Source organism: Ranitomeya variabilis, chromosome 4, assembly GCF_051348905.1.
Source record: "Ranitomeya variabilis isolate aRanVar5 chromosome 4, aRanVar5.hap1, whole genome shotgun sequence".
In the NCBI taxonomy this organism is placed as follows: Eukaryota; Metazoa; Chordata; class Amphibia; order Anura; family Dendrobatidae; genus Ranitomeya; species Ranitomeya variabilis.
Genome location: NC_135235.1, coordinates 82,621,194 through 82,765,372, shown reverse-complemented (window position 1 = coordinate 82,765,372; position 144,179 = coordinate 82,621,194). Strand labels below are relative to the sequence as shown.

The following is a 144,179-nucleotide window of genomic DNA, read 5'->3' as shown; positions in this document are numbered from 1 at the left end:
AGAGAAAAGACTGCAGCAAGGCAGACTGGAGGAGAAAAAAAAAAAAAAAATTTCAGCAGACTTCTTATAACTCTCCTTTCTCAACCTGGGTCTTTAACACTTTACTGGCCGGTCAAACTGTCATGATCTCTGCAGGCAGAGATCATAGCAAGCCTATAGAGGGACAAGCTCTCGGAAGATGGAACTATACTGACCATGAACTAAGCCTGCCGCGCAACTAGAAATAGCCAGGTAGCATTTCCTATTTATCGCTAGATGCCCAGCTCTGGCCTAAGACCTAAATAGCTAGCAGAGGGAAATATAAGACCTGGCTCACCTCTAGAGAAATATTCCAAAGAAGACAGTAGCCCCCCACATATAATGACGGTGAGTTCAGATGAAACAACAAACGCAGCAGGAAAATAGTCTTAGCAAATTTGAGGTCCGCTTACTAGATAGCAGAAGACAGATAGTATACTTTCATGGTCAGCAGAAAAACACTAACAAAACACCATCCAGAGATTACCTTAAACTCTGGCATTAACTCATAACGCCAGAGTAGCAATCCCTGATCAACGAGAGCTTCCCAGACACAGTAACAAAACTTCAGCTGTGAACTGGAACAAATAGGCAAAACAAAACATGGACAAAAGTCCAACTTATCTAGTAGTAGTCTAGAAGCAGGAACAAGCACTGAGAGGCATCAGATAACATTGTTGACCGGCAAGAAACCACCAGAGAAATGAGCTTAAATAGCGACACCCACTACTGATGGAATCAGGTGAAACAGGAAAGAGGATGACAGGTCCAATTCCACAAGCGGCCACCGGGGGAGCCCAGAATCCAAATTCACAACAGGCGTCCGTGGTAATAGATGACAAAGAGCAAATCAGGGTCACAGAAAGAATAAATTTAGACGGTAAGGTGCAAATGTAAACAGATTTACCAAGCTTTTTAGTGCGCTTAGAGCATGCTGATATAACATGAGTAGAATCACCACAATAGAAACACAACCCATTTTTCCGTCTAAAATTCTGCCGCTCGCTTCGGGACAGAATTCTATCACACTGCATACTCTCTGGCGACTTCTCAGTGGACACCGCCAGATGGTGCACTGGTTTGCGCTCCCGCAAACGCCTATCGATCTGAATAGCCATTGTCATGGACTCATTCAGACCCGCAGGCACAGGGAACCCCACCATAACATCCTTAATGGCATCAGAGAGACCCTCTCTGAAAGTCGCCGCCAGGGCGCACTCATTCCACTGAGTAAGCACAGACCATTTACGGAATCTTTGGCAGTAAATTTCCGCTTCATCTTGCCCCTGAGATAGGGACATCAAAGTTTTTTCTGCCTGAAGCTCCAAATGAGGTTCGTCATAAAGCAACCCCAAGGCCAGAAAAAACGCATCCACATTGAGCAACGCAGGATTCCCTGGTGTCAATGAAAAAGCCCAGTCTTGAGGGTCGCCCCGGAGCAAGGAAATCACAATCCTGACCTGCTGTGCAGGGTCTCCGGCAGAGCGAGATTTCAGGGACAAAAATAATTTGCAATTATTTCGAAAATTCTGAAACCCGGATCTATTCCCCGAGAAAAATTCCGGCAAAGGAATTCTCGGCTCAGATACAGGTGCATGACAAACAAAATCTTGCAAATTTTGTACCTTCGTGGCGAGATTATTCAAACCTGCAGTTACACTCTGAAGATCCATTACAAACAGGTGGACACAGAGCCATTCAAGGGTTAAGAGGAGGTAAGAAGCAGCTAGACAGCAATTAAGGGCTAGGCAGCAAAACTCTGAGGGGGAAAAAAAAAAAAAAAAAAAAAATTTCCCTTCAACACTTCTTTTTCTCCTGCTTCAGCCCAAACAATTAACACTTTGAAGGCCGGTCAAACTGTCATGATCTCAATGGCAAGAGAACATAGCATAAGCATATATAGGAACTAGCTCTTGGAAGATGGGAACTGAGCTGACCATGAACTAAACCTAACGCACAACTAGCAGTGGCCGGGTAGCATGCCTACGTTGATTCTAGATGCCCAGCACCAGCCGGAGGACTAAATAAAACTAGCAGAGGAAAATATTAGTCCTAGCTCACCTCTAGAGAAATACCCCGAAAGGAGACAGAGGCCCCCCACATGTATTGGCGGTGAGTTGAGATGAAATAACAAACGTAGTATGAAAATAGGTTTAGCAAATTTGAGGTCCACTTACTACATAGCAGAAGACAGAAAGGACACTTTCATGGTCAGCTGAAAAGCCTATCAAAAACACCATCCAGAAATTACTTTAAAACTCTGGCATTAACTCATAACACCAGAGTGGCAATTCCTGTTCACAAGAGCTTTCCAGACACAGTAACGAAACTTCAGCTGTGAACTGGAACAAAAATGCAAAAACAAACATGGACAAGAGTCCAACTTATCTAGTAGTTGTCTAGGAGCAGGAACAAGCACAGAGAGGCTTCTGATAACATTGTTGACCGGCAAGCAACTAACAGAGCAGCAAGGTTATATAGCGACTCCCACATCTTGATGGGAACAGGTGAACAGAGAAGATGAAGACACCAGTTCAATTCCACCAGTAGCCACCGGGGGAGCCCAGAATCCAAATTCACAACATTCCAGCTTAACTGAATAAATCCATACTGACAAGCTGGACAAGAAAAAACATAGAAAGTGCTGAACGATAAAGTCCACAAAATGTGGACTGCAAAGAACAAAGCAAGGACTTAACTTTGCTGAACTGGTCAGAACATCAGGGAAATCCAAGAGAGATGTGAATCCAAGCAGGAACCATTGACAACTGGCACTAGCTGAAGGACAGAGCCAGGATAAATAGCCGAGCCAGAATAGACGATCAGTGGAAGCAGCTGCTGACTGCTAAATCCAAGGAGCAGCAGTTCCACTTAAATCCACCGGAGGGAGCCCAAGAGCAGAACTCACAAAAGTGCCACTTACAACCACCGGAGGGAGCCCAAGAGCGGAATTCACAACAGCTGACGAATGCTCACAGAGCACAGACTACCCCTTTGAATACCTGTGTCGTACATTGGTCATTATTGTTTGGATTTGAATGTTACATTTCAAGCCTGTTTTAACTTAACTAAGAATATCTGCATCTGCAATAGAATATATAAATGCGCTAATTGTAATCACAGCCAAAAGGTGTCTGGATTTGCATTGAACTTTATAGTTAGAATTTCTATATTTTAATTTTTACATGGTGCATCTTTATTTTGCAAGCCTATACGCTGCGTCACACATAGTGTAGGTGTAAGGGTAGGCCAGGGTGGTAGTCGTGGCTGAGGTAAAAGTCTCTTGCACACCCTGACCTCCCCTCACATACACTCCACGACTCCCAGTCAGCATACCTTTTCTTCTGGGGCATCCTGTAATGCACTGCACGTTCTCCTCAGCTGAAGTAGAATAAACAGAGTCACAGTCCCATTGAAAGCTTTAACAATAAACTTTACTAAAGACGGGCACATAACGGTTCTCTTCAGCATTTACAGCAGACTTTACATTAAACAGTTTCCTTACTGTCCCTGTCTCCTCTCTGATCTTGTCAGCATTTATATCTGGCTTCGTTTTACACAGCTTCTCTTTCGCTGCCTTTCCTTCATCTTTACTAAGCTCACTTCCGGAACGGACCGTGCCTATTGGTCCTCGAGCATCCTCTGTGCCTAGGGATTCCTCTAAACCATTTCGCCCTGGTCCCGAGTACATCCATCCACTTAGCATGCCGCCACATTCTGAGTTACCTGTCCGTACTGCTTAGTTCTTTCCTCCCTGTCAGCCACACTCCCACTTATACTGCGCTGTCAGTGACTCTTTCAATGCCCTTCTTCTCTCTCGGCAGGCTTTCCTGGCCCTGATGCTGCCTGACTGGACTTTAGACTTCTGCAGAGCTGACAGCCCTGACAGAGCACTCCCTGCCAACTGATTAAAATTTCCAGATGTTTCCCAGATTAACTGCCGTTAGTTCCTCCCACTTAACTCTTTACAAGCTGAATAACTCTGAACCCACATCTAGTGGCCAGACTAGGGTACTACGCTTTCCCTACAACTATAACAGTAATCATACATAGCATTTTACACAACGGGTACCATAAATATGCACAACATGAATTATTTACAATAGCATAACAAGGAAGGCAAACATTCATATTTACGGACACCTCCTTGTGCCCCTTACACAGGGACTGGGGAATGTAGTATATGACACAAATTCAAAAAACAGTAAGGAGAGAATCCATGTATTTTGCAGCAATTAGAAATGAAATATGGTGCACAATTACGCCTAAACCACAATGAGGAGTAACAGGGGACTGAGATCTCCATTAATGATGAGGGTCTAAATGATAAAACTTTTTTCATCTATCCTGTGAATAACTGATAAATGACTTTTGGGAAATCCTATACTGTACTTTATCTCCTAAAGTGGAATCATGTCATTTTAAAGTGAATCTGTTAGTAGGATCTAGCCTTCTAAGCCATCTACATGGGTATGTAGCACTCATTAAATGTTTCATACTGCTAATGTCCCCTTTAATTTAAAATAACCTCTGGAGGCAAATTCTCAGGGAGATAAGAGTCCAGCCCACAAATCTTAAAAGCTCATTTACTTATTAAGAAAATGTGGATTTCTCTGGAATAAGATATCGGAATGCAGATGTCACTGTATCATTTTGTTCAGCTTCCTATGACCTGCATACCCATATAGACAGCTTACAAAGGCAAATCCTACTGTCAGATTCCCTTTACGCTATGTTATTCATAAAGATGAGAGGATCAGGAAAAATTCGAATTCTCCCTTTTGAGCAAATTTTCACGGGAAATGTACTGTTTCTTTCTGTGGTCTGGGGTCTCTCCAGACCCAAAATTATAATAAATTTAACATGTAATAAAATAAATATTTTACTCAATTCACTGCTCACCTCTTCTGCCCCTCCGCTCCTCACTGTCACCCAACCAGTCCTCATCACATCTGATTCCCATAGTTCATGTTTAAATCCTAACACACTGTGTTAGGGTTGGCAGAACGCACCGAATATATATATGAGACAGTTGGTGCATTTGCAACCTGGGGTCCACCGTGCAGGAGAGAAACCTGCTGCTAGAAATAGGTGGTACTATATGGCGGTATTAGCGAACTCTGTTACTTCACAGATTCGCTAGAATAACAGGATGCTGTGCCCTGTTAACCTCACAGAGGAACACAGCTACCAAACAGAGCAAAACTGTGGTCATGCAGTTAGAATAGCAGACAAATAACTTCTCACCGGAGGTGCCGGTATTCTAGGGGCTTATTTCAGCCAAGGCCCTGAATCCAAACATACAAACTCCTCACCAGAGGTGCCGGTATTCTAGGGTCTTATTTCAGCCAAGCCCTGACCACATACAAGCATGACCACACTGACGCTGAGCTCTTTAACATTGGTTTGATGCTAGCGCATGGCCGTGCGGCCATGCAAACCTTTTATAGTTTTAGCACTCAAGGACCTTCCTAGTGGTCCAACAGGAACCACTTCAGGACCTGCGCATGTGACCCCCGACCTCCAATGGGAGGTCATCCCGTGGTCATGCCAAGTATGGGAAAGCAAGACTTAGTCTCAGAAGGATCTGCTCACTGCTGATCAGCGCTGGCTACAAAGGCAGAGCCTGGAAGAATAGTAGTAACCAGTCGCCCAGTATCAGCCTGAGTCAGATGCTGGGACCGACGTCTCTGCTGAGCAGGATCCACTGCGGCTGGAGAAGAATGGGAGACTGCAGCGGAGATGGTTCGAGATTTCCTCTGTGCAGAGGTAGGAACTCGACACACTGACACAGAATTTCTGGCCCTAATGAGGCTCAGGAGGGTTCTTCGCATAACATCATGCCATCACGATGTGTGCATGCAAGTCCAGCTCAGTGTCCAAGGCCTGGTGATTTCAGTTTGAGCGGCGGGAATCAGAAGATGTGACAAGGATCAGATAGGTGTTGGTATGGTGCAGAGCGTTTGATGAGGTGGGCAGTCAGAAGAGTGGTGAGATGAGTATATGGATTTTTTTAATATTTGAGGACCTTTTAAGGTTCAGATAAATTGCAGCCAGCGTCCGCCATTTGGCTGAATCTACTTAGAATTGAATTACAAAAAAACTGCCTTTTGGTAGTTTTGTAATATTCTAGTGGAATTCAATTCCACTAAAATGAATGTATTCACACATCTCTAGTAGTGATGAGCGAGTGTAGTCGTTGCTCGGGTTTTCCCGAGCACGCTCGGGTGGTCTCTGAGTATTTGTAACTGCTCATAGATTTAGTTTTTGTTGATGCACCTGCATGATTTATGGCTGGTAGCCAGGCTGAGTACATGTGGGGGTTGCCTGGTTGCTAGGGAATCCCCACATGTATTCAAGCTGTCTATCAGATGTAAATCATGCAGCTGAGGCCACAAAAACTAAATCTCCGAGCAGTTACAAATACTCGGAGACCACCCGAGCGTGCTCGGGAAAACCCAAGCAACGAGTACACTCGCTCATCATTAATCTCTAGTTATTCATAATATTTGTACATTCTTCAAAAACGGGACCTAAATACTCTATAAATGGCTTCACTAAAAAATTTGTAACATATGACAAAGGAAAGCAGTAATTATTCATCTAAAATGCTGTCATGTGACTTTTTATTAGCGAAATATGCTGCATATTACTGCTACACTAACTAAGCACATTATTACTTCAGAGTCTTTTTTTATATAGTGAAATACTGGACACAAAGCCTTTTTCCTTTTGCAAACTTCTCAAAGCACTCACACATAACTAGATTTTCCAAAATCATTTAAACAATACAATTGCAGGTCTCTATCCAAAATGTCTGTGTTAAGTATTAGTTACAGTAATAATAATAATCTTTATTTTTATATCGAGCTAACATATTCCGCAGCGCTTTACAGTTTGCACACATTATCATCACTGTCCCCGATAGGGCTCACAATCTAAATTCCATATCAGTATGTCTTTGGAAAGTGGGAGGAAACCGGAGTACTCGGAGGAAACCCACGCAAACATGGGGAGAGCATACAAACTCCTTGCAGATGTTGTCCTTGGTGGGATTTGAACCCAGGACTCTAGCGCTGCAGTGTTATCCACTGAGCCACCGTGCTGCCCTACAGTAGGGCTCATTGCAGTGATGCAGTACAAGATATACTGGAATAGTTGACAAATTCATTCTACAGCTCTCTAAAACTTATAGCTATTGGGCATGAAAAATAGAAAATGTGAAAATCTTTTAAAGTTTTATTTAATTCGGTATCAGTTATGTGGGTCTAGGCATCTTGCATGAAAGTAGAAGAATATATATCAGAATGGGTTGCAAACTGCCTGGTTCTATGGAATTTTAAGTACATTTGTTTTTAATATGTTACTGTTCAAACTAACATGTTTTATACAGATCCAGTGCATATTTGCTTCCTGTTATATGTAGCTCGTTAGTCAGCTTTGCTGCATAGATTGGGACACAGTGAGCAGAGCCATCTCATCATTAAAGGGCAAGCAAGTTAAAGACCGCTCATTTTTACTGTTGTTATAAAGCACACTATACAAATACAGAAGAAAGAATACAATCCAAATATGGCGGCCCCATGGAAAGTTTTCAAAAATAAATATCTTAAAGTTATTAGAAAAATACACCTCATTTAACTTCTACAGACTTACATCTAACAAAAAAATAAAATTAGCTAGATAGGACATCCCCTTTAGAAGAGGCACTTTTTTTCCAACTTGTCAAGAAGATTTGCATACCATCAACCCTGCTACAAAGATTGAGAGAAATCAGGAGTTTGCTGTATCATGGTAAGTTTATCTTGCGAAGTATGACAAGGAATAATCGTCTATTAAATAAGTAATACAGTGCACTAGAAATGAGTAAAAAAGATTAGCAACAGACAGTTAAGACCTCTGGTCCAGTTGTCACTTCACTTTTTTATCTTCCTCAGCCTGAGATTTTGTGGGCTTCTCTGTCGCTGGAACCAGAAAAATATGTCATGAAAGAGTCTCAAAGAAGACACCGGAAACTGAATTGAAGTCTGGTTGCAACGTAAGACTGGAAGAGAGGTTTGAACTGAGTACTACTAACCTTTCCATTCATTTTAACAAGGCACAAATAATCTAATTTCACATAAATATAATGATTATTTTTACAACTGCACTTATTTACAATGTTCAACTGAGAGATCTATGCTATAACAATTCTGCATTCTTCAGAGTTTTATTTTACAATGCAGGACAGGCAAAGACTAAGGACAAACTTAAACAAAGATTAGAGAGTCAATCAACCATTAGACATATGCGTAAGATGGACATAGTCATTAGTTCTGGAGTCTGTCATTTGGAATATATCACCCTAAGAGCACTAGAACAGCGTGTTTATGCACGGACATCTTTTTTCATGGCAGGTACTCTTCCATTATTAATTACACAGCAACAGGGATTTTGTTGAGGTCCATTAGGGATCATATATCCTTGTCAATTTGTATAGGTGATTCCCTACGGTCTGCAGCATCTGTTGCTATTTTGAAAGGATATTTAGGTGATTTAGACAAGATGCAAGAGCTATGTAGATGAGAATTACATGCTAAGGGCCAAATTGAGAACTATAAATCAGAAAATTCCTTACTAGACATCATGCCTTAGTCTCAATTATTAAGGTTCTTCACAAATAGTTAGAGCATGGAAGCAGGAACATCATTTTCCCTCTACATAGATAGTATTTTTCAAGAACTGCTCATATTTCATCTGTGTTTTAAGGCTGATTGGGAATATCGACATGGTACTGCCATGCCAGGACCTTCTACTTTAGAGACTTCCAATGAATCAAACAAATACTTGGACTCATCATTGTTGAGTATTGTCAGTGTGATGTTAAAATCCATTTACATTGAAAGAAAATAGTGCAAGAACATTCTTAAGTTTAAGCAATCTGCTGATTATCCGATAAATGAGCAAAACGCTTACTCATCAGTGAAACGATACAAAACAATTATCGTTCTCAGCCGTGCATTGTCCTGTGTGAACAGCACTCGCACTGGCGAGAACCATCCTGTCTAAGGGTACTGTCACACTCTGCAACTTTCCAACCATCACGACCAGCGATACGACCTGGCCGTGATCGTTGGAAAGTCGTTGTGTGGTCGCTGGAGAGCTGTCACATAGACCGCTCTCCAGCGACCAACGATGCCGAAGGCCCCGGGTAACCAGGGTAAACATCGGGTTACTAAGCGCAGGGCCGCGCTTAGTAACCCAATGTTTACCCTGGTTACCATCGTAAAAGTAAAAAAAAAAAAACAGTACATACTCACATTCCGGTGTCCGTCAGGTCCCTTGCAGTCTGCTTCCCGCTCTGACTGACTCCCGGCCATAAAGTGAAAGCAGATCACAGCGGTGACGTCACCGCTGTGCTCTGCTCTTACTTTCCGGCCGGCAGTCAGTCAGTGCGGGAAGCAGACTTCAAGGGACCTGACGGACACCGGAATGTGAGTATGTACTGTTTGTTTTTTTTTACTTTTATGATGGTAACCAGGGTAAACATCGGGTTACTAAGCGTGGCCCTGCGCTTAGTAACCCGATGTTTACCCTGGTTAAAAGCGAACGCATCGCTGGATCGGTGTCACACACACCGATCCAACGATGACAGCGGGAGATCCAGCAATGAAAGAAAGTTCCAAACGATCTGCTACGACGTACGATTCTCAGCAGGGTCCCTGATCGCTGCTGCATGTCAGACACAGCGATATCGTATGGATATCGCTGGAACGTCACGGATCGTACCGTCGTAGCGACCAAAGTGCCACTGTGAGACAGTACCCTTAGGAGCAGATCTCTCAGTGTGCATGGTTTAAATCGGTATGCTTGTGTAACCAGGTTGTTAAACGATCGGTAAAGGTTTAGGGCTATTAAGGGTCCTTTAGTGCCACCAGAAAGTCCGTGTACAAGGACCCTTAGGAAAAAAGTAAGGATATCCAACCATTTTTTGGATATAAATTTAACATTTATAGAATTGAATAATGAGTGAAGATTGATATTCAGTTCAAAATATTTAGGGAAAGCTCTTACTATTATATTTTTTTCTATAGTAATGGGATTGTTCTGTTTTATTCAATTCTACAAATAGAGTTTTTTTGCAAATTTGTCATCCAAAAAATGACTGGTTATCCTTACCTTTTTTTTATTGCTATCACTGAGCAGGAGTGGTTTTTCATCAGAGCCGAGGACTCGCTGGCTACTTCAATGTTTGGGAGAGGTGGATCTCACTTTCTTATATGCATGATTCCTAACTCTTTTTACTGCACCAAGTATGAAGCACAACAGTTCTGGCAGTGAGTTACACATGATGGCTGACACAACATCAACACAGGAAAGGAAGGATGACATAAGAGGTCACAAAATTGAATTTGATTTTAATGTGTTTAGGTTCTTTTAATTTAATTATTAAAATGTGCTGAAGTGAAAATCATATGGAATGTATTTTAACTGGTATCCATATGGATAATTTCTTGGTCAAAGAAAATCACCTTTATAAAATCCCCAAAAAGGGGCAGTAGTGTTCCCATCATTCAATGTACCTTGAAAATAAAGAGTTACAACTTCAAAAACTTGTTGAAAAGTATTGTTGTCTTTAGCATTATGGCTTGACTTTCACCTTTTTAGTATTCACATCATAAAGGGAGCACCGGGATAGCCAGCTATGCACAGTATTTAGTGCATATCTGGATTGACTGGACCATTTTAAGCAGTCGTTACTAAAGCTAATTAAAGAGAACCTGTCGGCATGATTTTGTAATGTTAAGTAAAGGCCTGGCTCTAATGGCGTTGTAATACTGATTACATTGATACCTTTAGTAAATAAATACACATTGTTGTTCTTTTTTAATCACCAGTTGAAATTTTCTACTAATTAGATTTCGGTGCACAGGGGCCGGACTGTGCACTGGGTCTTCTCCGCCCTGTCTGTCATTCCTCAGCCCCTTCCTGCCTCTAGCTTGTGATTGACAGGTCACTGCTGAGATTTCAATCGGAGGGAGCAGGTAAATCATAGACCGAAGGCAGACAGAGGGGCCGAGGAAGCACAGTCATGGAGGAGAGGACCCATTGTATAGTCCAGTCCTTAGGCACTAAAATTTAATTAGCAGAAAACTACAAATTACGATTAAAGAAGAACCACACAGTGGATTTCTTCACCAAATGTATTAATTTAATCAGTATTGCAGCATCATTAAAAGTATGTCTTTACTCTACATTACAAAATCTTGCAGATAGTTTCTCTTTAATTATTGTCTTTTTCATACTTGTGCTGTAACAACACTGTATTAAATATCTATTTCCCATGACATCAATCTACCCCCCAATACCATGACATTGCCAAGTGCAGTTTCCTAATATAATGCAATTGCAGGGGATATTATCCATTTTTTAATTCCTGATCTCTGTTTTATGGCATAATGTGCATATATTTAATACGATACAATTAGTGGGTGTAATAAGCATATCCTATGGCTTCACAATGTTTCTTATCTATATAATGTGAATACATTGTTCCAAAACTTTGGAATAATTTGCAAATTTTGACATTACTGTGAGCAGGAATCCTTGGATTTGACCTTACAGGTTTTATTTCTCATTTGCTGTGATATTATAAAATTTTAGTGATTTGTGGGTCACAAACTAGCCGGCATAGTGAGAAAAAATGTTAGCTGCTCCCTCTTGAGAGCCACATATACTCTATGAACTGGCTTTGACTGAGGGTAAACTTATGTAGTCTGGATTTTTCGATATGTTGTACCCCTGTACTGTGAATACCCTTTAAACCCTATACAGAGATTTCATAGTTTATTATCTATGTATTATGACCTCACTGTATTAATTATCCATGCCCTGTGACTTTTGAGTATTTATTATGCTAGTGGTGAGATACAGTTTGCATTACCCATCATTTCTGTGCAATGGAATCACAGTGCATTTCGAGAGGGTTATTGACAAGGCGCAAAGGTTGTAGTTGCCTTTCGGCCATTATAGGATGCAAGTACTTGAAATTGAATGAAATAACTTAGGGGCTCTGTTATAGATTCTGCCTCCGATCTAAGAACTTCAAGTTATGTCTCTTAGCCCAGCTACAATATATTTTAGTAATCTGACCTCATAACTAGACATTTGTTGACCAAAGCTCACCTGCTGTGATCATATTATAGAAAAACTGCAATGGAGAACTATCAGGATTGTGACGGGAATGTATAATATAGAATAAAAAGCATGAAGCAAAATAATAGATTTTGACTGTCTTCCTAAATCGTAAGGACAAATTTCCTAATTAAAGAATATTCAATCTATCTGTGCTGCCAAGCTGCACCGGAGACCTTGTTTAATTTATCTGTGCTGCCAAGCTTCTCATCCTGAGACTAGGTTTCTGCTTTTCGCATAAATTTCTGTAGCACGTGTATGTTCCACAATTCCTTTGACACACTGCGTGCTCAGCTTGTGTATGACTTTTTTTCTGCAGTACACTTCAAGTTAATACAATTGTGTCTTGTCTTTCTTTTCTTTCTAAATATGTTTGATGATGTTAGCATTCATAGCTTTGAGTCAAGGAGTCCAACGCCATTACAAAGCAATTGATCTACACAGGAATAGCAACAATGAGCTAGACCTTCAAAATAATAAAATATGCTGCTACTAGGAATGGTCAAGCATCATCTTATGTCCATGTTTTGCTTTAAAGGGAACCTATCAATGCTATTAACATGTAGATATAGGATTTATCTGAAGGTTAATAACAATTGAAAGATGCCTGGCTACAGTCACTGCAGCTGTAAGTATGCCCCAGCACTTGCACTGACAGCCGGCCTGCAAAGATGCATTGCAGTCAGTACTAGAGCTGGAGCATGCATACAGCTGCCAGTCTCAGTACTGTAAGGTGTGACTGCAACCGTGTTGGCACACTTCTATGAACTAAAGCCAGAGGCTCCAAGGAGAAATAAAGCACATATTTTTTCAGGGAGTTGCGCTTTCAGTACAGCATTTAGGCACCTTTCTAACACTATTAACCTGCGTATTATTCATATATCAGCAGGATAATTGCATAATTTGAAGTGACAGGTTCCCTTTAACCCCTTTACCCCCAAGGGTGGTTTGCACGTTAATGACCGGGCCAATTTTTACAATTCTGACCACTGTCCCTTTATGAGGTTATCACTCTGGAACGCTTCAATGGATCCCGGTGATTCTGACACTGTTTTCTCGTGACATATTGTACTTCATGATAGTGGTAACATTTCTTTGATATTACCTGCGTTTATTTGTGAAAAAAATGGAAATTTGGCGAAAATGTTGAAAAGTTTGCTATTTTCCAAATTTGAATTTTTATCCAATTAAATCACAGAGATATGTCACATAAAATACTTAATAAGTAACATTTCCCACATGTCTACTTTACATCAGCACAATTTTGGAACCAACATTTTTTTTTGTTAGGGAGTTATAAGGGTTAAAAGTTGACCAGCAATTTCTCATTTTTACAACACCATTTTTTTTTAGGGACCACATCTCATTTGAAGTCATTTTGAGGGGTCTATATGATAGAAAATACCCAAGTGTGACACCATTCTAAAAACTGCACGCCTCAAGGTGCTCAAAACCACATTCAAGAAGTTTATTAACCCTTCAGGTGTTTAACAGGAATTTTTGAAATGTTTAAATAAAAATGAACATTTAACTTTTTTCACAAAAAATTTATTCAGCTCCAATTTGTTTTATTTTACCAAGGATAACATGAGAAAATGGACCCCAAAAGTTGTTGTACAATTTGTCCTGAGTATGCCGATACCCCATATGTGGGGGTAAACCACTGTTTGGGCGCATGACAGAGCTCGGAAGCGAAGGAGCGCCATTTGACATTTCAATGCAAAATTGACTGGAATTGAGATGGGATGCCATGTTGCGTTTGGAGAGCCCCTGATGTGCCTAAACATTGAAAACCCCCACAAGTGACACCATTTTCAAAAGTAGACCCCCTAAGTAACTTATCTAGATGTGTGGTGAGCACTTTGACCCATTAGGTATTCACAGAAGTTTATAATGCAGAGCAGTAAAAATAAAAAATCATATTTTTTCACAAAAATGATCTTTTCGCCCCCAATTTTTTATTTTCCCAAGGGTAAGAGGAGAAATTGGACCCCAAAAGTTGTTGTCCAATTTGTCCTGACTATGCTGATACCACTGTTTGGGCGCATGGGAGAGCTAGAAAGGGAAGGAGCGCCGTTTGACTTTTCAATGCCAAATTGACAGGAATTGAGATGGGACGCCATGTTGCGTTTGGAGAGCCACTGATGTGCCTAAACATTGAAACCCCCCACAAGTGACACCATTTTGGAAAGTAGACCACCTAAGGAACTCATATAGATGTGTTGTGAGAGCTTTGAACCCCCAAGTGTTTCATTACAGTTTATAACGCAGAGCTGTGAAAATAAAAATTCTTTTTTTTTCCACAAAAATAATTTTTTAGCCCCAGTTTTGTATTTTTCCAAGGGTAACAGTTGAAATTGGACCCCAAAAGTTGTTGTACAATTTGTCCTGAGTACGCTGATACCCCATATGTGGGGGGAAACCACTGATTGAGCGCATGGCAGAGCTCGGAAGGGAAGGAGCGTCATTTGGAATGCACACTTAGATGGATTGGTGTTATGATCCTAATGGCTGAGGATCACAAAACGGACTAGCTAAGTTTATGACATAAACACGAGCTCTAGGGAGGTGGTAACTGGACTGACCGCAAACCTGATGCTAACCAACACACTAAAGGTAGCCGGTGAACGTGCCTAAAATCCTGGACGTCTCGACGCAGCCTGAGAAACTATCTACTCCTGGAGGGAAAGAAAGACCTCACTTGCCTCAAGAGAAATCACCCCAAAGATATAGGAAGCCCCCAACAAATAATAACGGTGAGGTAAGGGGAAAACACAAACGTAGAAATGAAAACAGATTCAGCAAATGAGGCCCGCTAATACTAGATAGCAGAAGACAGACAGGGAACTGTGCGGTCAGTAAAAAACCCTATACAAAATATCCACGCTGAGAATACAAGAACCCCCACACCAACTAACGGTGTGAGGGGAGAAACTCAGCCCCCTAGAGCTACCAGCAAGCAAGGAAATCACATATTAGCAAGCTGGACAAGAAAACAAAAATAAACCAAGAAACATATGACCACTGATGGTCAAAAAATGAACCAAGCAAAACTTAGCTACTCTTGAAGCGACTGATAACGAAGGACTGCAGGAGAGCTCCAAAATAGCACTGAAGACATTGACAGCAGGCAACAACTGAGAGTCCAGGTGAACTAAATAGGAAACAGCTAACAGATAACGAGACAGCTGATCCAGCCTAGACCTGCAGACTGACACAAAGAACCACCAGAGGGAGCCCAAAGACAGCACTCACACAGTACCAGTTGTGACCACAAGAGGGAGCCCAAAAACAGAGTTCACAACAGTACCCCCCCCTTGAGGAGGGGTCACCGAACACTCATCAAAACCCCCAGGGCGATCAGGATGGGCCACATGGAAGGCACGAACCAAATCAGCCGCATGAACATCAGAGGCGACAACCCAGGAATTATCCTCCTGGCCATAGCCCTTCCACTTAACCAAATACTGAAGCCTCCATCTAGAAATACGAGAATCCAAGATCTTCTCCACCACGTACTCCAATTCGCCCTCAACCAGCACCGGAGCAGGGGGTTCAACAGAAGGAACCACAGGCACCACATACCTCCGCAACAAAGACCTATGGAACACGTTATGAATGGCAAACGACGCTGGGAGGTCCAAACGAAATGACACCGGGTTAAGGATTTCCAAAATCTTATAAGGACCGATGAAGCGAGGCTTGAATTTAGGAGAGGAAACATTCATAGGAACATACCGAGAAGACAGCCATACCAAATCCCCAACAAGAAGTCGGGGACCCACACCGCGACGGCGGTTGGCAAAGCGCTGAGCCTTCTCCTGTGACAACTTAAAATTGTCCACCACATGGTTCCAAATCAGTTGCAACCTATCCACCACAGAATCCACCCCAGGACAGTCAGAAGGCTCAACCTGACCCGAGGAAAAACGAGGATGAAAACCAGAATTGCAGAAAAAAGGCAAAACCAAAGTAGCAGAACTAGCCCGATTATTAAGGGCAAACTCGGCCAATGGCAAAAAAGTCACCCAATCATCCTGATCAGCAGAAACAAAACATCTTAAATAAGTTTCCAAGGTCTGATTAGTTCGCTCGGTTTGGCCATTCGTCTGAGGATGGAAGGCCGACGAAAAAGACAAATCAATGCCCATCTTAGCACAAAAGATCCGCCAAAATCTGGACACAAACTGGGATCCTCTGTCAGACACAATATTTTCAGGGATGCCGTGCAAGCGAACCACATTCTGAAAAAATAGAGGAACCAAATCGGAGGAGGAAGGCAACTTAGGCAAGGGCACCAAATGGACCATTTTGGAAAAACGATCACACACCACCCAGATGACAGACATTCTCTGAGAGACTGGAAGATCCGAAATAAAATCCATGGAAATGTGCGTCCAAGGCCTCTTCGGGACAGGCAAAGGCAAAAGCAAACCGCTGGCACGAGAACAGCAAGGCTTAGCCCGAGCACAAATCCCACAGGACTGCACAAAGGTACGCACATCCCGCGACAAGGAAGGCCACCAGAAGGACCTAGCCACCAAATCTCTGGTACCAAAAATCCCAGGATGGCCTGCCAACACCGAAGAATGAACCTCGGAAATAACTCTGCTGGTCCATCTATCTGGGACAAACAGTCTCTCTGGTGGGCAACGGTCAGGTCTATCCGCCTGAAATTTCTGCAGCACTCGTCGCAAATCTGGGGAAATGGCAGACAAAATCACTCCCTCTCTGAGGATACCAGCCGGCTCTGAAACTCCCGGAGAGTCAGGCACAAAACTCCTAGAAAGAGCATCAGCCTTCACGTTCTTCGAACCAGGCAGGTACGAGACCACGAAATCGAAACGGGAGAAAAACAACGACCAACGAGCCTGTCTAGGATTCAGCCGCTTAGCAGACTCGAGATAAATCAGATTTTTGTGATCAGTTAAGACCACTACACGATGCTTAGATCCCTCGAGCCAATGTTGCCACTCCTCAAATGCCCACTTCATAGCCAACAACTCCCGATTACCAACATCATAATTCCGCTCGGCAGGCGAAAACTTTCTTGAAAAGAAAGCACAAGGCTTCACCACAGAGCAATCAGAGCTTCTCTGCGACAAAACAGCCCCTGCTCCAATCTCAGAAGCATCAACCTCGACCTGAAAAGGAAGAGAGACATCAGGCTGACACAAAACTGGAGCCGAAGAAAACCGGCGCTTCAGCTCCCGAAAGGCTTCCACGACCGCAGGAGACCAATTAGTCACATCAGAACCCTTCTTGGTCAAATCCGTCAAGGGTTTAACCACGCCAGAAAAATTAGCAATGAAGCAACGGTAAAAATTAGCAAAACCCAAGAACTTCTGAAGACTCTTAACAGAAGTAGGCTGAGTCCAGTCATGAATAGCCTGGACCTTGACTGGGTCCATCTCAATAGTAGAAGGAGAAAAAATAAAACCCAAAAAGGAAACCTTCTGTCGTCCGAAGAGACATTTTGAGCCCTTCACAAATAAGGCATTAGCACGCAGGACCTGAAATACCATCCTGACCTGCTTCACATGGGACTCCCAGTCCTCAGAAAAGACCAAAATGTCATCCAGATACACAATCATAAATTTATCCAGATATTCTCGGAAGATGTCATGCATGAAGGACTGGAACACAGAAGGAGCATTAGAGAGTCCAAAAGGCATCACCAAGTACTCAAAATGGCCTTCGGGCATATTAAATGCTGTTTTCCATTCATCCCCCTTCTTAATGCGTACAAGGTTATACGCACCACGAAGATCTATCTTAGTGAACCAACTGGACCCCTTAATCCGAGCAAACAGATCAGACAACAATGGCAAAGGATACTGAAATTTGACCGTGATTTTATTTAGAAGACGATAATCTATACAAGGTCTCAGAGAACCATCCTTCTTGGCCACAAAAAAGAATCCTGCACCAAGAGGGGAGGAGGACGGGCGAATATGTCCCTTCTCTAAAAACTCCTTTATATAGCTCCGCATTGTGGCATGTTCTGGTACAGACAAATTAAAAAGTCGTCCCTTAGGGAACTTACTACCAGGAATCAAATTTATAGCACAATCACAATCCCTTTGAGGAGGCAGGGCACCGGATCTGGGCTCATCAAATACATCCTGGTAGTCTGACAAAAACTCAGGGACCTCAGAAGGAGTGGAAGAAGCAATTGATACCAAAGGAGCATCGCCATGAATTCCCTGGCAACCCCAACTTGACACAGACATAGCTTTCCAATCCAGAACTGGATTATGGGCCTGCAGCCATGGCAGACCCAACACGACAACATCATGCAAATTATGCAGCACAAGAAAGCGAATCACCTCCTGATGCACAGGAGTCATGCACATGGTCACTTGAGTCCAATATTGAGGCCAATGGTGTAGCATCAATTCCCCTCAGTGGAATAGGGAATTCCAAAGGCTCCAGGACAAAACCACAGCGCCTGGCAAAGGACAAATCCATCAGATTCAGGGCAGCACCTGAATCCACAAAAGCCATAACCGAGTAGGATGACAAAGAACAAATTAAAGTAACAGACAAAATGAATTAAGGCTGTATAGTACCAATGGTGACAGGTTTAGCGATTTTTTTAACGCGCTTAGAGCATGCTGAGATAACATGAGTTGAATCACCACAGTAAAAGCACAACCCATTTTGACGTCTATTATTTTGTCGCTCAATTATGGTCAGAAGTCGGTCACATTGCATAGACTCAGGTCTCTGTTCAGAAAACACCGCCAGATGGTGCGCAGATTTGCGCTCCCGCAAACGCCGATCAATCTGAATGGCCAAAGCCATTGAGTCATTCAGACTTGCAGGCGTGGGAAACCCCACCATAACATTCTTAATGGCTTCAGAAAGACCTTCTCTGAAATTTGCAGCCAGGGCACACTCATTCCATTGAGTAAGCACCGACCATTTCCGAAATTTTTGACAATACACCTCAGCTTCATCCTGGCCCTGAGAAAGAGCCAGCAAAGCCTTTTCTGCCTGGTTCTCAAGATTAGGTTCCTCATAAAGCAGTCCAAGCGCCAGAATAAACGCATCCACATTCAGCAATGCAGGATCTCCTGGCACCAGAGAGAAGGCCCAATCTTGATGGTCGCCACGTAACAAGGAAATAACAATTTTAACTTGCTGAGCGGAATCACCAGAGGAACGAGGTCTCAAAGATAGAAATAATTTACAATTATTCTTAAAATTCAGAAATCTAGATCTATCTCCAGAAAACAACTCAGGAATAGGTATTTTTGGCTCTGACATAGGGCTATGAACAACAAAATCCTGAATGCTTTGCACCCTTGCAGCAAGATGATCCACACTAGAAGTCAGACTCTAAATATCCATGTCTGCAGCTGAACACAAAACCACCCAGAGATTAAGGGGATGAGAGAAGCTGGACAGACTGCAGCAAAGATAGAGAGGAAAAAAAAAATTGTACTCAGGGCTTCTCTTATCCCACTTCTGCGATGCATTAAACACTTTTAGGCCTGCTGTACTGTTATGATCCTAATGGCTGAGGATCACAAAACAGACTAGCTAAGTTTATGACATAAACACGAGCTCTAGGGAGGTGGTAACTGGACTGACCGCAAACCTGATGCTAACCAACACACTAAAGGTAGCCGGTGAACGTGCATAAAATCCTGGACGTCTCAACGCAGCCTGAGAAACTATCTACTCCTGGAGGGAAAGAAAGACCTCACTTGCCTCAAGAGAAATCACCCCAAAGATATAGGAAGCCCCCAACAAATAATAACGGTGAGGTAAGGGGAAAACACAAACGTAGAAATGAAAACAGATTCAGCAAATGAGGCCCGCTAATACTAGATAGCAGAAGACAGACAGGGAACTGTGCGGTCAGTAAAAAACCCTATACAAAATATCCACGCTGAGAATACAAGAACCCCCACACCAACTAACGGTGTGAGGGGAGAAACTCAGCCCCCTAGAGCTACCAGCAAGCAAGGAAATCACATATTAGCAAGCTGGACAAGAAAACAAAAATAAACCAAGAAACATATGACCACTGATGGTCAAAAAATGAACCAAGCAAAACTTAGCTACTCTTGAAGCGACTGATAACGAAGGACTGCAGGAGAGCTCCAAAATAGCACTGAAGACATTGACAGCAGGCAACAACTGAGAGTCCAGGTGAACTAAATAGGAAACAGCTAACAGATAACGAGACAGCTGATCCAGCCTAGACCTGCAGACTGACACAAAGAACCACCAGAGGGAGCCCAAAGACAGCACTCACACAGTACCAGTTGTGACCACAAGAGGGAACCCAAAAACAGAGTTCACAACAGATTGGTCTGCAGGCGTCACATTGCGTTTGCAGAGCCCCTAATGTACCTAAACCGTAGAAACCCCTCACAAGTGACCCCATATTGGAAACTAGACTCCCAAGGAACTTATCTAGATGTGTTGTGGGAACTTTGAACCCCCAAGTGTTTCACTACAGTTTATAACGAAAAACCGTGAAAATAAAAAATCCTTTTTTTTTCCACAAAAATTATGTTTTAGCCCCCAGTTTTGTATTTTTTCAAGGGTAACAGTTAAAATTAGACCCCAAAAGTTGTTGTCCAATTTGTCCTGAGTATGCTGATACCCCATATGTGGGGGGAACCACCGTTTGAGTGCATGGCAGAGCTCGGAAGGGAAGGAGCGTCATTTGGAATGCAAACTTAGATGGATTGGTCTGCAGGCGTCACATTGCGATGCAGAGCCCCTAATGTACCTAAACAGTAGAAACCCCCCACAAGTGACCCCATATTGGAAACTAGACCCCCAAAGGAACTTATCTAGATGTGTTGTGAGAACTTTGAACCCCCAAGTGTTTCACTACAGTTTATAACGCAAAGTGATGAAAATAAAAAATCTTTTTTTCCACAAAAATTATTTTTTAGCCCCCAGTTTTGCATTTTTTCAAGGGTAACAGCTGAAATTAGACCCCAAAAGTTGTTGTGCAATTTGTCCTGAGTACGCTGATACCTCATATGTGGGGGGAACCACCGTTCGAGCGCATGGCAGAGCTCGGAAGGGAAGGAGCGTCATTTGGAATGCAGACTTAGATGGATTGGTCTGCAGGCGTCACATTGCGTTTGCAGAGCCCCTAATGTACGTAAACAGTAGAAACCCCCAACAAGTGACCCCATATTGGAAACTAGACCCCCAAAGGAACTTATCTAGATGTGTTGTGAGAACTTTGAACTCCCAAGTGTTTCACTACAGTTTATAACGCAGGGCCGTGAAAATACTTTTTTTTTTTCCACAAAAATTATTTTTTAGCCCCCAGTTTTGTATTTTCCCAAGGGTAATAGGAGAAATTGGACCCCAAAAGTTGTTGTCCAATGTGTCCTGAGTACACTGATACCCCATATGTTGGGGTAAACCCCTGTTTGGGTGCACGGGAGAGCTCGGAAGGGAAGGAGCACTGTTTTACTTTTTCAACGCAGAATTGGCTGGAATTGAGATCGGAAGCCATGTCGTGTTTAGAGAGCCCCTGATGTGCCTGAACAGTGGAAACCCCCAATTATAACTGAAACCCTAATCCAAACACATCCCTAACCCTAATCCCAACGGTAACCCTAACCACACCCCTAACCCTGACACACCCCTAACCCTAATCCCAACCCTATTCCCAACCGTAAATGTAATCCAAACCCTAACCCTAAATTTAGCCCCAACCCTAACCCTAACTTTAGCCCCAACCCTAACTGTAGCCTTAACCCTAGCCCCAACCCTAACCCTAACCCTAGCCCTAACCCTTGCCCTAACCCTAGCCCTAACCCTTGCCCTAACCCTAGCCCTAACCCGAGCCCTAACCCTAACCCTAGCCCTAGCCCTAACCCTAACCCTAACCCTAGCCCTAACCCTAACCCTAACCCTAGCCCTAACCCTAGCCCTAATTCTAGCCCTAACCCTAACCCTAGCCCTAACCCTAACCCTAATGGGAAAATAGAAATAAATACATTTTTTTAATTTTTTTATTTTTTGATAACTAAGGGGGTGATGAAGGGGGGTTTGATTTACTTTTATAGCAGGTTTTTTAGCGGATTTTTATGATTGGCAGCCGTCACACACTGAAAGACGCTTTTTATTGCAAAAAATATTTTTTGCGTTACCACATTTTGAGAGCTATAATTTTTCCATATTTTGGTCCACAGAGTCATGTGAGGTCTTGTTTTTTGCAGGACGAGTTGACGTTTTTATTGGTAACATTTTCGGGCATGTGACATTTTTGATCGCTTTTTATTCCGATTTTTGTGAGGCAGAATGACCAAGAACCAGCTATTCATGAATTTCTTTTAGGGGAGGCGTTTATACCGTTCCACGTTTAGTAAAATGGATAAAGCAGTTTTATTCTTCGGGTCAGTACGATTACAGCGATACCTCATTTATATCATTTTTTAATGTTTTGGCGCTTTTATATGATAAAAACTATTTTATGGAAAAAATAATTATTTTTGCATCGCTGTATTCTGAGGACTATAACTTTTTTATTTTTTCTTTGATGATGCTGTATGGTGGCTCGTTTTTTTGCGGGACAAGATGACGTTTTCAGCGGTACCATGTTTACTTATATCCGTCTTTTTGTCGCGTGTTATTCCACTTTTTGTTTGGCGGTATGATAATAAAGCGTTTTTGCCTCGTTTTTTTTTTGCGGTGTTCACTGAAGGGGTTAACTAGTGGGACAGTTTTATAGGTCGGGTCGTTACAGACGCGGCAATACTAAATTTGTGTACTTTTATTGTTTTTTTTAATTAGATAAAGAAATGTATTTATAGGAACAATATTTATTTATTTATTTTTATTTTTTTGGATTTTTTTTAAATTTTTTTTCACATGTGAATATTTTTTTTTGCACTATAACATTGCCCCAGGGGGGCATCATGTTATAGTGTAAGATCACTGATCTGACACTTTCCTGTGCACTGTGTCAGATCAGCGATCTGACGTGCACAGATCCAGGCTTCCCGGCGCCTGCTTTGAGCAGGCGCTGTGAAGCCACCCCGCTGCAGGACCCGGATGCCGTGGCCATTTTGGATCCGGGCCTGCTGCAGGGAGGAGGAGGTAAGAGACCCTCGGAGCAACGCGATCACATCACGTTGCTCCGGGGGTCTCAGGGAAGCGCGCAGGGAGCCCCCTCCCTGCGCGATGCTTCCCTATACCGCCGGAACACTGCGATCATGTTTGATCACAGTGTGCTGGGGGTTAATGTGCTGGGGGCTGTCTGTGACCGCTCCTGGCACATAGTGCCGGATGTCAGCTGCGATAGTCAGCTGACACCCGGCCGCGATTGGCCACGCTCCTCCCGTGAGAGTGGCCGATCGCATATGATGTACTATCCCGTCGGTGGTCATACGGGCCCACCCCACCTCGACGGGATAGTACGTCTAATGTCAGAAATGGGTTAAAGGGGATCTGACAGTAAGATCAACTCATGCCCAAAAATTACATGCACATCTTTCCAATAAACTTTATACCAGGCTATTTGCGCTCCGGTGGGTGTAGGATCCAAGGCTTCTTATTATCCAAAAGAAAATTATCTCAAGAAAAAGGACATACGGTGCCTTTTGATGGTATAAATGTCATCCTCAGGTATATTGGGACAATGTAGAAAATGGTCAAAGGAGTGCAAAGAACACAAGGACAAGGTAGTAATTTCTTAAGCCCACAACGTGTTTCGACGTTAAATCGTCTTCATCAGGAGGCAATTTTCTACATTGTCCCAGATACGATCTTCCATTGGAGGGTCACGGCTGGAGCTGCATTGGACCGCCTATTAAAGAGAACCTGTCACCCCCCAGACGTTTTTAACTAAAAAGCCACCTTGTGCAACACTAATGCTGCATTCTGTCAAGGTGGCTCTTTTAGTTCTGGTCTCTTCCAACGCTGCAATAATTGCTTTTATAATGTGCCCCTCATACCTCAAATTAGACCTGGGGGCAGGTCTTTCCCCCCTAACACAGACGCACCACAGCCGTCACTCAGGGCCTCTGCACGCCGGGCGCCGCCTCCTCTTCCTTCATTAGTGTCCCCGGCTCCTGCGCTGTAAGTTTTTTTTCGGGCATGCGCAGTTGAGCTTCCTTTTGAACTGACAGCGCAGGCGCCGGGGAGGCTAATGAAGGAAGAGGAGGCGGCGCCTGGCGAGCAGAGGCCCTGAGTGATGGCTGTGGTGCATTTGTGTTAGGGGGGAAAGACCTGCCCCCAGGTCTAATTTGAGGTATGAGGGGCACATTATAAAAGCGATTATTGCAGCATTGGCAGGGACCAGAACTAAAAGAGCCACCTTGACAGAATGCAGCATTAGTGCTGCACAAGTTGGCTCTTTTAGTTAAAAACGCCTGGGGGGGGTGACAGGTTCCCTTTAATTTAATTTACCTCATTCCCACTTTCCTGGCACTCCCCAGTGACCGATACTTTCACTGATTTTTCCTCAGGTATATTGTCATAAGTGTTCCAAAATAGTGGATAGCTTTATAGGAAGTAGTATTATGCTAAATAGGGTGTGGACCACTAAAATTAGTTCCTGACACACCCACCATATAGCTGCTGCACAAGTTAAATGTCTACAACGTGACATAATGAGAGTAAAAGAATTACATAAATATATAAAAAAAGTTTTAAAAAAACCTTCAAAAAATATGTGCAGAAATATAGAAATATAATAAAATTAGATTATAACAGATTTCAATATCCTAAAATTACATTATAACTATATAGCAAATTTAAATGGTTATATGTGACATAAAATACATTTAAAACACATAGATTATAAAAAACACTGCCAATTATAATTATGGAAAACACTTTTTTGCATTTTATATTCCCTCAATAACTTAATTTAATCCATCCGGATGTAAAGTTCCCATTTTAAAAATTCAATAGGATTCTTTGCGATTCAATTTATCAGTGCGGCTAAAGCAGTTCTCCGGAATTTGCTCAACTGGTGTAACTTTTATGTTAAATTGTTTGTTGTGCTTCAAACATAAATGTTGAGACAAACTATGTTTCATGAAGCCATTTTTTGCATTGTGTCTGTGGCCATTCATATATGTTCTCAGGGACTGTGTAGCACGTCCCACATATTGAACGCCACAGGCACATGTGATGCCATACACCACAAATTGGCTGTCGCAGGATAATTTCTGTGTAATTGGGAAAAATTCTCCCGTCCTGTTACAGTGAATCCCAGTCACATTGTGGTCTATAATTTTGCAGCAACAGCACTTTTTTTTAACTACATCGCAAAACACCAGTTTTTTTGTTGTTATTTTCATTCATTTTATCCATTTTTTTGGTAGATTAATTTTCTGTCCTCCCTGTGGTAATTGTTTTAAGTGGCTGGGGGCAATAATACCTCTTATAGTTTGTGCCCTACGGAAAGTGATATTAGGTTTTTCTGGTAGAATTTTTTTCAGATATACATCTTTTTTCAATAGATACCAATATTTATTGAGCATACTCCTAATATCATTATTATTCCGATTGTATGCCATTATGAAATTGTATTGCCATCTGATATTTTTCTTAATCCTATTATTATTTTGAAATATTTCATCCTTTCATTTAAATAGACATTCATCCTGTGTTTTTTTTTTCAAATTTGTTCCACTAATTTTTGTGGATATTTTTTATCTTAAAATATTTTGGTTAAAATTTTGGACTGTTCAATGTATTTGTATTATTTTTTCTAATTCTATGAAATTGACTGAAGGGAATACTTGTTTTCCACTTTTTATAATGTGCACTGTTGTAATGTAAGAAGCCATTACAGTCAGTTTTTTTTTAAGTTTTACTAACAATTTCCTTATTATTATGAGACAATTCCAAATCTAGGAAGTCTATTTTTTCATTACTTATCGTATCGGTGAATGTTATTCCCCACTGATTCACATTCATCTCACTAATGAACTGCTGTGCTTTTTCCTGACTTCCCCTCCAAATAATGATCAGATCATCTATAAAGCGACGATATAGAATTATATGGTTAACATAATTACATTGGGTAATAGGCGATGAGGACTCAAATAGCCCCATAAATAAATTAGTAAAATTGGGGCTACTCTTGTCCCCATCGCGGTGCCGAGCTGCTGTATGTGTAGCTGTTCCTGGAATTTAAAGATGTTATGTTAGAATGAATTTTAAACCTTTCAATAGGAATTCTCTTTGGGAGTCCGGCATTTCCTTAATACCTTTTAGGTAATGCTCCACTGCTTTTATTCCCAGGTCATGCTGAATATTGGAATACAAAGCATTGACATCCATGGTAATAAAAAGAAAATCTTCCTCCCATGCAATATTTCTATTTTCATATAGAAGCTGATTAGAGTCCATAAGAAATGAGGGCAAGGTTTTTACTAATTCTTGTAAAAACATTTAGATCGGTGCGCTGTTTTCCTTTCCTCCCCTATTACCATGCACATCTTTGAAAGCTAAATCCATCAATACTTTTTATCTTCTTTCTATTGCTGCATTCCTGAGCAGTTATTTAGGATCTCACAATCTTGTGATAGAAGATCACAGCGCATAGCTCATTAGTATAGATATGAATAGAAAGATGCAAGTCATAGGAAGGCGCAGGACCTGCAGAGTCAATGTGACTTTGAGTTGATTGATCTCTGATATGCTGGAGTACAGCAAATTAACAAAAAAAATTTATTCTTCATGGACTGCAAACAAGGAGGGCTGTTTAATACTTCTATGTCCAGAGTCATATTTGGCATCTATGCTTCCCTAGGCACTTTAAGTGGTCATGTAACTTACTGGTATGTGTCAGTCTAAAAGTGTCCATACCCTTTAGATAGTAGCTAAAGCTTTCATACACATTGGGTTCCGCCAAGCGTCTAATTTGTATTGCGGCCTCTGATAGATGATTGTCAAGAGAGAGAAGGATTTGGAATGTCCAATTTGGAACTGCTGATCCTCTTGCTCTCTTATTCTGGGAACAGCTCTCTCATATAGAGCGCAGTAGCACTCGGCAGCAAGAGTTCCTGTGTATAGTTGATTTGTGCAAGATATATGTTGACCTAATGATGGTTTGTCCCATCAGTCAGCCAACAGCTATTTATAGTGCATGGGGGCTTTAGTCAAACACATGTTCAGCTAACCTATATGGCCTCATTCAGTTGGCTATATTTTTACTCTCTGTGTTGTCCTAGTGCACACACACTGATCTTATAATATATAATGCTCTATTGTCAAGTTTAATCAATTAAGCATTATTACATATACATTAATACAAGATAATATTCACCATCAGTACATGAATAAAGCACGAGAACCACCATCAGTACATGAGTACAGCACATGAACCACCATCAATGCATTAATACAACATCAGAAACCACCATCAGAAATCACAATACATCACCAGAACCATTATCAGTACATAAAGACAGCAACATAACTATTAACAGCACTTGAATGCAGAAAAATAACCATCATCAGAACATAAACTATGCAATAAAATTGATGCATTATTAAACTGTCTTGCATAAGTTTTGGCACTATTTGTATATTCCTTGCCACTTTTTAACTGTGTCCTTCATCCTTCTCTGGCAAGGTGCAGACCATGTTTGAAACACATAATAAATGTAGTGCAAGGCATGTAAAACAGTTATCTAGGGTTAATAAAAAATATACTTGGATCTCTCCATAACTGTTCTGTCACTGTCTGGTCCTTTGATCGGCTCCTCTTCAGACCTCCTTCTGGCCACCTCTGAGTCTGGATCATCAATGACGTATGTCATGCCCCACATGACTGGGTCCTAGTCAGCGGTGACCCCCACTAGGAGAACAAGAATGAGAAAAAGAAAAAAGAGCAGTGATTGGAGCAACAGGCATCAGTAGGAAAATTATAAGGCCATGTTCACACAGTGCGTTTTTTACCGCGGAACCGCGGCGGTTTTGCCGCTGCGGTTCCGCAGCTGTTTTCCATGCAGGGTACAGTACACTGTACCCTATGGAAAACAGGACACACTGTGCACATGGTCCGGAAATTTAAAAAAAAAGCCGCGCTGAATAGCTCCCGGAAAAAAGAAGGAGCATGTCAATTCTTCTTCCTGAACCGCAGCGGTTCTGCACCCATAGACCTCCATTGTGAGGTCAAAATCGCAGTAAAACACGCAGATCAAAAATATATCTGCGGGTTTTACTGCGGTTTGATGTGCAGAACCGCAGCTGCAGGAAGTGCGGGGAAGCCGGCGGAAGTGCGGGGCCGGAAGTGCGTGGGCGGAGTGTCGTTCCTGAAGACTGTCATCATGGAGGCATACCGTCGCATGGGGATCGATGTCGGGCGTCTGATTGATCTGGTATGTCTGTGTGTCCCCATGCGACGATAGTGCCTCCATTGTGCCAAGTCGCCGTATGGGACTACTACTCCCATCCGGTATTAGGATGGGAGAGTTGTCCCTGTGTCCAGCGACTTAGCACAATGGTAAAGTTACACAAAACACACACAATACACATACATGACACACAGTACATACAACACATAACACAGAGTATATACTCACCAACAGCACACTTGTAGGCGAAGCCCTCGATCCTCCAGGAAAAAATCACAAAATAAAAAATCAAATCCATACTCCCTGTCCGCAGAATCCATAAAACGAGTGTCCCACGCCGATCGGCGAGAGTGCCGGGGTCAATGACCGCCGGTTAACTCGCTCGCGCATGCGCAGTGACACACCGACAGGAACTATGGCTCCTGTCAGTGTGTTGCTGCAGCCGTGGAGAGCAGACATATCTCTGGATGTGTCTGTTCTCCATGGAAAATCTTCGTGGGATACGTGGCACTTAAATACGTGACACGTGTCACTTATACGTGATACGTGTCACTTAAATACGTGACACGTGTCACTTATACGTGATACGTGTCACTTAAATACGTGATACGTGTCACTTGGCACGTGTCACTTATACGTGATACGTGGCACTGAAATACGTGGCACGTGGCACTGAAATACGTGGCACTGAAATACGTGGCACGTGGCACTTAAATTGTGGCACGTGGCACTGAAATACGTGGCACGTGGCACTGAAATACGTGGCACTGAAATACGTGGCACTGAAATACGTGGCACTGAAATACGTGGCACTTAAATACGTGGCACGTGGCACTTAAATACGTGGCACGTGGCACTTAAATACGTGGCACGTGGCACTGAAATACGTGGCACGTGGCACTGAAATACGTGGCACGTGGCACTTAGGCTATGTTCACATTTGCGTTGTGCGCCGCAGCGTCGGCGCCGCAACACACAACGCAAAGTAAAACGCAGCAAAACGCATGCACAACGCTGCGTTTTGCACCGCATGCGTCCTTTTTTTGATTGATTTTGGACGCAGCAAAAATGCAACTTGCTGCGTCCTCTGCGCCCGGATGCGTGCGCTGCAGTGACGCATGCGGCGCAAAACGCGGAGCGCTGTCATTCAAAACACGTCCACTCATTTTGGTGTTTAGTCCCAAAATGGAGGATGGAAGAAGAAAAGGGTTGGACAAGGAAATGACATCATTTCTTTTTTTTTTTTTCCCCCCCCCACTGCAGTAAACTTTATTTCTGTCAAACACAGACAATCTGCAGACAAAACTGCATCAAAAAACGCACTAAAAAACGCACTAAAAAACGCACCAAAAAACGCACCAAAAACGCACCAAAAAACGCACCTGCGTTTTCTGCAGAGACCTGCAGTTTCAGTCAGGAAAAAAAAAGGATGGAAATCCTGAACGTGTGAACATAGCCTAAGGAGAACCAAGGACAAGTGCATATACAGTTTAATAAAGTTTAGCCCATTCTTGACCCTAAGAATCCAGCAAAATTATGGTTTTCTGACTGCCATTTTGCTGGATTTGCGCAAATAAAATCTTCAAAACTTTGGTTCCCTGGATCAATATGTTTTGTGTCATTTGTAGTAAAATTGATTTGCTCATTTCGATTTGCTATGGTTGCAACTTTCTATCTCCAGTAAAATATTATGCAAACCTCATAAGAATGTGTCGAATTTATGATCATAGTTGACTTGCATATTAAGGAGGCAAGAGTAGTAAGAATTAAAGGAAAAGGTAAGTTAAACATGCCCAAAAAAAGCAACTAATTAAAACACAGTGATTTTTACAAATTAATATTTAATTCCTTCCTGACATAGCCAATTTCCATTTTTAAGTTTTTGTTTTTCACTTCCCTTCTTCCAAAAGCCCTAACGTTTATATTTCTGTCCACACAGATGTATGAGGGCTTGTTTTTTGGGACAAGTTGTACTTTTGAATAACAACATTCATTTTACAACATAGTATACTGGGAAATGGGGAAAAATTTCCAAGAGTAAAATTGTGAGATAACAAAAGCAAAATGTTGATATTGTTTTTTAGGAATTGTTTTTACGCCATACATTGATTCAAACTTTAAATCAAACAGGTAAAACAGATGATTCAAACTTTTGTGTCTTTTATATTTTTTCAAAACAGTTTTTTTTTTACTTTTTATTGCATTTATTAGTCTGCTTATGGGATTTAACCCTGCGATCATCTGATCATTTGTGATAGTCACAGCAATAGCACAGTATTTCTGCATATAATAGAAATCATCGCCCCTGGTCTCTTTTGAAGCCTGGCCACAGGCTGGGTTACAAATAATCTCCCTGATAACAGGCATACAGATCCTTTTTGGTTATTTAGACATCCTGCTGTGATAGCAACCCATTAGTGCCCCACGATCGGGTCACGTGAATGCGGATGGACACATAGAATTATATGCTCTCATACCGGCGTACTGTTAAAGCCGCAGTCACAGTTTGACAGCAGCATTTAACAAGTTAACAGCTGCATCTGATAGAAGCAAGTCCTGATTGCGTGTCCCAGCCATTATTTGCTGGGTATGGGTCAGGCTCACCTCGTGAGCCTACTTCATACACCCTCTACCAATTTGCGCCGTACATCTACAGCTGATGTCGCTAAGTGGCTAATGGATTATCAAAATACAAAAAATTAAGTACTCATAAAATTGAATACAAAAGCCATGCAATACAAAATTCAATACAGTACAATATAGTGCAATACAAAATAATGATAGAACTAAATGATAGAACTGCGAAGGTCAAAGCGTTCTGCAAAAAAAACTTCTGTATCACCTAGAGTAATATTGGCACTAATTAGATATTTCATAATGCTGTAATTACTTTTTTCTTTCAGTTGTCCCATTACCTACGTTGCTCAAGTTCATTTAAACAGATTTATGGGGAAAAAAATCCTTCAAGGCATCTGGATCTATGTTTTAATTAGATTTTATCTCATTGAGTGTTTTAATATATTTTTTGTATAGAATATTATGAATTTTGAAATTAGCTGCTGATGAACTATCAAATGTGCATGGCCAATACAAGTCCTGCTGGCAACTAAAATTGAAATTAATTCATATATGCTACTCTCAATCTTCTCATCATGGTAATTATCTATCATAGGTCATCTCTTCCATGCACACCAGTTTAATTATTTACTTGGCTCACAGAGCAGCTACACTTTGAATTTAAATGGTCATTTAGCCCTGCAGTACTACCGGGAGCATTGCAATTTTGAAATATGCTAATTACGTTCATGCAATAATAACGGAAACTTTAAAATCTGATTTGATAACGTTGATTTTTTAATATTTTTAATTGTGTAGCTAAAATACACAATATTTAAAGGAGTATTTCAGGTTGTCCCTTGAGCAGATCAGAGCCATGTAGTCACCTTAAACTCTACTTACTTCCTGGTTTTCTGTCAGGGCAGGTATTCTTCCTTGAAGCACAATTGTTGACAGTAGCAGAGCAATAGGTTTAGGAGAACTGTAAAGCTCAGCACATGTGCTGCAACACATTCAGCTATCAGTGATATGTTCTGAGTCTACACTGCCATCACTATATGTACACCCAGAGATAAGAGGGCCTTTTCAGAAGGGCACAGCTCAGTAGAATGAAAGCCATAATTAGGAGAACTGCTCTGGGAGCAGCCAATGCTGCAGGATGCTGATTTTACAAGATTTATAACAGCAACTCATCAGAAGCTGAGACAGAAGGGGAGGGAGGTGAGCAGCCAACTGCTGTATAGAAATCAATGGGCTAGAAATAGGTGGCTGAGATATTAGGAATTAACCTTTCTCCAGGAATATAAATACTTTACACTCTTGGCCAGGGTGGGGGCAGACACTAGTGGCTCAGTTCCATGGAAACCAGCAAAAGCAAACCAGGAGTTTTGTACGACAAAGAACTGGAATACTCTGCCATTGCCAAGTCAATCACCAGATCTCAACCCCATCGAGCACGCATTTTACATACTTAGGGCAGAGACAGACTGCTGTATTTCTCATGCGAGAATCACATCGCATTGCACGGACTGGCCCGGCACGTCTTCTGACCTGAGCAAGACAGTATGATGTATTTCTATGCAGCTGTCAAGCTCAGGTCAGGAGAGCCGACAGCCAGTACGAGGTTTACAATGCGTTTCTCGCACGAGAAATACGGCAGTCTGTCTCTGCCATTAAGACAAAACTTAAGGCACAAAAGTCCTTCTGCCATAGGTTAAATAGATGCCATGAGAGACAAACTTGGCAAGCCACAATATTTAGGTAAGTCCTACTGTCAAAACATCAATCAACAGATATCAGAGTACCCAGTCTGTTACAAGAAAACATTCCCAACAGCATTACTTTACCTGCAGTAGCCATAATAGCTGACATCTAACAGGAAGGGTTTATTGATTCATGCTGCTTTCAGAATATTGTGATCAGAATGGGACAACAGGAATCTGGATTTATCTGACCAGAGAGTTTTTTCCATTGCTTTGTGATACAATTTCTACAGTTTTTGCCCACTGGATTCTTGTCATCTGTTCTCCTTATAAATTAATGCACTCAAACTAGTGATCTGCTGTTATAGCTTATTAGGCATTTGGATTTGTAAATTTGAATGCCAGTTTTGTGATCAGTTGCAGTTTGCTTGACTTTCACCAGATAAATTGTTCATCAGAACAGTTCTTGACAGGCTCTTCAGACCAATTTCATCAGAAGTTGCTTACATCCAAAAAATAGATATTTTTACTCAATATAACCATTCTCGGTTTAATAGATAGATAGATAGACAGATAGACAAACAGACAGATAGATCGATAGCTAGATCGATAGCTATATTGTCATGCACAGTGTAGGACAGACTAAGTGCAACACAAAGGGATAAGGGGAAGGGGGGACCAACACTAGAGAAGCAGGGAGTAGAGACCCCTAGGCAGATCTAATATCACCCTGTCTGCCGTAAGAGACCCTAATTAGGTTCCGCACCTATCGCTGAGCAGGATATCTAGTCCCTGCCAGACCCTAGTGGTAAGCCCTGCATAGGAAAGGATTGGGTGATCTACAAAAGGGGGATCTACAAAATATACTATATATTAAAATTATAATTTCAATTAAATTGCTTTTAATGAAGGTCCCAAAGATTGCAGCCAAACAAATTGAACTAGTTTCTAATGACATCTGTTGACACTACCATTGTGGCTTGGTTCTTAAAAAAGATTGGCCATCATAGCAACTTATTACCTATCCAATGGACAGGTGATAAATCACTGGGGATTTTCCTGCTGGGATACCCACTGTTTTTGAGAACAGGGCTTGTGGCGCCTTGTTTGATTGAATAGTGTATGGGACTGGGAGATAATGGAGAATGCTATATTCAAAAATGGAATTCATGAGTCCAAATTTTGGCAATGGTGGGGACTTTATCAGATGCGCCCCTCATCAATCATACACTTATCACCTACCCTGTGAAAAGATGAAAAGGTAGGCACTACTTCTTTGAAGGAGCCTTGTCTTTTATGATCGATCTGTTTTCAAGCAGTTCTAAACAAACTGTGATGGATCCTATTGATTTATAATAGTAAGGTTATTGAGATATTGATCAGCATTTGGGGGTTTTTGAGCCACAATGATGTCATGATCAAAGTCAATTATTTCTGGACAGAAGAAAGTGCTTGTTCAGTTCATTCTCATCAATGAATATAATTTAAGAAGTGATAAATTATTGTTTTATGCTTTTCTTCAATATAAGGAGCCTAACACTGCCTGCTAGGTGGAGTCCGATGATGTTTTATTTGTTGTTGAATTTCAACTGTGGAATCCCTGTCAAAGTTGGTCAACAAAATAAAGACCAATTTAGTTCTATTTATAGTGTAAAAACACACCATGTGGCTGATATTCAATTCAATATATGATGCAATGTGTAAAGCTGGCCTAAATGTTTTCCAGTTAGACACAGCATCATTGTCGATTTCAATTTACTGTTATTTATTCAGTCCTGGAGAACTAAAATAAATAGGAAATAGCAAATCTAATGACTGTAAAGTGAAGGAGCCAATGTTCAGAAGAGCATAGTACTTAGGTTAAGTGTTATAAAGTGTTACAAAGTGAATTATTATATTAGACTAAGTATTATACAATACTTACATATTACACAGACCTGCTGGGAATAGTACTTCACAGAACGCAGATGGTATGTCAAAGCTGAATGACAGAGACCCTGTCTAATCAATAGATAAAACATTTAACCATACACCAAGGATTTTTTTTTATAATTAATTAATTAGAATATCTCAATGACTGCAAGAAGGAAAATGTTCAGGTTTCAGATGCATAAACTCCGAATGAAATTTGTAGTCTAAATATGGAACAGTACAACAACCCAGAATACTTATTATCCAGAAATACTATACAGTCATATGAAAAACAACTCAAAACAGCAAATATCCAGTATATCAAAGCAATCACTGGCCTCCTTTAATGTCAGTAATGTCTTCATTACTAAAATGTAGAAGTAAATTTACACAGTGTATGGAGCATGTCGACTTTGGGAGTGCTTGTAAAATGCTATGGGGTGCGTTAGAAGACCTATTGGTTTAATTAACTTGATGAATACACACTTTGCAACGCAATATCAGGCATAATAATTTAGATAACAATAATGGATAATCATTGCCTGTTGTAAACAATGCAGCAACTACTTATACCCAACATCTAGATTTTATACTTCAAAAGCATTTCTAAGAATGGTGAATATAACATGGCTGTAGAGTAGATCATAATTACAAGGAGTATTTTTACAGGTATGGTGTAGATTTATGATGTACAACACTTTATTCCCCTTTGCTCCGTAAAATCCACACCACTGGGATTAATCTAAAGATTTGAATTAATAAATGTGCAAAAACATATTACTCAAGAAACTGTCTATCTGGTACCAAAATACATGTTAACATCAAAATGATGCATTGTTTTCAATATTGATTAGTACATATAAAATTAAAAACTATTGAAGAAATTATACATGTTTAAAAATTGCAGCCCTAGGCAAATTCAAACAATTTTCTGTTGATTTGTGTTAATCGACCCGAAAATTGCCAAAGGAGGCTGAAATAACTGGGTGGGTTTCATCATAATGCTTTGTAGCTACCGCGTCACTTGGTATAGTCAATCAGGAGGGACTTTCATAACTTGTATAAAAGCAGAGGTAAGGTGATTAAGGATAGTGAGAAGATGTGCAAGCTCACAGTTTAGGAATGGAGATAAGAAGAGAAAGTCATAAAGCATTGATCAAATACTCCAGACAGAAGGCTGTTGTTTAACTGCATCAATGAAGAAGATGTAGGATGAGCATAGCAGTATGATAATAATGCAGAGATTAAATGGATAGTGGGGAGGTGCCAGCAGCAGTGCTGACTTAATGTGATTCATTGATATGTTGTACCTAGCATTTATCCTGCTGCATTTTGCATTGCAAGAAAAAACTTGCCCACCATCATTTCCGACACTGCTGAAGAATAACATCATTTTTGTTGGCATTTCGTAACATTTCCTGTGTATATCTGCACATTTGTTTCTACTTTCGCTATTGCTTCCTCTACTGCTTGTCTGTCTTTCATGCTGCATACCCTGATGTCCTGTTGCTCGCTGATCCATGTGCCATAGATCAAGACCTACCCCACTGTACCATAATCTCCAGTCTGTGCTGCCCACCCTGACCTAGGACTTAATTAAATGGACCCGTTTCAAAATTTGTTTTAAGCTATGTAAGATGGATGCTGGACAGGTCCCTGAGGATGGTAGCTTCGGTGAACTAAGCCACATGAAAACATGCTTCAGCACATATAGTGCTGAGAGAGATAATAGGCATGGCAGGGCTGAGTTTTATGAGCAGTCAAAGAGATGGGTGGGAGTGGCTGTTCACATATCCACTCCAGGGGTGTTGTTTGGCAGATAAAATGGTGACCAGGTATCTCATTCAGTGTCTGGGACTGGTGGTGTGGAGACCTCCAGTGTGTTTGTTATGGACACTTACCTGAGAGGGCGGACCCAAAATACTATATATGGATTGTTTATTTTCTGGGGGGTTTTCACTGTGTGCCAGAAAAGTCTGCCATGTTTTGTTTGCTTAAATTGGCAAACTATGGCAATTGTAGGGGTTTCACTCACTGAGGTGCGGTTGAGGTAGGCACCGGAAGCGGTTTCCGTAAATACATCCAGGCCGGTTTATTAAACTTCATAAACTAAGTTTAATAAACCTGCCTGGATGTTTTTATGGAAGCCTCTTCCGGTGTCTACCTCAACCGCAGCTAAGTGAGTGAAACCCCTACAATCACCATAGTAGTAGAGAGCATAAGTATACAGTTTTAGGGATTTATGCACAAATCGGGACGTAACTATTGTGGTCGCAATGGGTGCTAGCACATATTTTTCCTGGATGTGCGTTCTAGGATGCTCATACAGCTTAAATATATTACGGTGCAGGGACCTACCTCCCTGCATCACAACAGATGCTGCTGGCCAATTAGAGGCCATCAGCTGACATTGGTGTTCCAGTCACAAGCCGCACATATCACTGACATCATACAATGTACTTAGCAGGCAGATAGAAGTCAGCTGCCAGCCTCTGTGCCAGCTATAGAAAAGAATGTCACTCGGTGTTGCAGTGGAGGAAGTTGAGAAGAATTTTTTTATTTTTGTTTTGTTTTTTTAAACCACTTAGTGATCAAGTCAAATGTGACATTAACGACCAAGCCAAATTTTACAATTCTGACCAGTATCACTTTATGGAGTTATAACTCTAGATCACTTCAACGTATCCCACTGATTCTAAGATTGTTTTTATCATGACATATTGTAATTCATGATGGTGGTAACATTTCTTTGATATGACTCGCATTTATTTATGAAAAAATGGAAATTTGGCAAAAATTTTGAGTAATTTAGCAATTTTCAAGCTTTTAATTTTTATGCCCTTAAATCAGAGTTATGTCACACAAAATAGTTCATAAACAACGTTTTCCATATGCCTACATTACATCAGCATAATTTTGGAAGCATAATTTTTTTTAGTTAGAATGTTATAAGGATTAAAATTTGAACAGCAATTTCTCATTGTTCCAACAAAATTTACAAAACCATTTTTTTAGGGACCACTTTACATTTGAAGTGACTTTGAGGGGCCTATATGACAGAAAATCCTCAAAACTGACACCATTCTTAAAACTGCACCCCTCAAGGTGCTCAATACCCACTCAAGAAGTTTATTAACCCTTCAGTTGCTTCACAGGAATTAAAGAAATGTAAAAGGAAAAAATGAACATTTAACTTTTTTCACAAAAAAAATATTTTAGACCCAAACTTTTTTATATTCACAAGTGTAACAAGAGAAAATGGACACAATTTGTTGAGCAATTTTCTCCTGAGTATGTCAATACTCCATGTGTGGAGGAAATCCACAATTTGGGTGCATGACAGGGCTCACAATGGAAGGAGCACCATTTGACCCATGTTGCGGTTGGAGAGCCCCTGAGGTGCCTAAACAGAGTAAACCCCCAACAACTGACACCATTTTGGAAACCACACCCCTCAAGGCTTTTATCCATGGGTATAGTAAGCATTTTGAACCCACAGACGCGACACAGAATTTGATAACATTAGGTCGTCATATTGAATACATCATCATTAGAGTTGAGCGCAAGTGCTCACTCCTCCAGTTTGCATCGTTGTGCTCAGGTATACCAGGTGGTCGAGTGACATGCTTGAGTCCCTGCCCCACATTTTTCGGTTGTTAGACACCCAAAAAAGATATGCGGGGATCCGCGTTACTCCATGCATACCCACATTATTTTCTGGTTAGCCAATAAAGGTATCACTCCTAGAATACTTTTGTCATCATTGGGCAGAAAAGTATTCACATTGATTTTTCTGGCTAACACGGTACCACAATACAATTTGTTATTGTACATCAAGCACCCGTTGCAAACCCAAGTAGTCGTCATGTCGTCATCTTTTTTTTTTACTTTTGAAAAAAAAAAAATCTAACTCCAACCCTAACACAACCCTAACCCCAACACAACCATAACCACAACCCTAACACAAGCCTAACCCCAACCGTAACACCAAAGCTAACTGCAAAGAATGGAAAAAAATTTAAAAATTGTATTTTATAATTCAAAAAGTTTACAAAGGTGGATTTGATTTACAATTTTTTTCTTTTGATCACCATGATAGGGTCTATCACTCTGATCAAAAGGAGCCAATAGGAAAAATTCCCTATTGTTGCTGGGTACCGGCTAGCAGATATCAGCGGGCAGAGGTACTGGGTGGGTTCAGGGGACCCCATTTCTCTCTTCTCTGATATGCTAGATCATATCAGAAGAAAGAGAAATTAATTGTAAATCAGGAAAAAAATTTTGTGATCGCTGTTATTCAGTAAATAACAGCTATCACATGACAGGGGACCGTAAAAACCAGCCCTGATCAAAAATCAGCACGTCATGTTCTCCAGGTAGCCCAGAACTCGTAGATTTTCTGACACTGGGTGGCGCTATACCCTTATTTCTCATCGCCGTTAAAAAGCAGTGCTGAGCAATAACTACCTTTAACTGCTGCTGTAAAAAGTATATCGCCGGTTAATGTGTTAAAGAACAGCCGCAGAAGAGGGAGTATTGTTATAGGATGGGGAACATTATTACTGGTAGAGGCCCAAGATGGGGAACACTATTTCAAGCAATCCAAGGGCAATCCAAAGGATAGCAGGAGATACAGTAAAAGAAAACTTATTTGAATCACTAAAACATGTCCGACATGGCAAGATCAGAGACCGAGGAAAAACCTCCACAAAAATAACCTCCAAGGTTATGAGTGAGAAGTATCACCTCGAAACATGTAAACCATAGCAGCCAAGGCTATGAATAAGAAGTATCATTTCAAAACGTGTCAACCATCACAACCTTTTGTGGGGCAATTTTCCTCTGTCTCTGATCTTGCCATGTCTGGCATGTTTTAGTGATTCAATTACGTTTCTTTTTACCGACGTGCCGGATCATATGCTATCTTTTGGATTGCTTTTGGATTTTCTGCTATAGTGTCACCGATCCCAGTCCACTTACAGCACTAATGCTCCCCATCCTGAAGTAATGTCCCCATTCTGGCCCCTTCCAGTTATATATGTCCCCAATCCAGGGCCCCTTCTACTAATAATGTCCCCCATCCTAGTTTAATGTCACCATCTTGGTCCCTCTCAGTAAGATATATCCCCCATGTAGCCCATCCAGGGCCCCTTCCAGTAATAATGTCTCCCATCCTGGTGTAATGTCCTGATTCTGGATCCTTCCAGTAATATATGTCCCGCATCCTGGGCCCCTTCTTGGTATAATGTTCCAGCTTCTGTTCCCATCCTGTAATAATGCTCACTGTTCTGCTGCTGTTCCCTAACACATTTAACAAAAATAAAAAAAACAAATGTTCTCACCTTCCTCCAGTGCAACGCCAAGGGATGCCCTCTTCTTTAGCTGGCACAAAAGCTGGCAACTAACTTCGGTGTGCCTGATATGGACATTACATGACGTCAGTGCTATGCGCAGCCTGTGACTGGCACACCAATGTCACCTACCAGTCTCCAATTGGTCGGCAGCGTGTATTGTGATGCAGGGACATGGAAGTTCACTGTGCCATAATACATTTCAGCTGAATTGGCGTCCCCAAACAGACATCCATGATGACTTCAGCTGGCCCGGTCATTCAATGGAAGCTATATTCTTATGACCACAGTGACTAGATGAACCACCCACTCCAAAAAATGACTTAATTCCTGAAAAGCTAATTTTACAGCGGGAAACTCACGATTCCCAACATCCTAATTTCTTTCAGCAGATGAACATTTTCTAGAAAAAATGCATATGGCCGCAAGCTGCTCAGAGTTTTGGAACCCTGAGATAACATGGCTCCTACCTTGACCTCCAAAGTATTCACTTCTACAATTAATGGCTCTGGGAAGGAAGCATTATTTCAATTTGTTAAATGTCCTAATAGCATCGGGTGAGTAAATCCTGAGATCCACCTCCTTATGTGTGAGGTTAGTAAAAGTTTTTGCAATTTGAGAAAAACCCTAATGAATTTTCTATAATAATTGACTAATCCAAGAAAACGTTTCAACGCTTTAAGGTCGTTAGATTGTACTCTATCAAGTTAAGGCCTCCACCTTCCCAGGATCCATCTTAACTCCCTCAGTCGATAAAATAAACCCCAGGAATGAAATCTCCTGAACAGAAAAAAATACATTTCTCTAATTTAGCAAACAAAGAATTATCCTTCAATTTTTGTAATACCATACTTACATGTTCCTGGTGAGAATCCAAATCTGGAGAAAAAAGTTAAATATCATCAAGATGACATCACAATAAATCTTCCAATGCAATCAGAAAAAAATATAATTCGTAAAGTTTTTAAATACTGCTGGCACATTGGTTAACCCAAATGGTATGAAAATATTTTGAAATAGACCTTTGTACCATAAAAATTCCGGTTTTCACTCATGATTCCTCCGGATGGGTATTAAATTGTAAGCCCCTCTAAGATCACGCTTAGAAAATCACTTAGCCCCCATAAGCTGATTATATAGGTTGCGGAAGAGTGGAAGTATGTATTCTTAACCGTGATTTTATTCAGTTCTTGAATTTTGAGACAAAGACTGAGGCCATCATTTTTCTTTTTCAGAAAGAAAAATCCAGCAGCTATAGGGGAGGTGGAAGTACAGATATGACCCTCTCATAAACTTTCATTCACATAATTTTTCATGGTGGTATGCTCAGGCCCAGACAAATTGTAAAGGCAAGCTCTAGGTAATTTAGGATTAGGCGCAAAATTAAGAGCACAATCATAGGAACAAAAGGGAGGCAGTAATTCCGCCTCTTTTTCAAAAACACATCTCCATAGTCTTGCAGGTACCCCAGCAGACCCCCCAGACTAGCAGAGCATACAGTCATGGCCAAAAGTGTTGGCACCCTTGAAATTGTTCTAAAAAATGAAGTATGTTTTATTATACACATGTTTTATTATACACATGCTCATTTTCTTTGTGTGTATTGGAACAACACAAAAAAACAGAGGAAATAAAAGGCAAATTTGGACTTAATTTCACACAAAATCTCAAAAATGTACAGGACAAAATTGTTCATACCTTTCCAAAATTGTGGGTAAACAACTTTTTTTTCAAGCATGTGATGCTCATTCAAACTCACCTGCGGCAAGGAACAGGTGGTGTGGGCAATATGAAAATTACACCTGAAACAAGATAAAAAGGGGAGAAGTAGACTCAATCTTTGCATTGGGTGTCTGTGTGTGCCACACTAAGCATGGAGAACAGAAAGAGAAGATAATTATCTGAGGACTTTAGAACCATAATTATTGAATAATATCAACAATCTCAAGCTTACAAGTCCATCTCCAGATATCTTGATGTGCTTTTGTCCACAGTGCACAACATAATCAAGAAGTTTACAACTCATGGCACTGTAACTAATAGCCCTGCACATGGACGGCTGAGAAAAACTTATGAAAGTTTGCAATGCAGGATAGTCTGTATAGTGGTTAAGCAGCCTCAATCAAGTTCCAAAGAATTTGAAGCTGTACTGCAGGCTCAGGGTGTATAATTGTCAGTGCGAACTATCCATTGACATATGAATGAAATTAAATGCTATAGCAGGAGACCCAGGAGGACCCTACTGATGATACAGAGACTTACAAAAGCTACAATGCAGTTTGCCAAAATGTACGTGAGTAAGTAAAAACCCTTCTGGAAAAGCATCTTGTGGACAGATGAGACTTAGATAGAGCTTTTTGGTAGTTACAGTGCCATGAGTTGTAAACTTCTTGATTATGTTGTGCACTGTGGACAAAAGATCTCTGGAGATGGACTTGTAAGCTTGAAAGAATGAGGCCTACAAAGAAAACTACACAGTACCCAGAGACAATTATTATTATTATTATTATTATTTATTGTAATAGCGCCATTTATTCCATGGAGCTTTACATGTGAGGAGGGGTATACATAATAAAAACAAGTACAATAATCTTAAACAATACAAGTCATAACTGGTACAGGAGGAGTGAGGACCCTGCCCGCGAAGGTTCACAATCTACAAGGGATGGGTGAGAATACAGTAGGTGAGGATGGAGCTGGTCATGCAGCGGTTTGGTTGATCGGTGGTTACTGCAGGTTGTAGGCTTGTCGGAAGAGGTGTGTCTTCAGGTTCTTTTTGAAGATTTCGATGGTAGGCTAGAGTCTGATGTGTTGTGGTAGAGGGTTCCAGAGTAGGGGTGATATGCGAGAGAAATCTTGTATGCGATTGTGGGAAGAGGAGATAAGAGGGGAGTAGAGAAGGAGATCTTGTGAGGATCGGAGGTTGCGTGTAGGTAAGTACGGGGAGACGAGGTCACAGATGTATGGAGGAGACAGGTTGTGGATGGCTTTGTATGTCATGGTTAGGGTTTTGTACTGGAGTCTCTGGGCAATGGGGAGCCAGTGGAGGGATTGACAGAGGGGAGAGGCCGGGGAATAGCGGGGGGACAGGTGGATTAGTCGGGCAGCAGAGTTTAGAATAGATTGGAGGGGTGCGAGAGTGTTCGAGGGGAGGCCACAGAGCAGGAGGTTGCAGTAGTCAAGGCGAGAGATGATGAGGGCATGGACTAGGGTTTTTGCAGATTCTTGGTTGAGGAATGTACGGATTCGTGAAATATTTTTGAGTTGAAGTCGGCAGGAAGTGGAGAGGGCTTGGATATGTGGTTTGAAGGAGAGATCAGCGTCAAGGATTACCCCGAGGCAGCGAGCTTGTGGGACTGGGGAGAGTGGGCAGCCATTTACTGTAATGGTTAGGTTCGTTGGGGGGGTCGCATGAGATGGGGGAAAGATGATGAATTCTGTTTTGTCCATGTTAAGTTTCAGAAATCTAGCGGAGAAGGATGAAATAGTGGACAGACATTGAGGGATTCTGGTTAGTAGGGAGGTGATATCTGGTCCAGAGATGTAGATCTGTGTGTCATCAGCATAGAGGTGATACTGAAAGCCATGAGATTCTATGAGCTGTCCCAGGCCAAAGGTGTAAATGGAGAGGAGCAGGGGCCCAAGGACTGAACCTTGCGGGACTCCGACAGATAGGGGGCGAGGTGAGGAGGTGGTGTGTGAGTGGGAGACACTGAATGTCCGGTCTGTTAGGTATCATGAGATCCAGGATAGGGCCAAGTCTGTGATGCCAAGGGATGAGAGAGTCTGTAATAATAGGGAATGGTCCACTGTGTCAAAGGCAGCCGACAGGTCGAGGAGGAGGAGGACAGAGTAGTGTCGCTTGCGCTTGGCGGTTAAAAGGTCGTCGATGACCTTAGTTAGGGCAGTTTCAGTGGAATGGTGTGACAGGAAGCCAGATTGTAAGCGGTCAAAGAGGGAGCAAGAAGAGAGATGGAAGGACAGTTCAAGGTAGACGTGTTGTTCCAGTAGTTTGGAGGCATAAGGGAGAAGTGATATAGGGCGATAGCTAGATATAGAGGATGGGTCAAGAGAGGGCTTTTTGAGGATAGGTGTGATTGAGGCATGTTTAAAGCTTAAGGTAGATATCTACAGATTTTGGGGGTTCTTTTCCTGCCTCTTGCACTGAATGCCTTGACTGTATGCTAGGCATCAGGAAATTGGAGATTGCCAGGATTTTGGATCACAATGTAGCTCCCAGTGTCAGAAAGCTGGGTTTGCATTGCAGGCCATGGGTCTTCTTCCAGGACAATGACCCCAAACAAACTTCATTATGCACACAGAAATGGATGGAAACAAAGAGAGCTCTTAAAATTGCTGTTAGGAAAAGGCACCCTTCAAATATGAGGGACCTGGAGCAGTTTGCAAAAAAAGTGTTACAAAGAGTGTGCAACCAAATGTTAAGTTGAGGGTGCCAACAATTTTTTACTGCCCATTTTGGGGGCTCTGTGTGAAATAATGTCCAATTTGCCTCTTTTTTTGCTGATTTTGTGTTGTTCCAATACACACACAAAAGAAATATGCATGTGTATTACAAAACATGTGTAATTGGAATAATTTTCTGGGAGAAATACTTAATTTTCTGGAACAATTTCAAGGGCGCCAACACTTTTGACCACTATTATATAATCTCCACTTAACAATTTCTTTCTGACACCAGTCAATAACAAACTGGTAAATAAGCAGTCATGGAAGCCCCAGTTCCAACCCACCAGCTAAATCAACCAAAACAAAACAGGAGATGATTCAGAGTCAAGTGCTCCCATTTGGATGGCTAATTAAACTGTGTATGCTTAAATTCTGAAGTAATTTAAGCAGTTTCTTAAAAAAAAATTGAATGGATCTTTCCAAACTAACTGTCCCTAATCCTAATTTCAGAACCAGTCCCAAATCAATAACGTTAGCTGTTATGACCCCAATGGCAGAGGGTCTCAGGAATAATTGCTAAGTCTGCAAACACAGAAAACCAGCTCATAGGGCAGTGGTAACTGGGCTGACCATATGTCTAATCCTAGCACCACAAATACCAGCAGCCGGGGAACGTGCCTACGTTGATTCTAGACGTCTCGCGCCAGCCGGAGAACTAACTAACCCTAGAAGGGAAAAGAAAGACCTTTCTTGCCTCCAGAGAATAGACCCCAAAAGTTGGATACAAGCCCCCAACAAATAATAACGGTGAGGTAAGAGGAAAAGACAAACATAAGAATGAGCTAGGTATTTAGCAAAGAGAGGCCCACTAGCTAATAGCAGAATATAGAAAGATAACTTATATGGTCAGCAAAAACCCTATCAAAAATATCCACACTGGAAATTCAAGAACCCCAGAACCGTCTAACGGCCCGGGGGGAGAACACCAGCCCCCTAGAGCTTCCAGCAAGGTCAGGAATCACATTTAGTACAAGCTGGACAAAAATGAGAGCAAGCAAATAACCCAAAAAACAAAGAAGCAGGACTTAGCTTAATTTTGCACGAACCAGGACCAGCAGATAGGAGCAAACAGAATGTGTCTGATTACAACGATGCCAGGCACTGGACTGAGGATCCAGGAGGTTTATATAGCAACACCCCTGAACTAACGACCCAGCTGGGTGCAAACTGAGGGAAGAAAATCCCAGAGTCATATCACTAGTAACCACAAGAGGGAGCCAAAAAGTCTAATTCACAACAGTACCCCCCCTTAAGGAGGGGTCACCGAACCCTCACCAAGACCACCAGGGCGATCAGGATGAGCAGCGTGAAAGGCACGAACTAAATCGGCCGCATGCACATCAGAGGCAACCACCCAGGAATTATCCTCCTGACCATAGCCCTTCCACTTGACCAAATACTGAAGCCTCCGTCTGGAGAGACGAGAATCCAAGATCTTCTCAACCACGTACTCCAACTCGCCCTCAACCAACACCGGAGCAGGAGGCTCAGCAGAAGGAACCACAGGCACAACGTAGCGTCGCAATAAAGACCTATGGAACACGTTGTGAATGGCAAACGAAACCGGAAGATCCAAGCGAAAGGACACTGGATTAAGGATTTCCAATATCTTGTAAGGACCGATGAAGCGAGGCTTAAATTTAGGAGAGGAGACCTTCATAGGAACAAATCGAGAAGACAGCCACATCAAATCCCCAACACGAAGTCGGGGACCCACACCGCGGCGGCGGTTGGCAAAACGTTGAGCCTTCTCCTGCGACAATTTTAAGTTGTCCACCACATGATTCCAGATCCGCTGCAACCTATCCACCACAGAATCTACCCCAGGGCAGTCAGAAGGCTCCACATGTCCCGAGGAAAAACGAGGATGGAAACCAGAGTTGCAGAAAAATGGCGAAACCAAAGTAGCGGAACTAGCCCGATTATTAAGGGCAAACTCAGCCAACGGCAAGAAGGTCACCCAATCATCCTGATCTGCCGAAACAAAACACCTCAAATAAGCCTCCAGAGTCTGATTAGTTCGCTCCGTTTGTCCATTAGTCTGAGGATGAAAGGCAGACAAGAACGACAAATCAATGCCCATCCTAGCACAAAAGGATCGCCAGAACCTGGAAACAAACTGGGATCCTCTGTCAGACACAATATTCTCAGGAATGCCGTGTAAACGAACCACATTCTGAAGGAACACAGGAACCAGATCGGAAGAGGAAGGCAGCTTAGGCAAAGGCACCAAATGGACCATTTTCGAGAAGCGATCACATACCACCCAGATGACAGACATACCCTGAGACACCGGGAGATCAGAAATGAAATCCATGGAAATGTGTGTCCAAGGCCTCTTCGGGACAGGCAAGGGCAAGAGCAACCCGCTGGCACGAGAACAGCAAGGCTTAGCTCGAGCACAAGTCCCACAGGACTGCACAAATGACTGCACATCCCGTGACAAGGAAGGCCACCAAAAGGACCTAGCCACCAGATCTCTGGTGCCAAAAATTCCCGGATGACCTGCCAACACCGAGGAATGAACCTCGGAAATGACTCTGCTGGTCCACTTATCAGGAACAAACAGTCTGTCAGGTGGACAAGAGTCAGGTCTACCAGCCTGAAATCTCTGCAACACGCGTCGCAAATCAGGAGAAATGGCTGACAAAATAACTCCCTCTTTAAGAATACCAACAGGTTCCGCGACTCCAGGAGAGTCAGGCACAAAGCTCCTTGAAAGAGCATCAGCCTTCAGATTCTTTGAACCTGGTAAATACGAGACCACAAAGTCAAAACGGGAGAAAAACAATGACCAGCGGGCCTGTCTAGGATTCAGGCGTTTAGCAGACTCGAGATACATCAAATTTTTGTGATCAGTCAAGACCACCACACGATGCTTAGCACCCTCGAGCCAATGACGCCACTCCTCAAATGCCCACTTCATGGCCAGTAACTCCCGATTGCCAACATCATAATTCCGCTCAGCAGGCGAAAACTTCCTAGAGAAGAAAGCACATGGTCTCATTACCGAGCAACCAGGGCCTCTCTGTGACAAAACAGCCCCTGCCCCAATCTCAGAAGCATCCACTTCGACCTGAAAGGGAAGTGAGACATCAGGCTGGCACAAAACAGGCGCCGAAGTAAACCGGCGCTTCAACTCTTGGAACGCCTCCACGGCTGCAGGAGCCCAGTTAGCAACATCAGAACCTTTCTTGGTCATATCCGTCAAAGGTTTAACAACGCTAGAAAAATTAGCGATAAAACGACGGTAGAAGTTAGCAAAACCCAAGAACTTCTGAAGACTCTTAACTGACGTGGGTTGAGTCCACTCATGAATAGCTTGGACCTTGACTGGGTCCATCTCCACAGCAGAAGGGGAAAAAATAAACCCCAAAAAGGGAACGTTCTGTACTCCAAAGAGACACTTTGAGCCTTTAACAAACAAAGCATTCTCACGCAAAACCTGAAACACCATCCTGACCTGCTCCACATGTGAGTCCCAATCTTCAGAGAAAACCAGAATATCATCCAGATAAACAATCATAAATTTATCCAGATACTTCCGGAAAATATCATGCATAAAGGACTGAAACACTGAGGGAGCATTAGAGAGCCCAAAAGGCATCACCAAGTACTCAAAATGACCTTCGGGCATATTAAATGCAGTCTTCCATTCATCTCCTTGCTTAATGCGCACAAGGTTGTACGCACCACGAAAATCTATCTTGGTGAACCACTTGGCACCTTTAATCCGGGCAAACAAGTCCGACAACAGAGGCAAAGGATACTGAAATTTAACAGTGATTTTATTCAGAAGCCGATAGTCAATACAAGGTCTCAAAGATCCGTCCTTCTTGGCCACAAAAAAGAATCCCGCACCAAGAGGGGAAGAGGATGGACGGATATGCCCCTTCTCCAGAGACTCCTTGATATACGAACGCATTGCGGCATGCTCAGGTACAGACAGATTAAATAATCTTCCCTTGGGAAATTTACTACCTGGAATCAAATCTATGGCGCAGTCACAGTCCCTATGAGGAGGCAGAGCACTGGATCTGGACTCGCTGAATACATCCTGATAATCAGACAAATACTCAGGAACTTCCGAAGGAGTAGAGGAAGCAATAGACACCGGCGGGGAATCAGCATGAATTCCCTGACAGCCCCAACTTGACACAGACATTGCCTTCCAATCCAAGACTGGATTGTGGGTCTGTAACCATGGCAGACCCAAAACGACCAAATCATGCATTTTATGCAGAACAAGAAAACGAATCACCTCCCGATGTTCAGGAGTCATGCACATGGTCACCTGCGTCCAAAACTGCGGTTTATTTTCCGCCAATGGCGTAGCATCAATACCTCTAAGAGGAATAGGATTTACCAACGGTTCAAGAACAAAACCACAGCGCTTGGCAAATGACAGATCCATAAGACTCAGGGCAGCACCTGAATCCACAAACGCCATAACAGGGTAAGAAGACAAAGAGCAAATCAAAGTCACAGACAAAATAAATTTAGGTTGCAAATTACCAATGGCGACAGGACTAACAACCCTTGTTAGGCGTTTAGAGCATGCTGATATAACATGTGTAGAATCACCACAGTAAAAACACAACCCATTCTGACGTCTATGATTTTTCCGCTCATTTCTAGTCTGAATTCTATCACATTGCATTAAATCAGGTGTTTGTTCAGACAACACCTCCAGAGGATTAGCGGTTTTGCGCTCCCGCAAACGCCGGTCAATTTGAATAGCCAGCGCCATAGAATCATTCAGATTTGTAGGAATGGGGAAACCCACCATCACATTCTTAATGGCCTCAGAAGGGCCATTTCTGAAATTTGCGGCCAGAGCACACTCATTCCACTGAGTAAGCACGGACCATTTCCGAAATTTTTGGCAATACACTTCAGCTTCATCCTGGCCCTGAGAAATAGCCAGCAAGGCTTTTTCTGCCTGAATTTCAAGATTGGGTTCCTCGTAAAGCAATCCGAGCGCCAGAAAAAAATGCATCAATATTTGCCAATGCCGGATCTCCTGGCGCTAGGGAGAAAGCCCAATCCTGAGGGTCGTCCCGTAAAAAAGAAATAACAATTTTAACTTGCTGAGCTGAATCTCCAGATGAACGGGGTCTCAGAGAAAGAAACAATTTACAATTATTCATGAAATTCCTAAACCTAAATCGGTCTCCAGAAAATAATTCCGGAATAGGTATTTTAGGTTCAGACATAGGACTACTGGTAACAAAATCTTGTATGCCCTGCACACGAGCTGCCAGCTGGTTTACACTTGTAATCAAGGTCTGGACATTCATGTCTGCAGCAAGCACAAGCCACTCAAAGGTAAAGTGGAGGAAGAGAGGGGGAAAAAAAAAAAAAAAACTCAGAATTTCCTTTCTTATTATCCCACTTCTGCAATGCATTAAACATTCAATGTTGGCCTGGCATACTGTTATGACCCCAATGGCAGAGGGTCTCAGGAATAATTGCTAAGTCTGCAAACACAGAAAACCAGCTCATAGGGCAGTGGTAACTGGGCTGACCATATGTCTAATCCTAGCACCACAAATACCAGCAGCCGGGGAACGTGCCTACGTTGATTCTAGACATCTCGCGCCAGCTGGAGAACTAACTAACCCTAGAAGGGAAAAGAAAGACCTTTCTTGCCTCCAGAGAATAGACCCCAAAAGTTGGATACAAGCCCCCAACAAATAATAACGGTGAGGTAAGAGGAAAAGACAAACATAAGAATGAGCTAGGTATTTAGCAAAGAGAGGCCCACTAGCTAATAGCAGAATATAGAAAGATAACTTATATGGTCAGCAAAAACCCTATAAAAAATATCCACACTGGAAATTCAAGAACCCATGAACCGTCTAACGGCCCGGGGGGAGAACACCAGCCCCCTAGAGCTTCCAGCAAGGTCAGGAATCACATTTAGTACAAGCTGGACAAAAATGAGAGCAAGCAAATAACCCAAAAAACAAAGAAGCAGGACTTAGCTTAATTTTGCACGAACCAGGACCAGCAGATAGGAGCAAACAGAATGTGTCTGATTACAACGATGCCAGGCACTGGACTAAGGATCCAGGAGGTTTATATAGCAACACCCCTGAACTAACGACCCAGCTGGGTGCAAACTGAGGGAAGAAAATCCCAGAGTCATATCACTAGTAACCACAAGAGGGAGCCAAAAAGTCTAATTCACAACAGTTAGCGACAGACCCGCAGTCAATGAAAGCCAATTCTGATAATGCCCGGTTCTTGAAAGATAGAACTGCATTAAGCAGTGCTGTATTAGATGAGAAAAAAGATACCTGGAAGTCTGGGTGTCCCCTTAGACAATATCCTAGACTAAAATTTCCCTTTGGCTTGCTTGCTTGAGGGCGATTTGGACAGTCCTTAAAAAGTGCCCAATGAGACCACAGTAAAGACAGAGTCCAAGATTGTGCCAATATTTCCACTCCATGGCTCATGCATTGGCAGCTCCAACCTCCATGGGTCCACCTGAGGTAAACTGACATGCTCAGGGAGAGAGTAAAAGGAACCCTGCTGCTCATTACATCTAACACAAATTTTGCATTCCATCTGTATCGATTGGGTAATAGCCTCTGCCAAAGAAAAAGTAGAAGCATAAAGAGCCAGAGCATCCTTAATACCATTGGAAAGGCCCATATGAAATCAATACCTGAGCACAGTATCGTCCACTGAACTTCAGTGGACCATTGCCAGAATTCGATGCTATACTGTAGTCCTTATCGGTGCGCTCCCTCTGTGTCAGGTTTATGATCTTTGCCTCAGAAACCTTGATTTTGCCAGGTTCATCATAGACTAACCCTAAGGTGTTAAAGAAAGAATCAAAAAGGATTCAGATATGGGGCTTGTGACGGTGAAGAAAACATCCAGATCGGAGGGATTTCTCATGGAAGGGACATCATTTTTCCTACCCACTGAGGCTCATCCCCTGAAAATCGAGGTCACAGGGTAAAAAATAACTTACAGCTCTCCCTGAACACCCTAAACTGTCTTTTTCTCTGATTAACTTTTATCAGGAAGGGTCACTACAGTTTTGGGAGAAACCAACTGGTCTTCTGAGGGCACAGCCTGTGTAGCAGCCGTAAATCATTCAGCTGAGATGACGAAAACTAAATCTCCGAACACTAACAAATACTCGGAGACCACCCGAGCGTCTCGAGAAAACCCGAGCAACAAGTATACTCGCTCATCAGTAATGGAAAGTAATGTAGTGAGTTGTAGATCTGGGTCAAAACTTTAGTAAAATAAAATTGAAATGTTAGGAGTGAAAGATAATATTTTCTATTTTCATTCACATCTTCAATGTTCTTGTTCTCATTAATGATGACCTCCGTATAACTATGCATAACATGTTTAGATAAAGTATTACATTTTAAAGGATTTTCACATTCATATTGTCTACATGTTTGCAGAAATATTAAGAAGAAATCACCTTTGTCACATTTAATGCCACCAAAGGTCGAAAGCATATTAAATTTAAATTCTCCAACATAAATTAGTTATGATAGCATTTTTTGCTAAATGAGGACACCTGACTCTATTAATAAAGTAGATGGATAGGGGAATTAACTTGAATATAATATATTCCAATCCATTTTGCATTAGTCTGCAACATATTAGGATGTCAGTGATTTCCAATAAACCACAATGGTTCTTACCGAGCTCATCATCAATAGTACACCTGTAAAACTGTGATAAAGTAAATATGAAATTCTGCTGGTAAGACCTTATTGACAATATATATTTATATTATTATACATTATCAACCATTAAAAATATACAAGGTTAATAGAAAATCAGCATTCGTAATTAACATAAAGAGCAGGAGTCTAGTAACTGTACCAATTTATGTTGAATTTCATGTATCATCATTATAATAGCTCCTATATGAGCAGTCACCAAATGTAACCTCTGACGCAGTGATGCTACAACTAAAGGGAATCTGTCACCAGATTTTCCCAATATAAAGTAAAAATACCACCTTTAACTGGTCTATTTTGCAGGACTCCATCAACCTTTACACAGTGTGTGAAAAAGTATTTGCCACCTTCCTGATTTGCCATTCTTTTGCATGTTTGTCACGCTTAAATGTTTCAGTTCAGCAAACAAATTTAAATATTAGACAACACACAAGTAAACACAAAATGCAGTTTTTAAATGAAGGTCTTTATTATTAAAGAAAAAAGAGATCCAAACCTACAAGGCCAAGTGTGAAACAGTGATTGCCCCCTAAACCTAATAACTGGTTGGGCCACCCTTAGAAGCAACGACTGCAATCAAGCGTTTGCAGTAACTGGCATTGAGTCTCTTAAAACGCTCTGGAGGAATTTTGGCCCTCTCATATTTGCAAAATTGTTGTAATTCAACCACATTGGAGGGTTTCCGAGCATGAACTGCTTTTTTAAGGTCATGCCACAGCATCACCATCACTTTTAGGCCAATCCAAAGTCTTAATTTTGTTTTTCTTAAGCCATTCAGAGGTGGACTTTCCGGTGTGCTTTGAATCATTGTCCTGCTTCATAAACCAAGTGCGCTTCAGTTTGAGCTCAGGAACAGATGGGCTGACATTTTCATTCAGGATTTTTTGATGGACAGCAGAATTCATGGTTCCATTTACCACAGCAAGTCTTCCAGATCCTGAAGCAGCAAAACAGCCCCAGACAATCACACTATCACCACCATATTTTACTGTTAGTATGGTGTTCTTTTTCTGAAATGCTGTGTTACTTCCACACCAGATGTAATGGGACATACACCTTCCAAAAGTTTAACTTTTGTCTCGTCAATTCACAGAGTATTCTCCCAAAAGTCTTAGAGATCATCAAGATGTTTTTTGGCAAAATTAGGATGAGCCTTTATGTTCTTATTGCTCAGTAGTGGTTTTTGTCTTGGAACTCTGCCATGCAGGTCATTTTTGCCCAGTCTCTTTCTTATGGTGAAGTTATGAATACTGACCTTAACTGAGGCAAGTGACCCCTGCAGCTCTTTGGATGTTGTTGTGGGGTCTCTCGTGACCTCTTGGTTGAGTCACGCTGCGCTCTTTGGGTAACTTTGGTCTACGGTCACTCCTGGGAAGATTCACCGCTATTCCATGTTTTTGACATTTGTGGATAATGGCTCTCATTGTGGTTCACTGGATTCCCAAAGCTTTAGAAATGGCTTTATAACCTTTTCCAAACTGATAAATCTCAATTACTTTGCTTCTCATTTGTTCCAGAATTTCATTGGATCGCAACATAATGTTTAGCTTTTAAGTATATTTTGGTCTACTTCACTTTGTCAGGCAGGTCCTATTTAAGTGATTTCTCGATTGAGAACAGGGGTGACAGTAATCAGGACTCAGTGTGGCTAGGGAACTTGAACTCAGCTTCCCACCGATGTGATAAACCACAGTTCATTTATGTTTTAAGGGGGGGGGCAATAATTTTTCCACTTAGGGCCCTGTAGGTTTGGATTTCTTATTCCCTTAACAATAAAGACCTTCATTTAAAAACTGCATTTTGTGTTTACTTGTGTTATCTTTGTCTAATATTTAAATTTGGTGATCTGCAACACTTAAGTGTCACAAACATGCAAAAGGAGCAACACGTTTTCACACAACTGAATAGGCTCCAAATTTCCCCTGCATATTGGAAGAAATACCTGCAGCATACAGTACAGACCAAAAGTTTGGACACACCTTTTCATTTAAAGATTTTTCTGTATTTTCATGACTATGAAAATTGTACATTCACATTGAAGGCATCAAAACTAGAGTGAAGGCAAAAGGGCCAACAAGTGCTAAACATCTCTGGGAACTCCTTCAAGATTGTTGGAAGACCATTACCGGTGACTACCTCTTGAAGCTCATCAAGAGAATGCAAAGAGTGTGCAAAGCAGTCATCAAAGCAAAATGTGGCTACTTTGAAGAACCTAGAATATAAGACATATTTTCAGTTGTTTCACACTTTTTTGTTAAGTATATAATTCCACATGTGTTAATTCATAGTTTTGATGCCTTCAGTGTGAATGTACAATTTTCATAGTCATGAAAATACAGAAAAATCTTTAAATGAGAAGGTGTGTCCAAACTTTTGGTCTGTACTGTATGTCTGGTTCAAATGGTGTCTGTGCCTCCTATATTGGCAGAATTGCTATCTTCCTACTTTTGTGGATGTGGATGGTCCATCCTGCATCCTCCACAAATGCCCTAAAGGGCTGTGGGGCGAGGTGGGGACAGTCCTCTGACACATAATGGGTAAGCATATCCTTAAATTTATACTTGGTCTGAACTGGCTTGTGACTTATTAAGGTATTAGGAGCTTGTGTGATTGCTATAAGCCAGTGGACCGGCTTTATATTATATTTTATTAATCTGCTTCCTTGGGATGTATTGTATTATACTGTTCTCCCTAAGCCCTGCATATCTGTGGTTCTCCTCCGTTTAAAATCTCCTTTTTTTGTATTTAACACTTATATTTGAAATATATTTTTTTATGTAATTTCTCTAATAAATGAATGTTTTATATAAATCTATGATGTTCTGGACATTTCTGCTCTATTTTCTTTTATTGGTATCTGGTTGGAGCGGTCCATCGTAATGTATCTTTTTTAGTCATTTTGGGAGAACTGGTAGAATTTCCTCTCGGCCTCAATGTATGGTGGTGCTTTATGATTATATTAATGAGTATCATCCACAGATCTCTGCAAATATTAAACCTGTGCTATTGATGCATAGGGCTTCACATGCATACTTGCTCTGCCCTAGGGCAGAGAAAAGTTCTGCAATGATCATGTGCAAGCTCCAACTTTGCATCCGGTTATTAGGCCCTGGCCCATTGCAGAAATTTGCTCTGCCCTTGGAGGATAGAGCAAAGTTTGCATGCAGAGGTCTGCACGTCGACTGAGCAGGTGCAATGTTAGCAGAGATCTTTTGATGACGTAGGACGTTCATGCACATCAATAAAGGCAGGAGAACATGGATTCTGCCTATAGAGGAGGTGCAGACCAATGACACTCATCGGACCAGATCATGCTAATAAACATATAGAGTGGGAGACTTATGAAAGATATTCTTTGTGCTATGCATATAGATTTGGGACATTATATTCAAGTTGATGGACTGCGGTAATAAACCAGTTAAAGGGGATGGTTTTATTTTATATTGGGTTAACTTGGTGGTAGGTTCACTTTAAATTAACGGAAAAAAATTGTACTTTATACTAATTTACTAGAGATTATACTCATGAATAGATAAATATGAAGTCATTTTTCATAAGCCCATTAGGACTGGAACTGTTTTATCTAGTGACACTCCTACCTGGCTCATTATATAGTGTCGTTTTTGAGTTTAGCATGGACAGCTTATAGCAAGGGAACTGTATATATCGAAATTGAGTTCAACTAATGCTTTCCACATTAAAAACACAACAAAAACATCAAAACTGATTTTCTCCTAGCTGTACTAACAAACTTGTCACAACCCCCCGGCTACAACAGAAACACTGATTTTCAGAGGACAAGCAAGCTACCAATATGTTAATCCTTATTTAACAGCTTACCGATTTCCTACTGTACATCAAAGGAGCATGGAAGAAACTCAAACGCAAATATTAGGATTGCAATTAAAGTTAATGTTCCTAAATTAGTACATTTAAAAAGATTAAACTCAGCAAAGGCAGAATTGGTTTTCATATTAAAATAATAGGACATTTTCTAAACCTAATATAAATAAAGATTATTTTAGGCTACGTCAAATACAAATTGCATCCCTTGCATTGGGTGCCTTCAATGCTTATTGCCAATTCCTTTCACCTTAGAATTCTAAATCTGCATGATCAGATCTCTAGTGCTACTTACATGACTAGTAAGCATGACAGTAATGCTTCAAAACTATTCATTGGAAATCTCTTATTCATTTTATAGCCTAGCAGTTATTCAATTCTGAATGTTGTGGCATTAATATAAACACATGGAGCACCATTTCTGCTTATAAAGTATAATGTTGTTCATAGCAGCAAGAGAGACTCCCATTCATCTGTGTCTTGGAAAAATAACATGGGAATGTTTTGTAAGGAGATGGACATATTGCCCACGTTTTGCTTTGAAGAACAAGTGTATAATTATGTTGTGCAATGGGAATTGTGACTTGCGTTTATAATGTTTATGCTGTGTGCTGAGCGACAGTGGGGAAAACTAGAGTCAATGGTTAGGACTAGCCCAGAATGGGAGGTGCTAAGATGAAGGGATAGAGACAGTTTCCTGTCAGAACATCAGAAAGGGCCCAGTGTGCGTAGAAAGCAGACCTAAGGTCTAATGTGAGCAGTGCCGCATGGCATAGGTGTCGCTAAGGTGAGAGGAGACTGAGACAGAGGATAGCAAGATCCTAGAAGAAAGTAGGAGAGAAGTGATCGAAAGAACAGAGTGATTGATAGGAGACAGGTCCATGGTCAGGACACCTAGCAGTACAGCCCAGAGTTTATAACTCACAGAGGTAATTGGACTAGATGGAACAGAGTACGTGGGATGAAGAGAGTTCCCCAGGTGAGAGTTCCAGAGCATCAGGTACAGAGAACATAAGTACCGGCCATAGTGACAATATAGTTCAATAGAGGGGAAAGAAGAGGTGGAACCACTGGTTGGGAATAGGACTCTTGCTAACTGGACTGTAGTTCTGAGCTTGGCTGTGGTAAAGTAGAGAGGAACGGTAAAGTTAGAGAAAAAGAGAGAAAAGAGTAAGGAATTGAAACTGTGCGTGGGAAATTCTACATATTGTGAAGGAAATGTTCATCAAGTTGCTTACCTGCTATGTATTCTATATAATCTTCATCAAGTTATCATTTAGAAAAAAGTTTATTTTTGAATGATAGTCTCCCTCACTGAACTGTCCAGCATCTGATCCTGGACAACCAAAGCCATCGGTTACATGTAGCCTGCAAGGGCGTAGAGACCCCACATCACAAGTCCACTCCACAGAGCAAGCCAAGACCCCACCTTCATGCAATGTGCCAGGGCATAAGAAATGGGTACCTTACTCGTGGCTACCACCTCACTCCACATTACATATTCCTTAATTTTAGTATTCTTATCATACTACTATCCAAAATGCTTCTCTAACAGAGGCCGCCATAGTACTAGCCTCCAAATTTTTAGGGGCACATAAAAAATGAAAATAACAACCTGATTAGTTGTTAAATAAAATATTATAGCTCACATCCCGAGTAATTTTGCCAGCCATAATCAACGATAATCAATTTCAATGGCAATTAGCATCCTAAAATATTGCAACCCAAAGTCATTAATCACATAACCTTGCAAATCGCTATCAGTATCCCGAGAATAGTTTCATACGTAGTCAGTTCTTCTACAGCACTACCAACTAAAGCCAGTGTCCCATAACATTGACAGCCATATGATGTTATACATTTACCTACACCTCTGTCCATGTTTCCTATGTATTCCTTTATAAAAGCCCCCCAGGCTGACAGAAGGAGACTCATAGGCCAGGCGATGTTCCTTGGGTAAAAGGCGTGAAAGTTAACTCTTTTCCAAGATGGAGAAAGCTGGATTTCTAGGGCCAATTATTATAAGTAGCAAGCCCTGTAAGTCAATGTCTGACTCTCTACAATGCCTTCCTAGATGACTTTTGCAAGAAAACACTGGAAAACAATAGTGCAATTTAGGATCTTATCTGGAATGTAATAGGAGAAATAGAAGTGCAGGCATGTGCTCACCAGTTGTGGCTGTGTTAGCCACAACACTTTATGAGTTTAGAAAAAACGGCTACTGCAGATTCAAGGAGGCAAATCCAGTGGAGAAAAAAAGAGAGATGGATCTTTGCTGCGCTGCTGAGGACACCATCGGTATTACCGGTGTATAGGAAGAAGTATCCAGGAAGCAACATGGATGAATGGCGGCTTTTACTGTCAACTCATTCAAAGTTCACAGACTTCTTTTTCAGGACCAACCACATTTCCAAAAACAGGAGATACAGGCTTAAATTGATGATGCACTCAAATAAAGGTACCAATCCGTCACAAAAGGTGTCAGATGACCTAACCGATGTCAGTTTGAATTAGGATTATCGACAAGAAGTAGAATATCTCATAATGCGATACACAATATATGTTTAAATACTAAACGTAAAAAAGAGATCATTCTTTCATTTACTGATATAACAAAAAATAAAGGTTAAAATTAAAAATGTGTCTATATGTAAAAATGTGCGTATGTGGTGACAGGTGGAGAAGAATTGATGAACGCAATGCTATAGGAAAAAAACCAGACTGTTAAACTTATATGTGAGAGAAGTGACCCTCGAGCAGAGGTAATGTAGGATTCAAAGATAGAGTATTGTTGGTGAAAAGTGAAAAGGATAAATACGTGAGAGGAAACTTACTTATATGTGTATAATTAATCAATGTAAATGAAAAAAAAAATAGTCTCCCCTTTTCTGGTCTTCCCACTGGACCAAAAATCACAGAAAGAGCAGAGCATTAAATGGGTAAAACTCAATTTATACTGAATCTTTTGTCATAAAACTAAGCTCAGCTCCCTGTAACATGGTGCCTGCAGACTGAACTACATTTTCATATTGACAGGTACTTTAACTAATGTATTTTTTGGACTATAAGACGCACTTTTTTCCTTCCAAAATGTGGAGGAAAATGGGGGGTGCGTCTCATAGTCTGGATGTATTGGCTCTGGCTGTGGTGGGGAGGTAGGGGAGCGGTATCAAAAGAGCAGCGGGTCACAGAAGCAGGAGCCGGCGGCTCTGGCTAACTCCTGTGCCCTCTGCTAAAGAGAAATGAATATGCACTGCATTCCACGATCATGGGTGTGGAGGGCAATGAATATTAATTTCTTCCTGACATCCTGGTATGATTGGTTGGCCCCATCCAGTTCCAGGTATACATGGCCCCATCGGAAAAGATAAAAAAAAACAAAACATTACACTTACCTTCCTCCGCTCCCTCTCAGTCACAGTGTCCTGCTCTGGTGCCAGCAGCTGATTAATGCTTGTAAGCAGCACATGGCAGGGACATCATGCGCTGCTCACAAGTAGAGCACAGCTGCCGGAATACTCACCGGGACTGTTAATCGAAGATCGCGGTGAGTATTCATTCCTCTTCAGTAGCACGTACTTTCAGCCGCCTGCTTCCTGCTGCTGCCGGCGATCACATGTGCTGATACTTAAGATAAATGAATATTCAGAATATTCATTTCTCTTAAGCATCAGCACACATGACCACTGGCAGCAGCAGGAAGCAGGTAGCTGACAGTGCGCACTACTAAAGAGGAATGAATACTCACCGCGATCTTCGATTAACAGTCCCGGTGAGTATTCTGGCAGCTGTGCTCTACTTGTGAGCAGCGCATGATGTCCCTGCCATGTGCTGCTTACAAGCATTAATCAGCTGCTGGCACCGGAGCAGAACACTGTGACTACGAGGGAGCTGAGGAAGGTAAGTGCAATGGGGTTTCTTTATCTTTTCTGATGGGGCTATGTATACCAGGCATGAGATGGGGCCAATCAATCATACCAGGAACTGGATAGGGCCAATCAATCATGCCAGGAACTGGATGGGGCCAATCAATCATACAGGAACTGGATAGGGCCAATTAATCATACCGAGAACTGGATGGGGCCAATCAATCATATCAGGAATGGGATGGAGCCAATCAATCATACCAGGAATGGGATGGGGCCAATCAATCATATCAGGAACGGGATGGGGCCAATCAATCATATCAGAATAAGAATGGGGCCAATCATACCAGAATAAGGATGGGGCCATGCATACCAGAATAAGGATGGGGCCATGCATACCAGAATAAGGATGGGGCCACGCACACCAGAATAAGGATGGGGCCATGCATACCAGAATAAGGATAGGGCCACGCATACCAGAATAAGGGTGGGGCCATGCATACCAGGATAGGGAAGAGGGGACTATATTTACCAGGATAGGTGATCTTAAGTACAGAATTGACCCCCTTTTTTTGCTTCAGTTTTTGTTTTCCTAATATCCACCTCTAAGACCTAGGTGCAGCCTATGGTCTGGTGCATCTTATAGTCCGAAAAATACAGTAACAACCACTATAGGTGTTATCTGAGTAAAGCACTAAATACAATAGGTCTGATTCAACAAATCTTTCACTCCACAATTTTGGTAAAAAAAAGCTTTGAAAAGTAGCAAAATTTAGGTGCAACTCAGAGTTGAGGCAAAATTTTGCAACTTTTGGTGCTTTCACAGCAGTTTTTCCAAGCTCTAACAAAATGGTTGGAGCTGGAGCTGAATGACCACTGCTCATCAAATTTATGACGAGTCTTGCCATTTGCTACATCACAAATCTTACTCCAGTAAGGGCTGGAAGGTTATACAAAGTTGTACATCACTCTTCCGCCTGTCTTGATTTATCAAACCCATTGTTTTTAATGCGCATCATTTTTATTCAAATTCCAACTAAAACAATTCTATAGCCACAGTTCTCATAGCTCTCATTTCATTGTTATTCCCAGTATTTGAGGACATTACTTTATGTTGCAGCATCTAAAAATCTCTCATACAGTGGTATATTCAAAATTAATGCATTTTCAACTTAATCATAAAAGCCTTTCGACATCAAATTCTGCTGCTGTGATATTAATAGTAAACTCAGCAGTTTAGTCTCTAGATTTATTGCTTTAAAACAGATGTCAGGTGCAAAAAAAACCCTTATTATTCATATAAAACTGGTGGCACACAGGAAGGAACGTCCATTAGTGTAGATAGATAATACGCCCTTTACGACACTGCAGGAAGTCAAACACAAAAAATAGACATGAGCGTAACTGACATTTAGGATTCCCTTGCTAGCTATGTGATCAGTCAACCTTAGAACCACTGGCTTTTGGAACACTGAAGTGCATGCCCCACATACTAATTATGAACTTGACGCCCCGGCTGATGTACTGAGTATTGATTGCTTAGCTCTGATGATGGAAATGGACAGCCAAATCCCAGCTTACAACTTGCAGAAGTTAAATTGTAATCATTTTGCCTATCTTCACATGCAATCCACGGCATGCCAAAATAAACATTTCATTTTTCATTGTCAGGCATACATAAAATGAACATAAATTCTCTTAGAAAAATATGTTGACATTATAAGGAAAGAGTCTGATTATTTCTCAGTGGAAAAATGGTCATAAATATTCCATTTATAGCTGGTTATTTGGTGAATTATTTATAGCGCTGCACTTTAAGTCTGCAACAGGATGTATTTGAAAATGTAATAGACTTGACATTTCTCGCTGAATAATTTCTTTCTTACAATCCTGTTCATAAGCCTTAAAACAGTTGTTAAGTTTTGTTCTGGAAAAAAAAAGACATTACTTTGAGATATCGTACTATGCAGAGTGCTTCAGGCAGTTAAAATACACTTTATAACCAGAAGGGAAAAAAATATTTTATGCAAAACATGCATATCCCTTAGCACGTTACACCAAGGCTGCTTCTGAAACAACTCTGTTATATATTGTGACGTGATCTGCCTCCATGCCGGCCGACATGCCACAACTCTGTTTAAGAGACAGGTATATAAGTGTAATGATGTTGGTTAAGTTGTGAAACAATTAATTTTTACATGGTTGCTGAGAAGTAGAGACAAGCTGTTTTTAAGAGAGGAAATAGAAAGGAGCTTAAGGCACATCCATACGAATAAGAGCAATTTTCTTTATTTAGATTTTCATAAATTAGGTGGACCTAAACAATAGACCTAAAAATTGATGCTTTCTGGCATGATAAGCCTCCCTAATGAAGTTCTTAGGGTAGTTAGGGTGTTTGTAGCACCAGAAACGCATCAACCATCTGATCAATTTTAGTGGTGAAAGAAGCAGATTTCTCTGATAAAATATATTACAAAGTTGCCTATTTTTGTTGGCAGATATGCAACAGATACAGACTTGTGTGCAGGGGGAGTTTACACTTTTCTGACAGTAGATGGCGATGTTGTTACTGTTATATGCTTAGCTGAATGTAACGCATATACTTGTTGTACTTTGGTTTCACTTTCTCTTTGGTAAAAGGTCTTTCAGACTTCCTGTTATGCTGTATTAAGAATAAATTTAATACACCGCACACTCTAGGGGTATAATCTGTGACAAACTCAGAATTTATTGAAGTGCTATAAGTTTATTATTCAACAATGCAGAAGGCGACCAGAAGTCAAACTGACAACGTTTCGACTCTTCCCGAGTCTTTATCAAAAGGTCGCCGAAAAGAACAAAACATATATGAGCAACTGTACAGAAAATATATACAATAAACGTTACATTCCATAGTGTAGCACACAAAGCCCGGAGTGGGGAAAATAAATACATATACATACATATATACAAAACATATAACCAAAAAATTACCGCACACTCTGACTCGATATGATGCAAAAAAGTGTCCAACAAGTTTATTACAAAAAAAGAAAAGTTGCCATGGAATAAGCAGTAGTACAATGAATTCAGATTAGACCAAACCCAACGTTTCGACCCACAAGGGTCTTATTCATGGGGATACTGGGGAGATAAAGAAACAGTATAAGTAACTGGTCATAGTATGGCAAAATATCAATAAAGACAATTATGTGATAAAAAAACGGAAAGAAATATATACAGTCACCAAAATCTATATATTTTATACAGATAAAATAGTCACACTAACAAAACACTTAAATATGTACAGAGAATAATCACCAAGGTTACTAGGGAGAGTGTCACTAGAAAAAGTGGAAAGGGTATGTCCCCCACTACTGTGCGCTGCGCCACCATGGCTTTCTCCCTTCCACTCATTATTTTTGCACTCTCCTTGCAGCACACCAGGAGCCAGGATATTCATTATCCCCCGTTCCCCTAGTGCATCATACCTACTTGGACATAGATTTACTCTGGCCTATGGACAATACAGGTACTCTTTATCGCTGGGACCACACACAGCATTCAAGCCACCTACTCTGACCTCCCTCCTTCCCTTTATCATTACTTCCAGGTTTCTTTTACAACAGAGTATTTTTTGACCTCACTGTGCTCTTTTGTGTCTTCAAGTTTTCTGGTGGTGTGAATAGGTTCCTACAGACTTGTTCAATGTGCAAGTGGCCCATGTGTTTTTGGTTCTATATATACAAAACATAGCATATAACAGGTATTGTATCCTGTCCCGGATGAAAGAAAGATTATTCCTCAGTGGGTAGGACCATGGTTCTGTGTATGCCGAAGATGGACTCATGCAGTTTAGAGGGCGGGGGACCCAAGAAAGTACCAAACCAAAGATTACCTTAGCAAGGTGAATAAAGGAATAGCATGAATGGTATCCTTATGGCTCATAGAGTATCTATAAAGGATAGAAAGTGTTAGTAGGACCATATATAAGAAACAGCTACAGTCTTGATAATAGAAAGGGTTTACCTCATAGAGTATATTAATAATATGTAGGTGGTCTTTCCTTGTTGTATCGCAAATGCAATCTGTTTAGGATACACATGGCAAGGATATAAGTAATGTAGGGATTAATAATATGATAGGACACACAAAACAAGGGGCGCTTTTAGGTGATGGTATATGAAATTACCTGGCAATGCTGGTGGGCAAGAAAATGATCTATTCTTATACAGCGTGCTAGTGGCGCAGAACTAAATTTATCTTGTTGAACCGTAAGTGGAACCACTACCTCCAGGTAAATGCCCTGTTCCACCACTGCAGATGCAGCCACTTGGCCTGCATCATTTACACCCCTGGCTGAGATAGCCAGATGACAAAGTGGATAACACTCTATATCCTCTTGCAGAGATCTCCCACATACGGCCTGGTTACAGCAAATGCTAGCTGCACACCAGCACTGCCAGGTAATAGTCTGTACTGCCATCCCCCTTTACTACCCCTATACATTTTAATCATATATCTCTATACCAGACTTTACCTGCGACACAACAGGATCGTGTTACCCACATGCTAACAGCATACCTTACAAGGCTAACGCCACCAGTGCTTACAAACATTGCCAGGTAACGTTACATGGTACTGCCTGATATATCTTTCTACTTGCGTCCTTCCCTGTACACACTCTAACCCTATGCACTGTAATTAGGTTCCACTTACGGTGGAACAGCTGACTGTAGCTGTTTCTTATATATGGTCCTACTAACACTTTCTATCCTTTATAGATACTCTATGAGCCATAAGGATACCATTCATGCTATTCTTTTATTCACCTTGCTAAGGTAATCTTTGGTTTGGTACTTTCTTGGGTCCCCCGCCCTCTAAACTGCATGAGTCCATCTTCGGCATACACAGAACCATGGTCCTACCCACTGAGGAATAATCTTTCTTTCATCCGGGACAGGATACAATACCTGTTATATGCTATGTTTTGTATATATGTATGTATATGTATTTATTTTCCCCACTCCGGGCTTTGTGTGCTACACTATGGAATGTAACGTTTATTGTATATATTTTCTGTACAGTTGCTCATATATGTTTTGTTCTTTTCAGCGACCTTTTGATAAAGACTCGGGAAGAGTCGAAACGTTGTCAGTTTGACTTCTGGTCGCCTTCTGCATTGTTGAATAATAAACTTATAGCACTTCAATAAATTCTGAGTTTGTCACAGATTATACCCCTAGAGTGTGCGGTGTATTAAATTTATCCTTAGTGTATCAGGACGATTTAGTCCTCTACACCTGCACCTCGCCCTATCTCTATCCCTAGTGCACACCATTTCCTTTCCATTTACTAGTTATCTTGGTTGTTGCACAGGGTTCCCAAATGTCAACCGACACTTTTGCCTATGACATAGCTACCATAGCTACTAGTTCAAATATATTATCTCAAGTCACGAGTTCTGCTGAGTTCCTTAAGATACTAGCAACCGATTTGAGGACTAGGGACTACGAGAAAACCAAACGCAAACTGGTCTCATAGACCTACATTGTACCACCCTAGCGGAATATCACCGCCAAAGCAAAATCCCTAGGGGATTGAGGAGTCATTTACGACCCACTCTTTTTGCAGATAATCAGGAGTATTGTGACAAGTATCAAAAAATACTTAACAAGTGCTCATTAGACATTATTATTCTTACTGTGGAGTACCTCCAGAAAGAAATATCTGACCTTAGAAAAAATATCCAGGCCATCGAAAGCCAACTAGCGGCTACTCTCTCTACCCCCGAGTGGACCACCTTGAAGGAGAAAACAGACAAAATCATCACTGAACACCAGAAGAACCTCCAGGACCGCAAGAGGCAGAAGTTTCAAAGAGACAACGACGACTATCTGACCAACCGTGTCTACAGATGGAGCGATTCCACCACGTATACGCCTTGGCGACGACGCCCTATGCAAAGAAGATTCGACTCACACAGCTCTGGCAGCGACTCATCTGTAGGCTCAACCAGACCGTCTTTTTTAGCGAAAGGATGCAGGGGAGGGTACCAGCACGGAGACCAACCCGACGGGCGCGGAGAAAGAATGGCAACACGCAGCCAGGTAAGCCATCGAACCTGGTGATGAACATTTCAAGCTACAACCTGTCCCCTGCGGAACTATCAGTGCTACAAAAAGGACTATCCTTTTGCCCCACCCCACATTGGGACTCGTTCCAATTGGAAAAGGACCTAAATAGGTTCTATAGATCCATTAGACTCAGAACTCACTTTGGCACTGGGGCCGCTGCGAGTTCAGGTACCTCAGCCTCTGCTGAGAATGTCACGGATCTATCCATCGGTTCTCTGGGTCTACGGAATGCTAGCACCTTTTCACCCCCTCACTCCTATCACGCAGCTGAAACTGTAATTTCACTTATTGATCGTGATATTAAATCGCTCACTCACCAACAAAAACTTGGGTTCTTTCCCACCCACACAAACCTTTCTCTTGATGAGAAGCATGCACTTACAGCATTACGATCAAATAAGAGTATAATCATTAAGCCGGCGGATAAGGGGGGTGCTACTGTTGTTATGGACCGCTTCCAATACCATGCGGAAGTACTCCGACAACTATCAGATACTGAGACCTATAAGGTTATCCCTAGGGACCCCACCCCTAGGATTACTAAACTGGTACAGGATCTCCTTACTTCCTGCCTGGATAGCAAAACAATCTAAGACAGCGACCTATCTCAAAAACCCTCACCCAATAATTCCCGTTTTCTACGTTCTACCAAAAATCCATAAATCCCTCAGCAATCCTCCGGGGAGGCCCATCGTGGCCTCCACCGACTCTATTTTCTCACCTCTTTCAATTTTCTTAGAAAAAATCTTGACACCCCTAGTCAAGGGGACAAGATCTTTTCTCCTAGACACAAGCCAATTCTTGGGTATAATCAAGAATATTCAACAAGTACCCGAGTCCAGTATACTGGTCACTTTAGATGTACAGAGCCTATATACCTCCATTTCACACGATAGGGGCATTCTAGCAACAAGAAGTCTACTCGATAAGTCGGACATGTCTCGTAATTCCATTAATTTCTGCCTTGACCTACTAAAGGTAGTACTGTATGAAAATTACTTCCTCTATGAGGATACTTACTACGTCCAGGCACGCGGGACCGCCATGGGCTCAAACATAGCCCCGGCATACGCTAATGCCTATATGCACTTTTTTGAGGAACATTTTGTCTATAATAATGAATCTTTTCTACAGTATGCGATTGAATACCACCGCTATATAGACGATATTTTCATGATCTGGACAGGTACCCCAGACACACTCGATAACTTCCACAGATACCTGAATTCCATCTTTCAAGAACTACAGTTCACGATGAACTTCAGTACCACACAGATCGCCTTTCTCGACACTCTGGTCCTAAAGGATCATCGGGGGGTTCTGAGCACGGATCTTCACACTAAACCCACAGACTGTAACAGCCTACTACTATATTCAAGCTGTCACCCCAGGTCCACCAAGGACAGCCTCCCCCGTTCCCAATTTAAAAGAGTGTCCAGAATAGTATCCGACCCGGAAACACGTCATACCAGACTTGACCTAATGTCACAGAAGTTCAAGGATAGGGAATACCCATCCGCACTTCTAGAACAGGAATTGGTACTCTCCTCTACTTCTGACGAAGACAAACTACCTAGACTACAACAGGAACGCATGCCATTTGTACATACTCACCATCCTTTCATGCCAAAAGTCCACTCAGCAATCAGAAAGCATTGGCCTCTGTTGGGTAAGGCTTATCCCAACATCCCTTCATTCCAGACACCGGTACTGATGAGCACGAGACGGCCCCCAAACATAAAAGACCAGATTGTGAGGGCTGATGTGGGCAGTGCACGCAGGGAACTTACTCAACAACTCCTCAGCACACGCCGTCATGGCACGTTCCCATGTCTGAATTGCGCTGCCTGCTCCAACGTTATCAGATCAGATAATATCACACACCCAAGGACTGGTAAATCCTTTCCCATACGAGGCGTCTTTACCTGCGAATCTAATTTCGTAGTGTATTTAATCAAGTGCCCATGTGGCCTTCTGTACGTTGGTGAGACGGTACAGCATGTGAGAGACCGGGTGGCCAGCCATAAATCCACGATAAGGTGTGGTAAAACATGGCTCCCCCTACCTGCCCATTTTGCTGCAGCTAGACATACAATAGCGCAACTCAAATTTCAAGTGATAGAGCAGGTTCCTAGGCCTAGACGGGGGGGTGACCACATCAAACTGCTCAGGTCTAGAGAGACATATTGGATTTATACGCTCGATACACTAGCACCAAAGGGCCTGAACAGGGAGATTGACTGGTTGCCATGATCATGATACTGACATGTCTTTTTTCTCTCCCTCTCCATAGACCCGCTGACCATGGTGGTGAGTCTATCCATAACTCGGTATGACTAACTCCTCCTCCCCTAGGTTGGCTTTATGTTACTTTTCATTTTTTATTTTTAATTTTTATTTTTTATTTTTCATTTTTATTTTCCATTTTTATCTTTATTATTATTTTTTTCATGGCTTGATTCTATTTCCCCCTTATTTTTGATTATTTCTAATTTCCCCCCCCCCATCTTTTTTTGTTCCTTTGGGGCCTTAAAACATTTTTTGTTATTCCCAATAATAAATTTCTTTCCCTCTTTTCATTTTCATTTTAAAGTTTATTTCTTACTTTTTATTTTGTATTATTTATTTTTTATTTTTCCTTTGGTCATGACTTAATAGAACGTATAATCTTTAAGGTTTACTAGTAGGTTCCCCCCTTTATAGCCATGTTCCAGAGTTAATGGCTCCAATGTTGTCGTATCATCTGTCAAGGATACCAATAGGACACACATATCTCACAGTGTAAACCATAAGTTCACCTAGTAGCGCAGACACTATCCTCGCTGTAATACACAGCGTCCCCTCTCTGACAGCGCCCATGCATGCGCACTAGACCACTCACACTAAGCAGTGGGCTCCTCGGCTACCGTACAACGCAGGCACCACTATCGCTGTGAATTCACAGCGTCCCATCTCCCTGACGACGCCCGCGCATGCGCACTATATCTAACACACTAGCGGCGGGACTTCCGGTACCGGATGACGCACTTCCGGTACCGCGGGTCCCTCCGTGTTCAAATATCAGGGCCGGGACGCCATACACACCATGTGCCAGGAAGCAGGGTGCAGGAGCGCCGCTCATACCCCACTACCACCAGGTAAATGCCCTGTTCCACCACTGCAGATGCAGCCACTTGGCCTGCATCATTTACACCCCTGGCTGAGATAGCCAGATGACAAAGTGGATAACACTCTATATCCTCTTGCAGAGATCTCCCACATACGGCCAGGTTACAGCAAATGCTAGCTGCACACCAGCACTGCCAGGTAATAGTCTGTACTGCCATCCCCCTTTACTACCCCTATACATTTTAATCATATATCTCTATACCAGACTTTACCTGCGACACAACAGGATCGTGTTACCCACATGCTAACAGCATACCTTACAAGGCTAACGCCACCAGTGCTTACAAACATTGCCAGGTAACGTTACATGGTACTGCCTGATATATCTTTCTACTTGCGTCCTTCCCTGTACACACTCTAACCCTATGCACTGTAATTAGGTTCCACTTACGGTTCAACAAGATAAATTTAGTTCTGCGCCACTAGCACGCTGTATAAGAATAGATCATTTTCTTGCCCACCAGCATTGCCAGGTAATTTCATATACCATCACCTAAAAGCGCCCCTTGTTTTGTGTGTCCTATCATATTATTGATCCCTACATTACTTATATCCTTGCCATGTGTATCCTAAACAGATTGCATTTGCGATACAACAAGGAAAGACCACCTACATATTATTAATATACTCTATGAGGTAAACCCTTTCTATTATCAAGACTGTAGCTGTTTCTTATATATGGTCCTACTAACACTTTCTATCCTTTATAGATACTCTATGAGCCATAAGGATACCATTCATGCTAGTTGAATTACCCCATATAATCTACTCTCACAAGTTTCTTCTGCGACCAAACTATGCAACAATTTGCACATGTACTATTGATTTATGAAATAAATATTAAAACAATGTTTTTTCTTTAAGTATGTTGTGTGGATTTACTTATTTTATGAGAACCTAAATAAAGAAAATTGCTTTTATTCAGATGGATGTGAAGTAACCTTCAACATGTTGACATGATCTGTCACCCGGATTAGGAACCCACAGATGGTGAGCTTCATACATTTTTCTCCTTTCTCAAGCTGTATTTTTACTTTCAGCAAATCCTTATGCTCTCAATAATTAATTAAGATTCAATTCTTTAGATCTGTACATTTTGCAGTTCTTATGTTATTCCTACCAAGAATTAATTAAAAAAATTGACAATTGAGTGTTGGCAGTAATGGAGGTATCCCTACTGTTATGGTCTGGTGATTTAGGAGCGACATGCGACGAGCTCTGAGCAGGTGGGAACTATACTGACCGCAGTTCCTGATCTTAACACAACACTAGAAGTAGCCGTGGGATGTTCCTGTCACTCCCTAGACACCTCGTCACAGCATGAGAGCTAACTACCCCTAAAGGTAGAAACAGGAAAGCTATCTTGCCTCAGAGAAATTCCCCAAAGGATAGACAGCCCCCCACAAATAATGACTGTGAGTGGAGAAGGAAATGACATACGTAGAATGAAACAAGATGTAGCAAAGGAGGCCACTTCTAGCTAGATAGATAATACAGGAAAGAACACTGTGCGGTCAGTAATAAAAACTAGAAAAAGTCCACCACAGAGAATGCAAAAATCTCCACACCTGACTAAAGGTGTGGAGGGCAAAATCTGCCGCCCAGAGCATCCAGCTTAGCTGAATAGATCCATACTGATAAGCTGGACTAAAGAGAAAAACATAGAATGTGCTGAACAATAAGTCCACAACCAGTGGACTGCAAAAGGACAAGCAAGGACTTATCTTTGCTGAACTGGTCAGAGTGTCAGGGAAATCCAAAAGAGCTGTGACTCCAAGCAGGAACAATTGACAACTGGCATTGACTGAGGGATAAGGCCAGACTAAAATAGCCGAGCCAGAAAGACGATCAGTGGAAGCAGCTGCTGATGCTAAATCCAAGAAGCAGCCATTCCACTCAAAACCACCGGAGGGAGCCCAAGAGCAGAACTCACAAAAGTGCCACTTACAACCACCGGAGGGAGCCCAAGAGCGGAATTCACAACAGTACCCCCCCTTGAGGAGGGGTCACCGAACCCTCACCAGAGCCCCCAGGCCGATCAGGACGAGCCAAGTGAAAAGCATGAACCAAATCGGCGGCATGGACATCGGAGGCAACAACCCAAGAACTGTCCTCCTGGCCATAACCCTTCCACTTGACAAGATACTGAAGCCTCCGCCTCGAAAAACGAAAATCCAAAATTTTCTCAACCACATATTCCAACTCCCCCTCAACCAACACCGGGGCAGGAGGATCAACAGAGGGAACAACGGGTACCACATATCTCCGCAACAAAGATCTATGGAAAACATTGTGGATGGCAAAAGAGGCTGGAAGGGCCAAACGAAAAGACACTGGATTGATAATCTCAGAAATCTTATAAGGACCAATAAACCGAGGCTTGAACTTAGGGGAGGAAACCTTCATAGGAACATGACGAGAAGCTAACCAGACTAAATCCCCCACCCGAAGCCGAGGACCAACACTGTTGGGAATTCCATTCTCGAACTCCCTCCTGTGGTCATGAATGGTACTTCGGTAAGTTCTGTCTGTGAACTCCCTCTGGTGGCTGTGTGTGGAGCTACTAGCCATTGAGGTTCGTTCCTCACCTGGTCTCGTTTGCTGCTACTGGCTTCTCTATTTAACTCCACTCAGATCGTTAGTGCATGCCAGCTGTCGATGTCTTTGCACTAGTTCAGATCTCTCTTGGACCTTTCTGAGGACCTGTCTACTCCAGCAGAAGCTAAGTTCCTGCTTGTTCATTTGTTGCATATTGTTTTTCTTGTTAAGTTCTATTCCAGCTTGCTATCATGAAATTACCTGGCTAGCTGGAAGCTCTGGGGGTACAGAGTGGCACCACCGCACCGTGAGTCGGTGCGGGGGTCTTTTTGCACACTCTGCATGGTTTTTGTAGTTTTTTGTGTTGACCGCAAATATACCTTTTCTATCCTCAATCTGTTTAGTTAGACTGGCCTCCCTTGCTAAAACCTATTTCATTCCTGTGTTTGTGATTTCCTCTTACTCACAGTCAATACTTGTGGGGGGCTGCTTTTACCTTTGGGGAATTTCTCTGAGGCAAGTGAGGCTTTGTTTCCTTTCTTTAGGGGTAGTTAGCTCTTAGGCTGTGAAGAGGCATCTAGGCAGAGTCAGGCACGCTCCACGGCTATTTCTAGTGTGTGTTGATAGGAGTAGGGTTTGCGGTCAGCAGAGTTCCCATTTCCCCAGAGCTCGTCCCGATTCCGTGGTTAACTATCAGGTTATTCCGGGTGCACCTAACCACCAGGTCCATAACACAACACACCGACGGCAGTTAGCAAAACGTTGAGCCTTTTCCTGAGACAACGTCAAATTGTCTACCACATGAGTCCAAATCTGCTGTAACCTGTCCATCACAGAATCCACACCAGGACAATCAGAAGGCTCAACCTGCCCTGAAGAAAAACGAGGATGGAAACCAAAATTACAAAAGAAAGGCGAAACCAAGGTAGCCGAACTGGCCCGATTATTAAGGGCAAACTTGGCCAACGGCAAGAAAGCCACCCAATCATCCTGATCAGCAGACACAAAGCATCTCAAATAGGTTTCCAAAGTTTGATTAGTTCGCTCAGTTTGGCCATTTGTCTGAGGATGGAACGCCGAAGAAAAAGACAAATTAATGCCCATCCTAGCACAAAAGGCCCGCCAAAACCTAGAAACAAACTGGGAACCTCTGTCAGACACAATATTCTCCGGAATGCCATGCAAACGAACCACATGCTGAAAAAACAATGGAACCAAATCAGAGGAGGAAGGCAATTTAGGCAAAGGTACCAAATGGACCATTTTAGAGAACCGGTCACAAACCACCCAGATAACAGACATCTTCTGGGAAACGGGAAGATCCGAAATAAAATCCATGGAAATATGCGTCTAGGGCCTCTCAGGGATGGGCAAAGGCAAAAGCAACCCACTAGCGCGGGAACAGCAAGGCTTAGCCCGGGCACAAGTCCCACAGGACTGCACAAACGAACGCACATCCCGCGACAAGGAAGGCCACCAAAAGGACCTAGCAACCAAATCTCTGGTACCAAAAATCCCAGGATGACCGGCCAACACCGAACAATGGACCTCAGAAATTACCTTACTTGTCCATCTATCAGGAACAAACAGCTTCCCCATAGGACAGCGGTCAGGTTTATCAGCCTGAAATTCCTGAAGCACCCGCCGTAAATCAGGGGAGATGGCAGAAAGAATCACCCGTTCCCTAAGAATGCCAACCGGTTCAAGGACTCCAGGAGAATCAGGCAAAAAACTCCTAGCGAGGGCATCCGCTTTAACATTCTTAGATCCCGGAAGATATGAGACCACAAAATCGAAACGGGAGAAAAACAGGGACCATGGAGCCTGTCTAGGGTTCAGCCGCTTGGCCGACTTGAGGTAAATCAGATTCTTATGATCGGTCAAGACCACAACGCGGTGCTTGGCTCCCTCAAGCCAATGTCGCCACTCCTCAAATGCCCACTTCATAGCCAACAATTCCCGATTGCCGACATCATAATTGCGTTCCGCAGGCGAAAACTTTCGGGAAAAGAAGGCACACGGTTTCATCAAGGAACCATCAGAATTCCTCTGTGACAAAACGGCCCCTGCCCCAATCTCAGAAGCATCAACCTCAACCTGAAAAGGAAGAGAAACATCCGGCTGACGCAACACAGGGGCAGAAGTAAATCGGCGTTTAAGCTCCTGAAAGGCCTCAACAGCCGCAGAGGACCAATTCGTCACATCAGCGCCTTTCTTCGTCAAATCGGTCAGGGGCTTAACCACACTGGAAAAGTTGGCAATGAAATGGCGATAAAAATTAGCAAAGCCCAAAAATTTCTGAATGCTCTTCACAGATGTGGGTTGAATCCATGAGTCATGAATGGCTTGGACCTTAACAGGATCCATTTCTATAGACGAAGGAGAAAAAATAAACCCCAAAAAAGAGACCTTCTGAACTCCAAATAGGCACTTAGACCCCTTCACAAATAAGGCATTATCACGAAGGATCTGGAATACCATCCTGACCTGCTTCACATGAGACTCCCAATCATCGGAAAAAATCAAAATATCATCCAAATACACAATCAAGAATTTATCAAGATAATTGCGGAAAATATCATGCATGAAGGACTGAAATACAGAAGGAGCATTAGAAAGCCCGAAAGGCATCACAAGGTATTCAAAATGGCCTTTGGGCGTATTAAATGCAGTTTTCCATTCGTCACCCTGTTTAATACGAACAAGATTATATGCCCCTCGAAGGTCAATCTTGGTAAACCAACTAGCCCCTTTAATCCTAGCAAATAAATAAGAAAGCAAAGGTAAGGGGTATTGGAATTTGACCATGATCTTATTAAGAAGGCGATAATCAATACAGGGTCTCAAGGAGCCATCCTTCTTGGCAACAAAAAAGAATCCTGCCCCCAATGGTGATGAAGACTGCCGAATATGCCCCTTCTCCAAAGACTCCTTGACATAACTCCGCATGGCGGCATGCTCTGGCACAGACAGATTGAAAAGTCGGCCCTTAGGGAACTTACAGCCAGGAATCAAGTCAATAGCACAATCACAGTCCCTATGTGGAGGAAGGGAACTGGACTTGGGCTCATCAAATACATCCTGGAAATCTGACAAAAATTCAGGAACATCAGAAGAGGGGGAAGAGGAAATTGACATCAAAGGAACGTCACTATGTACCCCTTGACAACCCCAACTAGTCACAGACATAGATTTCCAATCCAGCACTGGATTGTGTACTTGTAACCATGGAAAACCCAGTACAACAACATCATGCAAATTACGCAACACCAGAAAACGGCAATCTTCCTGATGTGCTGGAGCCATGCACATAGTCAGCTGAGTCCAATACTGAGGTTTATTCTTGGCCAACGGTGTAGCATCAATACCCCTCAAAGGAATAGGGCTCTGCAAAGGCTGCAAAGAAAAACCACAGCGCCTGGCGAATTCTAAGTCCATTAAGTTCAGGGCAGCACCTGAATCCACAAATGCCATGACAGAAAAGGATGACAATGAGCAAATCAGGGTCACAGACAGGAGAAACTTAGGCTGTACAGTACTAATGGTAACAGATCTAGCGACCCTCTTAATACGCTTAGGGCAATCAGAAATAGCATGAGCAGAATCACCACAGTAAAAACACAGCCCATTCTGACGTCTGTATCCCCGCTGTTCTGCTCTAGTCAAAATCCTATCACATTGCATAGGCTCAGGACTCTGTTCAGAGGACACTGCCATATGGTGCACCACTTTGCGCTCGCGCAGGCGCCGATCAATCTGAATGGCTAGAGACATAGATTCGCTCAAACCAACAGGCATGGGGAACCCCACCATAACATCTTTAAGGGCTTCAGAAAGATCCTTTCTGAAAATTGCTGCCAGAGCATCCTCATTCCATTTAGTGAGCACAGACCATTTTCTAAATTTCTGGCAGTATAATTCTGCCGCTTCCTGACCCTGACACAGGGCCAACAAGGTTTTTTCTGCATGATCCACAGAGTTAGGTTCGTCATACAATAATCCGAGTGATTGAAAAAATGCATCTACATTAAGCAATGCTGGATCCCCTGACTCAAGGGAGAATGCCCAGTCCTGAGGGTCACCATGCAGCAGAGAAATAACTATTTTAACTTGCTGAATGGGATCACCAGAGGAACGGGGTTTCAGAGCAAAAAACAATTTGCAGTTATTTTTAAAGTTCAAAAACTTGGATCTATCCCCATAAAACAAATCTGGAGTAGGAATTCTAGGCTCTAAAGCCGGAGTCTGAACAACATAATCCTGGATACTCTGTACTCTTGCAGCAAGCTGATCCACACGAGAAAACAAACCCTGAACATCCATGCCCGCGCCAAAATCCTGAACCACACAAAGATTAAGAGGAAGAAAAAAGACAAAACAGACTAAAGAAAAAAAAATGGCTCAGAACTCTTTTTTTTTTCCTTCTTTTGAGATGCATTTAACTCATCTTTGGCCAGTTGTACTATTATGGTCTGGTGATTTAGGAGCGACATGCGACGAGCTCTGAGCAGGTGGGAACTATACTGACCGCAGTTTCTGATCTTAACACAACACTAGAAGTAGCCGTGGGATGTTCCTGTCACTCCCTAGCACCTCGTCACAGCCTGAGAGCTAACTACCCCTAAAGGTAGAAACAGGAAAGCTATCTTGCCTCAGAGAAATTCCCCAAAGGATAGACAGCCCCCCACAAATAATGACTGTGAGTGGAGAAGGAAATGACATACGTAGAATGAAACAAGATGTAGCAAAGGAGGCCACTTCTAGCTAGATAGATAGTACAGGAAAGAACACTGTGCGGTCAGTAATAAAAACTAGAAAAAGTCCACCGCAGAGAATGCAAAAATCTCCACACCTGACTAAAGGTGTGGAGGGCAAAATCTGCTGCCCAGAGCTTCCAGCTTAGCTCAATAGATCCATACTGATAAGCTGGACTAAAGAGAAAAACATAGAATGTGCTGAACAATAAGTCCACAACCAGTGGACTGCAAAAGGACAAGCAAGGACTTATCTTTGCTGAACTGGTCAGAGTGTCAGGGAAATCCAAAAGAGCTGTGACTCCAAGCAGGAACAATTGGCAACTGGCATTGACTGAGGGATAAGGCCAGACTAAAATAGCCGAGCCAGAAAGACGATCAGTGGAATCAGCTGCTGATGCTAAATCCAAGAAGCAGCCATTCCACTCAAAACCACCGGAGGGAGCCCAAGAGCAGAACACACAAAAGTGCCACTTACAACCACCGGAGGGAGCCCAAGAGCGGAATTCACAACACCCTATACAGTCTGAGTAACCCAACACTGTCCAACCAGTGGTGCCACTATCACATTGTATGTGGTCTCCCAGTGTCTAAGTAGCACTTAGCACACAGGAATTACACATTGCGGAGTTATAAGAAATGATGTTAAATAAGGACAGCAAGTAGGTCTCCTCTACGGGTAGGTGCAATCATCAACTTGGCGCTCTACTTTTTAACAATCTTAGTTATGTTTAATGGCTATGTGCATTTTAGAACCGATTTTCTTTTAATTGCTTAAATCATAAAAGTGAATTTAAGCAATTTTCTAAACAATCTTCATTGAAAAGTTTCAACCATTTAACTACTGCAGTGTGTCTGTAATTTATTTGCAAATCTAAACCAAACAAATGAACCGGAACACATGTTGGTATAAGTACAATGTGTAGGTGTACATTCACACTGTGGCCAACTTAACAGACAAAACCTAACATAAAAGCAAAATGAGCAAATACGCAAATGCCCCGTAACAAGTAGATAACTAAAGAAATGGTAATAGTACATGTAAATGTCATAGGGTACTTGGTTAACACTATTTTGATTAAAAAAAAGCCACAAGGCATACCCAATCGAGACACTCTCAGACTCTTGTAGTTCAACTCACTGTGTCAGCTGACCTCGAAATAGATGGGGGAAGATCAGGCCCCAGGCCCAACTGGACATCTCTCCTTGGAAAGCTATATATAATGAATCAGACAACGAAAGAAAAAACTAAGCGCACAATCAGCACCGCCCACCTGTGCTCCCACCTCCACCTTACGGCTGATGTCTTATTACCACAACCATATGGGGTGCTCGTGAAAAAAGAACAGTCTTTATAAAATGAGAAAAATAGGAGAAAACGAGCACTCACCATTGGTATAAACAATGTCCTTCTTTATTGTGGCTTCATGTGTAAAAACAGCAAGGCAGTGCAGGGAGAACCTTCGGTTCCTGGCAGACGACGATCGTTTCGCTCCTCTGAGCTTCAACGGGTCTACATATAATGAATGCCCAGCCCAAAAAGGGGATTAGGTACTGGGTAAGCCTTGGCGCAGTGGGATGGCTATTACACTTTTCTTTATCAAAATAGTGTGATCTAAGTACCCTATGCTATTTGCATGCACTATTACTATTTATTTACTACAGGGTGTTTGCTCATAATGTTTTTATTTTATTTTTTCATTGCAAATGTGTCAAAACTTCTGGTTCTGATGGGCTCCTTTTCAGTGTTAGAGACAGAAAGAGGGTGGAGGAGGTTGCTGTAAACAACTCCACAATGCGGAGAGGGGAGAAAGTATCTCAAAGCAGATAAAACAGGACATAGACGAGATATGGAGAGAAAAGTACAGTTTTAAATCTGCACAGCTCTGTTCCTAGATAATAGCGTACATACAGCCGAGATGTAATTCTAGCTCTGATATGTATACATTCCCTTTTGTGCTCTTCTGTCAGGGTGAGCGCTAGCTGGTTCAAGTCTCTGATCACTAACAAAGTAATAAGCATGGAAGGCTCACTGTAAGTCTTCATGCAAGGCTCGCTGTCCTGATGCAGCCCATCCAGATACAAGTTTAGGATAGATTTTGTGTTTTCTAATGAGCTAGGCACCAAATTAATTAACTTAATGCTTGACCTACACAAGATGATAAATGCTAACTAATCTAAGTTCTTTATTAAATTATTTATATAATATATATTTTTTATATTAATAGGAGATAATAAAATAAAACATTCTATCAGACTGCATGTGCTTATAAATAAATTCTAGACCATTTGATATTAAAATTGCTTTTTTTTTGCTTTTGTTCACAGAGACTGGCTAATTTTTGTATAGATGCATTTCACATAAAAGTGCTGTATTTAGCAGATAATAGTATTTTCCAAAATTTCCATTTCAGAATTACTCAAAATTATGCATGCTCTACTTGCTTTTAAATATAAAGCATGTGTTTTCAGAGAGTGAGATGAACTACATATGATCTTCTGGAAGAAAACCTTCTTGAGGCCATGTGCACACGTTCAGGATTTTTCGCGTTTTTTTCGCGTTTTTTCGCTATAAAAACGTGATAAAAACGTGAAAAAAACGCTAACATATGCCTCCTATTATTTACAGGGTATTCCGCATTTTTTGTGCAAATGTTGCATATTTTTCCGCGAAAAAATCGCATCGCGAAAAAAAAAGCAACATGTTCATTAAAAATGCGGAATTGCGGGGATTCCGCACACCTAGGAGCCCATTGATCTGCTTACTTCCCGCTGTGCACACCATGCGGGAAGTAAGCAGATTATGTGCGGTTGGTACCCAAGGTGGAGGAGAGGAGACTCTCCTCCACGGACTGGGCACCATATAATTGGTCAAAAAAAAGAATTAAAATAAAAAATAGTGATATACTCACCTTCGATGGCCCCCGGAGTCTTCCCGCCTCTCCGGTGCATGCTGCCGCTTCGGTTCCTATAGCTGGTGTGCGGTGAAGGACCTACGATGACGTCGCTGTCTTGTGATTGGTCGCGAGACCGGTCATGTGACCGCTCACGTGACCGCTCACAAGCCGCGACGTCATCGAAGGCCCTTCACACACAAACCATCTATAGGAACGGACGTCGCCGAGGAGATCGGCTGTCTGCAGGTGAGTATAACCTTTTTTTTTTTTTTTTTTATTTTTAAACATTCTATCTTTTACTATTGATGCTGCATAGGCAGCATCTATAGTAAAAAGTTGGTCACACTTGTCAAACACTATGTTTGACAAGTGTGACCAACCTGTCAGTCAGTTTTCCAAGCGATGCTACAGATCACTTGGAAAACTTTAGCATTCTGCAAGCTAATTACGCTTGCAGAATGCTAAAAAAAACCGCGAAAAAAACGGAAAAAAAAACGCAAAAAAAAAATGCGGATTTCTTGCAGAAAATTTCCGGTTTTCTTCAGGAAATTTCTGCAAGAAATCCGGACGTGTGCACATACCCTAAATGTTATCTGTCACCGGGGTTTTGCCACCTAATCTGAGAGCAGCATAATGTAGAGACAGAGACCCTCATTCCAGCGTTGTATCACTTATTGGGCTGCTTTCATCAGATTTCATAAAATCACTGTTTTATAAGAAGGATATTATCACTAGAGGACTACTAAACCTGCTGCCATAAAGTCTTCCATATTCATGAGCTCTGTATAACCCAACCCCGACCACTGATTGGCAGTTTTCTGCTTATACAAAGAGTAGACAGAAAGCTGCCAATCAGTGGTGTGGGCAGAGTTATATAGAGCTGAGCCTTCAAAGAACGGGTAGATCTGCATCTGATAAAACAGGATTTTAATCAAAACTGCAGCAAGAAGTCTAACAAATTACACATCACAGGAATCAGGATCTCTGCCCATACACCATGCTGCTTTCAGATGAAGTGGCAAAAACCTGCTGACAGATTCTCTTTAAAGTGGTTTTCTGGATTTAACTTTTTGGACTCCATGTGCTTCTGCTGAGTTTAAATAATAAAAACAAGTGTTACTCACCCTCCCTAGGTCCAGGGCTGCGACTCCAGTGCTGCAACAGTCTTTGTTTAATGACTTCACTGGTGATGCCAGAAAAACAAGTGATCATTGCAGCTGCAGCCAATCACTGAGGATAGCAGCTGTGCTGATATTTACAGTACAAGCACAGAAAGTGCTAAATGGAAGATACAAGCAAAAAATGAGCACTTATCATTAAAACAGCAAGAAAGCAGCCCACTTGGCAAAAGGAAATGAAAAGATTTAGAACAATCTTGACAAAGCTGTACGAAGCAGAACAGCTCAATATATTGTTTTCCTCTTGGATAAACTTCATTTTCAAGAACTGAATCTCCTTCCCCTCTTGGAAACAATTTATCACATCCTGCTAAATTTTACAGCATATGATCAGATTCTCCAGAGATCCTCAACAACAAACTAATCCCCAAAGGTCCAATTTAAAAAATAATTGCATTTTCAAAATGGCAGTCAACCATATTCAGCTCGCCAAACCCCTACAGACATTCAGCTGACTAGCACCGCACGATGTAGTTGTGGGACTTCGTGGGAGAATTTGCTATTTCTGCTCAGGTATATTTGCCCATGTACACATATATACATAGATACATCCATATACTATGCACACACATGGTCAGAATTCTTCGTACCCTTCTGATAAAGTGAGAAAAACCCACAATAAAGTTAAATTTACTCAATGTCAACTAATGAAAATCAGACAATGGTTTTAAACACTTTCCGACCTTAGACATAGCCATACATCCCTGTGACCGGGCACTTACCGTCATGGGACGTATGGATATGCACACAGATTCTGTGAAAGCGCGATCGCTGCTGGTTGTCAGCTTTTTCTGACAGCTGACATCCAGCACTCAGTGTCAGGAGAAGTCCCACACCGCTACCGGCACTTTAACCCCCTAAATGCTGCAATCGAACTCGATTGCAGCATTTCAGGAGCAGGCAGAGGGAAGAAAGCCCTTCTGCTCTTGGATTGGAGACCCCATGGCTTCATCGCGGGGTCCTGATCTTTGCCATAGTGACCTGATGTTGTCATGATGACATCTGGGTAACCAGAGCTAGCAAAGTTGCTTGATCATGCTCAGAGCATGATTAAGCATGTTTGACTGTCAGTTCAGCGCTGACAGCTTGCAAAGCATAGGGATGCCGCAATACCAAATATCTGTACTTTTTTTATTTTATTTTTTCAGAAAAATATTTATTTATGGGTGCAATATATTTTTATTTTTTTCTAGAATTTTTAGATTTTTTAAATATATCTTTTCATTTTTTTCTCACTGTTTTATACTTTGTTTTACTTTGTCCCACTATGGGACTTTTTTTGCTGGCTGATCACTTGTATAGCATGAGAATGCAGCATGCACATGATAAAGTGCTTGAAGTGCAAAAAAAGAGAAAATAACATGTGAAAAAAGGAGGGACACTTGCCCAAAGGTTAGTGCAACATTGTAGTGCAATAATAAGAACACCTAAATAAGCTTGTAAAAAAAGGGGATGTATACCTTTAAGTGCCGCTGGTCCTAATGTAGCGCATACCCCACATTAGGACCAGCAGCATTTAAAGGCATGCATGATGTGATCCATATTTGCATGATTTTTGACTATGATTATATACATTCACTGTGATTTTTTTTTTTTAGCTTTTCCCGGTTATAACATATAATGATATTAGCAGGGCTGGACTGGGACTAAAATTCAGCCCTGGCATTTGAAGTTACACAGGCCCACTTGTCACAAGGTGACTGTATAATATCTTTGTACACTTGTAGGCAGGACCGGTTTTAGGCAAAGTGGGGCCCTAGGCAAAGTTTAAAATGGGGCCCCAAATGCTAACATATTGCTTATCACACAAAAGCATTTCGGTTGTATTTACAAGCGCTGAGTTCAGGCCGCTAAATGAGTTTAATCAACAATACTGAAGTTGTTCAATGCTTGTTTCCCTACCTCTTTCCACTGTCTGAGGAATAATGATGGGACAGAACGATCACTAATAGATCGCTAACAGATTACTATACAGTATCATGTTATCAGCAGCACATCTACAGTTTACATCGGCGATGTGCTGCTGAGAACAATGATTTTTGTTCCAGCAAAAACAATCTGAATATGCAGCATTTTACTTGTTTAGTAAAATATACCCCATAGTCCTCCATATATTATAATGTGCACCACAGTCCTCCATATAGTATAATACACTCCCTATAGTCCTCCATATATTAAAATGCACTGCTCAGTCCTCCATATAGCATAATATACTCCTCATAGTCCTCCATATAGCATAATACACTCCTCATAGTGCTCCATATAGTATAATGTACTGCCATAGTCATCCATGTAGTACAATTCACTTCCCATAGTATAGTGCACCCCATAGTTCTTCATATAGTATAACGTATTCCCCATAATCCTCGATACAGTATAATGCAGCCCACATATAGTATAATGCAGCCACCACTCTACAGAATATAATGCAGCCACCCCAGAGTATAATGCAGCCACCCCAGAGTATAATGCAGCCATCCCACAGAATATAATATAGCCCACCTCCCCATAATATATAATGTAGCCCCCATAGAGCATAATGCAGCCCCATAGTATAACACAGCCTCCCCCATAGAATAGAATATACCCCCACAATAGTATATAACAGCCACATAGTATATAACACGGCCTCCCCATAGAATATAATATACCCCCCATAGTATATAGCACAACCCACATAGCAGATAACACAGCCCATGTAGCAGAATACAGCACAGACCATGTAGCAGTATACAACACAGCCCACATAGTAGTATACAGCACTGCCCATATAGTAGTATACAGCACTGCCCACATAGTAGTATACAGCAGAGCCCACATAGTAGTGTATAGCACAGCCCAAATAGTAGTATACAGCAGAGCCCACACAGTAGTATATAGCACAGCCCAAGTAGTAGTATACAGCACAGCCCATGTAGTAGTATACAACAGAGCCCACACAGTAGTATATAGCACTGCCCACAAAGTAGTATACAGCAGAGCCCACATAGAAGTGTATAGCACAGGCCACATAGTAGTATACAGCAGAGCTGCCCACATAGTAGTGTATAGCACTGCCCACATAGTAGTATATAGCACAGCCCACATAGTAGAATACAGCACTGCCCACATAGTAGTATACAGCACTGCCCACACAGTAGTATACAGCAGAGCCCACACAGTAGTATACAGCACAGCCCACACAGTAGTATACAGTACTTCCCACATAGTAGTATACAGCACTGCCCACATAGTAGTATACAGCAGAGACCACATAGTAGTGTATAGCACAGCCCACATAGTAGTATACAGCAGAGCCCACATAGTAGTGTATAGCACAGCCCACATAGTAGTATACAGCACAGCCCACACAGTATAGCACAGCCCACATAGTAGTATACAGCACAGCCCACATAGTAGTGTACAGCACAGCCCACACAGTAGTATATAGCACAGCCCACATAGTAGTATACAGCAGAGCCCACATAGTAGTGTATAGTACAGCCCACTTAGCAGTATACAGCAGAGCCCACATAGTAGTATACAGCACTGCCCACATAGTAGTATACAGCACTGCCCACATAGTAGTATACAGCAGAGCCCACATCTCTCCTCCCCCCGAGAATGGCCCCACAGTCCAGTAAAAAAAAACACTCCTCACCTCCCCTCGTGCCCGTGGTGCTCCCTGCTCCTGTCTCGGCAGCTGCCGCTGCACTGCCTGGGACACAGTGAGTGCGCCCGTCATAGATGCTGGTATAGTTGAATGCGGCAGCGGCGGCGCTGGGGGGGAAGGGTGAGTCGGCGCGCAGCGGCCCACTACTGGCACCGGCCCTTCTGGCATTTGCCAGAACGGCCTGATGGCCAGTCCGGCCCTGGATATTAGTATAGGTATACCCTATAGCCTTAGGATATCGCTGATAGAATATTTTTTCTCATAATTTTTTATTATTTTCTTCTTTTTTCTTGTGTTCTAATAGGGGGCTTCTTCTATATAGCCATCTTGTTTATATAAAAAATATCTTCTGGTGTATTGCTTTATATTACTTTGTCTATGTCCGCTATCTTTTACGATACATGTTATGATGGATTTATGTGTATCCTAAATGTAGGCATTTTTTATATGGTATTTTAAATGACTATTTGAGTGCTGCCGTTTGTATCGTCTGGCTATTGGGGTACCTTGGTTCTTCTAGTGTCTGAGTGGTTTCACTCTTTCTCTACTAAACACTTGTGGTCTTTACTGTAGGACTATATCTGATTTTTGTACATTATTTTCCGGTGCTTGGTATATCGGATATCTCTCCAGAGTCTAGAGCTCAATAAATGTAAGATGTGGAAATAAAAAAAAAATGTATACTAACGTCACAACCCATCTCTCCTCCTGCCCCCTGGACCACTGGTTTTAGGTGGTAATGGTCATGTTCTTACAGCAGGGCTATCCCTATACAAGCCAGTGGTGGTATTTTTGTACCCACCACATGGGATGCACCATGTGTCAAGCCTAATATAGATTTGTGATCTTCATTTGTTACATGTGCGCACCTTTATGCTTCAGGATATTTAGTGGGCTGGGCCCATATGCTGGTGTTTTTCACTGCATCTTATGTCATTTACTGTATATCGGACTGCTGTAACTGTCCAACCAGCCCACAGTGCGCATGTGCATATTTATACATGTCAGCACTTATTTATTACTATCTTGTACTTATTCACCACATGGGAGGTATTACTATGTGCATAGCTTGACATCTATATGTGATTTTTGATCTATTACATGTACGCATTTCTATGCTATAAGATATTTAGAGGGCTGGGTCTATATATTGGAGAAATCCTCACTGCAGTTTATGTCATCTATTTGTATATATTTATCTATTTTTGATTGTGGCAATCGCCTGACCAGCCTACATTGTGCACAGGCACATCTATACATGTCTGCATCTATGTATTGTTACTCTCATCATATTTACATTTTGTCTGCAAGCGAGCTGTGCCATGTTTCCATAGTGCTATAAGACTCTTTCCATAGGGCAAACACATTTGTGTATTAGCTGTATCCATTACCACATAAGCTACATATTTGTATTTTGCACAGTGTGCTTATTATCTGCATAACTTGCTTACCCTATTAACCATGTCCAGGGGTGGCGGTTCCCTTTTTGGAACCCATGACTCATTTAAGTTGAGGTTTTAAATGTTTTTAATTGTGTGGTGTTTGTGTTTTTTGGTTGACAAATAAAATTACATTTGTACTTTACTAGCCGTGGTCCCTGTTACATAGATTGATGCTGTTTCTTCTTTTTTCGTTTTGTTATACTTGTTCAGTCAAGCTTGGGTTGACCCCCTATCTTTTAGTGCGTTATTTTGCAGGGATGGTGCCCTCCACCCTATGTGTGTACAACCCATCTCTCCGGTCGCTTTTGCATTCTGCCTTCTGTTTGGTTCTTCGAGTCTTCATCGGGTTTCATCTCTAGCATGCTGTCCACTCTAGACCAGGACTTCTGGATGTGAGTAGATCCGAGAACTCCACGGCCTGCTTACAGCCAGAAGCCCTAAAGTCTACATCATGCCAGAGATCAGGTGCCAGGAAAGCTCAGGAGACTGGACATCAGGCAGGGAGCAGCAGGGGTGACTGGAGAGTTAAGCAGCCAGCAAAAGGTTGTTAGGAAAAAACATACATACTTCACGACTCACCTCTTCAGTCTTACCCCCTGGCAAGTCAGACTAAGTGTATGCACACCCGACATTGTGAAGGCAATTCTGCTCTATAACTCACTTGAAAAATAATGCTAAATAAGCAATAATAATAAAACACACTGGCACTACAACTGTGATTACCCATGTTCTGCTGGTATTTCAGACAGACGCTGTGCCTCTTCTGCCAATAAATTAAATCCAAGTTGGATAAATAATAAGAAATACCGCGCTACAAGTGTCTGAAAAAATGACTGCCACCCTAATACACTATAGCCATAAATAGCCACAAAACACTGTTTTGTGCACACTAACAGTGTGTGTGCCGTACAGTTTGCCCTATGGGTAGTGTAATAACCAATCACTCCTTGAACTACGTCTAGATGTGCTCTGGTTTAGATCTACAGATATAATTATTGCACATTCCCAAGCTTACATACCTTATAAATTCCAAGGTGTGTTTCTCTATGTCGAGGGATTAGCAGGCAGGTTCCCCCTTATGGGAAGTAGAGATTAGCAGAGGGCACTTTCTTAGATTTCTGCAGAGCTGTTCCCATTCTGGGTGACTAAGGTAGTGAACCTGCACTCACCAGTGCTCGCTAGAGGCAGGAGGATGTTATTGTTTCTTTGTCAATGTAGTCTGGGGAGTGAGCGCGCACCTTTCGGTGCTCGTTGCTGCAGGCAGAGAGGTGCCGCTACTCCGTGCAGAGCCAGAGACGTCCTGGCCGGTGGAGTCCCTGGTTACATGGAAAGAAAAATGTCTGACACTTACAAGCAGCATGTGACGTCACTGGCCTACGGAGCCCCACTGAGGCAAAAAACTAACCAACGCGTTTCAAAGTGTAACGCACTCCTTCATCAGGGTATATTGACAAAGAAACAATAACATCCTCCTGCCTCTAGCGAGCACCGGTGAGTACAGGTTCCTACCTTAAGGAGATGAAGGAGTGATTGGTTATTACACTACTGATAGGGCAAACTGTACGGCACACACACTCTTAGTGTGCACAAAACAGTGTTTTGTGGCTATTTATGGCTATAGTGTATTAGGGTAGCAGTCATTTTTTCAGACACTTGTAGCGCGGTATTTCTTATCATTAATGCTAAATAAGCACTAAAAGGAATGAACATATGCCCTGCAATGTAAAAACAACTGGTTTAACAGATTTTGAGCTCCTTTTCTCTTTAAGTTTCCAGAGATGACAAACTGTTAAAAGAAGTGAATGGTCTATACTTCAGTTTATTGAACACAAGTTAACCCCTTAATGACTGTCAATAACTGACCTGAGATATAAGAGAATAGCCTCCCCATACAGGTGACAATCCAGCGGCTGTCAGCTGTACACTATAGCTGACAACTTGCTGCATCAGCCACAATCAGTGTTGTCACCGTCCATATCTGTTTAACCCCTTAGATGCTTCTGTCAATAGTGACTACATCATATAAATGGTTAACAGTGTGGGGGCTTCCTCTTTATCCCAATTGGTTCCCTCACATCATGATTGTGTGGTCCTGATGTTTGTCATGGCAGTTCACGACCAAATAGCGGCCTGAGGGTGCACATGTTGCGGAATCTTGTGCGGATTTTTCTGCACTGATTTTGGTAATTCCGCATGAAAGCCGCACTGCGGATTTACTGCGGAATTACCGTGGATTTATCGCGGTTTTTGTGCGGATTCCACCTGCGGTTTTACACCTGTGGATTCCTATTATGGAGGAGGTGTAAACTGCAGCGGAATCCGCACAAAGAATTGACATGCTGAGGAATAAACAACGCAGCGTTTCTGCTCGTGTTTTCCGCAGCATGTGCACTGCGGATTTTGTTTTTCTTAGGTTTACATGGTACTGTAAACTCATGGAAAACTGCTGCGAATCCGCAGTCGCCAATCCGCAGCATGTGCACATACCCTCAGAGTCTGACGGCTGTAGTAACCTGTTCAGAAGTTAGAAACATTTAGGTGGTAAAAATATTCATTTTCATGTCTGTCATGCCACTTTGCATTGATGCCTGAAAGTCACCCGAATGGTTAATAAACTACCTGACTGCATTTTTTAATATGTCAGGAGGTGCTGTTATTAAAATAGTATAACTTTGGGGATTTCACAATATGTGGGACCCCTAAAGGCACTTCAAATCTGAATAGATCCTTCAAAAAAATACATGTTATAAATTTCCTTGAAAAAGTGAAAAATTACTGCTACCTTTTCAAATCTCCTAAAATGTTAACAAAATAAAATAACATTTTACAAATGGTGCTGATGTAAAGCAGACATGAGAGAAATGTTATTTATTAATGTTTTGCTGTGGAATGACTATCTGGATTAAAGGGATACTCATTCAAAGTTTGAAAATTACTAATTTTTTAACATTTTTCTCAAATTTCTGATATTTTTTATAAATAAACACAAAACAAATTGACCTAAATTTACCATTATCATCAAGTATAATGTGTCACGAAAAAAACAGTCTCAAAATCACTGGAATTTGTCACCTGGGTATCCTAAACTGTCTTCTGCCTGAATAACTTGTTGATTTCGCAGACATCTAAAAACATTATGTGCACATACCCTGTAGCCTTAACTTAAGGCCCCGTCTCACATAGCGAGATCGCTAGCGAGATCGCTGCTGAGTCACAAGTTTTGTGACGCAACAGCGACCTCCATAGCGATCTCGCTATGTGTGACACGTACCAGCGATCAGGCCCCTGCTGCGAGATCGCTGGTCGTGTCGGAATGGCCTGGACCTTTTTTTGGTCGTTGAGGCCCCGCTGACATCGCTGAATCGGTGTGTGTGACACCGATCCAGCGATGTCTTCACTGGTAACCAGGGTAAACATCGGGTTACTAAGCGCAGGGCCGCGCTTAGTAACCCGATGTTTACCCTGGTTACCAAAAAAAACAAACAGTACATACTCGCCTTTCGGTGTCCAGGTCCCTTGCCGTCTGCTTCCTGCTCTCACTGACTCCCGGCCGTACAGTGAGAAGTGAGAGCACAGCAGTGACGTCACCGCTGCGCTCTGCTCTCAGTGTACGGCGAGACTCAGTCAGAGCAGGAAGCAGACGGCAAGGGACCTGGACACCGAAAGGCGAGTATGTACTGTTTGTTTTTTTTTGGTAACCAGGGTAAACATCGGGTTACTAAGCGCGGCCCTGCGCTTAGTAACCCGATGTTTACCCTGGTTACCCGGGTGCTGCAGGGGGACTTCGGCATCGTTGAAGACAGTTTCAACGATGCCAAAGTCGTTCCCCTGATCGTTGGTCGCTGGAGAGAGCTGTCTGTGTGACAGCTCCCCAGCGACCACACAGCGACTTACCAACGATCACGGCCAGGTCGTATCGCTGGTCGTGATCGTTGGTAAATCGCTTAGTGAGACGGGGCCTTTAGTAGTTAAGGCACCAATATACATTATATTATTGTTAAATTTTAATCTTAAATGCTTATCTATTTAATACAATAATCTAATCTATTTTCTAATATACTAGCTAAATGTTTTACTTTTTTTCCTACTTTCTTTTTGACGATGTTTAATTTGAGAATCCCAAGCACATGCTGGAATACTCAAACAAAGCGTCATCAGGGAACAGAAGCTACTGTCACTGTCGCAGCCTCTGCCCCCTCTCTAAAACAAAGCGCCATCAGTGACTTTTGTTTCAAGGGCTAGGTTAGTCCCTGCTCTGCGACATTTACTTCTGATCTGAGTAGGTTAGAGAGAGCACTGTTATTGTGCATATCATGCACGGACTAGCCCAGCCTTTGGAACTGATGCCACTTCGTTTCAGGGATGGGGCATAGGCTGCAACAGTGAACGCAGCCTCTGGAACCCGATGATGCTCCTTTTGAGTATCCCAGCACGCACTGTGATTCTCAAACAAAGTGTAATAAAAAATGAAGTAGGAAAACAAAAGTAAAGCAGTTAGATGTGGTTACAGAAGGATTAATTAATTAAAGTAGATTACAAAATACTGTAGACTAGATTATGGAATTAAACAGATAGGCATTTAGGATGAAAATGAATTTTTGCTTTGGACTAAAATTTAAATTTGGCCAAGCCAGCCAAAATAGATGGGTTTGATTGACAGTCTAATGTGTATGAATACCTTTCACTGATGGTTGTCAGGGGAAAAAAAGTACTTCACATGTCCAATTTTGGACTGTTCATCTTTTTTTCTCTAAAAGATAAACCGCCATCAGAGATGTCTAACAAAAGCTCTCTCATAGAGAACATAGAAATTCTGAGTTCCTGTATATGGGAGAGTAAGATAAGATTGGACGGCTGTCTAAAATGTATGAGGTTTAGTCAAACACTTGATCAGCTGATACATATGGCTTCATTTAGAAAAGTGTATTTTCGATCTATCACTACATAACCAGAACCACTATCAGCAAAGGAACACAGCACCAGAACCACCATCAGTACAGGAATACAGCACAAGAACCACTATCACTTCATGAATACCTCACCAGAACCACAATCAGTACATGAATTCAGCACCAGAACTATCATCAATTCGCAAATACAGTACAAAGCTTAGCATAGCAATCAACTGCAATGTCAGATCTGTTAGGGATGGCAGATTGTGCTAAATAAAATAAATAATAAAGCGCAATCGCAACCCAGGGTCCACCATGCAGAGATGGAAAACTGCTGCTAGTAAACAATTACGGAACACATGGCGAGATATTGCCTGTACACACTGGGTTAATGCCACTCAGTGTGAACAGGATGCTGAGTTCCAAACTCTGTTACTCCACAGAGAGGAACAGTACAGAAATTAAAGAGAAGCTCTGCTACTGAGCTGTGTCACTCGCACACGGAAATGAAAGAGCTGCTCTGCAACTGAGCTGTGTCACTCGCACACAGAAATGGAACATATGCTCTGAGCATAATACCCTGACTAAGTTGTGCTTGCTCTGGAACTCTGCTGTGCTAACCGCACACATGTAGAAACCAGATGCTGAGCCAATGGCTAATTGCGCCCACTGACGCTAGCTGCCTGCCTACGTGTACAGTCCCAAGCTAGACAGACACACTACACTTGCAGAAGGAGTGGTAGAGACTCACTCACATAGCCGTACATAAAATGATACTAGCGCACCCTCGGGCGCCAATGGAAGTCTTTTATACAAAAGGCTCCACCTCCAACACTCACGTCCAGTCAGCTGAGACATTGTCCGTGGGCCAATCTGGAGCCCCCACATCACCAGAGCTTGAGAAGTACAACCACTAATAGGAAGATGCCGCATCACAGACATGTTCAGTAAGGTGATTTCTGGACTTAGCATCCAGAGTGTCAGGATTCAGCTGCCTATCACTGATTGCCTTAGACTTGGCTGGAGAGCCTGCAGTAACCATCAAACACTGTGAGCCTGAACAAGACGCTGGAACCGACGTCTATGCTGAGCAGCACCCACAGTAACCGAGTCCTAATGGGAGACTGCAGAGGCAGCTAAGGCTTGGGATCTATCCCGTGCAGCAGGAGAATCCCAACACCTAACAGTATCAGTCCCCATTATATACAATTACATCGCATGAACCTGCAAATCCTATTATCTCCTTAACAGTGGTAAGGAGATACTGGGAGTTGTTGTTACCAGCCATCATCAGACTGCAGAACACACAGTACTAATTAAATGCAGGCAGCAGCGCTATTCAACAATTAAAGTGAAACTTAACTTTAACTTTTGTCTGTGTCCCCCATGGATTGCTTAACAGACCTTTTAGAAGTGCACAGGTCAAGAGACAGGGCTATGATTTTCTACTGCATTCGGTCTGGGCTTTGTATGCTCTTCTGTCTCCTTTGATGCTCATTTCAAATCTGTCTTTGGAGTATTTGGTGGGGGATTCAGGCCTGCACCCCCACCGATCTGCTCAAGATTAATGGGCCTAAAGGTACCTTCACACGAAGCGACGCTGCAGCGATAGCGACAACGATGCCGATCGCTGCAGCGTCGCTGTTTGGTCGCTGGAGAGCTGTCACACAGACCGCTCTCCAGCGACCAACGATGCCGAGGTCCCCGGGTAACCAGGGTAAACATCGGGTTGCTAAGCGCAGGGCCGCGCTTAGTAACCCGATGTTTACCCTGGTTACCAGCGTAAAAGTAAAAATAACAAACAGTACATGCTCACCTGCGTGTCCCCCGGCGTCCGCTTCCTGTACTGTGTGAGCGCCGGCCCTAACAGCAGAGCGGTGACGTCACCGCTGTGCTTTTACTTTCACTTTAGGGCCGGCGCTCAGTCAGAGCAGGAAGCGGACAGCAGGGGACGCGCAGGTGAGTATGTACTGTTTGTTTTTTTTACTTTTACGCTGGTAACCAGGGTAAACATCGGGTTACTAAGCGCGGCCCTGCGCTTAGTAACCCGATATTTACCCTGGTTACCAGCGTAAAACATCGCTTTTGGTGTCAAACCAGACGATACACGCCGGTCTGACGACCAAATAAAGTTCTGAACTTTATTCAACGACCAGCGATATCACAGCAGGATCCAGATCGCTGCTACGTGTCAAACACAACGATATCGCTATCCAGGACGCTGCAACGTCACGGATTGTTGTCGTTCTCGTTGTAAAGTCGTTTCGTGTGAAGGTACCTTAAAGCTTTAAAAGTTTAGTTACTCTTTATGGTGCATTTACACTGCGTCCAATCGGAAACTGAATATAGGACTCTGTAAACAGGCTGTCAAGCGCTTGATGTATGAGCAAAACGTTTATTTGTAGGGTGAAATATCATCCTCCTCTGCAGCACATCATCCTATATAAACATGTGCTGCTGAGAACAATGCTAATCTTCTAATGCACAGAGGACGATCATGTTACCAATCATTCTGAGTACATGAAAGTGTGGTCACAGTCTGTCTAAACAGGCTAGTTAAACAACTGCTGGTAGGCTTCATATAGCATATTAACGTTTAAAGGCAGAAATGCACCCTTACATCAGGTACCTTATAGGTGACATCTTGTCTGATTGGAGCTCTTATCATTCTTCTTCCTCTCCACCCACCCAGCGAAGACACGGATCTGGCAAGAGAGGGGAAATTTTATTTTATTTTTTACTTATGGCAGGTCAGTGTTGCCCTCTTCAGCATCACAATGCCCTAAGTTGCCAACACCAGACCTCTAGTGCGAAGTGGAAAATATGGCCCTACACACGAGCACACATACAAACATCTATATATAGGGGTTGGACAAAATAATGGAAACACCTAACATTTTGGCATCATAATCTTCGAACATGTGATAATCATGCAAACCGTGACATATGGTAATGTTTTGTAGTTGATTATTTGTGTTATGTGATACGTGTATGTAAATTAACTGTTTGTTTTGCATAACTGTAAGAACATTGATGAGAACCTGATACCAAAGGCAGACCAGTCGGATTTTCAAAGAGGCCAAATTGTTGGTGCTCGTATGGCAGGCGCTAGTGTAACAGAAAGTGCCCAAATGCTTAGCGTGTCAAGAGGTACTGTCTCCAAAGTAATGACTGCATTTGAAAGGGAAGGAAAAACGTCCGCAGCAAAGCACAGGTCCAGCCGAAAGTCAAAGTTGACTGAGAGAGACTGTCGGACTCTAAAGCGAATTGTGAGAGAGAATAGCAAGACAACGGCTCTGAAAATCACTGCTGAGCTCAATGAACACCTGCAGAACCCAGTTTCCATGAAAACTGTTCGTCGGGAGCTGCACAAATCTGGATTCCATGGAAGAGCTGCAATTAGAAAATCACTGCTCTCAATGACAAATTTTTCCAAGCGTTTAGAGTGGTGTAGAAACCTCCAGAATGTGGAAACATGCGATATTCTCAGACGAATCATCCTTTACCCTATTTCCGACCTCCGGCTGAGTGTACGTTTGGAGACAGCCGAAAGAAACATTCCATCCAGACTGCCTTCTCCCAACCGTAAAACATGGCGGAGGTTCTGTGATGATCTGGGGTGCTATTTCGTGGAGATCTGCCGGGCCAATGATATCCCTTCATGGAAGAATTATCAGCCGAGATTATTTAGGCATTTTGGGCGACCAAGTGCATCCAATGGTTCAAGCACTGTTGCTGGAGGGGAACGCCATCTTTCAGGATGATACTGCACAAATTCATACAGCTAGAATCATTAAAGCATGGCACGGCAACATTCTAATGAAGTTTAGCATCTCATCTGGCCCCCACAATCCCCAGACCTCAACATTATTGAGCATTTATGGTCGATTTTAGAGATTCAAGTTAGACGTCGATTTCAGCCGCCATCGTCGCTCAAAGAACTGGAGGATGCTTTAACTGCAGAATGAGCCAAAATTCCTTTGGAAACAGTTCACACCTTGTATGAATCCATACCTCGGAGAATTGAGGCTGTAATCGCCGCAAGAAATGGACCTACACCACATTAAACTAACTTTTGTTGATGTTTCCAGGTGTTTCCATTATTTTGTCCAACCCCTGTATCTACAGTCTGTACACACACATATATTTATATATACAGTATATATATATTTATATATATGCATATGAGTATATCAATATATACGTTATGTGTATATAGATAGATAGATAGATATTAGATAGAGTTGTGTTGGTTGTGGAATCTCAAATTCTAAACATTTTATTCTCTTTACATTGCAAGCTTTTCTAATGCTACGACAGCATTCAATACTAATGGGAAAAAGAAAGCATCCTTGGCTTGTAACAGGTCAGCTTTTTCATGAGTGTTATCGACTGCTAGTGAAGTTGAAGTTTCAGTAGGTAATTTGTTGCAAGGAAAGGGCAGACACAAAGGTCATTATTACAATCACATAGCCTGTGAAGCTTAAAACAAAAATAATTGCTTGTCTTACTTTAGTGTGTCCTAAGAGGTCATCAACGGAGTGTTACCTAAGGTGTCCTGTATCATCTGTTTTGATACTGTGCCTACATTGTGCAACACATTTACCAGGCAGATAAAATACCGTACACATTTGTCCTCAGGTTTTGCTAATGTAGTTTTTACTCCTGGGCATGGTTTTACTTTTTTTATTGTGTGGAAATCAATTCAAAGAACTGCTTTTTGATTTATATCTGGGTTACTAAAGGAAACACATAGTCATACTCAACGAAACCTGTAGGTAGGACATAAACAAAGGTTTCTTTTATTCAAAGTGTTTTGTGTTTTTGTTTTGTTTTGTTTTTTCAATTTGAAGAAAACAAGGCCAAATCAAACTTAAAATCTGCAAGCAAGATTAGTACTCTCTAAACATTTCTTTAAGGAGCAAAGATGAAATCCTTTCCTAATCCCATTAGAAGACCATTTAATATATCAAAGCGATATCAAACACTTATTCCAAAGTAAAGGGAAAACTAGGAATTATTGTAAAAATATCACAATTTTGTCATTTACAACCGCCAGTGCCCTCGTTGCATATTTTACAATAAGTAAAGTTGTTTTGCCCTCTCAGTAAGTGATGGCATGTCATTAGTTTTTGTGGGTCAAATCTCTGTTAACTTGCCAATCCTGAGAACGTGTGGGCCCCAGCAATGCTTTAATATTACATTTTCTTTGTATGTTTTCCTATGCAGTGGGGAAAATAAGTATTTGATACACTGCTGATTTCGCTAGTTTTCCCACCTACAAAGAATGGAGAGGTCTTTATTTTTATTGTAGGAACTCTTCAACTATGAAAGACGGAATCTTAAAAAAATAACAGAAAATCCCATTTTATGATTTTTACATAATTAATTAGCATTTTATTGCCTGAAATAAGTATTTGATATGTTAGAAAAACATCTTAATATTTGTAACAGAAATTTTTGCTTGGAATTACAGAGGTCAGATGTTTCCTGTAGTTCTTGACCAAGTTTGCACACATTGCAGCAAAGATTTTGGCCCACTCCTCCATACAGATCTTCTCCTGATCTTTCAAGTTTTGGGGCTGTCTCTAGGGCAATATTGAGTTTCAACTCCCTCCAAAAATTTTCTATTTGGTTAAGGTCTGAACACTGGCTAGGCCACTCCAGGACTTTGAAATGCTTCCTATATAGCCACTCCTTCATTGCCCTGGTTGTGTGTTTTGGATCATTGTCATGCTGGAAGAACAAGCCATGACCCATCTTCAATGCTCTGAGGTAAGGAGGTTGTTAGCAAAAATTTTGCTGTACATGAACCAATCCATCCCCCTTTCAATATGGTGCAGTAATCCTGTCCCCTTTGCAGAAAAGCACCCAAAAAGTATGATCTTTCCAAACATGCTTGATGATTGGGATGGTGTTTTGGGATGTCTTCATCCTTCTTCCACCAAACATGAATGGTAGAGTTGACACCTAAAAGTTCTATTTTGGTTCATCTCACCTCATGACCTTCTCCCATGCCTCCTCTGGATCATCCAGATGGTCATTGGCAAACTTCAAATGGGCCTGGACTTGTGCTGGCATGAGCATGGGAACCTTACATGTCCTGCGAGATTTTAATCCAAGACAGCGTAGTGTGTTACTAACGGTAATGTTTGAAACTGTGGGTTAAGCTCTCTTTAGGTTATTGACCAGGTCATCCAAAGTAGGCCTAAGCTAATTTCTGACAGAATCATCTTTACCCCACGAGGCGAGATCTTGCATGGAGCCCCAGACCTAGGAAGACTGACAGTCATCTTGTGTTTCTTCCATTTTTTAATAAATGTGCCAACATTTGTTGCCTTCTCACCAAGCTGCTTGCTTATTGTTCTTGTTAACAAAAATGCCAGATTCATTATGGTGACTGATGTCAGTCACCCCACAATAGCATATACTTCCATACACATGCAATGCTAGTCAGGAGAAATACAGGAAGCTTGTTTAAAAGGTTCAAATACAAACTTTATTGGAAAAATCACACTTAAAAACCAAGCACTCATCACAATAGTGATAGTGCAATACAAAAATAGACAAATGACAAAAAGACACCAGTCACGTGAAGGGTTTACCGCACAATAAGTAGTAAATACTGACAATGACAAGTAAATTTAAGGATCTCACAAGAAAAAGGACTAAAATCTGGTGGAATCGTGCATTCCTTGATAAATATTTGCAGACAGGATTAATCCCAAGGGGATTAAGAGTCCAGGTTTTCCCCTCATTCCCTGTTGAAAATTTACAAATACGGGAGAAATGGGAAAACCATGCTAATGTATGTTCATTTGGCTTCATGGAGACATTGAAACAGATGAACACTGAATCTCTCCAAACTATTGAAAAAGAAATGGAAGAATTACAAATTAATATTAAAAAAGAGATGCCAGCTGAATCATTAAAAAAAATTCAATAATGAAATACAGGATGAGACACAAAAACTGGCTGATGAAATACAGCAAATGAAGTCAAAAAAATTCCAAAGGGATATCAATGACAAACAACAGAATCGGATGTACAAATGGAGAAATCCAGGTGAAAGATCACGCCCGTTTTACAGGAATGAGTCCCATTCACGGTCTCGATCAGCATCAGCAAAATCGGGACGGGGAGAAACACAGCAGCAAACTATGAGTAAAAATCGGTCTGATATGGACAATGAAGGCCCCTCGATAAGTGGGAGTTATAATAATAATAAAAAAATGAATACCAGACAAAATGCTAAAAAAGGATCAGATGGGAAACAGTCGGAGATTAAGTCTCAGGGAGGGTTGCAGGTAATTAATTTATCTAATCACGTGCTAACTGACATTCAATTAGAAGTGCTGAGTAAGGGTCTTTCTTTTTCTCCTACTAACGGTTTCAATTATTTCACAGCGCTGAAAGACCTTCACCTTTTTTCACGCAAGTTGATTTTAAAGAAACTGCATTGCAAGGGTACCAATGACTTGGAAGGTTGGAGTGCAACAGAGAAAGACACCATCCGTATATTGGAGGAACTTCTTGATGAGCAAACAGTTAATGATGAAGGTGGGTTCCCCAAGTCCATCCTTCCCAGATCCACGAGGTTCCCTCCCTTGTCACTGTGTCCTGCAATTGAGGTATTTACCAAATTGGTGTCTAATGAATTCAAAATGTTATCCTCACATCGCCGCTTTGACAACTTGACTGGGAGTCAAAGAACAGCTATACGACAGTTACAAACATTGGATGATGTGGTATTCAAGGCAGCTGACAAGGGGGGGAACATCGTGGTCTGGCCTACAACCAAATATGAACGTGAAGCGTTCCGACAATTGCGAGATAGTCAAGTATACACAAAATTGGGGTACAATCCGGTGGTGACTTTCTCTGTGCAACTCCAAAAAATCCTAATGAAAGTGTTTGACTTGGGGACCATTAGTAAAAAGGTTCTTGATGGGTTGACAGTGCAGTTCCCGAAGACACCGACTTTCTACTTGCTTCCTAAAATACACAAGGATGCCGTCAACCCTCCCGGACGCCCGATCGTGTCAGGGATAGATGGTTTGTGTGATCCCATCTGCAGATTCATTGATTATTATCTGAAACCCATTGTAGAAACATTACCTTCGTATGTAAGGGACATGACGGACGTCCTGGCAAGGGTTGACGGCCTCCTTGTTGATGAACAGACCATCCTCGTGACCGCTGACGTGGAAACGTTATATACATGTATCGATCACGACGATGGGATCCGAGCGGTCCGCTTCTTCTTGGAGACCTCCAACCTGGGCGGCCCACTGTGTGAGCTCATTTTAGAGCTGCTGCACTTCGTCCTCACCCATAATTTTTTTACTTTTAAAAACCAATTTTATCATCAGAAGCGCGGCGCAGCCATGGGTGCGGCCTGTGCCCCCGCGTACGCCAACCTCTTCCTGGGTTTCTGGGAGAGGTTGGTGTTTGGTGTTTCGGGGGCAGGGGCCGCTGACCATGTGCTGTGCTGGCTACGTTATATTGATGATGTTTTATTTTTTTGGCAGGGGACGGTGCGGCAGCTCGATGAGTTCATGGCTATGTTAAATAACAACAATTACAACATTAAACTTACATATCGGTATCATACAACTAAAATTGATTTTTTGGACATCAGTTTAGAGGTTGACCCCTCTTCTGCTGTCCAGACCGATGTCTTCCGAAAGGAGACATCGGTTAATTCATTAATACATGCTACTACTGCACATAGCCATTCCACAGTTAGGGCCGTCCCGGTTGGACAGTTTCTAAGGATGAGGCGGATCCGCTCTACGGATCAAAAATTTGAAGCCCAAGCCACAGACTTGAGAAAAAGGTTTGAACAACGTGGTTATAGTAAAAGATGTATTAAAAATGGGTATAACCGAGCCAAGTCGGTGTCTCGGGACTCGCTGTTATACAACAAGAAAACTCGGGAGAAAAATGATGAGAAGATACGCTTTATTTCAGTGTTCAACCATGAGTGGGACACTATGCGTAATGTTATGACAAAATACTGGCCCGTTCTGAGTGCAGAGCCCTCCCTGAGACCTTTTTTGACTGATAGACCACTGATGACTCCTCGTCGATCCAAAAATTTGAACGATTTACTTATTAAAAGTCATTATGTAGCTCCTAGCCCTAACTTTTTTGGTACCACACAACCCAGAAAGGGTTTTTTTAAATGTGGCCACTGTTTGGCATGCGCCAATGCCTCTCAAACATCCACATTCAGCTCAGTAGATCGAAAAACATTTGACATCAGAGAATATATCTCTTGTAGCACGAAAAACGTGATCTACTACGCTACATGTAGTTGTCCCCTCATATATGTGGGACTCACATCGCGAGAGCTGAGGATTCGTGTTAGAGAACACGTTAGAGATATTGGTGCAGCCAAAACAGTGGAGGATATATCAACCCTTAAGACAATTCCACGTCATTTTCGATTAGTACACAACAGTGACCCCAGAGGGTTTAAAGTTAGAGGCATTGACGTGGTACATGTGGGTATTAGGGGTGGCAACGTAAAAAAACTATTAGCACAACGTGAATTAAAATGGATTGTCACACTTGGGACCATGAAACCTGCTGGATTAAACGAATCGCTTAATTTTGGTCCATATTTATAAAAGTTATGCTGATTTGTTGTTTGTTCTGTTATTTCTCTCCCTTTTTCCCTTATATTTTTCCTGACCCTGGTTTTTAATTGTATATAAGTCTGTTTTTTAACTTGTCTTCACATTGTATTTAGATGTCATTGTTCTGACCTGGATCCGATGAGTTTTCCCCCTGTTTCAAGAAATGAGATTTCTCCCCAAATAAAGAACTGAGAACCACTTACAATTGGAGCAGATTATGCGTTTTGAAGACATATGGGATGTAATACCAGTGTTGCTAAATGACATTTGGGAGAGTTTTCCTTTCTTTTTTGTTCCTTTCTTCATTTTGTATATTTTATATATTATATGCAAGCATATTATTGTAATACTATTAATCACGATGTCATGGATGTGCTCCTCCCCCCCTTCTCTTCCAGATATATATTTCTCCTATTGGTTGTAGCGGCCCAAGGGGTGGATACGATACCTGCTCTGGATGGCGCTGTGGTGCGCGTGCGCGCGTCTCCGTCTTGGCTCCGCCTCCTCACTTCCGGCAACATCCTGCGGCGGGTGCAGGCGAGAACAGCACTGTTCTCGCCGGTCCCGTGGTGGGATACGTCCGGGCGGGGGTGGGCGGATCCGGATGGCGTCGCGCGCATGCGCAAAACGCACACAGCGCCACCATGTGATCGGTCAGGCTTTTTGTCACTATTTAAGGTCCTGTAGGCAGTTAGTAACACACTTCCCCTTGAAGAAGCAAGGCCATAATGGCGGCGAAACGCGCGTCGGGGTGCATACAGAGGTCTACCTGCACTTAGGTGAGGCATTCATTGTTACTTTCGTCCTTGTTTATTCCCATGCATTGGATAAAGGGTGCCCAATATGGATCTGGGCCCTGTAGCAACCTATAGATGGGATTTATGGTGTATCCCTGAGAACTATTATGCATGGGTCTTTTTAAGGTCTTAATTGGAAATATTTATGCCTCTTCTTCTAATACGGGATATTTCCCTAGTATTTACTACTTATTGTGCGGTAAACCCTTCACGTGACTGGTGTCTTTTTGTCATTTGTCTATTTTTGTATTGCACTATCACTATTGTGATGAGTGCTTGGTTTTTAAGTGTGATTTTTCCAATAAAGTTTGTATTTGAACCTTTTAAACAAGCTTCCTGTGTTTCTCCTGACTAGCATTGCTTATTGTTCTATAGCTCCTCCAAACCTTGGTTCGCAATTTTTGTTAATACAAGTATTGAGAGCAGAGTAGGACAGCTTCTTAAAAAAAATTAACAGGTCTGTGAGAGCCAGAATTCTTGCTGGTTGGTAAGGGATCAAATTCTTATATCATGCAATAAAATCCAATTTAATTGCCTAAAAATAATACAATATGATTTTCTGTTTTTTATTTTTTAGATTCTGTCTCTCACAGTTGAAGTATACCTACGATAAAAATTACAAACCTCTACATTCTTTGTAGGTGAGAAAGCTTGCAAAATCGACAGTGTATCAAATACTTATTTTCCCCACTGTATATAAATGCATAACCAGCTACCAGCTGCAGGGCTCCTCTAATTAAAGTGCACGGGGCTTGCTGTAGTTCCCTGCACATTCAGAAAGGAGACACAATGTTGAAGCAGCACAGTGACACCTACATTTTAGGCTATCATTTAATTATAGCTAGTGATGGGCGAATGCAATCAGTAAAGTTCAGGTCTGTACCGAACACCTAGTGTATGTGCACAGACTTCTCCAGGAAGTCCAAGGTTTTGTCCTGAGGAAGAGGTCCTGCATGAACTCGAAATGCGTTGACTATTAGTCTGCTTGAAATAAAGCTTTGAAGAATTTCGTCCACCATCCATCTTTATTAACAGCGCAGATGTGGACACATACATGTTGTGATTTTGCTTTTTGCTCCCTCTAGTGGTCATTAGTGATTTGACTCTGGAGCGTCTGTCTTTTCCTATATCCTCACCTGGGCCGTTAGTTCAGGGGCGTTGCTATATAAGCTCCCTGGACCTTCAGTTCAATGCCTGGCATCGTTGAAATCAGAGCTAATCTGTTGTGCTCTTGTCCTCTGATCCTGGTTCCTGTTTTTCAAGCTAAGTCTGCTTCTTTGCTTTTTGCTTTTGTTTTGTTTGGTATTTTTGTCCAGCTTGTTCCTATCTGTATCCTGACCTTTGCTGGAAGCTCTAGGGGGCTGGTGTTCTCCCCCCGGACCGTTAGACGGTTCGGGGGTTCTTGAATCTCCAGCGTGGATTTTTATAGGGTTTTTGTTGACCAGATAAGTTATCTTGCTATATTCTGCTATTAGTAAGCTGGCCTCTCTTTGCTGAACCTGGTTCATTTCTGTGTTTGTCATTTCCTCTTACCTCACCGTTATTATTTGTGGGGGGCTTGTATCTTGCTTTGGGGTCCCTTTCTCTGGAGGCAAGAGAGGTCTTTGTTTTCTTCTCCTAGGGGTAGTTAGATTCTCTGGCTGGCGCGAGTCATCTAGCGATCACCGTAGGCATGATCCCCGGCTACTTCTAGTGTTGGCGTTAGGAGTAGCTATTTGGTCAACCCAGTTACCACAGCCCTATGAGCTGGATTTTTGTATCTTGCAGACTTACACGTTCCTCTGAGACCCTGTCCACTGGGGTCATAACAGTATGCCAGGCCAGTATTAAATGTTTAATGCATTGCAGAAGTGGGATTATAAGAAAGAAAATTTTGAGTTTTTTTTTTCCCTCTCTCATTTTTTTTTTTCCTTTTCCCCTTTACCTCAGAGTGGCTTAAGCTTGCTGCAGACATGAATGTCCAGACCTTGATTACAAGTGTGGACCAGCTTGCCGCTCGTGTGCAGGGTATACAAGACTATGTTACCAGAAATCCTAGGTCTGAACCCAAGATTCCGATTCCTGAACTGTTTTCAGGAGACCGATTTAAGTTTAGGAATTTCAGGAATAATTGTAAATTATTTTTGTCCCTGAAACCTTGTTCGTCTGGAGACTCTGCTCAACAAGTAAAAATTGTTATTTCATTCTTACGGGGTGACCCTCAGGATTGGGCTTTTTCGTTGGCGCCAGGAGATCCGGCATTGGCTGATATTGATGCGTTTTTTCTGGCGCTCGGTTTACTTTATGAGGAACCCAATCTTGAGATTCAGGCAGAGAAAGCCTTGCTGGCTATGTCTCAGGGCCAGGACGAGGCTGAGGTGTATTGCCAAAAATTTCGGAAATGGTCCGTGCTGACACATTGGAACGAGTGTGCACTGGCCGCTAATTTTAGAAATGGCCTTTCTGAGGCCATTAAGAATGTTATGGTGGGTTTTCCCATTCCCACAGGTCTGAATGATACCATGTCCCTGGCTATTCAAATTGACCGGCGGTTGCGGGAGCGCAAAACCGCAAATTCCCTCATGTTGTTGTCTGAACAGACACCTGATGTGATGCAATGTGATAGAAAAACCGCAAATTCCCTCATGGTGTTGTCTGAACGGACACCTGATTTGATGCAATGTGATAGAATCCTGACTAGAAATGAGAGGAAAATTCATAGACGCCGGAATGGCTTGTGCTACTACTGTGGTGATTCTACACATGTTTTCTCAGCATGCTCTAAACGTATATCTAAGGTTGTTAGTCCTGTCACCGTTGGTAATTTGCATCCTAAGTTTATTCTGTCTGTAACTTTGATTTGCTCACTGTCATCTTATCCTGTCATGGCGTTTGTAGATTCAGGTGCTGCCCTGAGTCTTATGGATCTCTCATTTGCTAAGCACTGTGGTTTTATTCTTGAACCATTAGAAAATCCTATCCCTCTTAGGGGTATTGATGCTACGCCATTGGCAGAAAATAAGCCGCAGTATTGGACACAGGTTACCATGTGCATGACTCCTGAACACCGCGAGGTGATACGTTTTCTCGTTCTACATAAAATGCATGATTTGGTTGTTTTGGGGCTGCCATGGTTACAGACCCATAATCCAGTCCTTGACTGGAAGGCTATGTCAGTGTCTAGTTGGGGCTGCCGTGGTATTCATGAGGATTCCCTGCCTGTGTCTATTGCTTCTTCTACGCCTTCGGAAGTTCCGGAGTACTTGTCTGATTATCAGGATGTCTTTAGCGAGTCCAGGTCCAGTGCATTGCCTCCTCATAGGGAATGTGACTGTGCAATAGATTTGATTCCAGGCAGTAAATTTCCTAAGGGAAGACTGTTTAATCTATCGATACCTGAACATACCGCTATGCGTTCATATATCAAGGAGTCTCTGGAGAAGGGACACATCCGTCCGTCTTCTTCCCCTCTTGGTGCGGGATTCTTTTTTGTGGCTAAGAAGGACGGATCTTTGAGGCCTTGTATTGACTATCGGCTGTTAAATAAGATCACTGTCAAATTTCAGTATCCTTTGCCGCTGTTGTCTGACTTGTTTGCCCGGATTAAAGGTGCCAAGTGGTTTACCAAGATAGACCTTCGTGGTGCGTACAACCTTGTGCGCATTAAGCAAGGGGATGAATGGAAAACCGCATTCAATACGCCCGAAGGTCATTTTGAGTACTTGGTGATGCCTTTTGGGCTGTCTAATGCCCCTTCAGTTTTTCAGTCCTTTATGCATGACATTTTCCGGAACTATCTGGATAAATTTCTGATCGTTTATCTGGATGATATTCTGTTTTTTTCTGATAATTGGGACTCGCATGTGGAGCAGGTCAGGATGGTCTTTAAAATTTTGCGTGAAAATTCTTTGTTTGTCAAGGGCTCAAAGTGTCTTTTTGGTGTACAGAAGGTTCCCTTTTTGGGGTTCATTTTTTCCCCTTCTGCTGTGGAGATGGACCCAGTCAAGGTCCGAGCTATTCTTGATTGGACTCAGCCCTCGTCAGTTAAGAGTCTTCAGAAGTTCTTGGGTTTCGCTAACTTCTACCGTCGTTTTATCGCTAACTTTTCTAGCATTGTGAAACCTTTGACGGATATGACCAAGAAGGGCTCCGATGTGGTTAATTGGGCTCCTGCTGCCGTGGAGGCTTTCCAGGAGTTGAAACGTCGGTTTACTTCGGCGCCTGTTTTGTGCCAGCCTGATGTCTCGCTTCCCTTTCAAGTTGAGGTGGATGCTTCAGAGATTGGAGCAGGGGCCGTTTTGTCGCAGAGAGGCCCTGGTTGCTCTGTTATGAGACCTTGCGCCTTTTTCTCTAGGAAGTTTTCGCCTGCGGAGCGAAATTATGATGTGGGCAATCAGGAGTTGTTGGCCATGAAATGGGCATTTGAGGAGTGGCGTCATTGGCTCGAGGGTGCTAAGCATCGTGTGGTGGTCTTGACTGATCACAAAAATCTGATGTATCTCGAGTCTGCTAAACGCCTGAATCCTAGACAGGCCCGCTGGTCATTGTTTTTCTCCCGTTTTGACTTTGTTGTCTTGTATTTACCAGGTTCAAAGAATGTGAAGGCCGATGCTCTTTCCAGGAGCTTTGTGCCTGATGCTCCTGGAGTCGCTGAACCTGTTGGTATTCTTAAGGATGGTATTATCTTGTCAGCTATTTCTCCTGATCTGCGACGTGTGTTGCAGAGATTTCAGGCTGATAGGCCTGATTCTTGTCCACCTGACAGACTGTTTGTGCCTGATAAGTGGACCAGCAGAGTCATTTCCGAGGTTCATTCCTCGGTGTTGGCAGGTCACCCAGGAATTTTTGGCACCAGAGATCTGGTGGCCAGATCCTTTTGGTGGCCTTCCTTGTCTAGGGATGTGCGGTCATTTGTACAGTCCTGTGGGACTTGTGCTCGAGCTAAGCCTTGCTGTTCTCGTGCCAGCGGGTTGCTCTTGCCCTTGCCTGTCCCTAAGAGACCTTGGACACATATCTCCATTGATTTCATTTCTGATCTTCCGGTGTCTCAGGGCATGTCTGTTATCTGGGTGATATGTGATCGCTTCTCCAAGATGGTCCATTTGGTTCCTTTGCCTAAACTGCCTTCCTCTTCCGATCTGGTTCCTGTATTTTTCCAGAACGTGGTTCGTTTGCACGGCATCCCTGAGAATATTGTGTCAGACAGAGGATCCCAGTTCGTTTCCAGATTCTGGCGATCCTTTTGTAGTAGGATGGGCATTGACTTGTCGTTTTCGTCTGCTTTCCATCCTCAGACTAATGGACAGACGGAGCGAACTAATCAGACTTTGGAGGCTTATTTGAGGTGTTTTGTCTCTGCTGATCAGGACGATTGGGTGACCTTCTTGCCGTTAGCTGAGTTTGCCCTTAATAATCGGGCTAGTTCCGCCACCTTGGTTTCGCCGTTTTTCTGCAACTCTGGTTTCCACCCTCGTTTTTCTTCGGGTCATGTGGAACCTTCTGACTGCCCTGGGGTGGATTCTGTGGTGGATAGGTTGCAGCGGATCTGGAATCTTGTGGTGGACAACTTGAAGTTGTCACAGGAGAGGGCTCAGCGCTTTGCCAACCGCCGCCGCGGTGTGGGTCCCCGACTACGTGTTGGGGATTTGGTGTGGCTTTCTTCCCGCTTTGTTCCTATGAAGGTTTCCTCTCCCAAATTTAAACCTCGTTTTATTGGTCCTTACAAGATATTGGAAATTCTTAATCCTGTATCCTTTCGCCTGGATCTACCTGTGTCGTTTGCTATCCACAACGTGTTTCATAGGTCCTTGTTGCGGCGGTACGTTGTGCCTGTGGTTCCTTCTGCTGAGCCTCCTGCTCCGGTGTTGGTTGAGGGCGAGTTGGAGTACGTGGTGGAGAAGATCTTGGATTCTCGTCTCTCCAGGCGGAGGCTTCAGTACCTGGTCAAGTGGAAGGGCTATGGTCAGGAAGATAATTCCTGGGTGGTCGCCTCTGATGTTCATGCGGCCGATTTAGTTCGTGCCTTTCATGCCGCTCATCCTGATCGCCCTGGTGGTCGTGGTGAGGGTTCGGTGACCCCTCACTAAGGGGGGGGTACTGTTGTGATTTTGCTTTTTGCTCCCTCTAGTGGTCATTAGTGATTTGACTCTGGAGCGTCTGTCTTTTCCTATATCCTCACCTGGGCCGTTAGTTCAGGGGCGTTGCTATATAAGCTCCCTGGACCTTCAGTTCAATGCCTGGCATCGTTGAAATCAGAGCTAATCTGTTGTGCTCTTGTCCTCTGATCCTGGTTCCTGTTTTTCAAGCTAAGTCTGCTTCTTTGCTTTTTGCTTTTGTTTTGTTTGGTATTTTTGTCCAGCTTGTTCCTATCTGTATCCTGACCTTTGCTGGAAGCTCTAGGGGGCTGGTGTTCTCCCCCCGGACCGTTAGACGGTTCGGGGGTTCTTGAATCTCCAGCGTGGATTTTTATAGGGTTTTTGTTGACCAGATAAGTTATCTTGCTATATTCTGCTATTAGTAAGCTGGCCTCTCTTTGCTGAACCTGGTTCATTTCTGTGTTTGTCATTTCCTCTTACCTCACCGTTATTATTTGTGGGGGGCTTGTATCTTGCTTTGGGGTCCCTTTCTCTGGAGGCAAGAGAGGTCTTTGTTTTCTTCTCCTAGGGGTAGTTAGATTCTCCGGCTGGCGCGAGTCATCTAGCGATCACCGTAGGCATGATCCCCGGCTACTTCTAGTGTTGGCGTTAGGAGTAGCTATTTGGTCAACCCAGTTACCACAGCCCTATGAGCTGGATTTTTGTATCTTGCAGACTTACACGTTCCTCTGAGACCCTGTCCACTGGGGTCATAACACATACACCCGGTTTCAACAAATGTGGTTTAGACACACTGTGGGATTCAGAAGGAGGGGGTTGGCATTTGGATTTGGGAGGGCAGAATTTGCTGAATTTGTTTTGGAGGGTGAAGAGCATTTTCACATTTACTGAGTTTTTGTACTACCAGGAACTTGGAAGCCCGCTATATTTCCATTGACAGATAAAGGACCTGAGTGGGGACTTGCTTATTTGTGGATTGAGTTGAAGCTTTTGTTGGGAACATTTTACATAACATTTGGGATCATACAGTTGTCCAGCGCTCTATGCTAAGCATTTGCATCTGGATTTACATCCAAATCTCCAAGTGACGTGATTCAGATGAAACCCCAAGGGACTCACTTTAATGAGACAGGAGAGTAACTCTGGACTCTGTCTGGCCTCTGATCAGCGGTGTCCTTCTTTTCAGAAGTGCTCGCCTAAAAAGACATTCACCGCCGGATCACAGGTCAGACAACGTCCACAGTGCCTCCATCTGCCTCATTATAGGAAATCTTCCTCTGCGGGTTCTGTCTGAACCAAGTACAGTACAGACCAAAAGTTTGGACACACCTTCTCATTTAAAGATTTTTCTGTATTTTCATGACTATGAAAATTATACATTCACACTGAAGGCATCAGGCCACCTTTTGCTTTGATGACTGCTTTGCACTCTCTTGGCATTCTCTTGATGAGATTCAAGAGGTAGTCACCTGGAATGGTCTTCCAACAATCTTGAAGGAGTTCCCAGAGATGCTTAGCACTTGTTGGCCCTTTTGCCTTCACTCTGCAGTCCAGCTCATCCCAAACCATCTCGATTGGGTTCAGGTCTGGTGACTGTGGAGGCCAGGTCATCTGGCATAGCACCCCATCACTCTCCTTCTTGGTCAAATAGCCCTTACACAGCCTGGAGGTGTGTTAGGGGTCAATGTCCTGTGGAAAAATAAATGATGGTCCAACTAAATGCAAACCGGATGGAATAGCATGCCACTGCAAGACGCTGTGGTGGCCATGCTGGATCAGTATGCCTTCAATTTTGAATACATCCCCAACAGTGTCACCAGCAAAGCACCCTCACACCATCACACCTCCTCCTCCATGCTTCACGGTGGGTACCAGGCATGTAGAGTCCGTCCGTTCACCTTTTCTGCATCGCACAAAGACACGGTGGTTGGAACCAAAGATCTCAAATTTGGACTCATCAGACCAAAGCACAGATTCCCACTGGTCTAATGTTCATTCCTTGTGTTCTTTAGCCCAAACAAGTCTCTTCTGTTTGTTGCCTGTCCTTAGCAGCGATTTCCTAGCAGCTATTTTACCATGAAGGCCTGCTGCACAAAGTGGCCTCTTAACAGTTGTTGTAGAGATGTGTCTGCTGCTAGAACTCTGTGTGGCATTGACCTGGTCTCTAATCTGAGCTGCTGTTAACCTGCGATTTCTGAGGCTGGTGACTCGGATAAACTTATCCTCAGAAGCAGAGGTGACTCTTGGTCTTCCTTTCCTGGGGCAGTCCTCATGTGAGCCAGTTTCATTGTAGCGCTTGATGGTTTTTCAACTGCACTTGGGAACACTTTTAAAGTTTTCCCAATTTTTCGGACTGACTGACCTTCATTTCTTAAAGTAATGATGGCCACTCGTTTTTCTTTATTTAGCTGCTATTTTCTTGCCATAATACAAATTCTAACAGTCTATTCAGTAGGACTATCAGCTCTGTATCCACCAGACTTCTGCACAACACAACTGATGGTCCCAACCCCATTTATAAGGGAAGAAATCCCACTTATTAACCCCTTCACCCCGAAGCCTGTTTTCACCTAAGTGACAGGGCCAATTTTTACAATTCTGACCACTGTCACTTTATGAGGTCATAACTCTAAAACGCTTCAACGGATCCTGCTGATTCTGAGACTGTTTTCTCGTGACATATTGTACTTCATGATAGTGGTAAAACTTCTTCGATATGACTTGCATTTATTTGTGAAAAAAACAAAAATTTGTCGAAAATTATGAAAATTTAGCAAACTTTTAGTTTTTATGCCCTTAAATTAGAGAGTTATATCTCATAATATAGTTAATATTCAACATTTCCCACATGTCTGCTTTACATCAGCACAATTTTGGAAACATAATTTTTTTTTGTTAGGGAGTTATAAGGGTTAAAAGTTGACCAGCGATTTCTCATTTTTGCAACAAAATTTGCAAAACCATTTTTTTTACGGACCACCTCACACTTGAAGTGACTTTGAGGGGTCTATATGACAGAAAATGCCCCAAACTGACACCATTCTAAAAACTGCACCCCTCAAGGTACTCAAAACCACATTCAAAAAGTTTATTAACCCTTCAGGTGCTTCACAGGAATTTTTGGAATGTTTAAAAAAAATTGAACATTTAACTTTTTTTTCACAAAATTTTTACTTCAGATCCAATTTGTTTTATTTTACCAAGGGTAACAGGAGAAATTGGACCAAAAAAGTCGTTGTACAATTTGTCCTGAGTACGCCGATACCCCACATGTTGGGGTAAACCATTGATTGGGCACATGGCAGAGCTCGGAAGGGAAGGAGCGCCATTTGACTTTTCAATGCAAGATTTGCTGGAATTGAGATCGGAACCCATGTCGCGATTGGAGAGCCCCTGATGTGCCTAAAACAGTGGAAACCACCACAAGTGACACCATTTTGGAAAGTAGACCCTCTAAGGAACTAATCTAGATGTGTGGTGAGCACTTTGAACCTCCAAGTGCTTCACAGAAGTTTATAATGTAGAGCCGTAAAAAAAAATTCATATTAATTTTCACAAAAAATGATTATTTGCCCCAAATTTGTTATTTTCCCAAGGGTAACAGGATAACTTGGACCCCAAAAGTTGTTGTACAATTTGTTCTGAGTATGCTGATACTTCATATATGGGGATAAACCACTGTTTGGGCGCATGGCAGAGCTCGGAAGGGAAGGAGCGCCATTTGACTTTTCAATGCTAAATTGGCTGGAATTGAGATCGGAACCCATGTCGTGTTTGGAGAGCCCCTGACGTGCCTAAACAGTGGAAACCCCCACAAGTGACACCATTTTGGAAAGAAGACCCCCTAAGGAACTTATCTAGATGTGTGGTGAGCACTTTTAACCCCAAATTGTTTCACTAAAGTTTAGAATGTAGCGCTGTGAAAATTCTTTCCACAAAATGATGTTTTAGCCCGCAATTTTTTATTCCCAAGGGTAACAGGAGAAATTGGACCACAAAAGTTATTGTCCAATTTGTCCTGAGTACGCTGATACCCCATACATTGGGGGGAACCACTGTTTGGGCGCACGGCAGAGCTCGGAAGGGAAGGAGCACTGTTTGAAATGCAGACTTAGATGGATTGGTCTGTAGGTGCCACGTTGCATTTGCAGAGCCCCTGATGTACCTAAACAGTAGAAACCCCCCGCAAGTGACCCCATATTGGAAACTAGACCCCCCACGGAACTTATCTAGATGTGTTGTGAGAACTTTGAGCCAACAAGTGTTTCACTACAGTTTATCACGCAGAGCCGTGGAAATAAAAAATATTTTTTTTTCCACAAAAATTATATTTTAGGCCCCACGTTTTTATTTTCCCAAGGGTAACAGGAGAAATTGGACAACAAAAGTTGTTGTCCAATTTGTCCTGAGTACGCTGATACCCCATATATGGGGGGAAACCACTGTTTGGGCGCACGGCAACGCTCGGAAGGGAAGGAGCGCCGTTTGAAATGCAGACTTAGATGGATTGGTCTGCAGGTGTTAGGTTGCATTTGCAGAGCCCCTGATGTACCTAAACAGTAGAAACCCCCCACAAGTGACCCCATATTGGAAACTAGACCCCCCAGGGAACTTATCTAGATGTGTTGTGAGAACTTTGAACCCCCAAGTGTTTCACTACAGTTTATAACGCAGAGCCGCGAAAATAAAAAATATATTTTTTCCACGAAAATTATATTTTAGCCCCCACGTTTTTATTTTCCCAAGGGTAACAGGACAAATTGGACCCCAATAGTTGTTGTCCAACTTGTCCTGAGAACGCTGATACCCCATATGTTGGGGGGAACCACTGTTTGGGCGCACAGGAGAACTCGGAAGGGAAGGAGCACTGTTTTAGTTTTTCAAAGCAGAATTGGCTGGAATTGAGATCGGACGCCATGTCGCTTTGGAGAGCCCCTGATGTGCCTAAACAGTGGAAACTCCCCAATTCTAACTGAAACCCTAACCCCAGCCCTAACCCTAGCCCTAACCCCAGCCCTAACCCTAGCCCTAACCCTAGCCCTAACCCCAACCCTAACCCTAGCCCTAACCCTAGTCCTAACCCTAGCGCTACTTTCACACTAGCGTTTTTTTGCATACGTCGCAATGCGTCGTTTTGGCGAAAAAACGCATCCTGCAAAGTCATCTGCAGGATGCGTTTTTCCCCCATAGACTAACATTAGCGACGTATTGACACACGTCGCAACCGTCGGGCGACGGTTGCGTCGTGTTGTGGCGGACCGCCGGCAGCAAAAAACGTTACATGTAACTTTTTTGTGCCGACGGTCCACCATTTCCGACCGTGCATGCGCGGCTGGAACTCCACCTCCATCTCCCCGCACCTCACAATGGGGCAGCGGATGCGTGGAAAAACAGCATCCGCTGCCCCCGTTGTGCGGCGCTTGCACAGTATGCGTCGGTATGTCGGGCCGACGCAGCGCGACGGCCCCATACTGACTCTAGTGTGAGAGTAGCCTAACGGGAAAATGGAAATAAATATATTTTTTTAAATTTTATTATTTTTCCCTAACTAAGGGGGTGATGAAGGGGGATTTGATTTACTTTTATAGCGTTTTTTGGGCGGATTTTTATGATTGGCAGCCATCACACACTAAAAGACGCTTTTTATTGCAAAAAATAGTTTTTGCATCACCACATTTTGAGAGCTATAATTTTTCCATATTTTGGTCCACAGAGTCATGTGAGATCTTTTTTTTTGCGGGACGAGTTGACGTTTTTATTGGTACCATTTTCAGGCACATGACATTTTTTGATCGCTTTTTATTCCGATTTTTGGAAGGCGGAATGAACAAAAACCAGCAATTCCTGAAATTCTTTTAGGGGGGGCGTTTATACCGTTCTGCGTTTGGTAAAAAGGATAAAGCAGTTTTATTCTTCGGGTCAGTACGATTACAGCGATACCTCATTTATGTAATTTTTTTATGTTTTGCCGCTTTTACACAATAAAAACTATTTTATATAAAAAATAATTGTTTTTGCATCGCTTTATTCTGAGAACTATAACTTTTTTATTTTTCTGCTGATGATGCTGTTTGGTGGCTTTTTTTTTGCGGGACAAGATGACGTTTTCAGCGGTACCATGGTTATTTATATCCGTCTTTTTGATCACGTGTTATTCCACTTTTTGTTTGGCGGTTTGAGAATAAAGCGTTGTTTTTTGCCTCGTTTTTTTTTTTCTTTTTTACGGTGTTCACTGAAGGGGTTAACTAGTGATATAGTTTTATAGGTGGGGTCGTTACGGACGCGGCGATACTAAATATGTGTACTTTTATTGTGTGATTTTTTTTAATTTAGATAAAGAAATGTATTTATGGGAATATTTTTTTTTTTTCTTTATTTAGGAATTTTTTTTTTATTTTTTTTTACACATGTGGACATTTTTTTTTTTACTTTTTTACTTTGTCCCGGGGGGGATATCACAGATCGGTGATCTGATAGTGTGCACAGCACTCTGTCAGATCACCGATCTGACAGGCACTTTGCAGAGGCTTGCCGGCGCCTGCACTCAGCAGCTCTCAGCAGGCGCCGGCAAGCAGGGTCATCTCATGACCCGGAAGGAGTCCCGCGGCCATCTTGGATCCGGGGACTCCTTCCAGGTCACCGGAGCAGCGTGATCTCATCGCGCTGCTCCGGTGGGAGAGCGCAGGGAGCCCCCGTCCCTGCGCGATCCCCCTCCATGCCGCTGTCACTATTGACAGCGGCATCAGAGGGGTTAAATGCCCGCGATCGGCGATAGCGCCGATCGTGGGCATTGCTGTGGGGTGTCAGCTGTCATATACAGCTGACACCCGCACCCGATCACCGCGGCGCTCAGCGCAAGACCGCGGTGATCGATGCGCCGTACTAGTACTGCGGCTGGCACCAATGCAGTGCCGGCAGCGCCGTACTAGTACGGCGCATGGCACGAAGGGGTTAAACCTGTCAGAGCACACCTGTGAATTGAAAACCATTCCCGGTGACTACCTCTTGAAGCTCATCAAGAGAATGCCAAGAGTGTGCAAAGCAGTCATCAAAGCAAAAGGTGGCTACTTTGAAGAACCTAGAATATAAGACATAATTTCAGTTGTTTCACACTTTTTTGTTAAGTATATAATTCTACATGTGTTAATTAGTGTTGAGCATTCCGATGCTGCAAGTATCGGGTATCGGCCGATACTTGCTGTATCGGAATTCCGATACCGGGAGTCCGATACTCTTGTGGTATCGGATATCGGGTATCGCAACAACATTAATGTTAAAATGTGTAAAAGAGAGAATTAAAATAAAAAATATCGCTATACTCACCTGTCCGACGCAGCCGGGACTTCAGCGAGGGAACCGGCAGCGTTGTTTGTTTAAAATTCGCGCTATTACTTGGTTACGTGAATTCCCGGCTTGTGATTGGTCAGGTCGGCCATGTTGCCGGGACGCGGACCAATCACAGCAAGCCGTGACGAAGTTACGTCACGGCTTGCTGTGATTGGTCCGCGTCCCGGCAATATGGCCGCCCTGACCAATCACAAGCCGTGACGTCACGGGAGGCTGGACACGCGCCCATTTTAAAATGAGCGCGTCCAGCCTCCCGGCTTGTGATTGGTTGACCGCGGCGCAACCAATCACAAGCCGTGACGTCACGGGAGGCTGGACACGCGCCCATTTTAAAATGAGCGCGTCCAGCCTCCCGGCTTGTGATTGGTTGACCGCGGCGCAACCAATCACAAGCCGTGACGTCACGGGAGGCTGGACACGCGCCCATTTTAAAATGAGCGCGTCCAGCCTCCCGGCTTGTGATTGGTTGACCGCGGCGCAACCAATCACAAGCCGTGACGTCACGGGAGGCTGGACACGCGCCCATTTTAAAATGAGCGCGTGTCCAGCCTCCCGTGACGTCACGGCTTGTGATTGGTCAGGGCGGCCATATTGCCGGGACGCGGACCAATCACAGCAAGCCGTGACGTAATTTCGTCACGGCTTGCTGTGATTGGTCCGCGTCCCGGCAACATGGCCGACCTGACCAATCACAAGCCGGGAATTCACGTAACCAAGTAATAGCGCGAATTTTAAACAAACAACGCTGCCGGTTCCCTCGCTGAAGTCCCGGCTGCGTCGGACAGGTGAGTATAGCGATATTTTTTATTTTAATTCTTTCTTTTACACATTTATATGGTTCCCAGGGCCTGAAGGAGAGTTTCCTCTCCTTCAGACCCTGAGAACCATCAGGAATACCATCCGATACTTGAGTCCCATTGACTTGTATTGGTATCGGGTATCGGTATCGGATTAGATCCGATACTTTGCCGGTATCGGCCGATACTTTCCGATACCGATACTTTCAAGTATCGGACGGTATCGCTCAACACTAGTGTTAATTCATACTTTTGATGCCTTCAGTGTGAATGTACAATTTTCATAGTCATGAAAATACAGAAAAATCTTTAAATGAGAAGATGTGTCCAAACTTTTGGTCTGTACTGTATATCAGACACTTACATGAAAGCACAGGTGTAAGTGCTCATCTTAGAGCGTAGAATAGATGTGAGCCAAGCCTTACTGTGATCTTTGGGAGGCAGAATGAACAAATCAACAGCAGATGAAGAATTGTTTTTATTTATTTTTTACTCTGTTCCTCATGCAAAATTAGTGATTAGGCATCTTTGTCCTTCAGGTCAGTGCAATTCCAGTGTTACCAGATATATAGCTTTTTTTGCCTCTTTTTTTTAACGGTTTAACTAGTGGGATTGTTTTATAGGGCCGATCATTCCGGATACAGAAAGACCTAATATGTGTACTTTTTTTGTTTATTTTTGTTTATACATAAATAAATGTATTTATTGGAATATTTTTTTCTTTTTTTGCTCTTTATTTGGGGATTTTTAAAAAATATTTTTGTAATTTTATTAACTTTCTTTTTACTTTTTTACATTTTCTCAGAATGGGACATCAACTGTATATGAACAGCTCACTGATCTAATACTCTGCAATGCTCTGCATTGCAGAACATTAGATCAGCATCTCAGATGCAGGAAGGAGGCATGTCAGCTCATGCTCTGAGCTTGAGCTGACAGGCAGCCATCCCTGGGTTACCCTGCAGCCACCTCTTGGCCAGGGGTCACCCTGGAGACCATTGGTACAACGCAATCGCGTTGTGCCAATGGGAGCACAGAAGGAGTTCTGGGACACTAGTCACTTCTCACGGTCAAGCCGTGAGTCAGAATGGTCAAGGAGTCCAAGGTCAGAAGCCAGCAGAGTACATCATAAAGAGAAGGAAGTGACAAAAGCATTATCAGGTAACGTTCCGAGGTCAGAATACCAGGAGGATAACAGATCACAGCAGAAGGGGTTAAACAGTCTGATGGTGAGAACGAAGTCCAAAGTCAAATGATCAAGCATACAAAACTCAAGGCACAGGGAGCACAAACCTACTAGATGAATGGCAGAGGTCTGGAAGAAGTAGCTCAGTTAAGTAGCATGGCAATAACCTGGGATATTGAACATTTGGAGACAGCCGATGCCTTCAATTCACAGATTGGATAGTGGAGCTGTCAATCAACACACTGACAGCTCATCACGCCCCTCTACCAGATTGGATGGCCAAGCTGTCAATCAAAGTACTGACAACTTCAGCACATCCTTGTACTGGATTGGATGGCCAAGCTGTCAGTAACTGCATCCCAGACACACTGAGGGGTGGAACCGTGACAGTACCCCCTCTTCTACGGGGCAACGAGACCCCTAGGCTTCCCAGGAAATTTTAGGTCCTGACTAACCAATCGGCCTTCACACCTCAAGCAGGGACCCAGGATCTCTCCTCTGGTCCATATCTCCTCCAATAGATGGGGTAATGGAGGGAATTACGGACCCTCTGAGAATCCACAACCCTCTAAACCTCATACTCCAGGCCACTATCTACTGAAAGCGGAGGAGGCGGGGATGAGGGAGACAATGCAGAAGGGACATAATCCTTTAATAGGGATTTATGGAATACGTTAGGGATACAAAGGGATGGAGGAAGCTTTAATCTAAATGCCACAGGCTTGACCACCTCTAGGATATCATATGGACTAATAAACTTTGGACCCAACTTCACCAATGGCACTTTACATTTATTGTTCCTGGACGACAACCAAACCTTATCCCCAAACTTAAAAACAGGACCTCCTGAATGTCTTCTATCGGCTTTTCGCTTTTGGCGAATCTGAGCAGTCCCAATATTCTTCTGAACCTCCCTCCAGACATCACCAAGTCTCTGAACCTCCACCCCAGGGCATTTAGAACTAATCCTAGAAATTTAACTAAAATGGGGTTGAAAACCATAATTACAAAAGAACGGTGAGGTTCCAGTAGATTGATTTACTAAACTTTTAAAAGCAAACTCATTGAGAAGTAAAAACGAAGACCAGTCCTCCTGCCGAGCTGCCACAAAGCACCTTGAAATTTGTTCCAAAGATTGATATGTCCTCTCAGTCTGACCATTGGTTTCAGGGTGATAGGCAGATGAAAATGACAGTCAAGTCAATCCCTAGTTTGGTGCAAAAAACTCTCCAAAATCTAGAGACAAATTGTACTCCCCTATCAGACACAATGTTCAGAGGGATTCCATGATGTAACCTTACAATATGAGAAATAAAAAACCTGGAGAGTGTTTCTGCAGTAAGTAATCCTAACAAAGGAACAAAATGAGCTTGTTTGCTGAATCGATAAACTACCACCCAGATTGTAGTTTTCCCATCAAATAGAGGCAAATCTGTAATGAAATCCACGGACAAATGAGTCCATGTTCTTTCTGGAATTGGCAATGGAGCCAATTCCCCAGCCGGCTGGCTATGACTGACTTTGGAGTGTGCACACACTTTACAAGCAGATACAATCCCCTTAACGACTATAGGTATATTTTGTTTTGCATTTTCATGGTTTATTCCCTTTCTTCCCAGAGCCATAACATTTTTATTTTTTGGTCAAAATGGCCATGTGTGGGCTTGTTTTTTGAGGGACAAGTTGTACTTTTAAAACACACCATTGGTTTTACCATGTTGTGTACTTGAAAACAGAAAAAAATTCCAAATGCTGTAAAATGGCAAATAAAGTGCAATCCCACAGTTGGTTTAGGGGTTTTTCTTTTACCATGTTCACTAAATGGTAAAACTGACCTGCCATTTTGATTCTCCAGGTCATTACGAGTTCGTGGACACCAAACATGTATAGTTTTTTTTTTATTTAACAACTTTCAACCATTGGACGTACTATTCCGTCCATGTGGGATGGAATAGTACATCCAGCGCAATCAGCCGTGCTCACGGGAGGATCGCGGCCAAACACAGCCGGGTGTCAGCTCACTATCACAGCTGACATCCGGCACTATGTGCCAGGAGGGGTCACGGACCGCTCCTGGCACATTAACCAGCATTCCGGCGGCATAGGGAAGCATCGCGCAGGGAGGGGGCTCCCTACGTGCTTCCCTGACACCCTCAGAGCAATGCAATGTGATCGCATTGCACCAAGGGTCTCCTACCTCCTTTTCCCTGCAGGCCCCGTATCCAAAATGGCCACGGGGCTGCTTCTGGGTCCTGCAGGGATTTCTTACAAGCGCCTGCTCAGAGCAGGCACTGGTAAGCCAGGAGCACTGCCTGTCAGGTCACTGATCTGACACAGTGCTGTGCAAAGTGTCAGATCAGCGATCTGACACTATAGTGTGATGTCCCCCCCTGGGGCAATGTGAAAAAGTAAAAAAAAAAATATTTACATGTTAAAAAAAATTTAAAAAAATCCTAAATAAAGAAAAAGAAAAAATATTGTTCCAATAAATACATTTCTTTATCTAAATAAAACAGACAATAAAAGTACACATATTTAGTATCGGCGCGCCCATAACGACCCGACCTATAAAACTGTAACACTATTTAACCCCTTCAGTGAACACCGTCACAAAAAAATGAGGCAAAAAACAACACTTTATTATCATACCGCCGAACAAAAAGTGGAATAACACGCGATCAAAAAAAAAGGATATAAATATCCATGGTACCACTGAAAACGTCATATTCTCCAGCAAAAAATGAGCTGCCATAAAGCGTCATCAGCGAAAAAATAAAAAAGTTATAGTCCTCATAATAAAGCGATGCAAAAATAATTATTTTTTATATAAAACAGTTTTTATCGTATAAAAGTGCCAAAACATAAGAAAAATGATATAAATAAGGTGTCGCTGTAATCGTACTGACCCGAAGAATAAAACTGCTATATTTTACCAAAGTGGAACAGTATAAGTGCCCCCCCAAAAGAAATTCATGAATAGCTGCTTTTTGTTCACTCTACCTCACATAAATTGGAATAAAAAGCAATCAGAGAATATCACATGCCTGAAAATGGTTCCAATAAAAACGTCAACTCGTCCCACAGAAAACAAGACCTCACATGACTCTGTGGACCAAAATATGGAAAAATTATAGCTCTCAAAATGTGGAGGAGCAAAAACTATTTTTTGCAATAAAAAGCATCTTTTAGTGTTTGACAGCTGTCAATCACAAAAATCAGCTAAAAAAAACCTGCTATAAAAGTAAATCAAACACCCCTTCATCACCCCCTTAGTTAGGGAAAAATAATAAAATTTAAAAAATGTATTTATTTCCATTTTCCCATTAGGATTAGGGCCAGGGTTAGGGCTAGGGTTAGGGCTAGGGTTAGGGTTGGGGCTAAAGTTAGGGTTGGGGCTAGGGTTAGGGTTGGGGCTAGGGTTAGGGTTGGGGCTAGGGTTACGGATGGGGCTAGGGTTAGAGTTGGGGCTAGAGTTAGGGTTGGGGCTAGGGTTAGGGCTAGGGTTAGGGCTACAGTTAGGGTTGGGGCTATAGTTAGGGTTAGGGTTGGGGCTAAAGTTAGGGTTAGGGTTTGGATTACATTTACGGTTGGGATTAGGGTTGGGATTAGGGTTAGGGGTGTGTCAGGGTTAGGGGTGTGGTTAGGGTTACCGTTGGGATTAGGGTTAGGGGTGTGTTTGGATTAGGGTTTCAGTTAGAATTGGGGGGTTTCCACTGTTTAGGCACATCAGGGGCTCTCCAAACGCGACATGGCGTCCGATCTCAATTCCAGCCAATTCTGCGTTGAAAAAGTAAAACAGTGCTCCTTCCCTTCCGAGCTCAGCCATGAGCCCAAACGGTGGTTCCCCCCACGTATGGGGTATCAGCGTACTCAGGACAAATTGCACAACAACTTTTGGGGTCCAATTTCCCTTGTTGCCCTTGGGAAAATACAAAACTGGGGGCTAAAACATAATTTTTGTGGAAAAAAAGATTTTTTATTTTCATGGCTCTGCGTTATTAACTGTACGGAAACACTTGGGGGTTCAAACTTCTCACAACACATCTAGATAAGTTCCTTGGGGGTCTAGTTTCCAATATGGGGTCACTTGTGGGGGTTTCTACTATTTAGGTACATCAGGGACTTTGCAAATGCAACGTGATGCCTGCAGACCAATCCATCTAAGTCTGCATTCCAAACGGCACTCCTTCCCTTCCGAGCTCTGCCATGCGCCCAAACGGTGATTCCCCCCCACATATGGGGCATCAGCGTACTCAAAACAAATTGCACAACAACTTTTGGGGTCCAATTTCTCCTGTTACCCTTGGGAAAATACAAAATTGGGGGCTAAAAAACAATTTTTGTGGCAAAAAAAGGATATTTTATTTTCATGGCTCTGCATTATTAACCGTACTGAAACACTTGGGGGTTCAAAGTTCTCACAACACATCTAGATAAGTACCTTGGGGGGTCTAGTTTCCATTATGGGGTCACTTGTGTGGGGTTTCTACTGTTTAGGTACATCAGGGGCTCTGCAACTGCAACGTAACAACTGCAGACCAGTCCATCTAAGTCTGCATTCCAAACGGCGCTCCTTCCCTTCCGAGCTCTGCAATGCGCCAAAACGGTGGTTCCCCCAACATATGGGGTATCAGCGTACTCAGGACAAATTGGACAACAAACTTTGGTGTCCAATTTCTCCTGTTGCCCTTGGGAAAATACAAAACTGGGGGCTAAAACATAATTTTTGTGGAAAAAAAAGATTTTTTATTTTCATGGCTCTGCGTTATTAACTATACGGAAACACTTGGGGGTTCAAAGTTCTCTCAACACATCTAGATAAGTTCCTTGGGGGTCTAGTTTCCAATATGGGGTCACTTGTGGGGGTTTCTACTGTTTAGGTACATCAGGGGCTTTGCAAATGCAACAAGATGCCTGCAGACCAATCCATCTAAGTCTGCATTCCAAATGGCACTCCTTCCCTTCCGAGCTCTGCCATGCGCCCAAACGGTAGTTCCCCCCCACATATGGGGTATCAGCGTACTCAGGACAAATTGCACAACAACTTTTGGGGTCCAATTTCTCCTGTTACCCTTGGGAAAATACAAAACTGGGGGCTAAAAAACAATTTTTGTGGCAAAAAAAGGATATTTTATTTTCATGGCTCTGCGTTATTAACTGTAGTGAAACACTTGGGGGTTCAAAGTTCTCACAACACATCTAGATAAGTACCTTGTGGGGTCTAGTTTCCATTATGGGGTCACTTGTGTGGGGTTTCTACTGTTTAGGTACATCAGGGGCTCTGCAACTGCAACGTGACGCCTGCAGACCAGTCCATCTAAGTCTGCATTCCAAACGGCGCTCCTTCCCTTCCGAACTCTGCCATGCACCCAAACGGTGGTTCCCCCCACACATGAGGTATCAGCGTACTCAGGACAAAAAATAATTTTTGTGGAAAAAAAAGAATTTTTATTTTCATGGCTCTGCGTTATAAAATTCTGTGAAGAACTTGGTTGGTCAAAGTGCTTACCACACATCTAGATAAGTTCCTTAGGGGGTCTACTTTCTAAAATGGTGTCACTTGTGGGAGGTTTCAATGTTTAGGCACATCAGGGGCTTTCCAAACGCGACATGGCGTCCTATCTCAATTCCAGTCAATTATGCACTGAAAAGTCAAATGGCGCTCCTTCCCTTCCGAGCTCTGCCGTGCGCTCAAACAGTGGTTTACCCCCTCATATTGGGTGTCAGCGTGCTGAGGACAAATTGCACAACAACTTTTGGGGTCCAATTTCTTCTGTTACCCTTGGAAAAATAATAAATTGGGGGCAAAAAGATCATTTTTGTGAAAAAATATAATTTTTTATTTTTACGGCTCTGCATTATAAACTTCTGTGAAGCACTTGGTGGGTCAAAGTGATCACCACACATCGAGATAAGTTCCTTAGGGGGTCTACTTTCCAAAATGGTGTCACTTGTGGGGGGTTTCAATGTTTAGGCACATCAAGGGCTCTCCAAACGCGAGATGGCGTCCCATCTCAATTCCAGTCAATTTTGCATTGAAAAAGTCAAATGGCGCTCCTTCCCTTCCAAGCTCTGCCATGCACCCAAACAGTGGTTTACCCCAACATATGGGGTATCGACGTACTCAGGACAAATTATACAACAACCTTTGGGGTCCAATTTCTCCTGTTACCCTTGGTAAAATAAAACAAATTGGAGCTAAAATAAATTTTGTGTGAAAAAAGTTAAATGTTCATTTTCTTTTAAACATTCCAAAAATTCCTATGAAACACCTGAAGGGTTAATAAATTTCTTGAATGTGGTTTTGAGCACCTTGAGGGGTGCAGTTTTTAGAATGGTGTCACAATTGGTTATTTTCTATCACATAGACCCCACAAAATGACTTCAAATGTGATGTGGTCCCTAAAAAAAATGGGGTTGTAAAAATGAGAAATTGGTTGTCAACTTTTAACAATTATAACTCCCTAACAAAGAAAAAAAAAATTTGATTCCAAAATTGTGCTGATGTAAAGTAGACATGTGGGAAATGTTACTTATTAAGTATTTTGTGTGACATATCTCTGTGATTTAAGGGCATAAAAATTCAAATTTGGAAAATTGCTAAATTTTTAAAATTTTCGCCAAATTTCCGTTTTTTTCACAAATAAACTATCATGAAGTACAATATGTCATGAGAAAACAATGTCAGAATCACCGGGATCCGTTGAAGCGTTCCAGAGTTATTAACTCATAAAGGGACAGTGGTCAGAAATGTAAAAATTGGCCCGGTAATTAACGTGCAAACCACCCTTGGGGAAGGGTTAACGTGCAAACCACCCTTGGGGGTAAAGGGGTTAAAGGGTGAAAAAAAATCAAAAATTTGTTTTAAAAAATGGAGCCATTTTCCGATACCTGTAACGTCTCCATTTTTCGTGACCTCGGGTTGGGTGAGGGCTTATTTTTTGAATGCTGAGCTGACGTTTTTATTGATACCATTTTGGTGCAGATACGATCCTTTGATCGCCCATTAATACATTTTAATGCAATGTTGTGGAACCAAAAAAAATCTGGCGTTTTTTTCTTTTTTCTCATTATGCCATTTAGCGATTGGGTTAATTATTTTTTTATATTGGGCGATTCTGGACGCGGCGATACCAAATATGTGTGTTTGATTTTTTTATTGTTTTATTTTGAATGGGGCAAAGGGGGTGATTTTTTTATTTTTTTTATATTTTAAAAAACATTTTTTTTTACTTTTGGCATGCTTTAATAGTCTCCATGGGAGACTAGAAGCTGCTGTAATCCACTCGGCTCTGCTACATACAGGCGACGATCAATTCGCCTGTATGTAGCAGAATTGCTTATTTGCTATGAGCGCCAACCACCGCCCAGCACTCATAGCAATCCTGCAGTGACAACCATAGAGGTCTTCAGGAGACCTCTGGTTGTCATGCCAACCCATCGGTGACAAGGTCACGGATGGGCAGCATTTCTGGCACGCTTGCCGGAAGTGCGCGTTAAATATCACTGTCAGAGTTTGACGGCAGCATTTAACAAGTTAACAGCCACTGGTGGATCACAATTCCCACTGCTAGAGGCACAGATCAGGTGTTCAAAACAGCTGACATGTTCCGGAAAAGATGTGGGCTCAGTGCCGGAGTCCATATCTAAGGGAGGGAGTCTGACATCGGCGTACTGTTATGCTCAATGTCAGAAAGAGGTTAATATCATTAACCATGGACGGCCACCAAAAAAGTCTAGCAACAGCTTTCTCTGTAGCAGTAATCCCAGGTTGACCACTTAAAACAAAATCATGACACTCCTGTAGCACCCTCAATCTTAGGTACACAGGCACAAATAATTTGGTCTCTGGGGAATCGTAAGGAGCCAGCGACTCGACTTTACAAATCTCCTCTTCCAATTCCGAGATTACCATAAACACCACAATACCCTGAGGAATAATGAGGATGGAAGTAACTGCATCCCAGACACACTGAGTGGTGGAACCGTGATATATATACACTGCTCAAAAAAAAAAGGGAACACTAAAATCCCACATCCTAGATATCACTGAATGAAATATTCCAGTTGTAAATCTTTATTCATTACATAGTGGAAAGTGTTGAGAACAATAAAACCTTAAAATGATCAACGTAAATCACAACTAATATCCCACGGAGGTCTGGAGTTGGAATGATGCTCAAAATCAAAGTGGAAAATAAAGTTACAGGCTGATCCAACTTCAGTGGAAATGCATCAAGACAAGGATATGATGCTCAGCAGTCTGTGTGGCCTCCACATGCCTGTATGACGTCCCTACAATGCCTGGGCATGGTCTCCTGTGGGATCTCCTCCCAAACCTGGACTAAAGCATCCGCCAACTCCTGGACAGTCTGTGGTATAACGTGATGTTGGTGGATAGTGCGAGACATGATGTCCCAGATGTGTTCAATCGGATTCAGGTCTGGGGAACGGGTGGCCCAGTCCATATATTCAATGGCTTCATCTTGCAGGAACTACTGACACACTCCAGCCACATGAGGTCTGGTATTGTCCTGCATTAGGAGGAACCCAGAGCCAACCGCACCAACATATGGTCTCACAAGGGGTCTGAGGATCTCATCTCGGTACCTAATCTCAGGCTACCTCTAGCAAGCACATGGAGGGCTGTGCAGCCCTCCAAAGAAATGCCACCCCACACCATTACTGACCGACTGCCAAACCGGTCATGCTGAAGGATGTTGCATGCAGATCGCTCTCCATGGTGTCTCCAGACTCTGTCACGTCTGTCACATGTGCTCAGTGTGAACCTGCTTTCATCTGTGAAGAGCACAGGGCGCCAGTAATGAATTTGCCAATCCTCGTGTTCTGTGGCAAATGCCAAGCATTCTGCACGTTGTTGGGCTGTGAGCACAACCCCCATCTGTGGATGTCGGGCACTCAGACCATCCTCATGGAGTCGGTTTCTAATCATTTGTGCAGACACATGCACATTTGTGGCCTGCTGGAAGTCATTTTGTAGGGCTTTAGCAGTGCTCCTCCTATTCCTCCTTGCACAAAGGCTGAAGTAGGGTCCTACTGCTGGGTTGTTGCCATCTTACGGCCCCCTCCACGTCTCCTGGTGTACTGGCCTGTCTCCTGGTAGCACCTCCAGCCTCTGGACACAACGCTGACAGACACAGCAAACCTTCTTGCCACAGCTCACATTGATGTGCCATCCTGGATGAGCTGCACTACCTGAGCCACTTGTGTGGGTTGTAGAATCCGTTTCATGGTAACGCGAATGTGAAAGCACAACCAACATTCAAAAGTGACCAAAATATCAGCCAGAAAGCATTGGTACTGAGATGTGGTCTGTGGTCCCCACCTGCAGAACCACTCCTTTATTGAGTGTGTCTTGATAATTGCCAATAATTTCCATCTGCTGTCTATTCCATTTGCACAACAGCATGTGAAATTGATTGTCAAACAGTGTTGCTTCCTAAGTGGACAGTTTGATTTTACAGAAGTTTGATTTACTTGGAGTTATATTCTGTTGTTTGTGTTCCCTTTATTATTTTTTTTAGCAGTATATATATATATATATATATATATATATATATGTATATATATATATATATATATATATATATATTACAATTAGGAATAGCCTTGACTATATTATCATATATATGTATATAGACTGTTGGCAAATTTACCTTTCGTACGTTGAACACCAGGTTCACAGAAAGCCATTCAGTCTTTAGGAGTGTCACTCCTTTCTAACATTTTCATGGATGCGATGTGCACCGAAAAAATATATAATTTTTTCATACTGCTTCAAGGCATCCTATATTTGAATAGGCTTTTGAATGTTCCTTTATGATAATTGTGGCTTATTAGGAACTGGCATATTTCTCTGGTAGGCAGTCTTTTTGTAATTGTGTCTCCATTTTTTATCTTATCTATTTTTAGAGTTAATAGTGAATAAAGATTTTTGTATTTTACTTTGGCCTATGCTTCCTTGCTTTGTTTTTGGATTGGTATATTGTTATATATGAAGTTATTAAGAGTATGAATGTTTAAATTGAAGAAAGATGAAAGGAGCTTTTAGTTAGCGATATTGCAGAAATATTTCAAGGTGGTTAGTGCATCTGTTAATACAAACCATTCTGTTAAACAGAGAGCCATGTGGGAGACGTTGTGACTCACAGAATTCATAGATGGATGCCAGGAATTGAAGTGTTCCTGCTCATATTAATAGCCTCAGCATTGAAAGCCAGCAGCTTAATGCTCTGTATGAAAAAGATTGATGTAACTATTAGCAATTATTTATTCTAAGAAAACTATTGTATGCAAATTTTCAAATAGCAGTCTGGAGCATGGTGAGCAGAGAGAATATTCATTATTATCCAACCATCACTTCTCTTTTAAGAAAATATAATGAGTGTCAATGAACAATAGTAGGGGGAAGATCTTGATGGGACAAATGCGCACAGATAGGGCACTACCATAAGGAATAAGTTGGGGATGAGGGCGATGGCAGCGCTCACCTTTTAAAGGTTGCCTACGGACATAACACCTATAGAAGCCTGATGTGCCGTAGCTGCAGCCCCGTGGCTGGAAGAGAGTATTGTCCAGATAATAGTTTGGCAAAGCGGAGATTATCACGATGTGCAGGCTGCGCTCATGGAAAGGATGAGTTGTGGAGAGTATAAACAAAGGGGTTTTTTTAATCACACCAACACTTTTTGGCGCCATGCCGACACCTTTCTCAAGGTAAAAAACAAACCTTGTGAATAAAGAACCTTGCTTATACTCCCCGAAATTATTCTTTCCGTGAGCGCAGTCTGCACATTGTGATAATCTCATTTGCCAAAAATGTACAATAGTAGTAGCAGCGAGGAAGGGGTAGACATTGGGAATGCAGAGGATGGAGTCACACAAGGCCCTGATTTGGGTACAAAAGGCCCTTTTAACATCAGTATTATAAAAGGTATATGGAAGGTGAGGGTCCTTCTTGAGATTTCATTGTATTGAAATACCAAATATTGGGAATGTTTTTTTCTGTTACTCCTCTCTCATCTATTTAGAACTAGCAAAATGATGCTACTGTGCACTGTGAAGAAGGTACCTGCTTCATGGGCTCATCTTCTACATTGTGAAGAAGTGATGATTTTGCATTTGTGTATAGTCTCATGTAAATTGTTGGCTACCTCATACTAACTGTAGTTGATGAGGTTTGACCCTTAAGCAGCTCATTATTATATATTAATCAGAGGAAGGTAAATGAACCATATAAGCAATATGTGCAGACAGGGGAGTATAAACAGGGCACTATTGCCACCTTGAAGAAGATGTCCCATCAAAATATGTATTCGATAGTCTGCCCTAATTACCGCTCTGGTCCTCTTCTGGCCCATGTGACCTGCAAATAGACTAACTGGTTCACAGAGGGGTTTATGTGTGATCCAAAAGTCGTCTTTTTAGTCCACGTTCACAAGTTCAGTATTTTACATCAGTATTTGTAAGCCAAAACCAGAAGTGGGTGATAAATACAGAAGTGGTGACGTGTCTCTATTATACTTTCCTTCTGATTGTTCCACTCCTGATTGTGGCTTGCAAATAATGACGTAAAATACTGACCAAATACTGAACGTGTGAATGTAGCATTAATGTAAGCCTATGAAGCATGGTTCTGAGGCTTTATAGGCTTACATTGAATGAAGTAGCTATGCCCCACACAACGGTCCCTGTGTGAGTCGGCAAAGAAGCAGAGCGGTCACTAAGGACCGGAATTGCTCTGGAAGCCGTATAAGATGGCAAAGCAGAGATTAAGTAAGTATTTGACACACTTATATATCAATATATATAGTGTGGAAAATAAGTACTTGATACATTTCCAATTTTGCTAGTTTTCCCAGCTATAAAGAATGCAGAGGTTTGTAATTTTTATCGTAGGTACACTTCAACTGTAAGAGACAAAATCTAAAACTAAAAAACAGAAAATCACATTGTATGATTTTTAAATAATATAGTTTAATTTTATTGCATAAAATAAGTATTGGATCACCTACCAAACAGCATCAATTCTGGCTCTCACAGACCTGTTAGGTTTTTTTAAGAAGCCCTTTTACTCTGCACTAATTATCTGTATTAATTGCACCTGTTTGAACTCATTACCTGTATAAAAAAACACCTGTCCACACACTCAATAAATCATACTCCAACCTCTCCGCCATGGCCAAGACCAAATAGCTGTAGCTCAGATGGGGATACAGAACAATAGACAAACAACTTGGTGAGAAGGCAACAGCTGTTGTTAGAAAATGGAAGAAACACAATATGACTTTCAATCTTCCTTCATCTTGAGCTTCATGAAAGATCTTGCCTCGTCAGGTAAGGATGATTCTGATAAAGGTCAGGAATCAGCCCAGAACTCCACAGGACGACCTGGTTAATGACCTCAAGAGGGCAGGGACTACAGTCTCAAACATTAGTGTTAGTAACTCAATATGCCGTCATGGATTAAAATCATGCAGGGCCTTCAAGGTCCCCCTGCTCACCCCACCACATGTCAGGCAAATTTGAAGTTTGCCAATGACTAGCTTAATGATCAAGAGGAGGCATGGGAAAAGTTCATGTGGTCAGATGAGACCAAAATGGAACTTTTTGGTATTAGCGCCACTCTCTGTGTTCTGAGGTAGAAGGATAAGTACAACCCTAAGAACACCATCCCAACCATGCGGCATTATTTGGGGGTGCTTTTCTGCAAAGGAGAGAGGATGATTGCACCATATTGAAGTGAGGATCGATGGGGTCTTGTATCTCGAGATTTTGGCCAACAACCTCCTTCCCTCAGTAAGAACATTGAAGATGGGTCGTGGCTGAGTCTTCCAGAATGACATTCAAGCAAATAAGGTAGCACACTGTAGCGCTGAAACATGCAAGCATGAAACATGAAAATTTAACTGCATTACTGCACTAGAAATATGAAAAATGAGAGCGTTTAGCACATAAAAAAGTTCTCAGTGAGGAAGGAAATCGTAGGACCTGGTATAAGAGAGATGCCATAAAGTGGCTACCAGGTACACATAAAATTGGCCTTTTTTATGCGCTAAACGCTCTCATTTTTCATATTTCTAGTGCAGTAATGCAGTTAAATTTTCATGTTTCATGCTTGCATGTTTCAGCGCTACAGTGTGCTACCTTATTTGCTTGAATGAATAGGAGTTGGCGACTCTAGGTTTAGCACCTGTTCACACTTAGTCTATGTATGGATGTGACGGTCAGTTTTTTCAAATGTATTATTTAGCTTTCTGACCGAGCACTCCGACTCCTAGTCACTGGTGTTTTAATTACAGCAGGTCCATTACCCCTCCACAGAGAGAGAGAATGGTAGTCTCACAAGAGGTTTTCATAGGCACCCATTCAGATGGAGACGTTTGTTCTCAGTGAGGAAGGAAATCGTAGGACCTGGTATAAGAGAGATGCCGTAAAGTGGCTACCAGGTACACATAAAATTGGCCTTTTTTATGCGCTAAACGCTCTCATTTTTCATATTTCTAGTGCAGTAATGCAGTTAAATTTTCATGTTTCATGCTTGCATGTTTCAGCGCTACAGTGTGCTACCTTATTTGCTTGAATCTATAGGAGTTGGTGACTCTAGGTTTAGCACCTGTTCACACTTAGTCTATGTATGGATGTGATGGTCAGTTTTTCCAGAATGACAGTGACCGAGACACATAGCCAGGGCAACTAACAAGTGGTTAAGTAAAAAAGAAACATTTCAAGGTCCTGGAGTGGCCTAGCCAGTTTCTAGACCTGAACCCAATAAGAAATCTTTGGAGGGAGCCAAAACTCAATGTTGCTCAGGACAGCCTCAAAACCTGAAAGATCTGAGGAAGATCTGAATGGAGGAGTGGGCCAAAGTCCATGCTGCAGTGTGTGCAAACTTGGTCAAGAACTACAGGAAACGTCTGACCGCTGTAATTGCAAACAAAGGTTTCTGTACAAAATATTACGTTTTGCTTTTCTATTGTATCAAATAAACAATGTGATTTTCTGGATTTTATTTTTAGATTCTGTCTCTCACAGTTGAAAAGTACCTAAGATAAAACTTACATACCTCTCCATTCCTTGTAGGTGGGAAAACTTGCAAAATTGGCAGTGTATCAATTACTTATTTTCCGCACTGTGTATCATGCTGTTGTCAGATGACATAGCAAAACCCTGCTAACAGAGTCCCTTTAATTATATGTGATCTTTTTAATGCATTTTTCTGATGCATATATTCGGAAGCAAAAATCATAGCGTATTAGGCTGTGTGCACACAGTGCGTTTTAGATGCATTTTCGCTTTGTTTTTTCCACACGGAATTGGGCCAAAAACGCTATGGAATCCTTATGCAAGCTAATTCAATGACAATTGTTGTCCACATGATTAGTAATTTTCCTTGAGTATTTGCAATGCGTTTTTTCTGCAGCGTTCTTTGGCTGGAGACACACTAGCAAATTAAAAATCGGTCCGATTTTGATGCAGGAGAGTCGGACGAGTGCAATGCAATTGTCATGCGAGTGTCATGCATTTTTTGTGCGAGTACAATCTGATTTTTCACACCTAGCATCCGATTTACATCCGAATGCAGTTCAATTGCTATCAGACTGCAATGCAATTTCAACATGAGCTTTTACATAGAGAAATTCTCTAAGTCATTTACACATCATTTTAAAACAAAATATTCATCAAAACATATATATATAGGCGGAGCAAGGCCCCAGGGCTACGAGTACAGTCTATCAGGGATCGTGGATGTTGGGGTGCAGGACTGAGGGTGCGGGAAAGGATTGGAGGACACAAAGACTGTAGTTTAGACTGTGTAGTATGGCAGGTGCAGTCCGGGGCACTAGTGACAGGTGGTCATAGAGATACGGGCAGCCTGAAAGCATTTTAGGGTCCACCTAGCCAGGTGGATTTGGAGGCCTTCCCTCTGTACTGCTCCCTAGGTCCTGCTGTACCTCAGAGTGTCAGCTGGGGCCAGGAGACCTGCAATCTCCTGCCCTCCGGTTTTAGTTGCTAGGCCTGCAGTCCCCACACAACCATGGACTCCAATCTGGTCTTTAGCGCTCAGTCCTGGGTGAGCTCAGTCGTAGCCCCAATCCCCAAGGTTCTCCTCACTTGCCTCTTCCTCCTTCACTGTCTGCTCCCCAGACTAATACTGACTCTCCTTCACTAACCCCGCCTCCAGGCCAGAATTTATAGGGAAGCTCCCCTAAAACAGGTGTTAGAGCTCTCCCTTCTGGTCTGGAGTCTGGAAAGGTGAAGTATGCTGAATGCTGAAGTTTCCTGGTAAGGAGACCCCTCTTTGCTCCCAGGTATGACATCACCCTCGGAGATTCCACTGTGGCAACCGGACTCCTAGGGTGCCACACTAGAATAGATAGAATAGATATATACACATAGAATAGGGGGGCAGCACAGTGGCTCAGTGGTTAGCACTGCAGCCTTGCAGCGCTGGAGTCCTGTGTTCAAATCCCACCAAGGATAACATCCGCAAGGAGTTTGTATGTTCTACCCATGTTTGCATGTGTGATAGGGAATATCTGATAGGAAATTTAGATTGTGAGCCCCATCGGGGACAGTGATCATGATGTGTGTGCAAACTGTAAAGCGCTGCGGAATATGTTAGCGCTATATAAAAATAAATAAAATAACGATTATTATTATTATTATTAATAGGTGTATATATATATATGTCATCTTACAATACAAAGGTGACATTAACTCCCTATTACCCCATTTGCCACCGCTACAAGGGGGCCATGGTCCCTTCCTAGGCTATGAATATCAGCCCGCAGCTGTCTGCATAGCCTTTTCTGGCTATTAATTATAGGGGGACCCCACATCCTTTTTTTGGGGGGTCGCCCTATTTTAACAGCCAGTAAAGGCTAAATATACAGCTGCGGGATCATATTCATAGCCTGGGAAGCTCCATGGGTATTATCCCCTTTCTAAGCTATAAACATCGGCCCCCAGTCACTGGCTTTCCCTCCCTAGCGCAGAAAATTGTGCGGGAGCCCATGTAATTTTTTTCCCGAAAAGATTATTTTATTAAATACATACATGTCCCCTAATTTGCACTATACTATTTATATTGGTCACTGACATCTATATATCTAACTATTCTGCATGGATTTACTGTATGTAAACCATGTCTTCTATCCTGTCGGCTTCTGCATAGATTTTACAGAAGCCGACAAATGAATTACCGGCTTTTCTTTTATCTGTCTATGAAATATAAAGATATATATATATATATATATATATATATATATATATATATATATATATACACACACACCTATTCTATGTGTATATATGTAATCTATCTTTTCTATTGGAACCTGTCAGTGTGTTTTTACACTGGCCGCATATGAAATGCCGGCTTTTCAAATGACACCGCTGTGTTAAAAATCGCACAGCACTCGCATGGTGCGAGTGCTGTGCGATTTTTTTCTCGCACCCATCGACTTCTATTGCGGGAAGCGATCCGTTTTCTGATTACATTCGCAGGATGCTGTGATTTTTTTCCAGCCCGATCGTGATCCTATCCGAGTAGGAAAAAAAAAGCAGATGAGCACACAATCATAGATTAACATTGGTCCGAATTCAATCCGATTTTTTATCGGATTGAATTCGTCCGATTTCATTGCAAGTTGCTATGAGCCTATTATATATGTTTCTGCAGCGTTTTTCACCTATTGTCTTCAATTGAGTCAGTCAAATCCACTGGAAAATGCAGGTATAAAAATGCGGATTTGCGGATTTGCTTCAGATTTGCTGAGTTTTTGTTTGCTTTTTACCAGCTTCCTATCGTGTTTCCCACACTGTCATCTGTGTGACAGCGTGGGAAACACATCAGGAAGATGGCCGCCGAGAAACAGGTGTTGCACTCGGCTCTGCTCGCAATGGATACTGGGACGTGGCATCGCCACATTTCTGTCACCAGCATCCTGAGGTAGGGACCCTGATCCATGCTCTGCCTCACCGCCGACATCGGACCTGCAGCTGATCTGTGGTGCAATTCTGAAATCTCCAATATGTGAATTTCTTTAGCAGTAAAATGCGTTTTATTTGCAGACATTCTCCATAGACTTGAATGGGGAAATGCAATAAAAACGCATTTAATCAGCACATGACTTTATTACTAATGTTATAGGAAAGTTACAGTAAATAAGTTTAAAAAAAACTGTTTTATTGAAAACATAACATATCGAAAAAATACAAATTAAAAAGTGATAAAAACGCATGTAAAAAATGGCATTTAAAAACCCAATTATGCAATGAAAAAATACAAGTAAGCTAATTTAACTAATTGGTGCAGAAATGCTGCAGAATATCTGTGTGGCACCCCAGGAGTCTGGTTGCCACAGTGGCAATGCCTTCCTGGGGGGGGTGATGCCATGCCTGGAAGCAAGAGGGATCCCCTTAGCAGGTAACACAGCATACAACACCTTTCCTGACTCCAGGCCAGAAGGGGGTGCTCTAACCCAGTTTTCAGGGGAATTTCCCTATAAATTCTAGCCTGGAGGCAGGGTTAGTCAGCTTTCAGTAAGGGAGCAGAGAAGGTGGAAGAGGCAAGTGAGGAGAATCTGGGGGATAGGAGCTGCGACTGAGCTCACCCCAGGACTAAGTGCTGAAGACTGGACACCGGAGTCCACGTTCATGTGGGAACTTCAGGCCCCCCGCAACCCCCCGGAGGACAGGAGATTGCAGGTCTCCTGGCCCCAACTGACACCCAAAGGCACAGCAGCATACGAGAGCCCGGAGTCATCATGAGGGAGTGACACCAGGAACAGGCTCAAGCTGCCTGCCATGCGGGTAGTGTTTCAGTTAGTGCACAGACTGAGAGAGGGACTTGAAGAGAACTAAAAGCACCAAGCACTCAGAGAACAGCACGGTAACATAGTAACATAGTTATTAAGGTTGAAGGAAGACTTTAAGTCCATCTAGTTCAACCCATAGCCTAACCTAACATGCCCTAACATGTTGATCCAGAGGAAGGCAAAAAAAAACCCATGTGGCAAGGAATAAGCTCCACATTGGGGAAAAAAATTCCTTCCAGACTCCACATACGGCAATCAGACTAGTTCTCTGGATCAATGCCCTATCAAGGAATCTAGTATATAAAACCTGTAACACTATACTTTTCAAAATGGCATCCAGTCCCCTCTTAAATTTAAGTAATGAATCACTCACTACAACATCATACGGCAGAGAGTTCCATAGTTTCACTGCTCTTACAGTTAAGAATCCGTGTCTGTTGTTATGCTTAAACCTTCTTTCCTCCAGACGTAGAGGATGCCCCCTTGTCCCTGTCTCAGGTCTATGATTAAAAAGATCACCAGAAAGGTCTTTGTACTGTCCCCTCATATATTTATACATTAAAATAAGGTCACCCGTTAGCCTTTGTTTTTCCAAACTAAACAGCCCCAAGTGTAATAACCTATCGTGGTATTGCAGACCCCCCAGTCCTCTAATAACCTTGGTCGCTCTTCTCTGCACCCGCTCTAGTTCAGCTGTGTATTTCTTATACACCAGAGACCAGAACTGTACACAGTAGGGTTGAGCAACTTTTATTTTTACTTTCTCAAAAGTTGGGTCAAGTGAAATCGGCCGATCCTATAAAAAAGTCGGGGTCGGGGTCGGCCGAAACACGAAACCCAATGCAGTGCAATGGGATACTATGGTTCCCAGGGTCTAAAGGAGAGGAAACTCTCCTTCCGGCCCTGGGATCCATATTAATGTGTAAAATAAAGAATCAAAATAAAAAATATTGATATACTCACCCTCGGACGCGCCCTGGTACTAACCGGCAGCCTTCCTTCCTAAGAATGAGAGCGTGAATGACCTGCGGTGACGTCGCGACTTGTGATTGGTCGCGTGAGCGGTCACATGGGTGGTCACGCGACCAATCACAAGCCGTGACGTCATCTAAGGTCCTTCACGCGCTCATTCTTAGGAAGGAAGGCTGCCGGAAAGAAGCAGGGCGCGTCCGAGGGTGAGTATATTCCTATTAGGTATATACTCACCCTCGGACGCGCCCTGCTTCTTTCCGGCAGCCTTCCTTCCTAAGAATGAGCGCGTGAAGGACCTTAGATGACGTTGCGGCTTGTGATTGGTCGCGTGACCGCCCATGTGACCGCTCACGCGACCAATCACAAGCCGCGACGTCACTGCAGGTCATTCACGCGCTCATTCTTAGGAAGGAAGGCTGCCGGTTAGTACCAGTGCGCGTCCGAGGGGGGGAGTATATCAATATTTTTTATTTTGATTCTTTATTTTATACTTAAACATGGATTCCGATTCCCGATATCGCAAACATATCGGAACTCGGTATCAGAATTCCGATACCAGATTCAGAAGATCGCCGACCTCATGGCCGACCCCACACAGGGGTCGGGTCGGGTTTCATGAAACCCGACTTTGCCAAAAGTCGGCGACTTCTGAAAATGGCCGACCCGTTTCGCTCAACCCTAGTACACAGTATTCTAAGTGTGGTTGAACTAGTGACTTGTACAGAGGTAAAATTATGTTGTCCTCATGAGCATCTATGCCTCTTTTAATGCATCCCATTATTTTATTTGCCTTTCTAGCAACTGCCTGACACTGGCCACTAAATGTGAGTTTGTCATCCATCCATACACCCAGGTCTTTTTCACTGATGGTTTTGCCCAGAGTTTTAGAATTAATCACATAGTTATACATCTTATTACTTCTACCCAAGTGCATGACCTTACATTTATCCCAATTAAAGCTCATTTGCAATTTATCAGCCCAAGCTTCTAGTTTACATAAATCATCCTGTAATATAAAATTGTCCTCCTCTGTATTGATTACCCTGCAGAGTTTAGTGTCATCTGCAAATATTAAAATTCTGCTTTGTATGCCCCCTACAAGATCATTAATAAATATGTTAAAAAGAAGAGGGCCCAACACTGACCCCTGTGGTACCCTACTGCTAACCGCGACCCAGTCCGAGTGTGCTCCATTAATAACCACCCTTTGTTTCCTATCCCTGAGCCAGCTCTAAACCCACTTACACATATTTTCCCCTATCCCCATTATTCAGTAGGAAGGCCTCCAACCCCACCTGGCTAGGAGGATTCTGAATTGCTTCCAGGCTGCCCGGATCTCCATCACCAGCTGTGACTTGTGCCCTGGACTGCACCTGCAACCTGGGATTAAAGGTAAAGGAAACTGCAACCCTTGAGTCCTCTAGTTATTCCTGCACCCTCAGTTCTGCACCCCAACGTCCACAAGTCCCAAACTGCACCGGTAGCCCTGGGGCCCTGCTCCACCTGTGGGGAGCAGAACCATCCCAGCTGCATCACCATCATCCACAGCAGTCCCTTTAAGCAGCATCTGACATCCTTGGCCGAGTGCCACAGGTGGCGTCATGAATAATCCCCTTTTCCTATATAAACATTATTCCTTTCCATCATCCATCCCTTTTAATTGTGTGCCCAGGGCCACGGTCCGGGTCACTGCTGCCATGACCACCTCTTTAAGAGCCATGCGACCTGGTTCCGAGTACCCCATGGCCCTAGAGGGGGTTGCATCTGCAACATCAAAAATATAGTGGGAAGTTAAGGAATCCATACACATTAGACTAATGTCAGCTGAACCAGTCAATATCGACAGGTTTGGCTGACTTTCTAATGTGTATGGGTAGGAAGAGATGTCAATCATGCATTTCAGGCTACCGCTAACATTGTTCTCCCTGACATAAGTCGCCAGTCCATGTGCCAGCCAAAGGTTTTCTCACAGTAGATACAAGAGCGCTCCTGTGAATGGGAGTGTTCACTAAGCTGATTGTCAGCCGAATGATTTGCCAAAGCATCATTCGACTGACAGCCATCTAATGTTTGTGGTTTGTTTTAACCTTAAAGGTTTTATTCCTAGCATATTTATACATGGACGAGAGCACAAATCAGAATCGCTGTGATATCAAGATAAGATGAAAGGAAAGAAGGTGGGGGTCATGTAATAAAACATAACTATACAACTTAATATGTCATTCAGATATGTCGAAATCTGGATGCTTTTAGTGCATGTTATGCAGTACATGTGTAGGAGTCCAAAGTAACTTAGAGACAGCTGAAAAGAATATTTATTACTTCGGGGAAAAAGTCTTTGCAAGTAAATGTCTTTCTATTGTATAATCAGAATAAATTCATAAATTGTACATCGTCTCATATTTATATGAATATAAAAGAAGTATAACTTATTTTCCTGTTCTTGACAGCAATGTTGGACTTCAAACAACTTCAAAATAAATTAGGGAAAAATCATGTAAAAAATATGCAAAATTGTCTTGTCTATGGCATTTCCTTATTTCACCTTGAACTAGTCTGTCGTAAAAGTTTTATGACTTACGGTAAGCCAGCAACCCTCTATATAAGTATGTTTCAGAAAAAACAAGAAATAATTATGATGATTGACACGTGACCCAGAATAAAATGCAATACATATTAAAAAAATGATCTGCAAATGAGTTGTAGTTATAATTGTACAGCATGGAGCCTTCAGATTCTTAAAGCTACTGCTATGATCCTTTGTTAGGTGAAGAGAATGGGGCATCAGACTGCGCTGCTCGCCTGTCAGGATAATGTACCAGAGAAGTCCAAGTAGATGTAATAGAAAATAGACTTTATTTCTACGCGTTTCGTGGTGATCACACCACTTCCTCAGGACAGTCTATCTGATACGTGATCACCACGAAACGCGTAGAAATAAAGTCTATTTTCTATTACATCTACTTGGACTTCTCTGGTACATTATCCTGACAGGCGAGCAGCGCAGTCTGATGCCCCATTCTCTTCACCTAACAAAGGATCATCACACCGGGGCTTGCATCAGTCGCCAATGCTAAGTGCAGTGGTTGTGTCTTACACAACCATAATAGGTGAGTGAATTCATACTATCTCTCACGAATATTCCCCTTTTTTCTCGGATAAGACCCTATTTGCGCTCTATATTCCTTCTAGCTACAAAGCTACTGCTATGAAATATTTGTGGGAGTAGAAAAGCAAGTTACTTATTCTGACACCAGTTCAGTAATGACAGTAATTTTACAGATGTATCTAAAATGTAGATAATTATTATCGAGGGTTCTAAAAAATGTCAAAAAGTAAATATTCATAATTAACATTTTCCAAAGAGAAAGTCGTCCACTCATTTTGAAGGTCAGTTTTCTTTGAATAATCAGATTTTGCTTCTATAAAATATGTTTACTACCAAACCAGCCTTTCAAAATGTTATCTCTTGATTCAATGGGTAAATGCTCTGTGTATAGATTCACTGTTTAAGGCAAGGGTCGCTAAAGTGAAATCAGAGTTTGATCAGATAGTGATCATATTGTGACCAGATTTTCTGGGATGAGTAGAAGATGAAAACAAAAATGTCTCCATCTTCTCCATTCTATCAGTCCGTTGAAATTGCCCCACATCCAGATGTCTTATGAGTGCAGTCTGATGTTTTCCACGGACTCATTGACTTGCGTAGCTGAGGGTGATCTGATATCGGATCAGACACAAACATGCTGTGATTTTTTTTCTCAGACCTACTAAGTGCACATGTGCACAGTCCCGTAGAATAACATCAGTGCGATCTGATGTTTTGCACAGCTATCTGTGCAAGAGGTTTTCATAGAATCATAGATTGATAGAGTTGGAATGGACCTCCAGGGTCAACGTGTCCAAAATTCTGCTCTATGCAGGATTCACTAAACCATTTCAGACAGATCTCTGTCCAGCCTTTATTTGAAGACCTCCATTGAATGAGAACTCACCACCTCTTGTGGCAGCCTGTTCCACCCACTGATCACCCTTACTGTCAAAAAGTTTGTTCTAATATCTAATCTGTGTCTTCTCCCTTTCAGTTTCATTCTATTGATTCTTGTGTTTCCCATGTGCAAAAGAGAATAAGGATGATCTCTTTACACTGTGACATCCCTTCAGATATTTGTAGACAGTCTCCTCTTAGCCTTCATATTTGAAAGTTAAACATTCCCAGATCCAATAACTGTTCATTGTAAGACATAGTTTGCAGTCCACTTACTATCTTGGTACCTCTTCACTGAACTTGCTCCAGTTTTTCAATGTCTTTTTTTAAATGTAGTGCCCAGAACTGGACACAGTATTTCAGATGAGGACTAGTAGAGGGGGAAAATTACTTCATGTGATATAGACTGCTTCTCTTAATACATCCTAGATCTGTGTTTGCCTTTTTTGCTGCATCACACTGTTGACTCATGTGCGATCTATTAGTTTTTCACACTTGCTGTTGCTTAGTTCTATTCCTCCAGTTCTGTAGATGTAATTGTCATTTTTCTTGCCCTGATGTAGAATCTTGCATTTCTCCCTGTTAAATACCATTCTATTGGTCGCTGCCTATTGTTCCAACTTATCTAGATCCTTCTGAATCCTTTCTCTGTCTTGTCTAGTGTTAGTTATCCCTCCTAGCTTTGCATCGTCTGCAAATTTGCTTAGTTTACCTTCAGTTCCCTTATCTAGATGTTTTATAAAAATGTTAAACAACATTGGTGCCAGAACAGATCCTTGTAATACTCCACTTGAAAAACTTGTCCAATTGGATGTGCAACCATTTATTACTACACTTTGAGTACAATCACTGAGTCAGTTATGAATCCACCTAACCATAGCCTTGTCATTCCCATACTCGGTCATTTTTTTTAAATACGGACAGTATGAGATACTTCATCAAATGCTGTTCTGAAGTCAAGATGTAGTGTATCTATCACATTCCCCTGATCCACCCAGTCAGTGATTCCATCATAGAAGGAAATTAGATTAGTCTGGCTTGGCTTGTTTGGTACAAACTCATCCTGGCTCTGGTTAATTACTGCAATCTTATCCAAGTACTTACATTCATGCTGTTTAATAACTTGTTGAAAGATCTTTCTTGGTATAGAAGTAAAGTTCACTGGCCGGTAATTTCCTGGCTTCATCTTCTTTCTTTCTTTCTTTCTTTCTTTCTTTCTTTCTTTCTTTCTTTCTTTCTTTCTTTCTTTCTTTCTTTTTTTCTTTCTTTCTTTCTTTCTTTCTTTCTTCTTTTCTCAGTAGATCTTTAAAAATATATATAATTTTATTAAATAAATATACCAATATACTTTAAAAGCAAAGTTTCCTCACAGACAGGGACACAGGATGAGACTAATCAAACAAGGTAATATATGTCATTATTCAATAGATAGAAAGTGAAATACGGACAAGTTTTAGTGATAGATAAAAAGTAATTTCCCACCATTACTTCTATATGAATAGTGTGAAGACCTCAGTATAGGTGCGGTGCAGCATTTGCAAATAGGTAATCGTACCTTGTAAGGTGGAACTGCTGCAAATGAGATGTGTCAAACAGGGCTTGATACCACCCAATGCTTATTTAAACCAGCTTCCATGTGAGAATGGCTGTATAGTCATTTTTTACAATATTCATGCTAGATATTAAAATAAGAATTTTAATTCGACTCATAAAATGTTTGTCTTAAGATCAGGATAATACACCTATTCTGACTTGAATGTTCAAAGTAAGTACACCTGTGTTATCAAGTGTAATAAATCTATTTAGTAATGTATACATTTTGCATTGTAAAATCAGGAGAGAGATCCTCTTTCACATTGATTTTACTTAATAATTGTCATGCGAGCACAGTTTGTAGTCACTTGGCAACTTCAAAATGGCTACAACAAACTGGCGTGGTGCAAGTTGGACAAGGATTTGGGGATCCTAGTTAATGATAACCTTACCTGGAGCAACCAGTGGCAGGCAGCGGCTGCCAAGGCAAACAGGATCATGGGGTGCATTAAAAGAGGTTTGGATACACATGATGAGAACATTATACTGCCTCTGTACAAATCCCTGGTTAGACCGCACACCAAGTACTGTGTACAGTTTTGGGCACTAGTGCTCAGGAAGGATATAATGGAACTAGAGCGAGTACAAAGGGGGGCAACAAAATTAATAAAGGGCATGGGGGAACTACAATACCCAGAGAGATTAGCAAAATTAGGATTATTTAGTCTAGAAAAAAGACAACTGAGGGGCAATCTAATAACCATGTATAAGTATATAAGGGGACAATACAAATATCTCTCCGAGGATCTGTTATACCAAGGAATGTGACGATCAAAAGGGGGCATTCTCTGCGTCTGGAGGAGAGAAGGTTTTTCCACCAACATAGAAGAGGATTCTTTACTGTTAGGGCAGTGAGAATCTGGAATTCCTTGCCTGAGGAGGCGGTGATGGCAAACTCAGTTGAGGGGTTCAAGAGAGGCCTGGATGTCTTCCTGGAGCGTAACAATATTGTATCTTACAGTTATTAGGTTATTTAGAAGGACGTAGATCTGGGGATTTATTCTGACGGAATATGGGCTGAACTGGTTGGACAAATGTCTTTTTTCAGCCTTGCTAACTATGTTACTATGTTACTATGTTACTAAGTTACTCCATTTACCAGCTTGCTTTGGTCTTTACCCTTTAACCCTTGGGCCACAGCACAGAGTCAGCTGATGTTTGGTGGTGCAAGTTGGCAAAAAGAATAGGTACTTAGGTCAAATCCAACATGTAGGGGAGGTACAGGCAGGAGCAGCATCAATAAACTAGCCAAAGTCAGGAAACAGGATAAATCAGGATGAAACAACAGATACAAAGAACACAGGTAAAACCAGGTAGCACAAACATTGACTGGCAGTGGGAATTGGCTCTCAGGGATTTATTTAATGAACAGCCCCACCCAGTGCTGACACCAGAACAGAATTAACCCCATAGCTTGTGGATTGGCCAGAGTCACAAGTCCCAGGATTAATATAGTATTGATGCTGTCAAGCATCCCCCTCAAATAAAGGTGCATTGTCACCCGGTGACAAAGCACAGACCTGCACAGATGTTACAATAATCTTTTACAAAGAGTTAACTATGAAAATAGGAAGGTAGTTATTGTTTACAAAGTTAAAATTGCCTTTATATGTCTTTCCTAGAGTAATGTGGCTGCTGCCTATGAGTTTGCAAAACACATAATAAGAATTGCATCTAACTTTATAGGCGCCCTCCTTTATATCTTTTTTTCAATGTATAGAATGAAAGCAAATAGAATGTGTCTGATCTGCTGACAATACCTATGCTGTGATCCATTATTGTTGTAAATTTTATACAAATTATTACACAAACTAGCTTATTTTTTTCACAAAAATACGTGTTCTTGCAAATAACTTTTGATTCATACTTCATCAATAAATTGCGTGACTCATGTCTGTCACATGCAATAAAACAATAAACCACTCTGCACTTATAAATATGAAACACAAGACTTTGTTCTCGATCTGGTTTTATGTAGTGGTAGACCAGGGAGTCTTCACAGATACAAAAAAGAAAAGATCAGCTGGAGTACTATTCCAGACACTGCTATGGGGAATAATGTTAAGTATCTGTGTTGACAATCTTTTTTACTATATGTGCCTAAAGCCTGGATACTTGAAATAACCACGAGAAAGGAACTATATTATACACAGAATACACAATATATTTTGATGCTTTTAACAATATAGTATATAAAATCTCAAACTATGCAGCGTCCCACAAAATAGCAAATATAAAAAACAATGAAGGGGAATATTTATCACGCTGAATGCACCAGAATTATGATGTAATTCATGCCAAATTACAGAATATTTACTGTGACTTACAGAATATTTATTATGTGTTTTAGACACTTTTTTTACATGGTCTAATAAGTAACACCGTGTCTCAAAGAAAATGTGCTAAAACTTCAGCGTAAATTCTTAGCACAAAGTAAGACAACTAATAGGTCATGTGAAGTTTTATTAACCCCTTCCTGACATATGACATGTAGTTATATCATATGCCGGCTCCCTGACTTCGATGTGGGCTCAGAAACTAAGCCCACATCTTTGCCTGCAGATGATGGCTGGGATATTCGGCCTTCATCTACCTCTGAGAGCAGCATATGGAGTGGAGCTCCGCCTGCGGCTGTTATCCTGTTCATTTACATCGCGCCAACAGGGGGTTGCATCATACTAGCCCATCGGCTGCCCATTACTCGATCTTTGGGTGCCAATAGGTTGACCAGACTGTCAGGGGTCTGCCGGAGATACCTATGCCTGTCATGACGATACTCCTATGAATGCCAGTTTCTGGCTGGCATTCATAGGAGAACGTTACTTTTGCTATATACAACAGCACTATGGCATTGCTGTATATAGCACAAGCAATTGGATGATCACAGATTCAAGTTCCCTAAGGGGACTAACAAAATGAAAAAGGATAAAAATGTTTTTAAAATATGAAGAAAAAATAAATAAATAAATAAATATATATATATATATATATATATATATATATATATATATATATATATATATATATATATACAGTTATATGAAAAAGTTTGGGCACCCCTATTAAACTCAAGCTTAATGTTTTATAAAAATTGTTTTTTTTGCAACAGCTATTTCAGTTTCATATATCTAATAACTGTTGGACACAGTAATGTTTCTGCCTTGAAATGAGGTTTATTGTACTAACAGAAAATGTGCAATCTGCATTCAAACAAAACTTGACAGGTGCATAAGTATGGGCACCCTTATCATTTTCTTGTTTTAAATACTCCTACCTACTTTTTACTGACTTACTAAAGCACTTTTTTTTGTTTTGTAACCTCATTGAGCTTTGAACTTCATAGCCAGGTGTATGTAATCATGAGAAAAGCTACTTAAAGTGGCC

The 144,179-nt window shown here is 42.2% G+C and overlaps 1 long non-coding RNA gene across 1 annotated transcript; it reads right to left on the bottom strand.

Annotated features, from left to right (window-relative positions):
• Positions 1–34,743: 34,743 nt before the first annotated feature.
• On the bottom strand, positions 34,744–140,653 carry LOC143768434 (uncharacterized). Its single transcript, XR_013213866.1, has 3 exons — positions 140,307–140,653; positions 93,184–93,259; positions 34,744–34,759 (listed from the first exon to the last, which is right to left on the bottom strand). It is a non-coding gene; the product is annotated as an uncharacterized LOC143768434 (long non-coding RNA).
• Positions 140,654–144,179: the final 3,526 nt, after the last annotated feature.